Source organism: Archocentrus centrarchus, chromosome 2 (genome assembly GCF_007364275.1).
Source record: "Archocentrus centrarchus isolate MPI-CPG fArcCen1 chromosome 2, fArcCen1, whole genome shotgun sequence".
Taxonomy (NCBI): domain Eukaryota; kingdom Metazoa; phylum Chordata; class Actinopteri; order Cichliformes; family Cichlidae; genus Archocentrus; species Archocentrus centrarchus.
The window spans coordinates 25,522,955-25,644,016 of record NC_044347.1 but is presented as its reverse complement, the minus strand read 5'-3'; the positions used below and the strand labels follow the sequence as shown (position 1 = coordinate 25,644,016).

The 121,062-nt window shown below is 41.3% G+C and overlaps 3 protein-coding genes across 6 annotated transcripts in view; 1 reads left to right on the top strand and 2 right to left on the bottom strand.

The window, feature by feature from the left end:
- Positions 1-1,613: 1,613 nt before the first annotated feature.
- mgat5 (alpha-1,6-mannosylglycoprotein 6-beta-N-acetylglucosaminyltransferase) lies at positions 1,614-96,456 on the bottom strand. Of its 2 annotated transcripts, none has more exons than XM_030749279.1 (17): positions 96,319-96,456; positions 80,831-81,296; positions 73,536-73,700; positions 55,684-55,760; positions 51,988-52,077; positions 47,253-47,324; positions 42,959-43,120; positions 40,974-41,143; positions 40,311-40,445; positions 34,610-34,743; positions 26,032-26,165; positions 12,838-12,987; positions 5,684-5,830; positions 5,460-5,576; positions 3,361-3,435; positions 2,058-2,215; positions 1,614-1,837 (listed from the first exon to the last, which is right to left on the bottom strand). In XM_030749279.1, the coding sequence occupies exons 2-17, from the start codon at positions 81,069-81,071 to the stop codon at positions 1,639-1,641; spliced, it is 2,226 nt and encodes a 741-aa protein (XP_030605139.1). In that variant the 5' UTR covers positions 81,072-81,296; positions 96,319-96,456; the 3' UTR covers positions 1,614-1,638. The 2 variants fall into 2 exon arrangements, with proteins under 2 accessions (XP_030605139.1, XP_030605148.1); XM_030749288.1 differs by having other exon boundaries at positions 1,639-1,837; positions 80,831-81,293; positions 96,319-96,432.
- A 3,321-nt stretch (positions 96,457-99,777) lies between these two features.
- clic5a (chloride intracellular channel 5a) lies at positions 99,778-110,761 on the bottom strand. 2 transcript variants are annotated; one of them, XM_030750566.1, is made up of 6 exons: positions 110,237-110,761; positions 101,769-101,878; positions 100,981-101,106; positions 100,796-100,902; positions 100,546-100,709; positions 99,778-100,447 (listed from the first exon to the last, which is right to left on the bottom strand). In XM_030750566.1, the coding sequence occupies exons 1-6, from the start codon at positions 110,759-110,761 to the stop codon at positions 100,283-100,285; spliced, it is 1,197 nt and encodes a 398-aa protein (XP_030606426.1). In that variant the 3' UTR covers positions 99,778-100,282. The 2 variants fall into 2 exon arrangements, with proteins under 2 accessions (XP_030606426.1, XP_030606433.1); XM_030750573.1 differs by lacking the exon at positions 110,237-110,761 and adding an exon at positions 104,953-105,126.
- A 2,668-nt stretch (positions 110,762-113,429) lies between these two features.
- enpp4 (ectonucleotide pyrophosphatase/phosphodiesterase 4) overlaps positions 113,430-121,062 on the top strand; it is an 8,358-nt gene continuing 725 nt past the window's right edge. Inside the window, exons 1-9 of one of the 2 annotated variants that reach the window (XM_030750775.1) lie at positions 113,430-113,579; positions 115,234-115,471; positions 116,940-117,233; positions 117,380-117,484; positions 118,038-118,236; positions 118,339-118,512; positions 118,723-118,992; positions 119,124-119,258; positions 120,802-121,062. The exon at positions 120,802-121,062 is cut by the window's right edge and continues 701 nt beyond it. In XM_030750775.1, the coding sequence (XP_030606635.1) occupies positions 115,235-115,471; positions 116,940-117,233; positions 117,380-117,484; positions 118,038-118,236; positions 118,339-118,512; positions 118,723-118,992; positions 119,124-119,224 (1,380 nt within the window). In that variant the 5' untranslated portion in view covers positions 113,430-113,579; position 115,234 and the 3' untranslated portion in view covers positions 119,225-119,258; positions 120,802-121,062. Of the gene's footprint in view, positions 113,580-115,233; positions 115,472-116,939; positions 117,234-117,379; positions 117,485-118,037; positions 118,237-118,338; positions 118,513-118,722; positions 118,993-119,123 lie in introns of both variants that reach the window. The other variant, XM_030750767.1, reaches the window with a different exon arrangement.

Here is a 121,062-nt window from a genome sequence, read left to right as displayed (position 1 = left end):
AAATCTATAAAAAAAAAGGGAAAAAAAAAGAAAAGAAAAGAATAGACACCCCTGCTATAAATAAAAAAATTTCCAGCCAAAGACAGCGATAAAGATCTGTATACAAAATAAATACAAAAGAAAAACTCATATGAACAATATACAGTGTTACTAATATGTTAAACCTCTGATTAACTTAGTGCATTTTTCCATTCACCACAAGAACTACAAATTTGATCTTTTTTTTTTTCCTTATTCATCTTTTTTTTTTTTAGCAAATCTGCAGGCAAATTAAGATCCTAACGATTATCCAAAGAAAACCGGGAGATGAAGGTTTAGCGCCCGCTCTCTGTTGGCGTGTTTGTGTTGCGTACAGTCTGCAGCAGCGGGTTTACAGCTGTCGTGTGGAAGATGGGAGACGAGTGTGAATCTGTGTTTTTGTCCCCCCCCCCCCGTCTTTTTGAACGTTTCTGCCACATAAAGACACGGACGAACATCTCTGTAAGGTTTTCATGTTTCTCTGCAGGCAGCGGAGTGTTTGGAAAACGTGTTGATAGTAAGGCTTCCCAGCCTGTGCTGCGAGGTGTTACCGCTGCTACTGATGACGGGGCTCTCGTCTACCACTCGACGTCACGACATCCTAACGACACAGAGAACGAGCCCCGTCATTTCGGCGCGTGCCTAGTGCCGGATGGTGTGCAGAAAATAGGCGGACAAAAAAAAAAAAAACAAAGAAAAAAAAAGTACAATTCTCTACTGGCCTTTTGCAGAAACACACACACACACACATTCACACACACACGCAGTCCCTCATCTTTACAACTTTTTTGTCAGCTTTAAAACAAGTGTGCAACTTAAATGTATGAAAATCGAACCCGACAGCACTGGTGGCTCATCCACATCTGGAATTTCCTCTCTTTTAAGGGTAGGTGGGGGGGGTAGGGAGGGGATGAAGATCGCTGAGTGTGGTGAGGATGTCTCAGGAAAGGATAAAATTTCCAGAATAAAAATCTAGATATCTACGTTACACGTCTGACCTCATCTCTTTTGACCAGAAGAGACGAAGGAGTTGGTTACAGTGTAAAACCGTCTGTGTGCGTGTGTGTGTGTGTGTGTGTGTGTGTGTGTGTGTGTGTGTGTGTGTGAATGTTTGGGGATGTGGGCCTTCAGGCGTGCCAGTCCAGTGCAAACCTACCTAAAGAATAACAGTTTCAGATTTAGAGCAGGGGAGATAGATGGATGGAGGGCTTGGAGTGGAGGGTGAGGCCACTGATATGTGCAGTCCACCTCATCTGCTGTGACTTCGTACGACTCCCTTTGTCGATTCAAGTAAATCCACGCCACTTCCAACCCTCATGGCGCCACCTGCTGATGAGTGTGAGGGTTGGCGGATGCTCCAGTTGGCTGCAGGAGTGCTTCTCCTCCAGCAGCTGGAGGAAAACAATAAATATGAAGAGCAAACTCAGGTCTGTGATTGGATTTCTTTTTCCTTCCCCATTCACAGAGGAGTCCGGTGTGTGTGTTTGATAGCTGCATGACTGCCCTGGAGTGTGTGCCCCTCAAACACACTTCCTCAAGCTGCTGTACATCCATCCACACCTTAAACCCACCCCCACACCCCATCTGATCCCCAACCCTCTGTCAGCCTGGGTGCTGCTGCTATAGGCAGTCTTTACATAGCGCCACCTGGCCCTTCATGTAGTCACGGCAGGGGCAGATGCGCCGCAATGTCGGATGGGCGCCGGCGCAGCTGAACAGCAGCAGGTCCGACTGGAAGATGCAGTGGTGGCGAGTCTCGCTGTACGCCGGGACAACGGTGTCGCCGCTGGACTCCACCGTCTGACAGTCCACACCAAACCTGACAGAGCGACACAGAGAGCTTCAGATTTTATGTTTCAAGGAGAACGACTGTAAGCAAAGTGGGCCCTCTAGTGGTAATAAATATAACTGCAGTTTACAGTAGCTCATCAAGAACGACAAACTGCTCACTTGAACTCGAGCCTGTGCCGTGCTGCCACCTGATGGCCACTTATAATGAGACAAAGTTTTAATGCAGTTAATGTGTGTGTCCGTCCCACCTGGCCAGGTCTTTGTCCTTGTTGAGGTGCTGGAAGAAGGAGGGCTCACAGATGAGCTGCTCCTCCTGACAGACCTGCTTGCAGGAGTGCCCGGGCTCGGCCAGCTTCACCTGGAGGGCGCTGAGAGGAGGCCACATGACCTGGCCATGACAGAAGTCCTGACAACACAACGTGATGTTAGACAACACAAATACAAAAGGGGGGGGGGGTCACAGTGGTGTGTGACCTCATCAGTCTTTAGTTATAAGTTACAGGGATTTATGAGCAGGAGTGAAGCTGCTGAGGCAGCAAATCATTAATGCAGATTGTCCTTTGACAGTTTAGGGCTTTGAAACTGCACTTCCAAAGTGCACCGATAAGATCATAAATGATCACAGCAGTTTGAAAAAGACTGCAGTCTGAGGGTTTTCCTTTTAAAGAAATAAATGTTCAAAATACTCCACTAACTCTGTAATACTGTATATGCTGTAAGATCGGTTTAAGTGATTTTTTCTAGTTAAATTCCAAACTTTATAATTCCATTATCTCTACTAGAGTAGCTGTGCATAATTGACAGTTCAAGCTAATCTTAATTTATCTTATCTAATAATCTTATCTGGGCCTTGGATGCCTTGCAGGAAAAAAGCCTGTTTAGCTCCTCCGCCTTTAAGGCCAAACTCTCTTTAAACCAACTTTCATATGATTGGCTGCCACTTGCAAACAGAAGGTTTGAACAGTAGGTAGGCGGGGCTTCTGTACCAACATCGTAAGAGAATATATGACAGAAAATAAGAACAAGATCCACTTTAATACAAACATTCCTGTCGGCACGTTAAACCTTTAATGCTGCCAGTGGAAAGATGTCAAACGATCATTAGATTCATCTTTATTATTGATTTTGATAATTTTACGGGCTACTTTGGTCACACTTATTGCTTCTATTTCATATTTAATTCTACTTTTGTTGAAGCTTTGATGTCTACTTGCTGTGCAAGCTTATGTTAAGACTGTAGTTATAATTTAAGAGTATATTTCCTGTGGATAACTGACAGCCCACTCTCATGCACACTATCATCACAGTGATGACAGCCTTTCATCTTTGAATTTTACTCAACAGCAGCTGAAGTTCCTGCTTTTAAAACCTACACGGCCCTGCGGACACCGCCCACAGCTGCTCTGATGTGCTGAGGATGGCAGGCATGAGTTAAAGGCCTCATGTGCTCTCAAATGTATCCTCATGCGGTTTCAGCTATAATAAAAAGGTTCAGTGCTTTCTGAAAAGACGACGTCACTGAGATTCTGAAGAGCTCTGGTGAGGCAGTACCTGGTTCTCAATGAAGGCGTTCACTCTCTGCAGCATCCCCTCACAGGTGAACTCGTAAGGCAGGTAGGGCTCAATCTAATAACACAGATACAGACTGTTACAAAGGTGCAAGGAGAGCATTACAGCAACTGAGGGAGCTTGTGAAGTCACATGTTTGACAGACAGAGTGAGGCACAGGCTTGCTGGTCTGTGCGTTTCTATATGAAGGCACGCGGAGAACTCCTGGTGAAAAATTAGCTCGCTGTCTGATCTTTACACCGCCGGCCGCCTCCGCACGCTCTCTGATTTGCTGAAAGAAACTTCAAACGGGGACGACCAACAACTGCAGCCTTTGTTGCTAAGTTGCTCTCTGCTCCCTCTGTGGCTTCGGCCGCTGGGAGGAAGATGAGGGAGCGGAGGAGGAGGAGGGGAGCGCGAGCAAAGCCGGAGCCTGGTAGGCTGCTGCTCGCCGCGGATCACGGAGCATATGAGGCTCAGCAGGCTTGTCCAGTGAACACAGGCATTGTTGTGTCCCGCTCAGCAGAGTACAACAACACAACGAGGTCCTGAGCCCGGTTTTAAATATGCATGGGCTTGGACCAGGAGACGGAACACGATCTCTCTTTCAATCCTCCTGTGTCGCTGACAAGGTTTTCTTTAGCAACTGCAGCCAGCTCGGACCCTGTTTAGACAATCGCTCACTCTTTTTTATTCTGTTTTAAGAGATGTGTTACGCTATTATAAAAGACATCTATCAATCCAGCCCTCCACATTTAACTACGGTGGTAATTATTCACGTCATCAATAACTGCACAACTTCTTCTTCTCTTTGCACCAAATATCAGAGTGAACCGACTTTGCATTAGAGCTGAAAAATGAACTACACACAAGCCACCACATGCTGGAGAGAAGTTTTGCTGCTGCTCCTACAACCATGCTTCGTCTTAAATTTCATGAAGAACTGCATGAAGCACTATTTATGTCTACATGTATACTGGGTCATAGCCTGCACAAGCAGTGAATCACATTCTTGTGTTTAGACATGAGAGCAGCAAGAAGGTCTTTATGACCTTACAGTGTGACACTAAAACTCGTTTTGCTTTGTTCTATCTATATGGGATTTTAGGGCCTCTGTATTTACCGCCTCATGTTACTCTAGTGAAGCTGAATCCTTCAAAACATTCTCTGTATAAGGAAATTTGCCTTGAGGTCGGTCATGAAAAAAATGGTGAAGCCTTAGAGAAAAGTCTGGCAGCTTAAAATAAAGAAAACAAAAAAGGATTTCACAAGTGAAGAAACTGAAAGAATAGTGTCAGAGGATGAAGCTGGAAAAGGCACACCTTTCTGAAGTGTCTCCGGAGATGGTGTTAAAAAAAAAAAAAAAGAGGCCTGGGCTGCAATACAGATTCAGTGAATGTTATGTCCTCTGAGATTCAGCCTGTGGCTCAGGTAGAAAAAAAAAAAAGTCTGACATTTAACTTGATATGGGAGTGAAAAAAAAGAAAGAGTAAGAGACCAGAGGAAAAAGAAGAAAGCAGGTTGACAACAATGAGCATCTGATCTGTCGGCTCATGATGAGAGACTCACTGCAATTACTGAGCAAACATCCAGGAGCGAGATGCTGCCAAGAAATGAAGGTGAAAGTGCTGAAACCCAGCAAGGATAAAAGGGCATAAAAGGAATTTCAGGATTATTTGTTGTTTGTATTAGAGCCCCATTTATAGTTTTAAATCTTGTCAATTAAAACCTATTTAACAAATGTGGTTCTAATATGCTAAGAATTGAATTAAAAGAGGCACTTCTGCATTTGTTGTACACGTCTGTACGCACAATGATAGCAGCGATGTGCAGGTCAGCGCTGTTTGTGAACGAAGCCCAGTGTTTTCAGTGAATGCTGGTGGCACTAAAAGTTTCTGAATTTACATTTTTGGGAAATTGTTGCATCTGACATTTGGCAGGACAAAGGATCCATGGCTCAGGAGAGAAATCAATCAGCAGATTAATAAGTAATGAAAACTTACTTATAAAAATGTTTGATGTTAGAACAAATTAAGAAATATAAACTTTCTTAAATGTCATCTCTTCCACTAAATGTTTCCATGTGTTTTTCCCGTGGTTACCTTCTGGCTGAGGATGGAGCGGATGGCCCTCTCCACCTCGGCAGAGTTGTCAATATCCACCGTCCAGACGTGGGGCTGACCTATGTACACCTCGGCATACGGGTGCTGAGAGGTCAGCTGCAGACAGCAAAGCAAGAGGAGGGGAGAGGTGAGGAAAACAAACATTTTAAAAGCTATGCATCGAGCTGCAGAGGAGAAACTGCACAGTGAGCATCTCCTCTCACCTCTCTCAGGGTGGGTTTGCCCTTGAAGAAGTCCGTGTTCTTGCTGCTCTTCGGAGGGTTGAATTTGGGGTTGAGGAAGGCACAGCCATTGGCGATGGCCTCCAGGGGTGCTGGACCCTCGTAGGGGAAGGACAGACCCACAAACAACTGCAGAGGAGAGAAGACACACGTCCCTCAGTCTCCACATGCTGGATATCAAAGACATTTAATGCTTTTTTTCACCTCCTTTCACTGTGTTAAAAAGCTCTCTAAGACTCAGCAGCACCTCAGTGTGTTTTTACACACACTCAACACTGAAGGCAGGAAGGAGGAGGCACATGTGAACAATGGTCTGCAGGTCCTGAAATAACCACAAGAATAGGGAGGAGACAGAGGGGCACAAAAGTTTACTGGCCGTGTTGAGGAGTTGCTGATAACCCTTGTAGAAACAAATCTCCCATGTTATCAGCACAAAATGTGATTGAGGCAGCACATTTTCTCCATAAAACAAGGGAGGGAAAAACAAGAATGAATCTGGAGACATCACTCTTATGTTTACTCCTCCCACAGGCCTGAAGGAGTTCACAAATATGAAGCAGCCTACAGATGGAAACACATAGTACCTGATGGAAACTTACAAAGAAACATTTAGAGCCACTCTTCAACTCTGATATGACTCATTTAAACCAACGTTTTCCATGATTAAGTCACTTTAACGGGGGAGTTTTAGTTAACAGCTATTAATAATTAGAGACAAACTAGGAGTTCTGTAACAAGGGCAAGGCAAACAATCCAGCATTTCTATAGTAAAAAAAACAAGTTTCTTCTCTTGAATATATTTTTCAGCCAATTACAACCTATAAACAATATGTGACATTAGTGAAAATTGCCATATTTTGTACATTTAGAACCATCTCTAAATTCATGGCAAATGGTTTTGAATCATTTTCCAAACCGACCCTCCTCACAGAGTCTGGAGTTCATGTGTGAAAGTTTTCTAAGAGCACACTGCACTCAATCTTTCTGATAAGCTGCCCCTTTCAGAGAGATGTGGGCTTGTGCAGTCGAGAATCTCTGTTGTTGGTGTTGCTTTTCAATCTGAATGTTTACAGGAACGGGTGCGTCACAGGAGTACGTGCAGCACTGCTTTTGCCATGTTTTCAGCAGCTACTGTTGGACCAAAAAGCACAAAGTCCTGGAAACTTCCTCACAGTTTTCTGTGAGCTTTTTCAAACGCTGACAGTTTACAGCAGCTCAGGACTGCACTGAAAACAGGCCTGGACTGATTAATGACCATAAATGTTTAATTATGTTTAGAATGATGCATAAATGGTCATTTTTAAATGAACCTTTAAGAAAAAGAGCATGTGTAGATTTATAGCTGACAGACTTCTTTTGACTGTATCGTCACATGAAAGCCCTCTGCGAACATCTGCAAGTCACATTTAGCTCCACTAGATAGACCTCGCCTCTCCTTATCAGACAGTCTTGCTCCCTTTGCTTCAGATCAGGCATTCTTTTGAAGCTGAGATTGGGGGTGTTGGGTTTTCAGATGCTTCTTCAGCTTCTTTGGCACCATGTTAGCTATTACTAATACAGAGGTACTTACCAGTGGGTCACACTGGGGGTTATTTGTGTTTTACTCTATGCAAAAATGGTTCATTTCCTCCTCCCAAATGTTGTTTTCATTCTCACTGTGACTGTTTCACGCTACAATTTTCCAACACTTGGGTTTCCTGTGAAAGCAGGATTAAAAAAAGGAAAAATGTCTCTGTGGGGAAACGAGTGGCTAACATGGTAAGAATGTCAAGTTCCAAAAACCCTGAAACCTGAATTCTGGAAGTTTCTGGGTTTATTTAGATATAACATGCACAGTGTTTGTGCTCAGAAACAGGCAAAGTCTCCAAATTTTACTGGAGTAAACAGTGAAAATGGGTGGAGGGTTCTTAAAACAGCTTTTCCGCTCCTGAGCGGAAAAGCAAATATTTGTGGAGCAGCTCGACTACATGAGTGTGAGACACTAATCGAGAAAGTGAGAGGGGAGGCTGGATGCCAGCTGAGTAGCTTATTTAGTGGAGCCAAGTGGGCTGACACAACGACTCATCTGTGTGAGTCTGCATGGGCGTATCGTACACATGCTTTCTTTAAACACACAATGCAGCGCTGTGTCATGTGGCGTGTCTGGAGTCACATGAATGATCAGACCTGTGTGCTGAATTCTGCTCTTTCAGCTGGGTGAAAGTTACTGAAATATTTCTGCCAACAGGTGGCAGCAAAGAACGCTTATTCGTCCTGCGTGTGCTCGCAAAGCTGCAAACGCAGTCGGCCAGTATTTACAGGGAGCAAGAAGCGTCGAGGTAAACAGACGAATGGCTGCATATCTATTGTGGCTACACGTGAATGATTTAAAAAAAAAAAGAGAGAGAGAAATCAGTAACAACATGGCTTTGAAGCAGAATCTCATCATTAGTTATCGTGCTCATGTACAGACCGAGTTTAACACAACATGCAGCTCTCCACATGAAAGCTTCTATTGATTTGGACCTCTGAGGAAACATCCTGCCTTAATCTATAACCTCACTGCCACACGCAAAGGGCACAGATCCTAACACACAAGAAGATTCAGCGGGATGTGTATTTCTCCTCTACACACTCAGCTTTGCAGAGGAGGGAAGCAGCTAATGATTATCTGTAGCAATTATGTTACCAGTAAAATATGCATAAGGGTGATGAGAGTCTGAAACAATAAGCATACAAAAAAAAAAAAAAAAAAATCAATTAACACTGTCATTTAAAATATTATCATATATGCATCTCAATACAATATCAGTGTTTTATTTTTTAAAATATTGAGGATCAGTGAAGTAGAGCCTGCCTGTTCGACCCAGCTTCTGTTAAAAATATTTCTCACTTTCACATTCATGCGACTGCTTTCATATTTTATTACGACTGCTTTATTACGACTGCTTTTTCCACTTTGGCACATTTTTATTTTTTATTACTCCAAAAATGCATTTCTTGTGCGTATTAGTCTAAAATAGTTTTTAATAGTTTTACTGTGGACACTTACAGTACAGCATTATCAGCTTGTCATCATCTGTAAAGCACTGTGAACTGCTCTAACCTTCACGGTGAAGTGAAGAGGTCACTACCCATTTTTTAAAACACTTTAAAGGAAACCTGCACTCCCTCCGGGTAAACAAGCCCTTTGTAAGCTTAGACAAAGAGTGTGTGTGTGCATATGGGCAGTTATAGACATATGAAAATATCAAGTATCAGCTTGCAGATATGGAGGATGAAGGGAGGGGAAATTATTTATGGTAAATGTGACGCTCACACACTTTAAAGGGAAACCGTTAGGCTCATTTCCAGCACTGTATTTGTTCTATTCTTGGATCTACTCAGGGATTAAGGTATTCCCTCTCTCTGACATCACACAGAGCCAAGAGCGCAAAAAAAAAAAAAAAAACCCCACATGAATCGGAAAGTTTAAAAGAGCCTGAAGCCTGAGCTTTTGGCTAACCTCTAAGCTTAGACTTATCTATAAGTGTTTGCATTCTGTATTGCTCTAAGGCCTTTAATGGCAGCCATAAGAGCACCTGTGAGGAAAGAACCTGCTGGAGCTGTCAGGGCACGAGAACCTCAAAACTTTAGTCTGTCTGCACTCGTATCGTGTTTTTCACTCATGATTCTGAAAAGTGGCACAATCAATAAATGGCATTACTCATTGTCTCCTTATATGGGGGTGTGAAATGTCATCATATCACCAACATCACAAACTGTGTAAAATTATCTCGTACAACAATAGTGTTTCAGTCTTCAGAGGCAGCAGCTTTGCATTTATGAACCATTCATTTGGCTTTCTCTGGAACAGGTTAGTAAAGAACAGTGAGCATTTATTGGCCACAGGAAGTGAACACTCTCAGACTCCTGACCACAGAGCTTCCATGAGCTGTCACCATCTTGCAGAACTCAGCCAGGATGAGATTACATACAATGGAGGAGAACCTGGTATCTGCACCTTTGACTAGCATGTAAATTTAAGCTAATGAGGTATCTCAGGTGAGCGCTGTTATGCAAAAGATGATCAAATAACAAAGAAGCCATCTCCAGCATGAGATTTTCGCCGTCTCATAAGCTGTCGTCACACAGTGCTTAATACATGGCGGCTGCTGAGTTTAATGACCCAGCGAGTTAATTAGGCTGTTTGTTCGTGCCATTTCTAATCCCAGCACCTGCCATGGGATGTTTGAGTTTTCCTCTATGCTGATTACAATGGCGTTAATGGTGAGAAAAAACAAACAGGGGAAAACTGATATTATTAATACTGTTTCTTCTTTTGCATACACTACATACAGTGCAATTGATTGTTTAAAGCACAGCGCGCGTACAAGGTGGAAAACAGGAAGGGGTACAAAGAGGCAGGCAGTCAAACAGGCTGAGCTAGACGGGCCTGTGAGATGGATATGAGGAGCAAAGTGAGAAAAATCAAAAACCTGCAACATGACGCAGCAACGCTTTGCTGCATGTCAGCGGTTTGATCATCGACGCTATTCCCCTGACGGGAGCGCAGAACGTCACAGTTTATTTCAGGGAATTTTGAGCTTGTAAAAAACAAAACAAAAACAAAAAAACCCCAAAAAACAAATGTTGCAAAGCAACAATATTCACAAAAGCGCCTCAACGCAGGGGTATTTTTAAAGTTAAACCTCATGAGGCTAATTAGCTGAGGCAGTCTGTTTGCAGGTAACAGTAAATGCGTTGTTTAAGTGACGAGAGGACGAGTGCATGCAACACTTCGTGCTTTGCTTGTAAACTCTTAAAAACGCAGCAGAAATGTCTGCTTTTGTGGGCTTTAATTGGCCATTCCTCCATGGTTTTCCACACAGAATTGCACGTAATGAGAAGATGTGGAGGGTTATATTACATCCCAATTGTGCTGTGCGTTTACCTGCCAGACTTTGCTAATAAAGCACTGACTCCAGCGGATCATCATTCACTGCACTGTTCGTGGAGTGTTGTTTGCCTTCAGTCTTTAATGATCTGTTCCACTGCAGAATGAATCTTTGTCTTTCTGCGCCTCAGTTCCTCCAACATCACTGGATCCTTGGTTTTAGGTGCTCAGGACAGACTCAGAAATGTTCTGAGCAAAGCAATTCTCCAGTTCTCCAAAGGACAAAAGAGGTTTAGATCTCTATCCATCTTTTTTTTCCCCCCTATGACTGACTGAATCGTGATCTGTGGCTGTCTTGCTCTTTCTATCCCTGCCTGTGCTCGTCTGATGTCTCTCTCCTCTGTCTGCCGCTCATCCCTCCCTTGCCTCACAGGAAAGTATCTAGTTTCAGAGGCTAAAGAAAATCGAAGCTTCCCTTCACCTAATTTTTTCTGAAAGGGATGAAGACTGAAGGCAGAAAGACTCTTTCAGTGGCAGAATTAGTGCCAGTTTTCACCTTCAGCAGACACTGCTGTCAGCTATTTGAGGATCATGTAATTTTCATTCTACACCCCTTTAGAAGTTTGGAGCTCCATAAGACTTTTTGGGCTCAGTTTTGAAAGCAGGCCCACAGACTGTTCCTGATCATGACCGTCCAGTCTTAGCAACCACTGCTGGTCAAATTATTGATTTCTCCTTCGCCTCGTTTTTCTGTGCTGTGTGGAAGCAAGCTGTGGATGCTATCAGTGCTCAGGCTTAAGTTAGTAGCGGTGTCCTGACCTTTAGTAGACATGGAGATCCCCAAGCAGCTGTCCTCATCCTAAAGCCCTTCAGCTACTTTTACTGCTAAAATTTTAAACTTTTTTCCTTACAATACTTACAAGGAAGTAAACAAGCAATAGGTGTCTGTGTGTACAGTATGTGTCTCAATATAAGTCCATCCAGTACATCCATCATGTCGCTGGCAGCCTGTTTAGGGCTGGAGTGAGGTTAGGGGCAGGTTCAAATCTACCCCTTTATATGGGATTATCAACTTTGCCATAACCAAATGGAAATCTTATAACAGAAGAACTGCAAGGCCAAAATGCAGCTAAGAAAGTGAAATGCAGCTTGAAACGGTTAGGCTTGCTTTTTAAGATGTGGCTAAAACTAATCCTAACCCTACACCTAAAAGGGTTCACCACTAATTTGCTGGATTTTCTGAGGTTAAAGCATGAACTGTATATAAAAGATGACCCTACACAAAGCTACAATGTCCCTAACCTTAAGATTGGATAGAATTTTAGTGGATGAAATATAAACCAATTGCAATTCAGCCTATGTACAGTTGTCACACTCGGGGAAGTTAGCTAGAGAGACCATGCTGTAAACATTTCTGCTTTAAAGCGATTCAGGGGAATTCAATCTTTTTTTGTGCCAGCCTCAAGTGGCCAACAGAGGAACTGCAGTTTCTGGAAACTAAAGTTTGCTTTCAAGCATTATTTTTTAACTACTTATGTTTTTTTGTATGTCTGTACACTTCTCAACAAAACAAAGCTTTGTATTTTTAGCAGCTTTGCACACATTCATAAACAAGTAATGTGTGTGTGTAGCGAGAGACAGGCCTCTTATACGTCACCGCCTCTGAAGAGCTTGCTCTACACAGTACAATTCATTCTTGCTACAGTGTCTGTGGCCGTGTAGTTGTCCTTGTGAATGCGAGTGGTTTGAGTAGTGAGAGGAAGGGACAAGTCATGACCTGAATGGAAAAGTATTTCTGTGAACGGCCAGAAAGCGCAGCCACTTGGCTCAAGACTCTTCAGAAGACGACCTCCATTCACATAAAGACATTTTTTTTCCACCTAAATTGCCAATATGTCTCTGAAGAACCAAATATTTACTCTCCAACTCTCCCACTGAATTATGTTTGTAGCCTTGATATGTGCTTAGATATTTCTTTTTCAATTTCTTTTGACAAACTGACCAAATATAAAGCAAAAAGAGGAACGTTCGGTGGTGATTTCATAGTTTCAGCCCATAAAAAAAGTCCAAGGTTAGTGAAAAAAATTAGTGTTTCCCAATATTTTGCAGGTAAGCTCAGCCACGTTTTCATCATCATTTTAAAAAAAAATGTCAGTGGGGAAAGCGTGGGAGTTAGTCTGTGGCTTTAACGGTCATCTAGTAAGAAGTGCAGCCTTGCACTTTTATTTCCCTGAAGGCTCATTTTTCCATGATAGACGATTTAAAAGTGAGGAACTCGCACCTTCGTTTCTCTCAGGAGGAACTGCAGGTCTCGACCGCTCAGAATGCCGTGGTTCTTAACGTAGCTCGGGAGGTGCACGGTGCTGGTGCCGTGCACGGTGCCGTGAACCTCCATGTAGCTGTGAATGATGTCCAGGTACTTCTTCTTGTCCTATAAACAAATGGGGAGAAAATGAAGCAGATCAATGTAAGTTCACAAATCCAAATCCCAGGGGAAATCATCGATCTGAGATTTCTTTGCATTTATAATAATAAAAAAAAAAAAAAAAAGACCTGGAAAAATAACTTCAGCCACGAAGCGCTTAGAATGGCAATTTGTGTTTTGTTATGTGCCCCGGTGAACCTTTGTTTGGGCTACCTGACAGACCATCTGGCCCCATTGGCAGGCAGAGCTAAAAATAGCACTGTAAAAGGAGCATCAGAGCACACAATAGCTAGTGCTATTAATGTTTACCTGATTTGTCATTTTCTTAATGAAGAAGAAAAAAGAAATTAAGAAATCCTGCTACCTTTATACCCAAAGTCATGTCTGGCCTACTTCTCCCACACAGGAATGCTGTCAAAATGATTATCAGGTCAAAAATGAAACAAGGAATCTGGAAGAAAATCTAATTTAAAGTGGCACTCTGCTGATAACAGGCTAACACACAGCTTCACAATGTTTTTGTCATTGTCTTTACATTTTTAGCAATGTTACGAGCTGGGATATGAGTTTAAAAGACAAACGCTGCTATCAAACTGCATTAGAGGAAATGTAGGACTTGATACAAAATCTAGCAATTTCATCACATCTGACCAAAAAAAAAAATCAGAGATGTTAAAGCTGCCCTGAACCAGAGAGCCACGTCTCCACACTCAGCTGTTTGGTTTGGTTTACTGTCTTGATGTAAATAAAATTGTATTGAATAACTAACTGGATGAAAAGTACACAGTGCAACCAAAACATGAACCTGGGTTCTGCAACTTCCAGTTGACAGCAACCCACTGTGAACAGAAGCAGCTTTAGATATGCAAAAGGTGTTAAAGGGTAACTCAAGGACAGCTGGTGATGAACAGAAGATGTGGCAAGACATGATTTCACAAAATGGGCTCTTAAAACTGTCGCTCGATGTAAAGTGTAGTGTGACACGGTTCTGGACATTATTTTTCTTGGCTATAAGTTGCTCCCAGAAGCCCCACAAGACTTTGAAATAAGTCATGTTAATTAGTCTGGATAGAAATAATAATTTCACAATAAAAGGCTGTTTTCACACAGAGCTTCACAGCAGGGTTTGACTTTTAAAAACAGGGACATAACTGCTGTATAACCCAGCAACACTTGAACAAAAATGGGCCTCCTGCTGAATTGAAGTGCAAAACATGTTTTTTTTACTTCATCCTGTGCCTTCTAAGCACTGAGCCCTATGGGAACAAGGTACAGTACAGCTGAGCGCTCTTAAGGCAGAACCCTTCAGAGAGGCGGTATACATGAAAGCTGCCGCTTTCTCCATCCTTATATGAAGCCACAACTGCCAGTATGTGCACACACACACACATTTTTGTAATGGAACATTATTGATGACAGTAGCTTTAACACTTATGGAGGGCAAGGCCTCATTATTGTTAAAAGTGTAGGTTTAAATAAGATATCCTACACACGAGCCAGCCTTTGAATCCATTCTGCCTCCAGGATCTGTTCCTGCTCTGTTATTGTGTGTGTGTGTCTCCCAGAGTACTTCCTTTTGGGGCTTAAATTTCAGGTAGCCGCTCGTCAGGGTCCCTGGAGTCCTGGCTATCAGATGCCTCTAGCCAGCCTGCTGTAACTAAAGCAGCCTGGTGTGTGTGTGTGTGTGTGTGTGTGAGACGAAGTCCTAATTAGAAGGTGAAATCACTATCCTGTAATCTTTTCACTCGGGAGAGCTGAGCTAGGATTTGTGTGTGTGAGTGAGAGAGAGATTTACTAATGAAGGTTACTGATAGGTATCTGAAGAGGAAGCAGACACACTTCGAAAATCTAGTTCAACGCTGTACGAGATCAGAAAAAGCTAAAGAGAAAAATAAATAAATAATAAAAAAGCTTAGCCAGCCATACGCAAGGAAATCGCTATTAATTCGGATATTTTACAAGTTTGCCTTTAAATTTAAAGCAAATATCCTAATAATTCAAATGCAGTTTGGTTATTCACACCAATATTTTAAATATGTATATTCAAGAAAAATATAAACACACAAACCCAAAAGGTTAAGTTAAAATGACCTATCCCTTAACATGCCCATGCACTCCAGGAGGAATGGGGCAGCACAGGCCACTACTGATAACACATGGACTGTTGCATGAAGATCTGAAACACTGGTTGCTATTGAAGCCTGAAATGTTCCTGAGTGTATTACACAAATTGTTGTGCTTATACATTGTCGATTAGTCGTGAGATGAAAATGTTTTGAGCGTTTATTTTTGTTGAGTGTACATACACAACACATTTTTCACTTTCACATCAGTTTATGGGTGCATTAAGTGCTAAAATTAGCGGACTTGTGGATGCATGCTTAAATTTAGTAACACACAGATATATTTATCTAAAATATTACATTTCATACATACTTTGTTCTAATACTCTGAATATTATGGCAATTGGCTGGCAGTCTGAGTATGCATGGTGTAAAATATGCATGTGAAACCTTGGGGATTTGTGTGGGAAAAAGGACAGATTGCCACAATGATTTGCAAGTATGTGACTTGGTTGTGACGGTCTGCAGAGGAAGGGTAAAAAAAAAAGAGACCAAAATTTTTTTGTTTTTTTTTAAAATGGGGACCACTCCAGTAAAACCTGACTGTATGTGGAAGATGAACATACAGTCGACTGCTGTGACCCTTCAGGCCACACTAAGCTTTATACTTATTATCCAGATGTCTTCTAGAGCGTGACCGGATTCTGTCACACACAGGAGCACACTCGAGCTGGCATAAAGTGGAGCGTGTTTAAAAAGAAAAACCCTGAAACAGGTTGAAGAATAAAAAAAAAAAAAAAAAACACAACACTGGTGGAAGCAAGGCAAAAAAAAAAAAAAAAAAAAAGTGGGATGAGATGTTAGAGGAGCATGACTGCAAAGTGAATCACCATTTTCTTGATTTATCGTGGATTTCCTTGGCTTTGCTTTCTTGTAATAATATTATGTCAACTTCCATTGGTGATCCTGTCTCAGCTGTCAGCGCACTGAATTATAAAGAAGCTACGACTTTAAAACACTAACAGGCACGAAGATGGACCGGTAACACTGCGTGGCCTCTGGGTGTTCGTCCATACTGTATGTATATGCATACGTTTCAGAGCACACGCAATGTGCAACGTGAAACCAGGGAGCAGATCGACTGCGGCAGTCTTGTACAGGAGCACATGCTCTGGGAGTTATAAAATAACTGCTTGAGCTGGCGAGGCTGATTGAAGCAGGAGAAGAGGAGGAGGAGGAGGTGCGTTTTATGACCTTGTAAATCAGAGGGAATTTGTAAACCTTGGCTCGAAGAGGAAACAGGAGAGGAGGCTGCTGCTTTCTGTCGGCGGAGGGCTGAGGGATGAGCGTCCTGGGATGGAAGCCGACAGGCTGAGCGACACGGCTTCTGAGACCGACAGGAACGCACCGATACACGCTTCCAGTTTAAAGGGGCTCTATTATGCTTATCATCTGTATATACTGTTACAATGATGGCTCATATTAAACGTGGATTAAGTACAAGTGATCTCTGTGAGCCAAAAGCTCAGGCTTAAAACTGTTTTTTTCTAACATGAGCACCTCAGGCCCCATCCGCCTGTTCTAGCAACCTATTTGCAAAGGGCAGCCTTACTACTACAAAGTGTAGTAATAACTTCTGTTATTCCTAGTTGATGAATTTTGCAGAATCTTTAAAATGCACATGTCTGTATATAGCTCTTCTTAAACTTGATTTTGTTCTCAGGTCTCAAGTTAAAAAAGAAAAAGATTTGACCACAGTAACCTGTAGAGGAGAGAGCAGCTTGAGCCTCATCAGAATGCAGACAGATGCGCTCGGTTCGACTTACACGACCATCAAACTGCCTTCAACATCAAACGCACCTCAGATCGCCCCCCCCCCATCTGAAATCATTTCCAACTGACAGACTCTAGGGCCCCAAAACTGGAAGCTTGTCAATCAGAGGGGAAGAAAAAAAAAAATCACTTCAGCTATTCTTCAGAGAAAAAGGAAAAATCATTTTCACTCGTACGCACAGACCCATTCAACAAACATACTGCAGTCATACTAAGTCACAGAGAAAGGCTGTAGTTCGTTTTAAGTGTGATGTGCACTTGGCGCTGCAGGAATACTATCTCTGTCTATGGTTTAAAAATCAAGCAAAGCTACTTCAGGGAGGACATCAAGTCAGGTCCAGGATCAGATGAGCTGACCTGATCAGATGAGCTGCTAACACAGACCTGCTGACGGCTCACCTGATTCCCTTTTACAGCAAATATCACATAAGGTATTCGTGCTGCTTTAGCCTGCATGCAATTGCTGCACATCTGCAAGCTGCTTTGCAACCCACTTCCACCCTGTAGTGTAATCAGTGTCATATCTGCTGTTACTGAACCTGCTTTGTTCTGTGTAGGGTCATTTATGGCTTTAAATACATACATGGAAAAAATAAAATAAAATAAAATAAAATAAAGCCCTTCGACAGACTGGCAACCTGTCAAGGGTGTACCCTGCCTCTCATGCTATGATAGCTGGGATAGGCTGGAAGAAAATGGATGGATGGATGGAAGGAAAATTAAATAAATAAATAAATATAGACATGGAACAGCATGGAGATCCCATAATAACCATGCCACGGTTGTTATTTATTTAAGAACGGTACGATGCCTTTTAATCAGCATAAATGGCCACAACAATCTCTTGTTCTTCAGGTTAACACATGATCCTTTCTGCATTTTAAGTTTGGTGGGCAAATAATACTGTTCACCACTACAAAAGAAAAGTCAGCAAGACTAATGGATTTGTAAAATATATAGCAATCACACTGATTTCAGCCATTAGGTGTCATTTGAATCAGTAAAAAGTGTTTAAAACTACAGGTTCTTCAAAGGTGCTAAATGAGCGAGAATAAAATAAGTCAGGCAAGAATGAGCCTTTCTTTCCTCAATTCTGTAAGCTGGTTTTATACTGCACACAGCAGTAATTTGCAAGCAGCAGGGACTAGTCAAAGTGCAAGCTGGGTGCCTCACAGAAAAGTTGAGGGGGGGCAGTCTATCCTTCAAGGGGACCCCTTATACTTACTTCCAGTTCCATATTTTTATTCTAGGACTCAACTAGAGTAGCTTTGCAAGATTCATAGTTTAAAATAATCCTTATTTGTCTACTGGGCCTTGCTGCAGCCCCTCAATTTATCCTCTGTCTAAAATAATTGCGGTACTTTTATCAGTGGGCCGAAGGCTCCATCAGCATTGTGTTAACTCATCCGGCACTGCTACTTTCATGGAAAATCCGGAAAACTCGATAGCTACCTTGACAGATGCAAAAGGAACAGGCTCGGGAACGCTGGTGATAAATTTGCATCCAGAGAAGCTCGGAGTGCAGTCAGGAAAGGTCATTACACTTCAATACCCTGCCATGCCCCATTAGACAGAGCAGTCTCCAATCTATTGGAGGAATCTGGTGATTGGACAGAGCATGTTTTTGATTGTGAGGCAGCAGAGGAGCTGCTACACGACTGCTGACAAGTCAGTCCCAGCTGTGTGTATGCGGTCTGCATTAATCATCCAAGTGTTACAGCCTGAGCGGGTGTGTGAAGAAGCACTGAATTGCAAGTCCTGTAGAAGGAGGAATAACAATTAAAAAAATAAATAAACCAACACCCCCACCCCCCCACAAAAACAGAGTCACTGCAGCTATAATATTCCTACTTGTCCTGCAGTGATGGAAACACCTGTATCTGTCACATGCTTCATTGGGTGCAATTAAAGGCTTGTATATGGTAGCTGAAGGCACTAACGAACAGCATTTCCATACATTTAGACCATGGCTCAGTGAAGCTTGCAGGGAACGAAACAGGTGCCACTGGGAGGAGTCCAGAGTAACTGCTGGCTCACAAAGGTACTTGCTCAAAAGGGATGCATTCAGTATGGAAATGGTGCTGGGTAATAGTCTCCTCGTTGTTAACCTACCGGAGCCCCTCTCATTTATTTGCCTGTTTTCTGTACGTTTTCCTGTTCGGTCCTCATGTTGTTTGCATCCTGTCTTCCTGCCTCTGAATAAATAACATACTTCTGTAAATGAGAACATTCAATGCGTGTTTCCTCCTTCTGCTCAATAAAACCAGGAGTTACTCTGACAAATGACGTTGTCAGCTTCACTTATCTCTTTGATTCACACAGCTGACAATTCAACTCCTTTCACTGCTTGAATTATTAACTTAATTTAGGGGTTATACTAGAACTTTAATCCTCTACTAACTTTATTTAAACAATTTCAAATGTCTGAAGTTAAATTTAAATCTAGGGTAGACAAACATGAAATATAAAAATATAAGACTGTGTACAAAGTGCGCATGTGCTCTGGTCAGAGCTCTGTTATTGTTGTAGGTACACAGTCGTGGCTTTTGCCACAGCATCTACAAAGACTGCCCAGCCGATGGTCAGCTTCACTGGACAGCGAAACAAGCATCACGTAATGTAAAAAGCTTTCTTGGTGCTTTCCTGGAATAAATTTGCTGCAGTGGTTGGTTAGCTGTGTAAGCAGATCTACCATGAAAGCAGTCTTTTGTGCTAAATACAAACAGTCATCCGTTAAGCAGCTGCGGTTAATTCAATTTCATGTCTAAGTAGATACATCACACACGGGCAACATATGGCCTCGAGGGCCAGAGCTTTGCTCCCAGACCTTCTCAATCCTTCAGTCCCACAGGTTAGTTAGCTACACTCACAAATAAAACAGAAAAAATAGAATTAATTCATATATATACAAATATGCTAATTAAAAAAAAGCAAACTGTAGCCTAGCTTTTCTTCATTCAGTGCTGTCCAATGGTGCTGAAGTCAGAATACACTGGTCTGGTTTGAGTTCATGCAGGTGCATGAATTTTACTGTGTATTTGTTCATAATTTGTGTCTGAATATCAATACAACCTTTAGTCAGTGATGCAGGGTTGTAGCTGAATATATAATTATATGTAAAAATAAAACCTGATACAGCATTTAAATCAACAGGACTGACAGAAAACTCAGCAACTTCTAACAAAGTTTTTGGTTTTTGAAATAAAGTCCGAAGCTTATAGTTAAAGCATTTTATCATGTGTACCAAAATTCATGGATTTGCACAGATTTCACAACTATATGCATCACATTTCAATTCAGCTATTCAGTGTGTGGGTGGGACTTCCTTTGTAGCATCAGAGAAAGACAGCTAGACAGCACTGAGTCTACATGCGCATTTTAAACATCTGCATGCATCTATCTACATCTGGGGGGTGGGGGGTGCCTTTTCCAGATTTCTCCCCCATTCTGCTGAAGTATTATTTCCTTTCAGAAAATGCAGCTTTTCCACTTCCAAAATACTACAAACGGCAAACTGAATATTTAACAGTGCAGATCAACAAAGAAAAGCAATAACAGCTACCACCACCTGGAAATGTCTTGAACCTAATTTAATAAAACATCTTTGACAGGACGAGTCAATTTAATACCCGCAATAAAAATTTCCACCCCGTCCCATCTCCTCCCTCAAACTTCATATTCAGGTTTCTACCCTCGCAAGCTTTAATGTTCAACTCAACTCGGTTATCGCGGAAGGGGAATCACAATGCTGTCTGCTTATGAGCCTACAAGGGTTAGAGTGCTCTCACTGCACTGCTTATGCGAGCCGCGTGCGCGCGACTGTGCGCGTCTGCCTGTCAGCTCGGTGTGATTTTGTCTTTCTTCACCGTGTCCTCTGATCTGCCGCCAAGGGCCTGCAGCTCTCCCTCTCTGTACATCCCACTCATTCTCACCTTTCTCCATGTTCCCTTCTGTCTCATCAAATGCTCTCTTACACGCCGAATGCTGTGAAACAGGAAGAGCGGCTGCTGGTGTAAGTCGAGGTAAAAGCAGCAAATCACTCGCTGATGTTTTTTAATTAAACTTATACAAGTTAGAGACAGGTTAGAGAAGAGCTATTCTTCTTTAATATAAAATTGAATGTATTTTTATACTTTTATTATTACACTTACATTGAATATTGAGTTACTGAGCATTGATGAGATCCTCGCTGTCTGCTCAGTGCTGCTCTGGTGAAACTGTATTGATATACTGCATTCTTAACATTGACCGGGCAGGAGCAGACACTGACACACCAGCTCGTTTGTGTAGAGTGTGTGTGTGTGTGTGTGTGTGTCGATGGAAAAAGATGGGGGGGGGGGCATTCGGTTGCTCTCAGCTGCTTTGGTCTGCATTTCTACTCCTCCAACTGGGTTGCTATAGAAACAGCTCTCTCAAAGGCGGTCTGGCCGTCTTATTCCAGGTCTCAAAAATCAACACCGGCTCTTAAGAAAACGAAATAATGATTTAACATCATGGTTTTTGAATCTGCGGGATCGCCCTCGCCGTTTCACACGCTGCCGCGCTCGACCTTCAGGTCAGATGAGCCACCTGCTATTGTGTTCAGAGGTTACAGCCAAATGAAAAATAGCCAGTTTGCTATTAATGATTACAACGATGATTACAGGTTCGCTGCTCATCGGTGTCGCAGAGGCACGTCCGAAAAAAAAAAAAAGGGAAAAAAAAAATGCTTTTGAAATGTTATTTTAGTGGCCTCTTAGGAAAATAAATCTAAAAAATGTTTGGAATAAAGAGGTGGCATGGAGAAATATGAATACGTTTCACATATTTTTATTAAAGAGACCTGTTACACTCAATCCTGGTCTGCACTAGAGTAGCTTTGCATGATTATCGTATTTATCTTACAAGAGGACGGTGCAAATGCAGTAAAATGCAGCACTCATTGCAAACTATTCAACCTCCTACTCTAAACTGCTCAAAAATAAGCTGGGACATGTTTCAGTTCCACACAAGGCTTTTTCTCCTGTTTGTAAAGTTAGTAGCGTGTTCTTCTATTTCTGTTATCCAGGGGTGGCTGGCAAACAGCTGACCGGGTCTACTGGGTCTTGCTGCAGGTGCTCCAGTTCATCTCCAGCCTGAAACAAGCTTCTCCCTTTGCGCCAAATGGAGCATTTAGAGAAGCCTGAGTTTTTAGGATCGCTTGTGCATAAACTGACCTTCCAACAATACCCAACAGTACACATCTGCTAGAAAACAAGCAATATAACAACAAGTTTTGTTCTCGTCTTCCTCTGCAGCAGTTACAGTCTGCCTTTATGAGCTCACAGTCATTTCTATTTGCTACATTTCAGCCAGACAGACCTTATCAGGCATGAATTTTTCATGATACAGGGAAGCACTTCTGACACCAATGTCCAGGCTCTGAGTACACATCCTCTCCGGAGAAGGTTGTAATGAACATGGAACACCCCCCCCTCTGTAAGCTCTCAGCATGTGTGCATTTTCTAATTAAATCTCTGTAGGGCTTCAGTAAGCCAACTTTTTTTTTTTTTTTACTTCATCACACTGTGTTGCCACTAGATTCCTGTTTGGAGGTGCAAATATTGCTCTTGCACACACACTTGTCTAGCTTGCAAGATTTTTCAAAACTGCTCAAATTATGCAATTTTTTTGTTTGGTTTAAAAAGAAAAGCAAAAAAAAAAAAAAAAAAAAAAAAAAAGCATGCATAAGATTAAAATCTGTCCAAACGTGTAAATGAGAGTGTGTCTAGGGGCTGCTCCACACACCCGTTCATGTCATACACCTGTTGGATAAATGTGACCAGCGTAACTTTGCATACTGATCAGGCAGAGAAAAGCTTTCAGAAGCCTCCATTTTACATGACGTTTACTACCCACCTAGCCCACATTAACCCCTCTAAATGAAGGACTGTGCAGGAGGCAGATTTTGGCTGAAGAATCCGTTCTCCAGGTCTGCTGGCCACACACGTTCAGCTTCAGTGTCCAGTTTCTTCACACTTCCTTTTCCTTTTTTGGCTCAATAAAACAAAAACATTTGATAAGACTTATCTGGAGCTATGCTTTACGCTCCCCGAGCAGCAACAAATAAATAGCCCCACAAGTGAATTTACAAAGCGCTGCTGTTAAGATGACGTTTAAGAAGCTTAGCACCTTTTTTTTTGAGGCGGTTGCAAAGACAAAAGACTTTTGAACTAGTCTGGAAAATGGTTAAAGGGGATGTGAAAACACCATTTCCTGTTTAGTTTGAATTTAATAAATGAAAACATCTCCACTGGTTTTAAAAAAGCATTAATACACCTTATGTTTCTATTGTAACACTTTCCCCTAGAGCCCTACTGGCCAGTAGATTAGAGAGTTACAGGCTTGTTTTAATTAATATATACAAAACGCTGGCCAACTTAATCTATAATGCTATGTTATAGTGGTTTGTTTTATATTACAAATGTAATTCTGCAAGATAATTAGCAACTAAAGCTTTTAAATAAAGGTAGTGGTGAATAACCTGGCTGGCGCACAGCTGTTCTCAGGCTGTACTTATGAACACTCATAACAGGAGCCTGTCCTTCATATTTAAGCTTGTTCACTGTTGGTGTTTTCCCCCCACGTAGGTTTTGATGGCACAGTAATGAGCGTAGCTGTTGTCAATCTAACTTTAGCCTCGGCCTCGCCCTCCTCTAAGGTTACACGTTTTAGGCTACAAGTTGAAAATACTGAGTGCAAGCAGACCATTCAGCTCGTCCAGTGTACTTTTCTACTGGCTACCTGGAGCGATCATTAGCTACGTCGAACCAAGCGACAACTTGTGAGTCTGAATGTGGCAATGCAAAAAACTGCAGTTCCTCCGATGGCCACTTGAAGCTGACTCCACAAGTGAGACAATCCACACAGACTCGCAACTTAGCACCACACAAATATTATAAGCCCCCTATCCCCCCCCAAAAAAACAAAAAAACAGCACAGAAGTGGACAAAATGCAAATGTTGAGTCTTCACATTGTAATGGGTGACATGTTTTATATACATCCTGCTTTTATTTCAGTCTGAATTATTTTACTGTTAGCTGATTTTTCAGTTTGAATCTACTTAGAAATTTGACACAAACTGCGGCGAATACTGAGGGAAGGAAAGCAAAGACCCCTGTGGCAGGACGTAAAAAAAAAAAAGACTTAAAAATATTACACCTCTTCTTACAGCAGGTCTCACTTTCTACTTTAAACAAAGGATACACCATCTTGAAATGAAACTTCAAGGATACAGGAGGAGATGGGAGCACGCCACAATTTAAAGGAACAAGGAAGGGAAACGCAGTAAGCCAGTCAACTCGTTATCAGTCAGCCCCAAACTGGCCCTTTAATTAAAAGCAGGAGGTAATGAACACGCTCGGGAGTCTGATTAGCAGCTAATGCCCCTTGCTGGGAGCTGATGGGCTTCCCCGTCTGCCCTTTTAAAGCCAGACTGAATGGCACAATACCGTATGTGCGCTGACTCACTAGAAGAAGCCATCAACCACAGCGGCATGCCAGTTACCTCTGGATTAAAAGCTATAACACCTTGGGATTTACAGACTTATAGAGTGGCTTGTAAATGAATATGTTTTACATTAGGAGGGTTTTTTAACTTGTTCTCACTTTACTCTCTCAGGATAAATCAGCATGTGATTTATCCTGTAAGTAAGTCAGCTACTAACTCTCTTAGTAAAACAGCAGGGGTAATAATAATAATAATAATAATAGCAACTTCAGTGCAAAGATGAAGCTCAAAGCACTTTACAGGTAATTAAAAACTAAAGGTTAAAATCTAAATGGAAAATTAAAAAAAACAAAAAAGTAGTTTGCACTGCACATAAAGTAAAAAAAAAAAAAAAAAAGCCATGTACAGTAGCACTAATTCAACTGAGCAAATAAACATAAAAGAGTTTACTTGTATGAAAACATGAGAGCGTAAACATCTCCTGTGAATAAGTCTTACTAACCAGTGAGGCTGTGTAAGGAGGACGGACCAACCTGTTCTGCTATCTATGGGCGGCATTGTGGTGGCCAGCGAAGGCCGTCAGTTACTAATTATGTTACCTTGTTGCTAATCCACTTCTGGCAAACATATGTGGTCCTCTGCACACCGTGTAACGTTTATGCCTGCAGATGGGGTCCCTCTTTGTGAGGTGAAGGCTGTCTGTGTTGTGTGTTATTGCAAAGTTAAAGTTCGCCAGCACAGTTGGAGCTTCCGCAAACTGCACTGCTTCCCTCAGATGATCTCAGAGAAAGTAAAGGTATTATTTAAAAAAAAAAGTGTACACAACATTTTACATAAGCAAGGCAGCAAGTTAGTAAATTTAGATAAAACCAAGTGGAACGACAATCTGAGACGTATTTCCAGTGTAAAATCATTAGTAGGTTAGGCTGGGCTTATTACTTAATCCTCCACGTCTTTATCACACAGCCTTCTGTGAATGCATTTGCACTACAGGCTTGCTACATGAGGACAATTCTCTTTGCAGCATCTATTATTATCCCATCGAGTTCAAACATCTATAGAGTCATTGGATCTGGAGCAACCCACTCAGAAACATACATGGTGTCAGCTGAAAGCTCATCAAGGCCTGGGTACTAATCCAACCATCCATGGCAAACCAAACAATGTTCAAATCTCCCCAAGTCTCCAAGCCATTTTTGTCTAGGATACAGTAATCCCTTGGTCTCTGTGCTGCAGAGTGAGCATGCATTTGAATATATTAAAAACTCCACAGAGGTGGTGATAAGCTGAATTTGAGCTCCTAAACCAGAGTGCTATTAAGTTTCTTGTGAAAGTTTCACCCAAGGTTGTTCAAAGAGTTTCACTGCAGAGCTCTCAGAGGTCTGAAAATGGGTTATCCTTGGTGCATTGGGGGTCTCTGGCACGCTTAGTGAAGTCTGTCCCTGTCATCTTCAGAGGGAGAACTTTGTGACCATTTGCGTATAACAGAAGATGTAAGCGTTGAGGGCGACATCTGCAGGTGTGCAGATACGGTGTACGACATGTCTGTGGGTTTCCTGTGCATCTCTGTCCTCTCGACATGAAAGTGTGGAGCGTGGAACGTAAACATGTGGCAACAAAAACACATCCAAGTAATACTGTGAATGAATTTAAGTTGCATGTGAGTGCATTTAAAAGAACTTTACCTTCCAGAAGTTGTCAACCTTGCCGTAGACTAGTGACTGATTCTGTCTCTTAACGTCGTCGATGTGCTTGATGTCACTGGCGTTGAGGTGCTGCTCCACAACAAAGCCCAGGAAACTGTTGTCTGGGGTGTGAGCTGCAAGAGAAAGTAACAAAGTCTGTGGGTAATTCTACAGAATCATCATTCGCATGTAAAGCTTTTTTTTTTTATGTGGCTGATATGACTTCACAATCTTTCACAGTCTAAAATTAAGTTATTCATTTATAATACATGACAGGGTTGAAGATTTTGTGCTAATCTGTTATTAATGCGTTGACGTTAGCAGCTATCAACATGCCGCACGGCATCATTCAATTTATACAATTTTATACCTCATAATTATATTAAACTATGAGACTTCATCCTTAATAGTGTTTTTTTTCAAGAGGTTGTATAATGAATGAAAAAGGGGGCATCTTAAATCAGTACATCCAAAAGGTTTTCGCAATATTTCACAAAGAAGAATGTGCAGAATGACCGATGTACATTCATTAACCCCCCCCGATAAGCCTAAATAAATTGCACAATATATTTTTAAGCAACAAATTGCTTAAAAATATAAAATAAAAGTATTTTTAAAAAATTTTGAATTTCCTGGCAATTATTTCATGGTTCAGGCTTTAAAGGGTTAATAAAGGCAGGAATCTGTGGCTGTGCATTTGTTTTAACAACTGTTCATTTCATCCAAACAAACACTGGCACCTGCTACCAACAACCCATATAAGTGCAGTGTTGACTTTGAGGTTATTTGAATAAAGTAGCTAAAAAAATAACTGTTATTTAACTTGGCCTCTACTAGAGTAACCGCATGACTGACAAATTAAAATCAGATCCAGCTCATCCACCGTCTGGAACCAGCTGCTTTAGCTCCTCCCCCTTGAAAGCATCTTTCTTCTGAGTGGCTTCTGCACCTGAGATGGCCTTATTATCACTGACATCATACAGAGCAGAGTCTGGCCAACATGGGATTTTTAAGCACGATACTGATATTTGGCAGAGAGTGTTTACCCCATCTGTTCTTTACTTTATTAAACATTCAGTTATCACCCTTTATAAATACAGATACCCATAAAAGGCTAATACTGGCTGATTTATCAGGCTTTAACGCAAAGACAACACTAGAGCGTGATGCCGTCTTTTGCAATAAAATGATAAATCTGAAGCATAGCTGCTCATGTTTCCCCCAAATGTGTCTTATTCACAGGATGGTTTTTCAGACTTCATTTAATTCTCTAAAATATGGAGTTGATCAGAGACGAGCCTTTCAGAGAGAGACCAGAACACTCTGCGTCTTTGTTCCTCTCATTGCACTTCTACTCAACCACCAGTGATGAGTGCGGAGCCTGGAGCTGGCAGCGTTTTTACCTCACTAGCATCTGCCTTGTAAAACAAGTGTGAAGACAAGGGTTTGGAGCGCGGACAGGAAAGATCCAGTCAGGAATTCAATGGCTTAATAACATCATTTACAATAAAATAATGGAGCACCAGAAGCAGAGTGAAAAGCAGCCCATGCCTTCACCCCTGGAAGCGAATGGAACGAGGTTGTGTTATGGAGGCAGTTGGGTGCACAGTTGTGGTTTGTGCTGGAGCCCCGGGGAGCCTCTGTGGTCGGAGCTTGTTCTTACCGCAACCTTATTACTACAGAGGCAAACTGAGGTCAGTCAGTCAGTCAGGGGAGATGGAATAAGCTTCAGGGCAGTAAATAAGGGAAAGATTTAGAGAAGAATTCAACCACCTGCCAGCACTTAAACGAGTCAGATTCAAGTGCTGCAATTATCCTCTGGATTAATAACACTTTAAGTAACATGAAGGGATATTATCACGACTTTGACACATGATGGCAGGAATACAGCAAGCACGACGTTGCTGCAATAGAAAGAAAAATGCGTTTCCTCAATGCAACGTGTTTGTCGGGGTTGGAATGGGACATTCTAGCCAACACCCACTTGACAAAAAGCCAGTGTTTGCTCTCCCTCCATCTCTCCGGCCAGGCCACATACCGGCTCAGGCTAAATACCTTCAGGCAAACATGAGGAAAAAAAAAAAAAAAAAAAAAAACTAAACTAAATGAGCAGGAAATGTGCTATGCAGAGTAAATGAGCCCAGAAACAGTCCACGCAATTACTGAACAATGCAGTCACATTTTTTCCGCAATGATCTGAAAAGGGCACGAGGAGAAGGCTGTCATCACACAAAGCCTCGACATAAAGCAAAGGTGGATTTTCGAATTTCCATTATGATGTGACATGTTTCTTTTGGGATATTCATCACATGTGCCTCACCCTTTACACATCACACGCTTTTCTGTAGGAACATGCACGGTTGCATAAGCGGCGGGTTCTTTGGGCAAAGTGCTGCAGGTTGAGGGTAGACCACTATCATGTGATTTCCATTCATATCTTTTATATTCAAATGCTACTGTTCTTCTTTTACCCCCAGCAGAACAGGTGGTTCACTTAATGTGGGAGTAGCTGATGTCGCCAGATCCGCGTGACGCGTCCGTGTGGGCAGAAATCAAACGCTTATCCCAAAATACACGACGTGAGAAAACTACTTAAACGCGCCGCTCTCATCAAGTATGAGCGCACCTCTCAAAAATCCAGTAACATTTAAAGGAATATTGTTAATGGATGGGAACTGCCACATCCCGAGGACTTAAAGACAGGATTTTGTGACCTTTTTCTGCGTGTGTTCATTTGTGAGTCCGTCACCATTATCTCTGGATTATCCCTTTAATCTCCTTCAGCAAAGCTAACTGTGTTCTTGTACGGAAAAGGACCAGAGGAGGAAAGAATCATTAGAAAATGAAGGATATTCAAACTATTACGGCTTTTTTTTTTAACAATTACTTTCAACAATACACATCCACATCGAAAGGAGCCAGTTGAGGTGGCTCGGGCATCTGATTAGGATGCCTCCTGGCCGCCTCCTGGGTGAGGTGTTCCGGGCATGTCCCACCGGGAGGAGGCCCCGTGGTAGACCCAGGACACGCTGGAGAGATTGTGTATCTCGGCTGGCCTGGGAACGCCTTGGGGTCCCTCCGGATGGGCTGGAGGAGGTGGCTGGGGAGAGGGAAGCTTGGGCTTCTCTGCTTAGGCTTCTGCCCCCGCGACCCGGCCCCGGATAAGCGGAAGAAAATGGATGGATGGATGGACTTTCAACAATATGTTTTTATGGCCAGATCTATGAACAGTCTTTTTTCAATATGAGGGGAAGAAAGCATGATTTGATCACTGTTACCGTCATGCTCTTTGTTTACTGGTATAATCTATGCTTTTATGTTTCCTGAGTGCCTTCTTTTTTAATGTCCTCCTATGTTCCACCCGTCCTACTATTCTCCATGTGAGTGTGGCACTGATCCCCCTATCAGTTTACTTCCTGTTTTATTTTGAAGGTTAGATCCCCGTGTGGCTTTTTTTTTTTAACACTTCCCTCCTTTGTGCTTTTCCTAGCCTCCACATTGCCATGATTGAGTTTGCCTGTGCCTTACTATCCCTGTATCTGGAGTGTTTATTTATTATATAGGAAGTCATCCTTCTTCTCTGTCTTTGAACATTATCACCGCTGTGACAGTAAAGATTTTTTAAGAAAACATTAAGATAGCATTATGCCCACTATTAGAACTCACTATGTGGTATTGTTACTTCGAAAGCCTAAAAAAAATATGCCAAACACAAATTCAAAAAGCTAACAGATAACAACAAGACACTGATGATCTCTATCAAAGAGGCAGAGGTGTCCTGAGCACTAGGAAGAGGCAGCACTAACACTCTTCTACCAAACTAACTGTGTAAACAGGACAGGCTGTTAATTAGTGTTCAGCCCTCTTGATGCATTTGGTAGCAGATGCTTCTTGTCCCACTAGGCCCGCTACTCAAAATGTCACTCAACTTGCCACAGCTTCATTTGCTATTAGCTAAGAGCCTGGGCAGACAGCGGGACAAGCAGTTGCTTTGTTGCTCTTGACAAACTTGAGAGTCAGAGGTGATGGAGCAAATTTGCTGGACTTGCTCCGTTAGATTAGCAGTCAATATAATACTCTCAAGAGCAAGATGTCTTCCTGGGATATTTATTCCCTTAAAGAAGCGGTGAGATTTCAGTAAATCCCAAGTACAGGCAGACTACACATCATCGTACAATAACTCCTGCACAAAAAAAAAAAAAAAATCCCAGACAAATGTAATCCCAATTCACAAACTAGGGATTATGTGATTAGTGTTGGCCCAACTCATTTTACAAGAAACTAACTTTTATTCTGCCGAGCAGACAGAACAGCAAAAATGCACCATCAGCACTTCCATCTCCAGCACTTTGAAAAGCCTGCATCAAAGACTTCATGGTCTTACAGCATCTCTGAATGGCCCTGAAGAGTGAAGATAAACAAGCTACAGGTGCACCTCAGAGATTTTACCTCTCAAGCAGAGTTTTGACTTTATTTATATAAGCACAAGGAGAACTGAAAGGGACTGTATCCATGGCATTTCTTTCCCAGCATATTCTAATTTAACAGAAGTGCAACATTAGGAAACCATTAGTATAAACTGGTACAGCAGATCTGCAAAGTAAATGTGTGTTTCTGAGTTAGTAGGTAGTTACAGAACATTTATGTACAGTACAGACAGGACAGAATGAAAGAGCCGTATTTATGTGTCTCTGCAGCATTTCTCCATTGTCTGAGCTTTCTGCTCCACTGCCATTATAGTGATCCACTGCAATCAATCACACTGAGCATTTGAAAAGGTTTCAAATGAAACAGAGTGGGAACACAGCGTGAAGTACTCAATTACATCAAAATAACACCCTCAATGTCCCCTTCACTGCGAGCACTGCTGAACAGACAAAAACAGGCACTGGGATTACACTTTTCAGGGACAAACATTTTCAAAGTGTCACATTATAAAATCCTGCAAATCCACTTGGATGTAGAGATATACAGCGCTGTGAAAAAGTATGTGCCCCCTTCCTGGTTTCCTTTTTTTTTTTTGCATATTTGGCACATTTACATATTTTAGATCATCAAACTAATTTTAATATTAGTCAAAGATAACCAGAGCAAATATAAAATGCAGTTTTTAAATGATGGTTTACTCTATTAAGGGAAACCTGTTATCCAAACATTTAAGTGTGACAACTATGCAAAACAAAAAGAAAGAAATCAGAAAGGGGACAAAAACCTTTTCACAGCACTGCACATACACAGGGAGGCTTTTTTTTATTGAAGTGGACCAATTACGCTCATTTCCGACTCCGTAGTTGGATTCCTGGATTCTTCTCGGGAAGCACTGAATGATTGAACATTTCAAAACAATCGTTATCCTCATCTTATGCTGGGCTTTGGTGTACCACGTTAGTTCATTCATTATCTGACACATGCCGTTTAAGCCCCCTCCCCTTTTAAGCCATTTTTGTTCTGATTTGCTGCCCCTCATACACAGGGGATCTGATCCACAGTCTGTATTAAAGATGGGCACAGCCACTGTGGCATCACCAGCCAGTTTGTGAAGTCCAAACTTGGTGTTTTGAAACTGGATGTGATGAGCAAAAGGTGGCTCTGACTGCTAAACTACACGCTCATTGGCTAACGACTTGTGATTTATAAGTTGTTAGCTGATGAGCCAATTGGCATAACTGGGATAATCTTCCTGTCGGATACAAATCACTGGAAAAGCAGGTGTACTTTTTATGACATAAGAGTTCTTGTTTAGATATTTGTGAGGATTTACAGCTGTTGTAAATAGATACACTTGTACTTTTGACGCCGTGTACAGTAGGCATGCTGAGAGATAAACTTAAAGAGAGCACAATGGATAAAATAGTAAAGAAAAGTGAACCTGTGTGGCCGTGACATTATCAATCAAAGCTCTAAAGGCACTCCCAGCCTGGCAGGTATCAGGGTCAATTGCATAGTTGGCAAAAGTTCAGAGATAAATACTGTCAGCTACTACATTTGACCTCTGACCAGCATTAATCATCATTTCCATGAGCGACTAAACATTCAGCAGCAGGGAAATACAAAGGAAAGTGGCCATATGGTGGACATGAACTTTTTACAGTAAATGCAAATCTCAGTGATCACCAAATCGCACAGGACATACGGGAACCTCACTGCATTTAAAGGCCTTCTTCGGGTCGTTCTTACATTGTGCAAGAAATTTGCTTGACAATGCAAATGTTTCACCACTTATTAAAATCTCCAGTAGCACCAGCAGAGCTAATGGACTTTACTAAGGGCTGATAGTGATTACTTTGTCAAAACAAATTAAGATATAAAGTCTGGCTATACCTCATCTCTGCAGTCACTTCAAGTTTATATAATTTACAAAAATGTTTGTTTTTAAGCTGATGAATCAATGAATAAATTACACCTAAAAGACACTAGCACCTCGCTACTCCTGGAAGCGTGATCTTAGATGGAGTTGTATTCGCACTTTTTGCTCCCACTGTACTTAAACATAGCACTTCTTTGGGTTAATGTTTCAACTATGGAGCTGTGAAATGCCTCATCAGGAAAAACACCCGTTGGCACAGTGCAACACTTGATCATCACCTCACATGACTCACAGGAGCCGGTTGAGCCCCACAAACAGAGCATAGAAAAAAAAACTGACAAGTCACATTTTTTTAAAAACCCAAACACATCCAAATATCTCTCGGTCACAAGTTATTTTGGAGCATCTCTTTTCTCTTTTTTTGATCCTCCGTCTGTTTTTTACTATTCTTGAATGTAGCAACAAAGCCCCCCCCCCCCCAGCTGTTAACCGGCTGCTGGGCTACCTGAATGCACTAGCTGTATGTTGCGTTTCTGTGCGCTGTTTCACATGAATAACTTCTTTATCCTGTCAATAAAGTGAAATCAAATGTCATTCTGCTGTCCGCCACGGATTTACGCTGTTATTCTGTCAAATGTTCAGATCTTTTGATTATTAATGGCTCATGTTAGCATACGCAGCCTATTAAAATACAATTTGTAGACTAGACAACTCTCTCTGCTTTCCCGACTCTGAAACAGATTAATGAGGTCAATTTGGCCTTGTCTTGTCTTATTGACCAGAGGCCACACACTCCCAATTCCCCCAGCCAATGATTTATAGAGCGCTGCCTTCCCCTTAAGAATGAACCAATCCAAATGTAGCATAAATTATCCTGTGGAGCTTGATTTGTCCATTGTTACATCTCCCTTCAATATGTGACGTTGATTTGACAACAAACTTGACACAGCAAGAGACACAATAGTCCATTTTATATGAGTTCTGACTGAGTGGCTGCAAAGTTGTGTTCACGCTTTGTGTAGATCTAACCTGGATCTCATGAACATCAACCTGAAATTAATACCTACAGCAAAATGTGGGGAAACATAAAAGGTCTCAACACCTTAGTTTCCTTGATTTTAAATTCATATATTAAAATATTTTCGAATAACCCATGGGAACACCGAGGAACTTCTCTGACATTTAAATGTAGGGAGTTACCATCGCAAGCAGTCGACTCCACTAACACTAAATCTAAACCAACACGATGCACAGTTCCAGCTCACTATGCAAAAACAATCTGTGCACGATGTGAAAATAATAATAAAAAGCCTGAGAAAGCTGCTTTGTAACCCTTACAGGTATTAATCTAATATTCTGTTTGTACTGAGTGGTTCGCACACTAGACTTCAGTCCTGAAGGCTGCATGTGATGCAGCACAATGCAGAGCGGGGGGGGGGGGTCGCTCGCTCATCTCCCCTGTCTGGAAGTGATGCCATTCTGTGGTTTTAACACTCAGTCCAACCGCTGTGCACTTGTTTCACCAGCGATATCATCTAACCTAGCAACTCTTAACTGGATTTTGTGCAAAGGCTCCAGTGTTTTATGAGAAAGACATACCCTATTCAGTGCACAATGGCCTATTCAGGCGCAGTGGCATTCTGGATAGCTCCGGGCCTCACCTCGCAAACGGGGGATTTGTAGGGGTAACATTTCACTTTATCTTAGCCATGGGGAAAAGGTCAGTACACTGGGGATGCTGCCTCCCTTTCCTCCCCAGCTAATGCCGTCTCGTCTGCTGTGCTGCCACCGCTCATCCGTCTCAACAAATGTGGCCGACTCCAGTTACAAAGTGATCCCACGGCAGGAGCCATGCACACAAACAGCGCAATGAAATCTCTACGTCCTACATTCATAATCACAGAAAAATGGAAAGCCGAGTGCCTGACCTCTTACTTACTAATCTGCTTGTTGACATTCCATTAACTATCACCGGACTGGATGCTCCGAGCAAAAACGTCAAAATCTAACTGACCTGTAGACACAGGAAACAGCCCAGAGCGCGTGAGCCACGTGAAGTCTGTCACGTCTTAATATAAAGAAGACCAGTGTTACTCTCAAACACTAAACATGCTTGGATGAATAGGACAAGCCTGTTGGCTCGGAGGTTTTCATTACATAAACCATTTTGTAAATCCTGCATTAACTAAAGCTAAAGCTTACTGGTCCTTTTAGTGACCGTTTACAGTCAGTTTTGGTGAGACTGGGTGTGTTGACACTCTGCGGACTTACGAAACATGGTGTTGAACTGCTGCGGGTTGAGGTTCCATTTCCCCCAGGGCGTCTTGTGACCCTTGGACTGGGCGTAGTGGGCGTGGTTGAACTCCGGTTCCGTCCCAAATGAATCCAGCACCCGCAACATGCACCTTTGGGATCACAGAAAACACGTTTTAATAACTGTGGTCAGAAGAAGTACAGATGTGTGCATGTATAAGTTGTACCACATCAATCAAATAAAGCTACCCTTTATCTAGCAAAAATCAATACATCACATTAAGACATTAAATCAACTGTTTACAGTCTCAGTCTTATGAATGTATGTGCTGAAAAACAATTACAGTTACAGAAGCTGCAGCTGCACAAACCACTAACAGTGCTGTGCACACAATTATCATCACTAATCTGTGCTCCTGCCCATTCTATTTATTACTTATTACTTGAAGCTACTCTATTAGAAAAGAGCATGATTCAAAATGATAAATCTTTCCTTACTTACCCCATTTAAAAACTTTGAAACTACATGTAAGATTTAATCGGAGCATCCATAATTGTAACAGTATGCGCCCTATACGCACACAAGTAGCAGGCCACACTTATTAATCTTTGAATTCAGGTATTTTCAGTCCCAATGTTATAGGTGCATAAACATGAAGCACCTAGTCATGAAGTCTACCTTTACAAACACTCGTGAAAGAACAGGTGATTCTAAAGGGCTCACTGACTTGGAGCAATAGTATCACCATTGCAACAAGTTAGTTTGTGAAATCCGCCGCCCTGATATTCCACAATCAGGGCTAAGTGGTGTTATTGCAACCTGGCAGTGTTTGGGAACCATAGCAACTTAGCCCCAAAGTGGTAGACTGGGTAAAATTAGTCCAGTTCTTTTATTCACAAAGTATATAAGCCAGAAAGTAAGGAAAAACATAATATGTCCTATTTAAGACCTAGAAAGTTTCCAGGCATGTTTGTGGTTGGCGAGTAGGGTTTAATGGTACTATTATTAGGATTTAGCTCAAAAAATAAATATTAAAGTTTGTGTGTAAGCTTTTAAATGACACCAGAGACTTAAATTTAGAGCTTTGAAGAGCTGAACAGCGTTTGAGTCTCTACCCAAAATGCATTGCTACAACAGAAAAAGAAGTTAAGACACCAATCGTCCACTAACAGACAGCTCCATGTAGGAACAGGAAATCACAAATATAAATCCTCAGACTATGATATTGAGGCCTGTTCTGAAGGTGTGGCTGTGAATGAACATCATGACTGACTTAAAGGTCACAGTGTGGGATTAATTAGACCAAAACCAGGGGAAGGAAATGTAAAGCACTTCCTGACCTTTAACTCCGTGCTGTGCATTCGCTAATCTCTACAAACAGATATGTGCATATGAATATGGAGAATCTGTAGGCAAGAAATAAAGTTTTTGGTAGTGGAAGATTTCTGGTTTCCAAATGTAGTTTGAGTATCACTGATCAATTACAACTCAGCAGGCTTTACCTGCATGCATGTAAATCATCTATGTGGAAAGCAAAATAGGAACCCTCACTGACAAGGATTTAGCCTTTTATTCACTTCTTTTAAATTAATCTACTTTTACTGTCTCACTGTTAACAGTGACTGGCACATGGAAAGAGGAAGTGTTGGTTCAGATGACAGTTATGCATTATTTAGATATAAGCTAGCTACACAGAAATCTGCAAAACACTGGTCATTGTCCCCAGAGGCTAAATCATCCATCACTGTTATATAGCCAATGTGATGTCATGCATTGTTTTTTAAGCCCAAGTGTTGGTATTTTTTTTTTTTAAAGAGCTATACATGGCTGTATTTTGATGAGACTGTGAAGTACTAAGTCATCACCTTGGGATAGCAAGCTTGGCTACAGGTGCAGGCTGTAAACATGTTATTCTCATTGACACAGAGGCCCATAGGGCCTGACTCTCTTTTGGAGCCATGCTCAAGTAGCCAATGGACAAACTGCAGCTTAGACACGTTGGGTTCATTTTTCAGCTCTCGTGACTGCTGCTTGTTTTTCACTTATAGATTGATTATAAAAGCAGAAGAATCGGTGAATGAAAGAAAAACTCATATCAAGCTGAGCTTGTTCCAACTGACCAAAAACCTCCTCCCACGTTAGCCTGTTTTACTGTCCATGTTGTCTTCAAGAAGAGAATTTTCTTAGAGGTAACTAAAGTTAAGTGACTGCCACTTTTGGTCACGGTACAAAAGTCAGCATTAATCACTATGATAAGAAGCAGCCAGGTGCAGATATGGAAGCCAAACATGCGCGCCCGCGCGCACACACACACACACACACACACACACACACACACACACACACACACACACACACACACACACACACACACACACACACACACACACACACACACAGACTTTGATTCAGCCAGTGATTGCCTCTCCGCCCACCCAGATGCTGTGCAGCTGGCTGTGTGAACTGTGAAACACCCTGGGAGAGCGGGGAGGCTGGAAACAGATTCACCATGAGGAAACTTTAAAACGAAAGCAGAACAACAACATGCCCACATGCCATCTCCAGTCACTCCAGAGGAAAACAACCCTCATTTGTCCCTGGTAGATATACCCTTAACAGATGGGGAAGTGCCGCTGGAGCTGTAAAAAACGATGTAAATATGGCTGTAGCGAGGCCCGTGAGTTGTGGGCATCATAATGTGGCAGGAGATGAGGCTGTTCAGCTGAACAAGTATGTACTTGGTGACACTCGCTGCATTATTTCAATTGAGCTGGGCTGAAGAGAGATTTTTTTTTAGAGTACAATTTCCCCATAAACACCATCCTGATGGATAACGTATGATGATAGCTACTGTAAATGACAGGTACCTCAAACATGCCCCACAAACACAGCGAGAACACACGGGGATTTGTCTTCTATGAATCTACCTGAGGGCCTGTTACAGGTCTGCACATGCCTGAAGATAAACACAACAGCTGGATAATAAACAGACAGGAGTTAATAGTTGGCTATTAAAAACATGAAAATTAGGTACTATTAATAATGTTAGAATTATTGTTATTTTGCAGTCATGCTGCCTCCTTGCAAATCATTACCAATACTTTCTAATGACACAGGCTCCTTTAGCCTTTATTGTGCTGTAACCAGTAACTATAAGCAGGTCATAAAGTAATCCCTATAACACTTCTGTTGTACTCGCAAGCTACTCTGACACTTTAAACATGCTTGAGTTATTTGGTAAGAGGACCAAAGCTAGTTTGGGTTTAATTTAATTTAGTTTAGTTACCTGCAGTGAAGCTGTGCACACAGCAATGGCTAACTACATTATAAAGTGATATGACATGTCATGTTAGAAAAACCAACATTCAACACTGCAGCAGTGGTCCTTTTAAAAAAAAAAAACAAACTTCTGTCTCTGTAATGTCCTGCCAGGAAATGCTGAATGCTGTTATGCTAAAGCACAGCCTTATCGCACATTTGGTAATGTGTTGTAACACTAGGGCTAACCAGCTGACCTGCTATAAAGAAATAAGGAACTTGATTAAGAATCTGCTACATGACTCATTAGCTGGCAAGCATGCTACCCTTTTTCTTTTAACTTGTTAAATTCAGTTCATGTAACCACTGATTTTCTTAAATAGTTATAAAAATGGATGGATTGATGGATGAAATACAGTTTAGACTCAGCCTTTAATATGTCACTGAGTTAGGACGGTGCAGTGTAGCTAATTAGCTAGAGCTGCAGTTAGTGAGTGTCAGTAAAGGTGACCTGGGTGAATGTGAAAAGCCTGTTTCTGTCCCTTTAAGTCTTGATTTAAAATAGCTGCTCTTTCCATTGCTACCATGAATTTTAGCCAGCTCTGTAGGCTGTATGTGAATGATGCTAGAGTGGAAAGTTACACAGGTGTAGCAATGCCTATGCCAAAAACATCAAGCTTTTACATGTTTCTATTACAGGACTTGCAAGTCATACAACCGCAGAAGCAGTATCACAATACCTCTACAGCACTGACACAATGGACAAGATAGACAGCAGCATGAGTCATACAAAAAGACTCGCATACCAAAAGAAAACAAAAAAGTTTTCTCAAAACAATACCCCCACAAAAGCAGGTAATGGAGATAACGGCATTTTGCCTGATTAAACAGTCGTCACAACTGTCGTCACAAGAGGTCGCTCCACATGTTTGATTTTGCAAATGCCCTTCCTGACCATCCCCCAAAGGGCTGGAATCGAACCAATGACGTTCGCTTGGCCGCTACACATTAACCACTACACCACTGGAGTCACACCTGATTAAACAAGAGGATAAAAGCATTAAATTGAATTGAAAAACAGGCCAACATTGGCTCTAGTTTACACCAAGAAAACAACAACAACTCAGAGTATTCCCATTTCTGCAGAGGAGTATGAAACACAAAGACTGGGGCAATAACAAAACACACTAATCACAAACACCCTGGGCAGACTTGTTTGCTTTGTCCCTAAACACACACAAAAAAAAAAATAAACCAGAAAAAAAAAAAGGGGGGGGGGGGAATAATATCAGAGTTTATTGCTTTCAAGAATTTGGGGCCTGAAATGCAAACAAATCTGGCTTCTTCTGTGCATCGGGTACCTCCCTGGATGAATGTGAAGAGATTAAGATGGGTTTGAAAAGGGATTGTGGAACTCTCAGACCTCTGAAAAGGAGACGGTAAAATAAAAGGCAGTGGCAGATGCAGGGAAACAGATTAGGTTACACTTACTGAAAGAAGGAAAGTTTAAAAAAAAAACAAAAAAACAGTTTCCAATCCACGCTCCAGGTCTTCTTTCACAAAGTGCATACAAAATGTTCAGAGACACAACGTGCGCCCACATAAGTGTTCAATAACGGAAGGAGAATTAACAGAAAAGAGCATCTGGACCTTACATTACACCTGAGGCTGAGTCAATTTCCTCAGGGCTTAAAGCGAGCGGATGCAGTTTAAGGTGTTCAGTCACAGACAAACAAAACCTGGTGACAAGCGAGAGGAACCGGCAGAGCCATTACTGCCCCGGAGTTATTGTTCCTTCTTTTTTCCCCCGTCAGTCGGAGCTGATGGGAGCGTTTTCAAAACAAACCAGGAAGGCCTAATTTGCTCAGTGGAGCACTTGGAGGAAGAGGATCGACTCGGTCACAACATCATAAACGGCAGACGCTCCTTGGGCCTTCTGGGAAAGTGTGACAATGCACGAGTAGAAAATAGGCTCTTTATCCCGACAAGTGCCAGCCGAACCTCGACCCAGTGACGTGTGCCTACGTGCTGAACCATAGCTGGCAGCAGTGGTCCCCAGATTTTAACAGGAGGAAAGAGCTCTCAATAACTTACATGACATTTAACTGGCAGATGTAAATGATATGAAACTTTCAAGCAGTCCAATGTGACTGATTTGATTTATGGGGCGGAAATGTCTTCATTTATTGAGAGGAAAATACATAAATTCAATTATATCACTGCTTAGTCGATACACATGCAGACTGTTTTCTTGTGTCCAACAGTGAATTTGCCACCTGTTCATGTTTATGATGAATTTGTTTAATATTTTTTAATGCAAAGCCCCCCCACAAAAAAACCCCCATATGTATACAAATCCTAAATCCAAATCCAAACTGGTTGGGTTCATGTCAGTTAATATAAGCTGGTTACGGAAATGCACTTTAAAAGCCTTCAAATGTAAAATATAAATATGCTTACTGGTAGTGGACCCAGGAAGGTCCCAGTGTCTTCTTAAACTGGGTGAGACCCACGATGTCGATGTATATAAGCTCTACCACCTTATCGCCCTGGGTGGGGCAGCTAGATTTGTTTCCCATAACCTTTCGCATGATCCTGTGGAGAAAAGAAAAGGAAAGAGTCAAAATGCTAGGCGGCCACTTTTGCTGGCTGCATTTAATTTCACTAGGCAGCCTCTAAAAGGCCAGTGATCAAAGCCAAGCACGTATACAACCGAGGAGGGCATTTGTGATTGAGTTTGGAAACTTTGTCTTAGCCCAGAGCAACAAGGCAAAAAACTCATCACTACAACAGTGAGAACAGAATATGCAAATCACAAGGACAAACCACTTTGTTTAGTCTGAAAGACCAGACTGCAGAGGCTCGACAGTTCACACCAAACTGCATCCACTGTGTGAGCTTTAAATATGTTTATACTCAGTTAAATAAGAATAACACTGACATTATTTGGTGCATGTTTGACTATACAGAGAAACACCTTACACCCATACAGTTGTCTTTTATTCAGTTATTCATGATCATCCTCTACAGGCCCAGTTCAAACTAAGAACGAGCGCAGTTGTACATTTTCTTAACACATCAGTGCGCCTTAAATAGAAGGTTTAATAACACTTTGCTTCTTACTCTTTGAGCTCATTGAGGGAAGCAGAGATGCGAATGTTGTGGCCCAGCAGGTACAGCGTGGTGATGAGGTCACTCCACTGGACCAGCTCGCCCAGCGGGCCCCCGCTGAAAGCATTTTCTGCAATCTTGAAGCCAGACTCCTTGGTCAGCAGGCCCAAGTGGACCAGGATCTGATGGAGGGAAAAGTAGGGAATTAAAGTAACAGCAGGAGGTAAGTTAGCACAGTGCCTTTCAATGTTTGTGAATGTGTAATAAAAGGCAGATCATGCAGTAGATGCAGCTGTGACGCCTCTGCATACGGAGGACAAAAACTGCCAATATGAAAAATGAATAAACAGCTTAATGCATTTTTTACTATGCCATTAAGTGCACCAAAAATAAAACAAAAATAAATGTAGATTTTCATTAATTTACAAATTATTTTTTACCTTTGCATTATTTGCCCTTTTTCTCTCTCCTTGTAGACTTTTTAGTATTTTTATCTTTTACATATTATTTTCCCTTTGCAATCCCCAATTTAGTTTATGAGGATGCATGTGATGTGATGTTGCACTGAGTTAAAGAATATTTCTTTTTGTAAATATACAAATGTTGCTACATTTCTTTTGGAAACTTTTTCTGCATTTAATAACATAATAATTCATTTAATCAGTCATTTATTTATTTATGAGTTTGGCAGTTTTGTTCCACCGTACAACACAAGAACAGCAAACTAATAAAAGACACGTCACTGCTTTCCTATCTGAAAAGATTAGCATGAGTGCAAAAAAATAAAAAACTTTTATCATGTTTAGCAGGATAAAGAGGTTTTGCTGGGAAAGCAGTTCTAGTTTTTCATATGCAGACAGGTGAACAGTGCACATGCTGAGAAAACACATAGAGCTTAAGTAAAATATGAACAGTGCACACAGGATGGTTTCAGTTGCTGTGGGGGAACAAAGTGTTCCCCAGCAGGAGCAGAAAGTAATAGAAGGCTTTGTTTGAAGTGGCCAAAACATTTTTCACTGCCGACAGCGAGCCCCAGTCCCACAACACACTTGTCAAGGATTAATATGTGCAGATTAATATCCTAAAGAAATTTAGCGGCTGCAATTAAGAACTAGTACTGAAATTATCATGAGAAAATGCTCTTTGTTTAATTAGAAACTGAACAGATTCAGCTGACAAACAAATGCAATGGCCAGGTAAGATCATGAGACTTCCTGCTTCTGGCACTCCTGAGTTTTGCATAAGGGGGACGCTGCTTTACTTCAGCACCACAGTAACAAGGGAGTGTGATGCGAATTATTCACAAGGCCAGAGGAAAGTGTGCAGTACATTATTCAGAGCTGGGAGCAGCTACTAGGTGGGACACAATGGAATATCTATGTCAGCCCTTTCCCACCATCAGCTCCTCTCTGAGCAGAAGTGGGGCGGTCTACAGGTGTGAGTAAGTGCGTGAAAGTGTTTTTGGGTGTACACTGGTATGCGTGAGTAGATGTAGTGCATTTATTTATTTCAACAGGCTGTTATGAGAAGGCTCTAGAAAAGGCTGCACTCTGCTCTCTCTGAGGTAGATAAACATTAGCATTTTTCCTCAAAGCACCATTCTTCCCTTTTAGTTGACCAAACTTGGGAGTTTCACTCAATACTTTGGTATTGTGTCAGCAACTTCTATATACATATAATACACCAACAGTACATCCAGCTCACAAAAGCTCTTTATCCATTACTCTGAACTCTCTCTAGCAGGCCTTTCCCGGCTGAGAGGAAGTGACACATTTAACATTGCGAGCTGCAGGAGCTCTTTGGAATAAATACGAAAACAGCTGTAAGCACAGAAATGAGCAGCTCTTTTTTTTTCCTGCCTAAAAAGAGCAAAACAAACTTCAACACAAAACCTCAGTGGACTAAAAGCAACAATAACGAATGCCAGATACTAAACGAACAGAGAGCACCTTCACTAGCTCCCCTCATTCCTCCAGTGCACCGTATATCATGCCCACCTTCTTCTTCCGCCGCTTCCCCAGGTTCTGCTTGGCAGCCAGCGAGCGGATGGCGCTGACCCACGGCTCAGCCATGCGTTTGATCCTCAGCATCATCCAGCGGAACTCCTCCCGTTGTGACATCATCCGGTAAAGCTCCTCGAAACTGGTCCGGATCTCCGCCTGCACACACAACATATACACATGCATCGTTCCGTAAGTCAACGAGCAACTTTGCTGCATTTTGTAATCCGTACGTGTGGGTCAGCACATGCACCAGACGCGGTTTTTTTTGTGCACCAGAAAACACGACGATCAAGCTACTTCTTTGAAAAGCTCTTAATGAAATCTATTATCAAGACACCATATAATTATGTTCACTTTGTTATCTGGTTCTTTGCTGTATTATTTTACACACTTGTGTTTCTTCATGGCTGCTTTGTGCTCCTGCTACAACATAATCCCAAAGCAATCTTTAAATTTTTATCTAATCTAATTCAGAATTGCAATATTGACTTCCAAGTTGCCAAAGGCCCGTTTTCTTGGAGTGAGTTTCACTAGCGCGAGAGCCCCAGCTCAACTCAAACACAGTGTAGTTATGATTAAAATGTTTATCCAAACCAACTGAATCTCACATTGTATCACCTTAGATCAGCAGATGGATTAAACAGATAGAGACAGAAAGGCAGGCATGTGTGAAAGTATGATTCTGAACACATTTTAAATAAATTATATGCAGCACAGTCTACATATACAGCAGTTACACAAACCTCCTGTGGACACAGCCAGATTACTGCTACTTTTCAGAGTCAAAATTAAGATTTTTTTTCTTTTTTTTTTGGGACACACTTCAAGAGACAGGACACACTTGGGGACGTTATCATCTAAATGTTTAATAAAAGGGTTGTGAAGCAAAGCAGCTCATGCTGTGAAACATCCAACTGCATGTTAGTAATCCCTGCCTGTGTTGTAAGACTGCTGACTAACTGGCAGTCAAATTAAAGTGTGATACATGGAAACGAAGCTGAGGCCATGCCGACCACAGACATTGAAATTTTGTGATCAAATTCAAACACCACCCTGCCTTATCTGAATTCTACACCGAGTGTAACAAGGTTTTTGTTCCCTCTGCTCTCCTCACCCCCCAGCCAGTTGCAGCAGATGGCTGTCCTGAGCCTGGTTCAGCCAGAGGGTTTCTTCCTGTTAAAAGGGAGTTTTTTTTCTTTCCACCGTTGCAACGCGCTTGAACATAGGGGTCATCTGATTGTTGGGGTCGTCTCCAGAATGCTGTAGGGTTTTTTTTTTTTTTAACCTTCCAGTATAAAGTTCTTTGAGGCAACTGTTGTTGTGATTTGGCGCTGTATAATCAACCCTGAACTGAACTGAGCTGAATGGCCCTTTTTCATCATTGTGATTCAGATCCTGAAATTCAAGGACTTGCTAAGAAGAGAAGCAGTGAATGAGGCAGAGCTAGTAGGAGAAAGATGGAGAGAGCAAAGGAGAAACCACAGTGACATTACCAGCTGTTAAGGTGGCTGAAACAAGGTTGTAGCAAGGCATTAGCATCCCTCATCACGACAGGAAATCACTTCCATGGACTGAAGCTATTAAAATCTGTGCCTGAATTAAAATCTCCAAAGCCTGTCAAATGGCATCTCCCCGCTACTGAGAGCTCAGTGCTGTTGATGCATCCAGAGAGGGGGATGAAGAGTGCTTAATATTGATTCACCCACAGCAGAGGGAAGGGAGGGGGGTGAGGGCTTTTTCATGAGGCGCTGATACCGTGGACTGCGCACAAGCCTGTCGGCCCAGCAAGCTCTCTAAGTGGGATTTGAGTGAGATGCTGCATTGGCAGGGATGGAAGATCATTATTTCAGATTTGTCCCAGGGTTCTGTCACTCCAGCTTTGGTCTACCAGAACAGCTCGATAGCTTATGCTATCTAGGCATCTTTACGGTTTATTTCAGGCCGTTTTCTCATTTGCTGCCTTGGTTTTATTCTGATTGGTTGAAAAGGAATATTCAAATATTTTTAAAAAGTTAGCAAACAGTGGACAGTTTTTATTATTCATAACGCTTGGGTTCACCTCACTACAAATAGGCTCATTGTAGAATGCTCAAAAAATTAAAGGAATACTTTTCAATCAGAGTGCAGCATCAAGTCAATTAACCTTCTTGGATATTGATCTGGTCAGTTAAGTAGCAGAGGGGGTTGTTAATCAGTTTCAGCTGCTTTGGTCTAAATGAAATTAACAACAGGTGCACTAGAGGGGCAACAATGAGACAACCCTCAAAACAGGAATGGTTTACAGGTGGAGGACACTCACATTTTCCCTCTTCATCTTTTCTGACTGTTTTTTTCACTAGTTTTGTATTTGGCTAGGATCAGTGTCACTACTGGTGGCATGAGGCGATACGTGGACCCTACAGAGCTCACACAGGTAGTCCAACTCCTCCAGGATGGCACATCAATATGGGCCATTGCCAGAAGCTTTGCTGTGTCTCCCAGCACCAACTATGGAGTCTGATTGGCATTTGCCATAAAATACCAGAATTGGAAGGCCCACCACTGGCACCCTGTGCTTTTCACAGATGAAAGCAGGTTCACCCTGAACACATGTGACAGATGTGAAAGGGTCTGGAGAAGCCGTGGAGAATGTTGTGCTGCCTGTAACATCGTTCAGCATGATCAGTTTGGTGGTGGGTCAGTGATGCTCTGGGGAGGCATATCCACAGGCCTCTACAGGCTAGGCAACACCACCATGACTTCCATTGTCCCATTGTTAGACCCTACGCTGGTGCAGTGGGTCCTGGTTCCTCCTGGTGCATGACAATGCTCAGCCTCATGTGGCGAGAGTATGCAGGCACGTTCTGGAAGATGAAGGAACTGATGCTATTGACTGGCCCCCACGCTCGCCTGACCTAAATCCAATAGAGCACCTCTGGGACATTATGTTTAGGTCCATCCGACACTGCCAGGTTGCACCTCAGACTGTCCAGGAGCTCAGTGATAACCTGGTCCAGCTCTGGGAGGAGATCCCCCAGGACACCATCCATCGTCTCTTTAAGATCCCCTATGTTGTCAGGCATGTGTACAAGCATGTGAGGGCCATACAAACTACTGAGTACCATTTTGAGCTGCTGCAATGACATTTTAGCAAAATGTTCCAGCCTGCTGCATCATTTTATCACTTTGATTTTTGGGATGTTTTTGAATTCAGCCTCTGTAGGTTGATAATTTTTATTTCCATCAAACGATGTGGCATCCTTTCATCCCTAACACATCACCCAGCCCATATCAAAATAGATATGAAGCATGATTTTTTTTTTTTTGCCAATTAGATCTGATGTGTTTTCAAAGTGTCCCTTTAATTTTTTTTGAGCTGTATATATATTATGACTACCATCTGGTTTGCTAACTCTAAGCTACAGTCAATACTGGTATACAGTGCTGTGAAAAAGGAGTTGCCCCCTTCTAGACTTTTTTGGGATATGTGTCAGTTTTACATGTTTCAGATCAAATAAATTTAAATTATTAGACAACACAAGTAAATACAAAATGCAGATGATTTAATTTATTAAGGGAAAAAAAAGCTATCCAAACCTACCTAACCCTGTGTGAAAAAATAACTGTCATGAATAAACTGATTAGCCAAAGTTTTTGGAAAGCTGAGCTCAATTTCACTAGCCACACCCAGGCCTGATTACTGCTAGACCTGCTGAATCATGAAATCTGTTAAAAAGAACCGGTCTGACAACGTGAAGCAGGCGAAAGGATCTCAAAAGTAACACATACCTTCTCACAGCACTCTAGATTCGACATGTATTGACAGTAGAGTGAGAGGAAATATACAAACCATTAAATCGGGCACTATGTATTAAACACCATACAAGTCAATCTGTGTGTGGGAAATTCTTTAGTATTTCTTAAAATGAAGTATCCTAGAAATTTATGCTAATCATAAACTTGCTATCACAGATACAACCCTCCATGAAAGGAATTCAGTCAAATGGACCACCATCATTGCAATCTGACACTCAAATATATCCCAGCAATGACTTTTCCTAGTAACAGTGCTTCATAGCTGCAAAACAACCAAGAAGATCTTTCTAGTGAGCAACTGGTCACTCTCAAACAAACCTGTTTTTGTAACAACACAAAGTGTTAGTAGTGAGAGACTATACTATCTCTCTTATCCAAGCAGCATCTTGTGATGTGAGAGCCTTTGAAAGGTTCATCTCAAAGGGCAGCTGAAGCAGTTCAACAGTCCATTGTGTTTTCAGTTAACAGGAGCTGTGTGCTGTTTTTCTCTCACCTGGCCTCTCTGGTCCATTTCTTCATTCAGGGTCTTGGCTCTCCAGGGCAGACGAGGACACCAGTTCTCCACCTATGAAAGAAGCCAAAAACACCTGTTCAGTTTACAGCATTTTAATCTTTTATTGGCCATCGACAAAAAGATCATATATATCTGATTATGTAACACTTTTCTTTATCTTTGTATTTGCTGCTGCTACACCCCCCCCCCCCCCCCCCCACCACCACACACACACACACACGCATGCACGCACGCACACACGCATGCACACACACACACACACACACACACACACACACACCAAACATGAAGCAAACAAACAAACTGGAATAAAAAAAAACTGAACAATGATCTTCTCTGTTGGTCACATTCCTCCCTGACTCTGCAGTCTATGTACACCATCCTGCATTTGGCCTCTGTGGAGGACATGAATAAATGGAAGATGGATGGATGGATGGAATGAGTGTGAGACAGATCATTTACATGATCTATATGGATCCTACTGTACTGTCAAGAGGGCATGCTAGGCCTTCTATTGATGCCACATTTGTTGGACTAACATCTTTTTAGTAGGAATTTTGAGAAAAGTCCAGTAATTTTACCCCTTTGTAGTGGCCAGCAGGACTGACTACCTCACATTTTCCACCAATGTCCATACTCCAGGAAGCAGAGAGCAGGAGCAGGCAGAAACGATTTTATTCAGAATTGTGGAAGGACAGTGGAGGGAGGCCAGGCATTAGAGCAGGAAGGTGAGCGCTCAGGCCTCTGAGGTGGTATAAGTATTGTTTAATGAAGGCATTTTTTAGGAATTATAATTTCTAGAAGGAGGAAATAAGAGCCTTGTCAGTTGAATTCACATGCACACACATCAGCTAAAAATAGGACTTCTTCTTTTAGCCTGCTGATATATGCTAAAAGTGCATTAAACTGTACCTCTCCTGTCTTTCTCAATTCAATTAAATGATACTGAAAGTGGGCTTAAATTGCTTTTAGCATGAACCATAAAAACATGGATGGCATCAGACAGAAATCGGGCATCATCAGCTTTTAATAAGAAAAGGTCAGAGCACACAAACCAGAGGTAGGTGCTCATCTTTGAAGGTAGCAACAGAACTGAAAACACTCTTCAGCATATCTATGTACAGGGCATGATTCAGACACCTTAAGATCCAAGCTTACTGGTTACATCCAATTCAATAAGTTGAGATAGATTCCTAAGGATGAGGCTGCCCATCGAAGTGACAAATAATCTTGATGTCTCTGATAAGGGGGAAGAGAGTAAAGCCTACTGGAAGGTGAAACCTGTCTTAAACACAGTGCAACAAGGCTGCTTCAATCTGCTGAGATCATGGAAAGATGATTCCCTTCACAGGCCGGTGCCCTGTATGGCAGATGAAAAACCAAATCCCACAACAAACATCAGCTCTAACAAGTTGTCCCTGTGGCTATTTGGGACTCTGGAGAAGTTGGGTCTTTTTCATGCTCCCTAGACAAGGAAACGCAAACCAGCATTCAAGTCTAGAAAAACACAGGGGTCTGCAATAAATGCCGCTGCAAGACAGAAGGTGGGATGCAGCCACGAGGCTGAGCTTTTTGACTCTGCAGTCCCTGTACGCCATCCCCACGATTACATCTGATTTAAATCAATGTTCGTATTTCTTTCTAAGTTATTGCGTCTGCATTTCCTTCCTCCTTTCTTCAACCGTCTGTCCTTACAGAAGATTATGAGAAAGTGTCGTGCATATATGTTTTGAATGCCTCAGCAATAAATTTTGCTCTGTACAAGGTCTGAGTGTTTATTATCAAACGGCAACACACCACATTAGCTGAGCCCTGACCTTCTCCCGCTGACATCCATCAGGATGCGTTGCCCTCTCCGGTTTGCCCTTTTGCAAGGTTAATGCAGTGGTCGACACGTATGAATTATACATGGCAGAGGGTGTATTATAGTTGATATAGTTGAGCTTGAACTTGTTTTTTTTTTTTTTCTTAGCCAAGATAAACTACATGGAAAAATGCATGCATGCATGTTGCCATGGCAATGCTGAAGTCCATACATGCCCAGAAGTGGAGAGTGAGGGCTGTTAGATTAGCAGAGAGAGTTTTCTGAAGTCTTAGAAATATTTCTGTTTGCTTCCTGCTTCCATGAATAGAAAGAAGTTTCTCTCAAGCTAATGGATTCTACTGTTGTCCATCTCGCTTCTATTCCCACATCGAGCCAGCCGGGCTTTCTTCATTCCTTTACTAGCTGGCTGCAGTGCTTTCAGCTCATATACAAAATTCATAAGAGGCTACTGACCTCTCCAAATCTGAAATCTTACTTTTCCTAAAAATATACCGCCTCAAAACACAACAAAATAAACAAATAAGCAAAAAACATGGGGAAAAAAAAAAACTTGACTCTCACTTGAATTAGTTTATGAAGCGACTTTAAGATGAACTCGTCCGACGGAAAAGAACACGAAGCACTCGCTGATCAAACGGAATCAGCTGCTATGATCTACCGAAGATCTTTGAAATGAGAAATCACAGCCGAGTTTTATGTGAAGCAAAGCTGTTTTTCGGGATCTGAGAATTTCACCCGGCATTTCATTAGCACGACTTTTGTATTCAGAAAATGGTGGGAAATGGGTAAAAGCCTTGTCAGATTAAATTTTAATGCCAGACCTTAATTAGAATTAACAAAAAGATTAGCTCCATCGCTACAAAATGAATATGTGGCCGTGTTTGGGGCAAAGATAAATCATGCAAAATTGAAGGTCTGAAAGTGTCCCTTGAAGGAACTCGTCAATAATGAATAATCCCTCCACAGTAGCTTGGCGGGTTTTTTTTCCTCCCCATTTGCTGGGACTGAGGCAAGGGAGCAAAGTCATTCTGCATCTTCCTTCGTACGCTTGCAAACTCATCCCTTGAAGGAGCGCCTCGCACATTACCACATCACCCCTCTTCCCCCTCCCTACCTTCCCACTGAATCATCTCCTCATTCTCCCTCACTGTCCTCTTCAACACACTCATTTGCTCTCATGAAAAATGAAATCCCCTTTACCCCTCTACTTATTTTTAGCACTTCATTCTTTTGTGATCACTCAGGTTGCAGGAATGTTGTCAGGCCTTTCTGGGCATGTGGTATCCATTTTTTTTTGGGTTTTCTGTGGGTTTTTTTTTTTTTTTTGCAGCTCTTATCTCACTTATTTTTAATGTTTGAGTCCAAAGGAGACAAATCTGACGTACACACCTAAAGTATACCGCAGAAGGGGGCCGTGCAACTACAGAGAACAGATCGAGCGACTGTAGACTGCTGACAAAAATGTAATATTCTTCACTTTTAGAATATATGAAGCAAATAAAAAGATTCATCATATTTGGCATTTTTTAAATTTTTTAAATCTTCTGATTTTTCTTGATTTTTTGCTGTTCCACTGCAGGATGTTAGCATTAAACACGGCCAAAGTTTAAAATAATGAGGTCATATTCAAACTGCACTAAACACTCCGTTTCAGGCAGTTTTTTTAAACTTTCAGCTCTGTATGATGTCACTCAGAGTAGAAGTTTGCCCCGCCCACCTGGTGTTCAAATCTTTTGTGTACAAGGGGCAGCCAATCAAACAAAAGAAGGAGGAAGATAAAGCTTGTTTCACACAGGATGAACTGAGGGGTTGCACCAAGACCCAGAGTAAAATATTTTGAATTGTGAATGGCACAAAGCTATGCTGGAAATAGGTTTCACAAATTTTTTCACAGGAGAACGGCTGTATTATTTACAATTTCATTTATTTTATGAAATTGCACCGCATCTAAAGGAAAACTATTTTTAATATTGTATCCTTTATTGAGCTGGGTAAAAATCTCTTAAAGACTAAAGAGTGACTGGGCCATGAGGATAGGAAACAATTACATACATAAACACATACATACAACAAATGCACCCGGCACACACTATAAATGAGTGATCGCAATATGCAGTAATGGACTTTATTGCAACATTAGGAGAAATCGCATTGACAGTATACATTCTTCAAGCCTTTAAACTGCTAGGAAAATTGCTAGTAGATTATTCTAGGATAAGGGGCAGCATATTTAAATTTTTTTTTTGCCTAATTGTGCTCTGGCAACGGGGACAAACATTTGTAAAATATTGCGAGGATGAAGGTCATACTGATTTCTTACTTTTACACATGAATGTAGGCACATAATAAGAAACCAGCCCAAGGAGACAGTTATTTATAAAAGCCAACTAATGAGAAAACCTGTGGACATACAGAGCCAGACACTTGGCAGCAGTCAGATAGCAGTGGTGTATCCGATATATATATTTATATATATATTTTCTTTACTTTATGTTATTTCTTTTTTTTAAACATTAACCAACTTGTTAAAATGCTGTTAGGTGCTTTCATAAAGAGCAGATTACCGTGTTCCAATGAAAAACAACTTAGTTTTTTTTTTAAACTAAGTTGTTTTTCATCATTCCCAACATGGGGTATCTCAAGCTTTACATCAGCAAAACATCCCTCTAAGTTCACATCTTGATCTATCAGCACCGATTTAACACAGTCCCTAAGCATCAAACAATGTCATAATCCACAGTAAACCAGTCCTCCTATTACATACCTGAATTTAATCCAAGTTTATTTTGTTCCACATGAAAAGTGATTTTAAATTATGTAATCCACTAAAACCTTTCCAGCTTAAAATCTACATTTATTAACACACACACACACACACACACGATTTACCTCGCTAAGGTAGATGAAGAAGGAGCAGGTGGATCCATCCACGCCGTAGTTGGCATAGCAGGAATCAGAGCGCCACATCTCCTTCATCCACTGAGGAAGAAGAGAAGACAAATCTGAGACCCAGTACAAACTTTAATATCATACATATTGTCACCCACTGGTTTTGAACACATTTTGAAACTATAGCAATCATAACAATGTTTGTTTGTTTTGCTTTTTTTTTTTTTTTTTTGGCGTGGGGGAGGGGGGCAGTAGGGAGCTATTAGCTACAGCTGTCAATCAGTGCAGCCACGCCCATAACTTTAAGCCTCACTGGTATCCAAGCGGGTAAGTTATTCATTTTTCAACCCTGGAGGCTGCTGTTTGCTATGAGCCCACTGTGGTTTAATAGCAGAATCTTCTCTGCGGCTCTGCTGTGACATTCACATCCACAGCTGTCATTTATATTCTCCTTCAATTGAATACAATAAAGTCGAGCTGATGTGGGAATTTAAATGCAACTGTGACGTGTTGGGGAAGGCTGTGATTTTAAAAGAAAATACAATATAATACGCGATCTATGCACCAGCCCAGTGAAAGAAGCAAAGATCACAGCAGTTTTAATCACTGGAAACAAACGGAAAGAGGTTGGAAGAGAAAAGATTTTCTCCTTCATCAGATTCATGTGATGCTCGTGATGTTTGATTGGCCAGCAGGAAAAGAGCGAGGCTGTTCTGTGGTAGCTTTCATGTGTGATTGAGTGGAAATCAATCAATGTGAAAATGTCGTTCCTCACTGAAATGGAAGAATGAGGTATGTCCTCAATAAAATTTCCAGACTAAGAAGTGGAAAGCTGGAATAGACAGAGACTCTGGATATGGACTGGACTGTTCTTCTAATTTGATCTCTGGCAGGCAGATTTGTGTGGCACCGACATTTCTGTGGAAGTGGAAGGGCCGCTGAGCTAAGATGTGGACTGACAGCTATCCCGCTCATAGGCTCGAATATATCATGCATGCTGATTTTCAGTAACCTAAGGGAGCAGCACACTGGGAAAGAGAAAATCGACTATTCAAAGCGCTTCATGGTTGGGAGAATTGGCAGATGGGCTGTGAGTCTTTTGGATGGCAAAGGCATGGAGATTGCATTACTTTAAACAATGACCAAAAAAAGAGGTCTATGAAAAGGAGAAAATTTGTTTTTCAGATGTTTCAAACTGAGTGCTGATAGTAAAACGCATTTAAAATGCCAGTTGGTTGAATTTTGGTCCTTTTCTGAAAGGAAAAAGGAGTTCATGTGCAGCCTTTGTGTCGATGATGTATGTGCAGGAAAAGCTTCAGCATCTCCTTGCGCCCAGTTGGAAATTTTTAACTGTATTAGTGGAAGATTAGGACTGGCTGAGCAGATGGCGTGTATGATAGGCCCCTATCAGCTTCAGGGACACTGGTTCACCCACACACAGAAAAACAGACCAAAATTGTGCATACAAACATACATACAGTATGCGGTGTGCCTTTTATTTGTGAGTGTGCACCTGCGTCTGCTGGTGCCCATTTGTCCCTAAATTAAATCTGGTTGTCACCTGCACGAACTGTACAGTGCAGGGCTTTGGGAGTGTGGGGGAAGAGCACATTCACAATAACAGTGTAATGTTAGATGTTTAAAACTGATGTCAGCGGTGTGTCAGGGTGCCAGGTAAAACTGCCACTGAAGACTGAGTAACAGAAAGCACTTTCTTTTAAAGTGGATTCATTCCCAGCTCCATGTTTTAATTCTTTTACTCTACTGGAGAAGCTTTGAATGAGTTACACATCAAAAGAATCCTTTTTTAACCTTATGATGGGCCTTGGTGCAACCCCCTCATTTCATCCACTGTTTGAAACAAGCCCTTTGAACAAGCCTTCATCTAACTGGCAAAAAAAAAAAAAAAAAAAAATAAGGTCTAAGATGATTATATAAGGGATATTCACTCTCAGTGATGTCATACAGAGCCAAGAGTGAAAAAAAACTGACATCTGAGCCTTTGCACAGTTCAAACAGATTTCACAACTTACTCTGACTGCATTATTGGAAACTCTGACCATATTTAGTATGTGCTAGAAGACGAGGAAGAGCAGAAAAGCTCCACTTTAAAGAACAAAGCAAATATTGAATGAATTAAACTGTTTGGACACACCTGAGCCAATTTTCCTGCTGCTAGCTTCATAGTATTAAACTGACAAAGAAATTATATAAAACGTGAGTTAGGTAACCATTACTATTGAAGAAGTGTACTCAAGACCCGTGCTTAAAGTTTTTAGACACTTTAGAAAATAATACTGAGCTGACCTATGTGCACCAGATAATTTGCTAATTAACCAAATCAAATGCACAATGCACGCAGCCACCATATAATGCCGAGAACTCAGCTAATCAGGTTTTAGTTTCACTGACTTTGCAGACAAGATAATTAGCGTCACACCAGATAAAACGCATCCTCTTTCAGGACTTGAGGGGCTCTGCACTTTTGCAAGAGACCTTATTACGACTACATATATACACAAAGCAGCTTAATCCAAACAACTTTCAAAAAGACATTCATTAAATCATCCACAATTATTAGAAAAATGAGCTGGTAGTGCTTTTAAACCCATCTCCAGCTTCAAGCGGCACTGCAGATCATCCCCGTTATAAAATGTGCAGCTTCAGAAGTCACTGTTTCCCAGATCAGAGCGGTCTGAGTAGCAGTTAAACTAGTCTATCTTGTGATGCGGTGCACATTCAGAGCTTTTGTCAGAGTCAGAAGTGTTACCTTATTAGCAGCAACATGTATATAAACGCCGACATATTACAAAGGCTCACTATGCAAAGCAGTACCTTGAGATGACTGTGGTGCTGTATGAGTAAAGCTGATCGAATCAGCTGCAGTAAGTGCAGCGTGTGGGTAACATAACTGGGTCGTCACTGCACCATTTCCATTTAGAAAACAGCATCATTACTAACTGAGCTCAACCAAGGACATCAAATGGCCACTTCTATTTTAAGCCTTTATAAATGAAGACACAGGTAAGCTGAAGGCTTCGAGATGTCATGTGACCTACGGATCTTTGTTCACTGTTACTGTATTTTGGCAGGAAACACTGCAAGCAAATAAAGTTATTGAATAATGAATGAAAATGACTAGACCTAACAATAAAAATTACTACACCAATATTACTTAGTTACAACTGCAATCAGAACTAAGAAAATATGTTGAAATAAAAAAAAAATTATTAATAAATAGCAGTAGTCAAAAATACACAATACAGCTTTAATTGCAATTTACCACATTAAATATAACGTAAGCACCTCCAATACGGATCAAAGGAGTGTAGTATTTGCTCGTTTCACAGTTTACTAGGTTCACCAACACTTCCTACCTCAATCAAAGTGAAACATACTTTACAAATCAGCACCATCGCATCACAAACATCTGAATCAATACTGTATGTGATCTGTCTATGTAGAAGCTACAGCCCAGATGCTGGTAAGAAATATTTTATAGAGGTCTGTGGTTACGCTGTCATTTGTTTTCTTATCTGTTCACTATGAATTTCTGCAGGCAGTTCTCTTTTCAATTCCTGGGCCACCTGCCGAGCTCTTCTTTTACACATTTCAAAAATCACCTATTCACAAAGACGAGCACAGAGAGTGGGATGGAGAGGCCTGTTTTTATGTGTGTTCGTATGTTTGACTCACCTTGAGTTTGCCCTCGCAGTGAGGGAAGCCATCCAAAGGCGGCAGCTCACACTTCTCCTGGGCTCCATTTAGGAGGTCTGCATGAAGAGAGAGAGAGAGAGAGAGAGGCAGAAAATAAATCGATAAGGTCGAGTCAGTCGGCTCTAAAATTCTTTGTCTGTCTGTACTTTCTTTTTTAACTGGATGTATCACAGTTACACTGGAGACAATAGAGATGGAAACGTTAACATTTGCGGTTCACGATGAAGGTCCGAACTGTGAGGGAAATGCAGCGTGTGTGCAGCACACAAAGCGCTGAAATGCAGCCCGTTCAGCCGTTTCACACATTTATCATTCTGGCTCCAATCACGCTGTCAACACTTCCTTTGTCCCTCCTGTTGACTGCTAACTAATTTACATTATAATGCTTATAACAAACATGAACTCCAACCCTGCTTGTTGTGTACTACTTAGGTGATCAGGGCTTATTTGTGTGATTACCCACTTCTTGAATTACCAAATTTCTTTACAACACACAAGGAATACTATATGCAAACATACAGACAAACAATCCCCCTTTTTTAAAAATCTCACTGATGTTTATCCACTTCTTCTTATCCTTTAATAACCGGTAATGCAATCGCAACAATTTCTGCTACTGCTATTCTGCACATGATGCATATGGTATCTGCTACAACACAGGTTTGCTTGGATGCACCACAGTAACACAGTAAAGCAGTAAGAGCTTAATAACAGATTGTACAGAGGCACTTTAAGAGGTTATTCCTGCCATTATTGCAGCCAATCAGAAGAAAGATGGCTGAGAGAGGGAAGGGAGCTTGTTTCACACTCTGGATGAACTGAGTGGCTGCGCAAAGGCCCAGGATAAAATAAACAAGGATTATTATGAGCATAAACTGTGCAAAGGTACCCTAGAAGAGTCCAAGAATGTAAACATAACGCTAGAAATGAACAGAAAAGGTCCACAATGTTTCCCCTGCCTGTCCTCTGCAGGATGTGAGCACTGCAAAAGGCTTGTAATGTTGGTGACTGAACCTAATGAAACACCTGCTTCAAAAAAAAATACTTAATATTAATAAGTTAGTAACAACTTGCCTGGACTGGAGAGAGAAGTAATCCAAAGTTTACCTGATCTTTTCATCACAAGTCACTGACTTTCTTTAAAACTGAAAGATGCCTCCACAAAGAGTGGCTGCCTGCCAAAGCAGCTTGTACACAAGCAGCTTGTAGAAATAAAAACAGCCTCCTGAAGCCAAAATAAAGGGAATTTTAGGCCCGCCAACGGTGTCAATATCCCATCCAGCTCCACAGACAGAGCTAGACAGCCAGATTAAAAAAAAAAAAAAAAAAACAAACCCAAAAATACAAACTGCCATTTGAAAGTAATTTTCTGCAAATCAAAGATGATAGCATCTGTTTGATGACTCGAGAGGTCGAAACTTCATCACGCCTTTTCTCTTGAGACTTGATTGAGACAGGGAACAGGAAAAGAAACAAAATGCACGTTGAGGCTGTGTGTTAAGAGAACGTGCCAAGAAATGAAGTCGTATTAACTACTAGAAATTCACACCAAATAAACAAGAAAAAGGGAGAGTTTTACTTTGATCTAAACTAAAATATCTAAAAACTACTGAAAGCTTTGCACAAATATTTATGGTCAGGAGGTGATTCATCAGATAATATGACAAGTATTGCATTAGATCTGTTGCACTAAGTGTGAAATGAAATAAAATTGCACAATCATAAAGGCATCTTCAGTTATGTTCTCCAGCGCGCGCCACCATGTCAGCACTTTATCTCTTTGAATTTACAAATGGAGACTGGCCATTACCCTGTGGTCAGCCGGGAGAATCACCTTTGGCTCCATAATCTCAGCTCCATAACAACGAAAACCACAAGAATGTTGAGCTGTGCCAGCTGAAGCTGCAGCGATGCAAACAGTTCGAGACGAATAAAACCTGCAGCTGCAGCCGGAGAGCGAGCTCCCGTGATCTCCCCTCCGCACGGCTCTGAATATCCCTGCAGGATTAACACGCAAGGCCCGCACGGTTCCGTCTTATAATCATCTCTGCAGATATCGTCATTCAGAGGCGTCATCATTCCTGACCTTTAGTGATAGAATATAAATAATGCAAGGCGAATGGCTAAAACGCTCAGAGGCAAACATCAGGCTGACGTAATGAGTTTGTGAGAGGTGTTTTAAGAGGAGGCTGCATGCCTTTATGGGGGTGTTTGCATGGAGCTAATCAGCAGCTCCAGCAGTAGGTCAGGCTTCTGTGGGTGGATGGGGGTGGGGGTGGAGGTGAGGCTCAGCGTATTTGCACTGACAAGCTGATGCAATAAACAGATATTCCATTAATAAACTTTCAGTTGCTCTGTGCGTGCTTTGAGAAGAATGAGAGACACTAGAGACTGTAACGTATCAAAGAACACTGCAGCAGAAAACCATAACAGTTAAATGCAGATCTATCTAACTTTCCATTCAGTGCGTTAGTCATTACCCAGGAATGCAGAAGAGCATTTGAGTACATGAAAGATTTGATCAGGTCCAGAGTCACAGCACAACATACCATTAGCGACTTCTCGGGTTTATCTTTTATCTTCTGCAGTCAGTTAACCAATAAAATATTTGCTGGCGGTAAAGTGAAGCTCTTGGTTGTGAAGGTGGTGTGTTTTTAATTATTCTCTATTTTCTCTCTCCAAACAAACCTCCTCTGTTCTCTGTTCCCGCAGTCAAAGCCCTGTTTCATCATACGTATATACACACACACAGATGCTGCACTGGTCGTCCATATTCATTGCCATACTGCTCGGGGGGGGGGGCTCCTAATGCATGAATGTTTGGATGCAAATGCTAAAGCTATACTAGGTGAAATGGTTTTCATTTCAAAATGCTTGTCTCACTTTGACCACAGCAGTTATAGAATATAATGTTTATATTAATGCAATTGTACTTTTTTTTTTTTTTTTTTTACAATGTTATGCTGGGAAAGACTGTAAAATGTAAAATCTGTGAAGATTACGCCGTTATCTAAACCGGTTTACTATCCTGTCAAAATCTGACTTGGTATGAGAGCTGCAGATGAGTTTAGCTCAAAGTCCCTGCTGCCATCTGACCTGAACTTGGGGAATCTACACACAAAATTAACCATGTGAACAGTAGCTGCTGCACAGCACTGAAATATCATTTTCAACATCTTTCAAGAGCTCATCATAAGCCAGTGTTCGCTTAATTTACTGTCAGAACAGTCGCTTAACCTTCAGTTTAAGCATTTAAACAACATCTAATCTTATGAAATGTCATTCTGTTGCTCAGATTTGGCATTTTTTTCCATCAGAAATTAACAAGGAGTACAAAAATTACGTACTTTCCATAAGAACAGGTCAGAACCCACAGTCAGACCCCCCTGAGAAAGTTGGCGGGGGCTGAGACACAGCTCGCATATCTCTGCTATTTTGCAAGACAAAACAAAACAGCAGAAAGTCAGAATGATTCCCACTACTTTGATTTTTTTTATCAAACAAACAGATGCACTGTTTTGGCTCCATTACCGCCCACGATAAAGAAATAATTTACCCTGATTCCTTCAGAGGTACAACGGCAATGCAGTCGGAATAACAGCTCTCCATCTTAGGCTGACTAATAACGCCAATTTCTCAAAGTAACATGTAAATGCACTATTATTATTTTTTTGGTTATTTTGAAGCAGCATACCCAACATTTTTGGCAATTAATGTGAGGTTACTGCTATGCAGAAGACAGAGAAGCAGTGAGAGGCCTGAGAGCCACTCCCGATGGCATCAGCGTGTCACAAGATGGACACAATACACATTTAAAAAAAAAAAACTTCAGCAGGAGCTGAGCAGCAAACAGCAGGAGTAAAGTTCAGTCTTATAAATGAATAGCGAAGGCCAATCCTGCCTGAACTATGAACTATGATGTGCATATAAACAGCCATAAGGAGAGAGAAATACTGTACACACCAGTGAGATCTTAGTGTCCCTGCACGTTACTGTTACTTTGGGAATTAAGTCATTCTCCCAAGAGAAAATTTAAATGAAAAATTGAAAAGTATGTTGTGGAAATCTGTTTCTGTTTAATGTGTCATAAAATTACCTGACATATCAGAATATCAGATGTTTTTTTAAAAAAAATAAATAAATAAATCACCAAATATTGGTAACAGTTCTAAAAATTCTTCTATCGATCAGGCTGTAGGTCAGACGAAATGCTAATATTGCATCGCCTTCTCTAGTGAACAAATACAATGATTCAAATTTTTTTCATTTATTTTATTAAAATATGCAGCCACTATAAACTGATATGAATACAGAATAAATAAATACAAAATTTCTGCTTTTGAGCCTTTTAGGTGCATTTTGTCAGTTACATTATTTTGATGTATTGTAGGTAACAGCTCTGCAGTGCATCGAGTATTAAAGAATCGCTGTATCGTGATACTGTGGTTATTGTGGGCAGCATACTGAGGTAGTATCTCATGAATAGCTCACTATACATCCGTGTATATGTATACTTTCTGGAAATATCCACCAATTAATAAAGAGAACTATAGCTCCAAAACCTGTGGGAGGGGGTGCAGTTATCTCTCTGTGTGTCAGACTCTGAAACCCTCTGGGCTTTATTTAAAATTCATCTCGTTTTTTTTCATCATTCTTGTTTATTTCCTTTGAGTTCTTCTGTAAATCAGAGTCTGGTGACTGTGATTATTGAAGAAGCTGCCTAAACAAATGTGACTTCTGATTTGATGACGGGGCTGTGTCTCGTGTAGCGCACAAGAGGACGGGAGTGAGTTCCCGTTAGTCCATCCACCCAGTCAGTCTGCCAACCACCCAACGGATCAACCAAACAAACAACCGAAGAGGTAGCCTGTCATTCAGCCAGTTGGTCAGCAAACGCCAACGCCACCAGGCAAATCTCCTAGCTTTAATGAAGTGGAAGAAGCTGCTTCCAAAGAGGACCTAAATATAGTTCCCTTTATAATCAAAGGCAGGAGAGGTGGTGCTGTTTCAAAAGGAGTCATTTCCTAGTTATTCACTTCCTCTGCACTGGGGAAGTTAAGGTCGGGCAAAATGAGCTGCTTCTCAGAAAAGCATGAACATTTTGGTGCACATTAAAGCTGGGAAAGGCATGGCTGAAGTAACACCGCCTGGCACTGTGTCAAGGAGCATCAGTGGGGCCTTTACTGACCTGAAAAAAAAATTCTCATGCAGGAATAAGCCTCGCATTTGCTAGCTGTCATACAGTGTGACGCTGAGTCGGATGATGTGAAGTGTGACTGACGTGTTTAAGTGACAAAGTGAAAAGCCAAGCAGCAAACCATACCTCAGTCTACTGAACACAAGACTGAGGCAGAGACAAAACAAACAGTGCATAGAGCATAAAACAACTCCTATTCAAATAGTACTCTATTCATTTGTTGATATTAACCATGCAAAACTACCCTGCTAAAGTAACTTTGCATGATTCACAACTCAAAATAATTCTTATTTATCTTAGGCTGTCTTAAAAAAGCAGTTTTATCTCAGCCCTATTTAAGGCTATCACCCAGTCCTGGAAAACTGTGTATAAAGTAAAAATTAAAAAGCAATATTAAAACATACAGCAAACCAGAGGACAAAAACAGATGAGATCATTCCACCTTGCATAAGATATACAAGAGCTCGCAGTACTGAGGTCACCATTAACCAGCTCCCAGCACACAGTTTTGGCCATCTGAGAGCCCTTAAATAGCATCATCTCTGAACAATACGTGATATTACACACAAACACACACAGAGGGTTATTTTTCCCTCTCTGTCCTGGGTGTGTATGTGTGTTTGTCCAAGTCCATGAGGTAATCTGACATTTGACAACTCCAGAATTGGATTGAAGACATCTGGTTTATGTTACGTGTGGTTTGTGTTATTCTCTCCATCCATCTCACTCTCACTGATTTCACTCTCAGGCGCTCTAAACTAAAAACCTTCCCTCGGATAACGTGAAATGTGCCAGGGCCCCGCTTTAACGACGCAATTTGGTCAGTGGAACACAAGTAAGTGACTAAATTAACTGGCGTGCAAAATAAAAGGGCTGTGCAACGTGTAAGACAATAAGAATCCAGTCCTCAACAATACAATTAGCTTAACAAAAGACACTCGAGCAATAAGCGACTTCAAGTAAATGATGTGTTAATCGTCTCCATAGTGACAGCCGAGATAAAAGCTGAAAAAAAAACGTAAATTTAAGAAAAATGAGGGTGGGAGAAGTGCGGCTTCCTCTGTCACTGTGTCCTCTGATCCTCTTGCTTAGAAACACTAATTTTAGATGCACTTTGCAAGAAGAAGCAGAGGTATCAGCGAGTGTACATCTCAGCGGCAGCTCATCAATTAGACAGGAGGAAGGCTGATGAACGCCGCCACCAAAGAGAATCGGCAGCTGCGCAGGTGGAGAGATCAGCGAGTGTCATCAGGGAGTATTGAGAACAAGTTCAACTTAGCTTGACTCTCATTGGCTTACCTGGCTTCACACAAACGCTTTCATAAAGCTGATTATCCACCACCTCCTTAAAGATATGAGCCTGTCCACTCTGTTAGAGTGGTGCTGCTTTTTTACTTTTAACTCAACTGTAAGCTCTCTAGTGTGATTCGAATCTGGATCTGATAGGAACAGTAAACCAAAGTTAACACTACAGATGCCACCCGCTAAGCGAACACGAGACATGTTGAGATGTGATACAGCTTATTATCTGAAGGGTGCAGAACAGGAAACGGTTCACACAGAGAAGAGGAAGTTGTATGACGACATGCATGAGAGCAAGAGGAGAGGAACTGACATGTGACTAAACTAAACTCAGCCGCATGTAAAACTTAATCTTTCAGCATATTTGGATTCAAAGGTACTTGAACCTTGTGATTTTTAATGATTTCTTTAATGAACATGCAAACTATTTTATCTAACTTCCATGATCTGCTACTGCCTCACACAGAGGTCACTGCAACATTAAAGGACAAGTTCATAAAAAGATTTTAGTTCACTAAAAACATCATTAGATCCAGGATCCTCCTTTGATTGTGAATGAACTTTGCTATAGGACAGAACTTATGGTCATGTTGCACCCTAAATTCTTTGTAGAGCATTCTGACTTGTGCTCATAAGGGTTAGATGCTAATATGTGAATACTGTCTATCTACTACCTCACACCAGTAAAGAATCCTTTTAAAAGGTCCTGGATCCCGATCGTGATCCGAATCACCACCAAAATATAATCCGTTTTGTTCCTTGTACCACCCCCAACAACTCCAGAAATTTTTAGCGAAAAATTCCCAAGTTACCCTGCTAACAGGCAGACAGGCCAACACAACCAAAAACATAACCTCCTTTCACTTATCGGTGGGCGAGGTGATTAAAAACTACGACCACAACCACCAAGAACATCATTTTGACCCCACAGAAATAAATGTAGATATGTAGGTTCTGCTTTTACGCTTAAAAACTGTTAGAATTTAAGTTTACATGCACTAATTTGAATTAAGTAGAGACAGTTTTTGCATTTACGGTGTTTGGGTAAGGTGTTGTAAAGCTTGACTGCACATCTCAAATGAAACTTCTAAATTTTTCTACTACCCAGAAGCCACTGAGAATGCTTTCTTTAGGCCAGGCTGCCACCTGAAGGGACACAGCGGGGTAACACACACACACACACACACCAGAGGGGCTTCCCAGCATGAGCCGGCACGTGTTTGGAACTGGTCAAAACACATGTGCCTCTTCGCCTCCGGTTCACACAAGTGTTCCACTGCAAAGTCCTGGAGACTAAAAAAAAAACAAAACAAAAAATAAAACAAATCCAAATTTCTCCATGTAACCCCAATATCCAGCCCACACCAAGTTTCCTATTACTCTCCCTTCCTCTGTTACATAAAACCCAAAGTCTGTCTGTAATCAATCGTTCTTTTGTGCTCGAGCAATCTGATCGGCCCACTGTTGTCTCCGAAAATATCCAAGAGGAAGATGCAGATTTTGCACTGAAAGTGACACAAGGACACAGTGCTGCCAGAAAGCTGTGATTAGCTCTCATCATTGCTGAGCTATGACTAATGTTCCACTGTTGATTTCTACCAATTGTGGTTAGGGGAGCGAGGCTTCTAACAAAAAGACTAAAAATGGCAACATACAAGTTTATTACCAATGTTCCATTTCCTCTGTAAGGCCAGAAGCGACAACTTGTTTTTGACCAACTGCTAGACACATGCGTTTTCTGTAACCAGTTTGCAAAATACAGCCTTAGAGGAACAAAGCGGCAAAATATGCAGAGAATTTGGTTTCCTGTTGGGGTGTGAATGCATGTCTAAACATACAACACAAATATGAACAAGCATAGGCGATTACACACTTGTCAGTCTGTGTGAAGATGTATTTGGTTCCTGTGTGCCTGCTGCTCTATTCTCTAATTAGGATCCTGAAAAATCTGCAGCTGCAGTGAATGTAAGTTGAAGCTGGAGGTGCTGTGAGTGTTTTGTACACGTGTGTGTGTGTGTGTGTGTGTGTGTGTGTGTGTGTGTGTGTGTGTGTGTGTGTGTGTGTAAGCATGTGTGCTTAAATGTCTATTCACAAAAAAAAAGAAAAAAAAAAAAAAAAGAATAAAATATGCCTGGGGAAATGGTTGATATTTGGTGGAAGGAGTCAGAGCAGATTATATTCCTATAGGGCCGGAGCAGTGGCTTTAACCAGCAGAGCAGCAAAACTGGCACAGAGGAAGAGGATGTAGGGAGGGAGGAAGAGTGCAGCATACAAAAGAGAGAGAAAAAAAAGCCATCGAGCATGCAAGGAGCAAGGACCGAAAAAGGTAAATGACAGAGACAGAAAATTAGAATTAGCGAAAGCAGGAAAATATAGGATTTCTATTTGCTTTGGCAACAATGAGGATTCAAACGCTGGCATTCACTCTAATGTATACAGCCTGATCTTCCATGTCCAGAACACACCGTCAAACTCACAATGCTCGAGCAATTTCATAAATAGCAGATCGTGAGCAGCACTAAAAAGAGGGAATGAAGACAGAAGATGGGAGACAAAAACAAAGGAGAAAAAAGTGGGGTGCACGTGTTGCAGCCAATGGCGCATCAGCCCCAGATGTTCTTCCCATTCAACCCATGCCTTCTTAATCAGCTGCAACCTCAAGGGTACAAGCCTGCCTGCAGGATAAAGGGCAGAAATACAGAAATAGAGTGGAGAGAAAGAAGATCCATGCGTGGTCTTACAGTGTACAACCTCAACTTTGTTTGATTTAAACTCGTGCAGTTTGTTTGCAAAAAAAAAATCAGCATCTATAGGAGACTTCAAATGGACCATGTGCAAAGAAAGTTTTATTAATTCTTAAACCTCTCTCTCTCTCTCTCTCTCTCTCTCTCTCTCTCTCTCTCTCTCTCTCTTAGGGGGACTTTAAAATTGTACTGGCCACCATGATTCCTTTTTATCTAATGTAATAGAGGGTGTTATCGATGGATTATCTTATCCATGACCTCATTAATTCTCTTATTTAATCTTCTCATTTTATTTATAAGCTTGGCCATAAACATGAGATATTTTTCAGGAGTCATTGCTATGAATCTTCCCAACCTGGTGGGTATTCCCAGTTGATTTAAAAAAAAAAAAAAAAAAAGATTTCTGTCACATCTGCAAAATGAAAAAAAGTTGAAAGTTAAAATCTGACAGAAGCAAAAATGAGGTCTACTGTTATGAGGGAATATACTGGATTCATACACAAGAAACTCAAGAATCACTGTGGAGATATTTCCTACATTCTCTTTGAATAACAACCTTCTAACATGTCATGGGTACCACACTCTACCAGATTATCTCTGATGCCATTTAGTTAGAACACTGAGTACAACATGCTATTTTTATAAGTCACTTCTATAGATTCTCATTGCGTCACAGGGCCGTGCAACTGTGTATGATTTTGCATTTACAATACTTATGTGGATTATTTATGGTCATTTCTTGATGATATTGTGATAAATGTCTTAAAAGTTTGGACTTCTTATTGTTCTATATGTTCCCACATTCTAAATAACGATAGGAATACTCAGAGTGCGCTCAGTACAGGGTTTAACATTTGGAGTTGAGCTAATTTGAAAATTGATCTTATGTTAAGGTGCATTACTAAAGATAAGCCGTCCCCAGAGCATAGAGAATTTCTCTGCTCATTTCCATTTTTCTACCACATCTTTGGTTTCACCAGGTGCCGAAAATGATTTAAAGGAAAAGAAAAAAAACAGCAAGAAAACGCAAAGGAGAAGAAAGAGTGTGTGTGACAAAATCAAATAATAAGACTTGATATGATTTGGACACCATATGAATACATAAATACTAATAAAAACATTTTGATTTTTTCAATACTACACCATTTACTCTGTGTCAGTTTAGGTGTTGCTGATTGTGCTTTCAAGTTACATTAGACGCAATCTGACAAAAAAAGTAAAATGACCTATCAGCAGACAGCTGCTACCTCTGCTATAAATTCTATGGGTGTGAAGTAGGCTGCTGCTAAATTAGTGCACACTCTCGGTTTACCATTCTGTCTCTATGACATGCAACAGAGCCCATCATGGCCATATCTGAGTTCCATTTAAATATGTTGTATACATTGTAATTCCTATACTGACCTGCTTGGGATATGCAGGAGTGTGTTTCTAAATTCACTCTGCAGTAGAACAGAAGTGATGTAAGGTAAAGTCTCAGGAAGGCTCTGTGCTGTGTTAGGCAGAAAAGTTGCAGCAAGCAAAACTATCTGCAGTTTCATGCTGTTTGTTTACAGCGCCGCTATGAGAAGATCTGAAGCGTTCCATATGGGAGGGATCGCGAGGGGCCAATGCAAGGCATGGGCAGCGAATTCACACTTGAGCACAGAGTTGGATACCATATGCCAATGAAAATACGCGCACACGCAATTACAGCCACGGTGGAAGAAGCTGCCTGTGCCTGACGTGCGTGCGTGTGCGAAGTCCTGAAGAAGCTCAATCAACGTCAAGTTGAAACAGATAGGTGTGCAAAGGATGTGGAGGCGGCAGAGTGGACTTTCTGCCAAGAATGCCACATCAAAGCTGCCAAGCATGGGTTCATACTTGACTGTGCATTAGCAAGTTTCACTCTATATCACAATTAACCGTGACGCAGTGAATTAAGAAAATTCCTAAAGGTAAAGTGGAAAACTAAATGAACAAATATCCAAACCATGTTTACAGTCCTAGTCACAGCTATACAAATAAAGAATCTTTAGTTCTAAATGCACTAATTTAAAAAAGGTTAAAATGAATTTTGCACAGGGAAACAGAACATATAATTGTATAACCTCTTTATATCCATCCTTTAAGATGCTGTAAGACACAAGTCTACTGCCTTGGATTACAGCTGGTGATGGCAGACTACACCGAGGCTTCGGAGCAGAACACAGACAACCAGACGCACAACCACCACAAACAGAATCTAAATCTGTGGGAGACACTGAGGAATACAACACAAGTCTCAACAGATATATAAGTAATGGTTCAAATTCTGGTTTCATGTATGTTGCTTCGCAATATACCAAAGATTTTGGGGTGATGAATGTCAGAATTCGTGGCAGGGTTTTAGTGTGTGGGAGTAGACAGCACTCTTTACAACTTATTAGCACCGGCTGGGATTGCACGTGCATTTTATTAGTATTCATCTGTACGCCGAGTAAAGAGGCCTTCAAGAACATGATGGTAAGCCTCTAAATCTAAGTAGAAAAAGGCATTTATCATTAAACTGATCATTGTGAGGTGTTGTTTTGAGGAACATTAGACGCAGAAGGAGGAACATCAAGCAAGAGACTAAAAAGAAAATAAGACACGGTGAGAGGGCCACCTGCAATTCCCAGCAGAAACCGTATCCTTGCCTCTTTCCTTTGTTGCTGCTGAGGCTTGGATCTCATCTTTCACTGTGAACGTCAAACAGAGAATCAAGCGGATCAATAGCTGAAAGAGACAAAGCGGCAAAGATGCCCCGAGCAGTGAACGCAAGCATCTCTGTTTAGCCAGCAGCGTCAGAGACGGGGAGCTGCAAATCAGGCAAACATCACCAGCAGTGCGGCTGAGATGGAGGGGACATTGATAACCTTAAACACTCGCAAAGGGAGGAGAAATATATCGCAGGGGGAATGAAATGGAACAAGTGAGAGCCGTGGGAGAGTTAGATGGCTGCAAATCACCACCTGACCATTCATTACATCCGTCTCGATGCCTGGTGTGTGTGTGTGTGTGTGTGTGCGCTTGTGTGTTTGAAAAAGGAGATTACTTAGATTCCATGCCAGGGGCCAGACTTTGGATGAAACACGGTTGGAGAGGTTGATTAGCCACATCAGCAACAACGTGATGAGACAAGGCATCACAGGCCAGGTGACCAGGTCCCATCTGCTTACTGTTAAAAAGCAATCAAAGCCCCCTTACAAGGGGCATCTGCGCCTGTTGTCTGTGGTTAAAGAAGAATCGTGGCATGTTGATGCAATTCCTCAACCTCCAATGCAGCTTGTGCAGCACATAACACAACGGAGTGCGAGCGCAGCCGCAATCTCAAGACAGAAGCAGCGCTCGGCGATGTCTACACAGCTGGGAGTGAAATACTACCTGTGAGCACTACCAGCAGTAAGAGAGAGAAGATACGCTGGATCTATTGGCGCTGTTACACTGATCACTTTCTAAACCTGAGTCCTAGCTTTTCAGCACTCTACACAAATCAGAGGCCTCGTGTGCCTAAACATTTCATGTTTTTCTTTTGAAGCAGCTTCAACTTTATTTTAGCAATGTGGGATTTAAAGGAGGGATAAATAAAAACTGCTCTCTCCCATAGTTTGTGTTTGGAGTCTCTCTCTATGCTCCTCTTTTCTTTTTTCTCTTTCCCCGTAACCACCAACTGGTTACAGAAGATGGTTGCACTTCCCTGAGTCAGAGGTCTCGTCCTGTCAAAGGGGAGTTCTCTGCTTGTTCACAGGTATGCAAAGCCTGATTTTTGGGGGTCCTCTCTATAACAGTATTGGGTCTTAGGTTTTGTGAACTTTTGCTACATAAATAAAACTAAACTGAATTTGAGTAATGCTTAAAAGCTGCAAACATTACTCACGTTTTCAGCTTTTGAGGCTGAAAACCAGAATTTGAAAAAGACAGCCCTCCTGCACTAACTGAGGGAGAAATAAGTGATTGCTTAGCTATGTTTTCATAAGAATTGAACCCCACTTTCCAAGGTGAAGCTTCTCTACCTAATGCATTAAACCACTGCACATTCCTCAATGAGCACTTTATATTATTATTTTATGACAGCCTCCTGATTTTCACTGGGGCCGCCTGTTACTGATCCTGTCATGGGCTGGATTTTCTAAGGCCTTAAAGCAAATCCCAGAGCAGCTACAGGAGTCAGACGGCACGCTGGGTGCTGTGTTTGTAAATTTCCATAAATTGCAATTTTCAGGCACAGCCTCTTTAGACCAATTGACAATTCTGAAAGTTTAAGTGCCGTAGCTCAAGTGGGGGGTGAACAGGTTTTTAGGAAATTTCCCACTCTGGTGAGCACAGGGAATCACTGTGCACAGACAGTAAGCCTGTGCTAATCCACCTGTTCCTGTTCCCAAAAATATGTAGAAACAGGATTATTTAAGAATTTTTTTAAAAAGTTAAATAAATAACACATTTCTTTCCTTTTATCTGCTTTATATATGGAAGGTCTTCAATATCATGACCAGTTGCTAATATATAAATGTGACGGTTCTGTGTGCTGGTAATAAACGTGTTTCATGGGATTTCACTTAATTACATCCAAAGAAAGAGAAAACTAGTGTTTCTTAAACAGTCTGTTATAAATTGGTTTCACCGGTCTGGCACACTTGAGCTCAAAGTGGGTCGATTGTGGCCCACAGACTAAATGATCTAACTAGGTTCGTTTTATTTATGTAATTTCTCTGTGACCTCTTCTCCTGCAATGCATCCAACTGGAGAATTCACATTCACAGCAGTAATGGATGGAGATGTGCGTTAATGTACTTTTTCTGGAAATTGTGTTTAAATTTGGCCCAAATTTTGATGGCAGCTTGGAATTTGCGGTAAACTTGCACCTGCTTTGTACGCAAAGCCAGGCTGAAGAGAAGCCAGGAAAAATAATAGGGCCTCGACTTGGTCCCTGACACGTCAGAGTCCTTGGCTAAGAAAATTTATCCGATTGAGGTGGAAACAGTGCACTCCCAGAGCTGCTGCTCAGCTCCATCTTGATAGCAGCCTCTCTGAAAGGCGGGCGTGTTGCACTCACTGTCCGGATTCTTATCTCTGTAATTGCATTCCAGTCAGGGAGGAGCGGTGGTGGAGCTGGCAACAGCACTGCCTGCCACCCACTCCAAGCCAGGAGACATGCTCCTGTCTTGGGAGTGAAGGCCTTTAGTTCACTGCCAACAGAGACACGGGTGCACCTTTGTCAACTCTGACATGCATTCAGGTTCTAGATGTCTCCGAAGGGTGCCACTGGATGTTCTAAGCTAACAGGCCACTGCGAGTTTACTGAGAGGAGTCACCTGTCCAGGTCTGATTTCTGTGGAGCGCAGGAGTTCAAGCCAAGAGTGCCCTGACAACGGGACATGAGATTAGTCTCATCTCGACATAAACCGACTCTGATGTCAGAAAACCCACTCCGTCTGACGAGCCTAGGCTGCCAAATTCAGATACAAATATTATAGTCCATCTATCTTTTTTATTTCAATTTCTATGTAATTATATGTGAACTTTTTCTTGACTTTCTGATAGCCAAAGCTGCAACTAGCTTTTGATTAATCTGCTAAGTCCTTGGTCTGTAAAATGTAATACAACTGCAATTAATGGCAAGATTTCATGCTCAAATATAAGGATGGGCCATAAAATTACTTTTTTTTTTGTATCAATATACAATATAGTGCCATAAGGGATACAGAATGGGACAATACTGTTGATACAGCTGTACTTCGATGCTGCATTACAGAAAGCTGTGCCGGCGCAGCTCTGCGGCTCCCCTCTCTCCGTCTGCACCTCACGCACTCTCTCAGCTCTCCTGCAGCAGAGGAAGACGCCGCGGTTTCAAATTCTGGTTTGAATGTTTGATGGGACACATTCACGTAATCTTAATCTGCGGCAACGGCTGCAACGTTTGTCGATTTGTGGAAATGACACACTGAGTCGCCTTTTGAAAAGCCATCACACTGTCCCGATGTAAACCGTGGCTTCACATAACACCACTAAGTAACCAATCAACGAGGCAGTAAACAGCTCGCATCTTTAGTGAAATAAAACTCCTCATTTTGTCAATGGAGTCTGGTGGAGAGTAACAGCTCCACTTCCTAGTCGTAAAGAGCTGTCTGACAGCAGGTGAAGCAGCGAAAATGTTCTAAATATAGCACTGACTAAAAGAGATATTGATTCTTTTTTGTGGGCCAAAATCCATTTCACTGGCAGCCGTGCCCACAGCGGTACATGGCTTTAGTTTCTGTCCTAGTTGGGGGTGTAAATACTGCCATCAGCTGCAGGTAACACAGCCTTATACAACCCCACCTCAAAGAAACTGCACTATTGTTGTCGGAGTAAAAAGTACTGCTTCTGTTACAAAAACGAGAAAGAAATGTGCACAATGGTTTTCATGTTTACTAAAGCAGCTCCTGAATGAGAAACCATATGACCCACGAAATTAAATTTTTCTGTTTTAGACTGATTGATCTGTTTGAAGTAAAGTGCTTATGGAATCTCTTGATCCTTCTTTTGTAAAAAGATTTTTTTTTTTTTTTTTTTTTTTTAAGAAAAACACAGATACATATCGTGTACATCAAGATCAGATTTTAGTCTGATCTTTATCCAGCCATACTCAAATGTCTTGTTCTAGGCAAAATCCAAAGCTTGACTGACTGCAGAATATTTCTCTTGACTACCTTTGCCAGTGATCAACCAACCAACTCAGCTGCACCGACAACTGTAACTGTCTCTTTTAAAACAATCTTTTACCTTTGAGTCATTTCACTGTACAAACATTTATATTAGGGAACGAGCAGAGCGCTCAAAGGTCCAGTCCAAAGACACTGAAGAAGCGCAGACGATCGTTTTAGTGTCTGGAAAACAAAACAGGTCTGGTGAAAGACACAAAAGGATGTGACACTGTAAGGGTTCCAAACAGTCTTTGAATACCACAGAAACAGGAACAGGAAAGTGAAAAATTTCATTGAGCAATTATGAAACTCAGAGTGTCTGGGACAGTTGCTGTATTGATTGCTGTTTTTCCATTAGCAATAAGATTTTTTTTTTTTATTATTATTTGTATTTGCATCACAATAATGCCTACAAGGTTTTTCGTGGCTCACAGCAGGTCTCTGGAGGGTGACTACACAACAATTGGTCTGAATATAGTTAAGACAAAAGACCAATGTATTTTAACCAGAAAAAATTAAACCCTTTTCAAAAAAAATAAATAAAAAATACTGCCTAATATATTTTTATACAGTCTTTGGGTGGAAGGTCAAAGCATTGTTGGTGAGTGCCATAAAAGTTTTATATGCAGGAAAACCCCATTGAAAGGTGATCTCTGACCTCTTCACTGGTAGAACCCTAAATATCGTGTTTATGAACCCAGTTAATGAGTACATATTTTCTTGCAATGAAAAGCATTTCAACAGCTTAAATCTTGTGATAGAAACTGGCCGGATCTTAAATTCTTGATTTTATTATTGTGCTAACCTCCTCAGTTATGAGCATAACTCAGATTTCCTTAGACAGCACAAAAACAATTCACACATGTTCTGAGTACTAAATTTACATGTTTTCGTAACAAAGTATTCAGTTTTGCCTGTGAAATATTCTAAATTATGTTTCTCTATATTTATTGCTATTAGAGAGTGAGTGGCCTGCATACATCCTTGCCAGGCACCTTTATCATAAACACTAACACTTTACAGCTCTTTTTCTCATATTTTAACAATAATTAGCCACATGAATTTATTTCTAAAGCTCTCATTTGCTCAGGGTTGCATCCTGTGTTAGCTTGGCTTTTTTACAGATTAAGTCTCCTGTCACCCTCACTGTACTGATTATTATTATGTAAGCTCCGTTTTTTTTTTTTCCTTTGCTATTCAACCAAAGAACTGAAGTCACAAAGGCCGCATCAGCATTTCCAAAATGATTGCGGCTCAGCACTTCTCATCAGAATTACACTAATTCCAGTGTGCCTTTGTACATCTCAATCAATCTAAACCAATTCTGCATATACTGCTCCACAGTACCACTCCACATTCCTAGTGCTTAATGCAGCACAAACAACTGAGAGCAAGTCCCTCAGAGAGGTCTCAGAAAAACCAACACCTCATTCTCTCAGCTGGGCTGAATTCATCATCTGAAAGCTGACAGGAAAATCAATGAAAACTAATAAAAGGGTCATGCAGCGTGAACACAGGCCTTATTTGAATCAAGTTCAAAGATGTGGTCTGAACCCATAAAGTGCTGGCAATGCTGGGAAAGTTTAGGTAGTTATATGCCTCAGGAAAGTTATTGACTAAAGTAGCTTTAAAGAAATTTTCTACCGCAACAATCAACTTATCCCCAATCACTCTATGTGCACCAAACAACAAGATTTCTAAAAAGATGAGTGTACAGATACATTTATAGGCTTTCTAAAAAGGCACAAGATCAATGACCACCGGAGCCAGCAAGGTTTCTGATTCTGAGATCATTTACAAATCTAAATACAAGAAAAAATCCTTTAGGCTGTCCCCCCACCTCAGCACAACATGCACACAAACCCTCAGGCCTATTCCAAAGCAAAAGAAGAATGCGGCACATACCTGCCACGTTGACTTTTTCCGAGTTTGGAGCGCTGGGCGTAATAGTGCTGGTGCCATTGCTCAGGTTGGACCCTGTGCCATTGTAGAGGTTCTCCACCTTGGACTCGAGCTTGCCCAGCCTCATCATGATGTTATCCAGCAGGACTGCAAGAGTCTTCTTCAAGTCTGCAAGCGAGAATGATAAACTTTATTTCTCTGTCAGGCATTCTTACCATTACTTGGGGTAGAGTGCTTAAGTTGTGAAAAGATTTAAGCACTTCAAAGTCAACCTTTAATCTAAACAGTTGTGAGAATTCTTCTAAAAGCTAACAGTGCGACTAAACCGAACATTTTAAAGAGAGAACCATAAAATCCTGAATAGAAATTTAGGAGAATTTCATAACACCAAAGTTGGTACTTGTCTTGCCCCAGCTCCCAAACACCCAGTTGAGCCATAAATGTTACAAAGTCATAAATGTTAACCTTTTGGGTGCAGTAGAGGAAAATTAGAGGATGACCAAAAACCCAAAAAGCTACATCTTCAAGGGGTCACAAGTTTCTGTTTGAACTTTCAATGTAATACATCCACTGTTTCCTCTCATATTTCAGGCTATTTTCTAACTAGCTGTGACATTAATTTCTACTTTATAGCGTACTTAAGTAGGGGCGGGTTATGGAAAAATAACTCAAATTCAAAAAGGGTCACAAATGTAAACCTGCTGAGGACATGAATATCATTACACGTTTTTGGTCTCAGATCACTTTATATCTGATTTTAACTGGGCGATAAGGCTTCTGGGATAGCAAAGGCTTTTCTAAAAATCACCAGGCTTATTATTACAGTGAACACATGCCCAGTCCAAGAACTTATTGGGCTCGTGTATTATGACTTGACATCTGAGAACAGCCGCCAATGTTTTAGGGCTTCCGCTGTGGTGAGCAGGTAAGCATATTATTGATATCTGTGCCAAGACTTCCTGTTCCTGTGCCGGTCAATGTTTACAGTCCAGTTATGAATGCAAATACATTTTCAAAAGCTAATAAAATGCTTAACTGTCATGAAACAAAGGCTGGTGGTTCTGAGATCATATTTTCATCGGTGCGTTGTCTTTTGCTCTCCGCACACTCAAAACACTGTTTATCTGCACGCAGCCAACACCGGCTCAAACGTGATTGGTCAGTACCACCCAGATTATAAATGGGAACTACAAAGATCCCGGTACCAACAATCTTGTCCTCTGCCTACAGATTCTGCATATTCATTCATTTGCAGATGTTTGTTTGTAGAAGTCAACACATACAGTATATCTGACAATGTATAGCTGGGACACTTTAGCTTCCTCCACACGAGATTCTTGAGGTTTCAGGGATCAACTTCAGGCTCATTTAAATATAAACCAAGAGCAGCTGAGTGGTTGCAAGTGACCTTCCTGTTTAGTTTGGGTCTTTGCTTTTCCATGTGAACCTTTTCTCCATTTATCTGCGTAGGACACAACTAATGGCAGATTGCTGACCAGTAATCAGATACTGCAGATGGGACTACATTAGATTATATTTAACGCTGTCACAATGATAAAACACTGTATTTTTGGCCCTGTTATTATGGTATTTGTCTGATACTTTAACCCGCAGCCACTGCACTGGCATTTACAGAGATATTATAAGTTGTATAAAGCTGTTGGAAATGCTTTACAGAGCACAGAGTCTCCCCTACCATCAAAGGGCGAGGTGTATAGGTAACAGATGCAACTCCGGTTCTATGAATACAAAAGGCTTTGCTAATGACTACCAATGGAGGCAAAAGGCCATTACACAGCTATGCTCCCTATACTCATGGGACTGAATCTACAGCCAGCAGTTGCTATTTATATTAGCCAGCCAAGCTAAGGGATGATACATAAAGACACCTCAAATAAAGGAGGTACACGAATATTAGCGACACAGTTTGAATGCCATGCCATGTATTTCACAAAGAGAAAAGGCCTGCGCCTGCTAATTCTCATAGGGAGAAAAGGTCTGAGATAATCAAAGCCATAGCCTGTTATATTATTTGTATATTGGCTTAAACGTCTACTGAACCAATCCAAAATGACTCAGGCTTGCTTTACTCAGAAGATGGTAATTGCTGTTTGTCTGTCACATGCAAGCACCACTTTTTCCCGCGCCATGATGTATTTAACACGCCAGTTTTCATCACGTCAGAGAGATTGGCAATGGCACAACGAGGCCTGGCACAGCACCACCAGCGAGATTCGTGTGAAGGGAAAGGCCAGAGCATTTGTCTGACTTGGACGAGCTGAGTGTGCTGGGAGGAGCAGATGTACAGAGAGCAGCTCAGTGACACCAGGAAGAAACCAAACGGAAAGCTTTGGAGCAGTGGCCATGCCAAGCTATTGGGCTGAACATAATATATTCACCTCAGAAACGGAGGCCTGTGCCTCCTGACTTCAGGCTGAATAACACAGAGATTCATTTGGCTTGTTTAATATTTCACTTTCTGTATCTTTCCAATCAAAGGGAAAAAGATGGCAACTATGTGACAGATATATGAATTTACACTCTGTAAATGCGAGCCATCATGCATATTAAGCATGGGTACCAGGGACCAGTATTTAATAGGCACACACACCAGAATGGCCATTACTGACAAGCACCTAGACAAAAGGTACTGCTATTCATATTTATGCAATGGTAATTTATGTTAACATACAGTAGCTGACATTTTTTAAATTCTTAAGTGTCACTAGTAACGATGCTGCTGGTTTAGTGGGATTATGTTTGACGTTGTCATGTTTCTCTGTGCTCTGCAGTCATGGCTGACAGGGCGACATGTTCAAAGATGTGTGCTCGCTCAAACATATTTAATGAAAATGGAGCTCAATGTGCTATACCATAAGGAAAAGGTTAGGTGCTCACACACAAATCTGAATTTAAATTTAAATTTAAATCAGTGCAGTGCAGTTGGCTGCTTTAGGTCCAATGCTGATGGAATTTGCCGAATGCAACTGTGTCAACTGTATTTACGAAAATAAGTTACTGGTTACTGACGCGTGACAGTTACGTTGCTTTTTAGAGCTTCTTTAAATGATCATATTCTTTGTCTTTCTTAAGAGAAGCAGCAGTCGCAGCTTCCTCAGAAGACAGCCAACAGATTACAAAGTCAAACCCTTTTTGCAAACTCCAGAAGAGAGAGAACGAGACATGAAAAAAACTGTCAAAGTTTATTGCAAAAAGATGTCAAACTAAGACTGTCAGACCGCCATTTCCCATATATAGCTTCAGATTTGGAAGATCCTTACATCTACATCTTCAAGCAAGGATACCTGGAGGCAGGGGCGTGTCTAAAGCTGAAATTAGCAGAGCTTGATCGAAGTGTGAGCTCTCCTGACAACCTGAGAAAGTCACATGTGAATATTTCGAGAACTTCAAAGAGATGACCACAGCCCTTGGCCCTGGAGGAGCATTACTCAATGCCAGCATACCTGCTTAGTAGATTTAGAAGAAAAACATCAGTGATTGTAACCACCCTTGTGTCTTTATTTTATACTAAAATATGAAGATTAGTATCAATAAGAATATTTATAAGTATTAGTAAGGAAGTAGTATCTGCAGCCTAACGATACTTATTCCCGGTCACTATGATTAAATGTGGGCTTTTGCTTCAGACACCTTCATTAGTCCCTATGTTGCTGTGAATAATGTGTCATCTTGTCCTTGTGTGCATTAAATATGCTGCCAGGTAACCGGATGAGTAATGGCACACCTAGGGTAACATTGCTGCCTGTCTCAATGCTTCTTATTACGGTGATGCAGTTACAAAACAAGCCCTGCAGCAATAAACACAGTGAACCTTATTCTGCTCTAAACAATAGTGTCACGTTAGATAATGACATGGATACACAATGACCTGGGATTTTTCATTAGGCTCATGAGCTTTAAAAAGAAGTGATTACACAGAAACATAAGCCCAAGGCAGTCATCAGCAAACCCTATTCTGTCCTATCATCCAAAACCAAAGTCTCACCCCAGCCAGACAGTGGGCTCCATATCTGACCAACATAACGTGCCAAAGAGCAGGGAGACACAGGAGGAGCACACAATGACCTTCCGTCCTGGAGGATGCTTAGAAAAAGCAAAATACTGGGAGTGTGTTCACAATACACCGAGGCAGCTGGATTCTTCTCAGTTATGATAGTGGGCCCAGCAGTGAGCAGAAGAGCGTTATACATTTCCAAACCATACAAAAAAATCCACAACAGCTCGACAGCTACGCAGTAACAAAGAATAGTGTCAAGTAGATCGTCGCAAGCAGCTCCATGGATCAGTTCTGAAAAGGGTGGGAAGGTGAAGATCGTATCCGTGTCATGTCTGACTTTACTGTGGACAAAGAAGATGGTATAGGACTGTCTGTAGTTCACAACTGAGCGATGGTATCTAATACCCAACCAAATCTTGCAGAATACCTTCCCTGCTATAAAAATAAAAAACTAGAGGTACACTGACTGGTGAGATAAAAAAAATCAGGCATCACTGAAAATGGGCCTATTAAATTAATTTATATGTTATTCTATAGTTATTACACAGCAGCTTTTTTTCATGTTTGAAATTGGCTGGTCAAGTGAGATGACATGACTGAAAAGCTCTGATGGCACTGCTTTCCCCGTCAGCTTCTCTCTCTCGTAATGTTATGTTCACTTGATGGGAAGCTTCCATTGCACTCACAGTAACCTAACATTTTCTCTCTTGTTAGCTCTACTTCACACAAGAGCCGGCAGGTACACTCACACTGAAACTGACTGCAGGTGAAAAAGATACTAGCATGACCATAAATAACAGCATAGGAGACTAAAGGAAATGAGCTTGAAATAAATTATATTTAGTCAGCACAGGGAGCACAGTATGCATTTGAAATGTAATTCATACATCTATTTTCTGGAACCTACCCCAGCTGTCATAGGGTGAAAGGTGTTGTGTACCCTGGACAGGTCGCCAGCTTAATGCAGGGCCAACCCAGAGAGACTCACACTTATATTCACACCTGCAGCAAGTTTAGAATCACCAGTTAACTTAACATGCATGTCTTTGGACTGTGGGAGGAAGCTGGAGTACCCAGAGAAAACCCACGCAGGCACGGGTAGAACAACTCCCCACAGAAGGACCCCAGTTGGCCAGTGCATTTGAACCCAGGACATTCACACTATGAAGAAAGAGTGCTGACTATAGTCCACGACCATGGAGCTAAATTTCATTCAATCTTCCTAAAAATACACTTTTACCTATCAATGTTTTCAGTTCAAATAATGACAGGCTTTTTACAATATAAATATAACCCTGCAGATGGAAATAAATCATTGAACTCTTTCAGGTGCTATCTGTGTATGAAAAGGCAAACTGCCAGCTGCTTAGACTCATTGATCGGATGCTTTTCAACAGGTATGTTTCATAAAATTATCCCTACCATTAAAAGCAACTAAACAGCCCAAATCAGCTTTCAGGATTTACAATATTAAATCCAGATCCATTAAGATGTTATCGGTCATTTATGGGTAGTAAAGGAGGAAATGCCGTTTCCAGTAAACTCATTACAAATCCTATCAAGCCACACACAGGAAGCACAGAGTATCCCAGTGCCTTGCTATCTAATCAAGGACTTGAAATGGATTGTGATGTGATATTGGACGCTGGTCAGCAGACTGCTACAGCAGCGTGAAAATCAATCCATCATATAAGGGAACAAAACAAACTGGACAGGAATCTGTTCCCTGGAAATGCAGGCTGATGTCTTACAAGAAAAATCTATGGATGGGGCTCAGACCACGTTATCCCAAACTAATCACAGGGTTTACATGAGGATAAGTCCAATGCAAATTTCCCTGAATTCTGGGCAACGAAAGTAGCACAAAACAAACAATAATTACTTTATATAATATTGCAGATCTTGAAGTTTATTTCCTGCTTAGATGACAGGTTCAAGTACAGCCTACTGACAGTAACTCGGATAGGAAAGTGTTTTGCACAGGGAGCTGAATTTTTCCACATTCTGCACAAACTTTTAAATAAACAAAAGTAGCTTAGTGTGCCTCAAAAAGAAAAAAGCAGGAACTCCAAACTTGCAGTGCTCTTTTTTCTTTCCTCACTCCAGCTCCTTCTTTACATTCGCTGGCAGTGGATTTTAATCTCCAGGAGCTCTACTGTATCCTGTTGTTTCTCTGGGCATTAGAGAACAATCAATTCCAATCTCAGGTTTCTAATGAAGCCTCCCATCGAGCCATACAGGTCTATTAATGGCATGAATAACTTATTGATGGCTCTTCTGGACCTGTGCTATTACAGTATTATGCTCCGATGCAGCTGCATCGACGTTAAAGCTCCCAGACAATTTTTTTTTTTTTTTTTTAATATAGCCAGTACTGCACCTGTTCAGGAGGCAGACAACTGGAACTATTCCATCCAATTTAAAGAAGATGTAAAAACAGAGGGCATGTAAAAAAAAAAAAAAAAAAAAAAAAAAAAATAGCCCAAAGTAGCTGTCTTGAATTTTGCCATGCTTCACACTTGGAAAAGAAGCATACACTGGAGCTACTTCCAGTTAAGCCTGACACTTGCTCTTTTATTCTTGGAGTATCTGGTCTTTTCCACTTAAAGTGACACATTTACAGCACTAAAATAACCAAATGTAACCAGCCTTAAACCTGGAGAATAACATCATCTCAGATAGGCTGCAAACCCTCTGTGAAAATACAGAATGAAAAATGTGTTTTCTTTCAACCCCAGGGAAGCAGAACAATAATACGGCTAGAGAGCTTTTCAGTGTGTGTGTGTAAGTTTATACAACAGATTTCACACATCGGCTTCGGACAACTTCAAGAGAATCAGGTCAAAATATTTTCTTCAGCTGTCCTCTCCTTACATGTGCCACACAGCAGGAAGTGATTTGCTTCAGATGCAGTTGCATTACTGGAAACATTCTGTGGTGCAGGCAAGGATGTTGGCTTGATAGGGGTGTGTAGGAGGCAGAGTACAGGCCGACCACTCGTGAGCAGTAAATGCCCCCAGACTACGTGCAAATCAAAGCAATGTGATGCAAACATTGTACTCAGGAGCTTGTAGATCAAAGACTGATGAATGACATGTACTGTCACACATAAAGCTCAGGGCTTCAGTGCATGTGTGAAAACAGCTTATGACTGATCTGGGTGTACATCCTGGCCTTGCTGAAAAGCAAATGTGGTTGCAAAGCTTCCTGTAGTAAAGGTAGAAAGATTGGTGTTGTTTGCTGAAAGCAGCATGGCAATGTCACAGAGTCGACTACTCACCATAAGCTGTCATGGTTCCCACATACGGTCCATCCATGACACTTTGGTTCTCCTCAGCCAGCGCTTTGATGTATCGCTTGCTGAGGTCGAGGATCTGCTGACGCAGCACGGCACTGTTCTCGTGGCTAGCTCGCTGCTGGATGGTGAAATGCAGCAGCATCATGCCCCAGATGAAGCCGAAGCTGACAAGAAAGAAGCCCAGCTTTTGGGATGACAGTTTCCACAGGAAAGGTGTAGCCATGCTGACTGGACAGGGACTTGGAAGAGCTGCAGTGACTTTGATTGGACTGGGGGAAGATGAAGAGACTAGCGAGAGGAATCAGGAGGGCAGGCGAGGCATAGCTGTGTCAGTTGGAGTGGTTGCGGTGGTTTCTGGAGGGTGGTGTACAGTTCATCACCGTTGCAATTTTGTCCTTTGATCCATCCTCGTTGCTCAGTAACATCTCAGGGGACAGAGTCCAGCCTGCTGCAGAAAAGAGACAGAGGAAGGAGAGATTAGGGGTTAGTTACTTTGCTAAACTCAGATAATGAGGGAGTTTCCTTACCCAACCCAATGTCACATAAACATGATCACAATAAAAACACTGATAACCAAGAGAGGTTTGCCACTTTGAGATATAACTTACAGTGAACTGAAGCAGGAGCCAATTATAAGCCAGTCAATTTCATGCACGCACAACGTGTACACTCTCATAGTCACACACATATCGTTAGCATACAAGCTCTTCACTGTGAGTGAAGGCACAAAGTTTGCCAAGGTAAACTGTGGGAGCACCACCACAAAAAGATTTATTACAACAAAACTAATCAGATGCTTAAATCACTCTCACGCAGCTGAACATGGACAACAAAGAAGAAGCCAACAAAGGCAAAGTGGCTAAAGCTAAACCTATCAAGAGCTCAGAGCCAGCCACAAACCAACAGCCCTGGTATGAGCTTCGGTACGAGCAGCGCAAAGGTTAAAGCAGTTATGAGGTATAAAGGTGTGTGTGTGTGTGTGTGTGTGTGTGTTGTTTCAATGACAGAAGATCCTGTGACTAATATTTTGCTGTTAAGAAAAGCTGAAATGCCCAAAGTTATAGTTCTTAGAAAGAAAAATCAGACTTGAAAAAAACTGGTATGGGCAGGTTTAGGGATGGGAATTGATAAGAATTTAGCGATTCCGATTCCATTATCGATATCACTTATCGATTCAATTCCTTCTCGATTATCTTATTGATTCTCATTGGGTTAGTGAATAAAATATACCACAAATGGGTTGATTTGCATTTACTCTTTTTTTTTAATGTAAAGTAGAACAAAATTAAAACTGGTATAAAAAAAAAATTTGAAGGCGAAATCGTTAAGCAAGCAGACTAACAATTCCAAGGAATTTAATTACTGGGAACCGGTTCTTGTAGAGAACTGCTTCTTGAATCCCATCCCTAGGCAGGTTACAAGAAAACAACTGATGACGGATGAATAAATAGATAAATGGTTTCAAACTGGCATCTATATGTTGTAGTTTTTGTATTTGTACAGCTGAGAAGTTTTGCAAAAGCACATGAGCATAAGTCACTTACTAGACCCCAGCACATACCTGTCGAAATAACAGTAAAGCACCGTTTCATATTGGAGGATTATAATCATTTCACATCCTGCTCATCAGAAAGTTCCCATTATGAGCTAAATGCAGGGAATGATCGGAAACTGAAATCTCAGAGCTGGAAATCAACCTGCCCTGTACCTCATACTCAGTGAATACATACCTTAAACTAACATGCTAGGGTTGCGTAACACCAACACATGCATCTCCTGCCAAGTTAAATCTTTATACTGAAAATACAACAGCTCTACCGGCTGCAGCTCAGGAGGTGGAGTGGGTCGGCTACCAATCTGAAGGTCAGTGGATCGGTTACCCAAGTCCTCTAGTCTGGACGTCAAAGTATCCTAACCCCAAATTGTCCCCCGATGCATCCACTGGAGTGTGAATGTGGGTGCAAGTAGTAGAAAAGCGCTGTGCAAGTACCAGTCCATTTAACATTTAAATGGCCGTGTCGTCACCTGTACAAAATACTACAGATAAAGGTGGCTTGGCAAAGGATGCAACAACTTCCCCAGCAGACCAAACACTCAGGCAATAAAGCATAACCAGTCAACATTACAGCAGCTGTAAACCAACACAGGTATACAGCTGATCAGGTTCTAGAGAATGAGGAATTGCAGTGCAGTGCACTTCTCCTCCACTTGTTAGTTTAAGCACAGAAACCTGTTTATAACTTCAGCAGAACACACAAAGCCACAGTGTATCCCAACTGAAGGCTGCTGTAATCTTCTGTGGAAGCTCCTTTGCATGTAGCATGGCAGTACACCAACATTTGACTAGATGGGAAAGTACTGCATAGTGAGCCTGCAGGGAAAATTATTCCCTACATGCTAAGAAACAAGATAGGATCTTTAAAAACATTTACTTAAATGCTTTTCTGACTATTGAAACAGAAGCTCCACAGAACAGCCTTGTTTAATCCAGACACTGATGTGTATGACTGATGTCGCTGCTTGAAAATGTATGCAAAAGGGTGTATAGTGTCCCTGAAATAAAAACATTTGGATAGTTTACAATTTATCTTCCTCACTGACAGCCAGGAATACAAACAGAATTTTAAACTCACTCGCTTTTTGTCATTATAATCTTGCAACATGTTCACAGAACTCTCGCTCTTGGGCTGTGTGTGGGGTCGAACACCAGGACACATGTTTGAGATGTAAAGGTAACAGCAGTAAGGTGAGAAAAGCCAAATAATAATTAATTCGTCAGTTAACATAGTGCAGGGGTTTCACAAACATTTTAATTATTAATCAGTCAGCTGCCTACAAGTTCTAACTGTCTCAGGCAATCTTGCCAACAATATTTTGTCAACATTATTTCACAGGTGTTAGCGAGGCTGTATTGCACTGATTTTTTTTTTTAATTCTCACTTTTAGATATTTAAAGAAATGTCTACTCTTTTGATTAAATTTACAGAGTCTGGAGGATGTAGACATCTAATTTTTTTCAAGCCCTTTGAAAGCCCAAAGCTTAAATGCACTGATTACCTCACACTGGACAATTTTGTTACTGTTTGGTTTTTCCACATATATAACCACATCATACCAAATTTTAATTATGTTCTTTTGCAGCTTTTTCACTGTGTCGGAGTATAAATACATGGGAAGAGAGTATGTCCAATGAAGAATATCACTTAAAAACATAATGGATGTCCAAGTAAGTTTGGACACTCAATTAAATTTTATTTAGATGGCGCCAAATCACAACAGTCGCCTCAAGGCACTTTATATTGTAAAACCACAGGAACAGGAATGTACACATGTGGCTACAGGTAGGATTAGCTGGAATGCGGGTTTGCACATAGGTGTGTTATGTATACAAAGGGTCTGTGTATACATGGATTGCAGTGCCCCTGCTCCATGGAACTTTTCAGAACATTTGCAGTTGTGTTTGCAGTTTGGTCATTTTGTGAGCATTTAAATCATATGGAACCTCCTAGCCGAGCGGACGAAAAGACTGCAGCACTTAGAGGTGACATTCCTCTGTGTTTTTTTTCTTATAAATACTATTCCAATGTTGGATGCTCACTTTAAACATGGCCCAAGTTTCGAGTAATGAGGTCAGAGTACACGCAACTAGCCCCTATGTGCCAAGAACTACCATTCAGACTGCTCTAAACACTCAAGCACACCTGCTGTCAAAACCCATTTAGGAGGGGCAGCCAATCAGAGCAAAGTTGGCTTAAAGAGCGAACGCAGCTAAAATGGTTTGTTTCAGACAGTGTTTACACCAAAGCCAAACACCGGTGTAAAATTAAGAAAAATTAAAGTAAAAATACAAATATAAAAATAATTTTGAACTGTGAATTATTCAAACTACTACTAATATGGAGCTGTAAACAAGAATAACAGGTCACTTTTAACCTGTAACTCTTGTGCTTTAAGTAGAATATATTAAAAAAAATAAGTATCAAATACAGGACGTGTTCGAGCAGTTATCAAAAATCACAAACTCCCACGCTCAATACACAGATTATTATTTATAACAGGAAACACTGACACATATGTTCAATATTAATCTCTGCTGATAACCTCTATGAGGTAAACAAGCAACCTAGCATATATTTTGTTAACCCGCAATTGCGTGCATGCATGACAAACATGAAGCAATTCTTGTTGAAAGTAAAGAGTGTAAGAAAAGAAACAAACCACATTTCCAACTAGAATAATTGTTCTTTTCTCTGCTGTGTGAACAGCTTCTCACATCCTTGAGAAAAACCTCACCAGACTAATCGGCATAAACATTCGACTCTAATTTGCTGCATGCCCCGGCTTTATAGCTGACTGAACATAACCGTGCCATTATCAGCAAATTTGGCTTTAACCATCAAACTTGTGCTCATAATGCAAAGCGAGGCTGCCCCGCAGCCCTTTTTGAAGCTGTTAAATAGTTCAACAAGTATTAACTGACAACCTCTAGGCAATCTGTGCAAAGCTAAATAAATGCCTCTAGCTTTAGGCATTATGCCACAGCAACAACAACAACCAAAATCTTTCCAGCACGCAATCAAGCCAAAAGAAAAAGATGTGCTCTCATCTGCATTCAACCGCTGTAGCTGTAAACGAGGCTAAGTGTGGGGAGGGGATTTCTGCAGCCTTGGTTTTGAACTGCGTCTTTCTTATACACTTTCAAAGCGGCTCTAACCAGGTCAAAACCGCAGCTGCTTCCATGAATGCAACACCTCTTTAAAAAAAAAAAAAAAAAAAAAAAAATTCACTTGACCGAAACAACTAACGCTCGCACCCGTCTGGATTATAATTACTGCGTTTAAGGAATATTAATCCTGAATCTAAAACACAGCAAAAATGGTTACGTCAGCAATTAAGTGCCAAAAGGAAATCATCAGCACCTTCCTGAGACACACAAAAGGCAGCCACACAAAGGCTCTTTTCACCTTCCATCCATCAGCTTCATAAATAGGTCAGAGACAGCTGCAAGCAGCTTCCAACAGAGCTGGACTCTCACTGCAGGTTATGACACACCATAAATGTTCAGTCATTTAGGACGAAGGCTTGTGTCTGTTTTCTATGTGCACAGAGATCATTTTATTCCTTCTAAGAAATATGATATTGTCTGAAATGAAGTCCAAAAGGAAATTTCTGTCTTTTGGATATTTACTATAGTGCAATTTGTGCTGTGATGTGTGCATAACAGGACAAAAAAAAATGTTTTAAAAATCTCGGCACTTCACTGTGAATTCATAAGACAAGCCTTTGGCAGTAGCGCTGTGCAATCTGCAGTGCTGATAACATCGGATGTCTCTCGCTGCTTGGTACTCTGTTGGAGGAGGGCAGGAAAAAGACTGGCAGTGCTCTCTGGTTGGGCGCCGACAAGCATGGGAGGCTCTGGGGCTGTTTATCAGAGAGGAACGCTGCTCAGACAACCCTGTGCTACATCGCTGTAAGATGCTTGAGCCAAAACCTACACAGCACACTGACTCAACTGCTTCAGTTTCTGAAAACACACAGTCCCAGTTGGCACTAGCTCTCTTGTCTAACCTGATTTCCTGCATCTATCCATCTTATTTAACTCTGAAATCCATAAACCCTTTGTTAGGAAGCTTTCCGACATCCTGTGATCTCTAGAGAAAGGAGCAATGCAACCATTCAGACCCCAGTGGTGCATATATTGTCTCTCAGTTGCCTTCTGGTTTCTAATTCAGGATCTTAATTTGTCTGGCAGGGAGCCCCCTGGCTCTCACCAGCCCACTGAAATTCTGTGTGATGACAGCCAGCTACAGTAGCAGAAAATGTGATCCGTGGCAACTTGAGATGATGACATAACTACCTGCTGAATGGCCATTTCATTGTTGGAAGAAATGGCAGCACATCAAACTCTAAAAAAAAAAACAACTGAATCATTCAATTCTGACAGAAGTCAGTGTCCTCCCTGAGCTGCTGCAAAGGACTTGAAATTCAAAAGAAAATGAAGAAAAAGAAATGAAAATCAAGCTCAGCTGTTGAGTTTAAAGCAGTGAGTGCACACAGTGTGGATTAAGCCCATCTGCTTCAGGTAAATTTATTTGCATGTGATGTAATACTAGACTTTAAATGTGGTTTCCGTTGTGACATTTCTACATAGTTACATTGGGGGGGAATGTGTTTCATATCAAACATGGTGACAGAGAGGGTTAACTATAACAGCTAAAAGCATGGTGGAACCGATGGTGGAAAAGAAGCATCCAAAGCAAGCTTCTAGTTCTCTAGTGGTGGACCACAGTTCATATTTCAAAACAAGAGACCTGTTGACCTATAGAGCTCCACTGTCAAATGTTTTAGTGGTACAAAATGTGATATATTGGAGCGGAAAGCAGTTTGGCTGTAGGTCAACCATTATTGAGCTGATACTTAATTTGTAAATTTGTAAAATAAATAAAAAAAATTTAAAAACTTAAAATCTTAAAGCTGAAACATTCTATAGATCTTTACCCAAGGAATACTTATGTTAAGTTTCAAAAGATTCAGCCAATAAATAAAGGAGAAGTAGTCACAGAAGAATGTACCATTGAGCTTCAAAATTTAAAAAAATTGATGATAAAAAAAAAAAAAAATTTTGAAAACAAAACATTCTGAAACATTTTATAGAGCTTTGCACATTGAATACTCAAGTTTCAAAAGACTGTCTAGAAATAAGGGAGGCATCGGGATTAAAGGTAAACATCAATGTACAGTATTTTTCAAAAACTTCAAAAAGTAATTTAAAAAAATTTTTTTTAATCAAAAAACTTAACCAAACCAATGTTGTGCCAAGTTACAGAAGATTTCAAATATAAATGACTGAGGAGTAGCACATTTAGCAAAAACGTTGACGGACACATTAGTTTAAGCCCATCTGCTTCAGGTAAATTTCTTTGCATTTCACAGTAATACTAGCCTCAGAGGGTGAACAGGCAACAATATGTGGCTGTGGGGCAAGCAGCCTGGGTTCGTGTCTGACCCATGGCCCTTTGCTGCGTGTCATCCCCCCTCTCTCTCTCTCCCCACTTTCTTGTCTCTCTTCACTGTACGTTATCTAATAAAAGGCAAAAATACCAAATAAAATATCTTTTAAAAGAAGCTGATGGAGGGCTCGGTATCAGCTCAGGTCCACTGACTGTCATCTGTTGTCAACAGCGGAGCTAAAAATGGGAGGCATTCCCACCATAGAATTAAGCTTTTTTTGGCTGCTCCTTTATCTACAAGGGATCACCACTAGGGTTTAATCCCGGGATCCGGGATTCCCGGGAAATGCGATCAGAACCATTTCCCGTTTCCCGGGAAACGTTAGACGGGAAACCGGGAAAAAAGTCGCGCGCGTCGATTTGACTTTCAGAAAGAAAAGAAAGCTTCAGAATGTTAAATTTAAGGAAATATTGAGAGAAGGGTTCGTTTAATGCGAAAAGCATTACTCTTCATTTCAGGCACGTTCAGCCTCCGTTTAAGGCTTCAGCCTTCATCTCAAGCGTTTTAATAGAGGTATTACACAGTTGTGGTTTTTTCCTCTTTAATTTGTTGAAATCGTAGGCAATGTGTTTACCCTAAGGTATTTTGTATTATATAATTTTATATTATTATATATTGTTATATTGCATTATATAGCCTATAAAATACGCCTGCCCTGAACAATAAAGAAATATCTGTTTAACTTCGAGTGTTTCTTTTCCTCGTTTGCAGCCGCTTACTAACAATCATGAATTAGGATACGGGCCTAATCCATATTATCAGTACTGTATTTTGTTGAATCTGTAATCAGACTCAATTTTGTAGTTAGTTTTGCCTCTGTACACCACCACAGTGGATTGTAAATCAAAAAAATCAATATATAAAAAAATTCTTCAAGAACTGTTTAAGAATTAGAGCCACTTTTATACACAGCAGGGTTTTAGCTAGCACCTGATCGCCCAGAGCTTCGCATTGCCGGGGTACCGTCGCACCGGGCTGAGAATTTCCACTGTTAGCTACTGCTATCGTCACAGTTAGCTGCCATTAGCACTACCAAGTGGTCGTTCAGTACCCAGGTACGCCACATGCTGCTTGTTTGTGGGTCTCTCTCTGCCTTCAGTTTTGTATTTAATAACTGAAAAGCATGTACTGTAAAGCAGTGGTCCCCAACCTTTTTTGAGCCGCGGACCGGTTTAGTGTTAGAAAATATTTCCACGGACCGGCTTTTAAGGTGTGGCGAATAAATACGTCAAAATAAATGATACGACCATAACCAAGTGTGATATTTTCTACGTATAATAATAAAAAACGTGAATCCACTTTGTATTCGTATGCAACTCTATCAGCAGCGTTCTCGTAACATCCCGCCTCAACATGAATAACAGGCTCTCTGCCCACAGCGCTCTTTGGTCAGCTGTTAGAGCCATGGTAAAACATGCCTTCAAAATAAGATACACCGCAAAAACAAATACAGTAGAAATCACCTCCGTCGGATTCAAATGGCCCAGTTTGGGGTCTATTATCGAATTTCGCTGCAATGGCTTCTGCTTCATCTATGAATTTGCTTCTGCAAATTTTATAATCTGAAATTTTACTCGTAAGTGCAAGTTTGTAGCTTACACTTGCCACGATTGTCCCCGGTGAAATGAACTGATATAAACACTAAAACAATTTCCAGGCGTTGTTAGTGTGTGTGTGTAGTTGTGCATGAACGAGCCGATGCATGGAAGTGGGCGGACAGGAGCTGAGGAGGGTTTTAGCGCTAAACTCATCCAGTTTATGCGATCACATTTAACTGGAAATTTATTACAATGGGACCAGATTTTTCATCCGACGTAGGTGAATATCCGACGGATTTATGTGATGATTTTATTGGAATTAATGTTAGGAAAAATCAGGACCTGCAGATGCCATCCAACTAGAGCGAAAACCCGATTTGTGCGACTTCGACTTAGGTGATTTTTACTGTATAAAGCGCATGAAAAATACAACTCACCATAACACTGAATCAGTGTAAGCCCCCTGAGCTTGTTTCTCTGATACTCATTTTTGCTGGCTTCTGGTTTGACTGGGTTCGGCCGATTTCACATGGAGCGTGGCTGCAGAGCCGCGGTGTCAAGCGCTGGAGAGTCAGTTTGATGGCTGGGTCTACCTCACTGCTATCCCCGGTGTTGATAAATAAAAATGGTAAATGGACTAGTTCTTACATAGCGCTTTTCTACTCTTGTTGAGCACTCAAAAATTTAAAGAAGCGTTATGCAGGTCAACCAACCGATTTCGTTAGACAGGCCTGAAGCTTCTGGGTTTAATTTTAGCGGTGACGTATCATGTGAGCAGAAACGTCTTGACACGTCAAGAGGAAGTCATGGAGGGAAGTAACGGAGCGAATCCGCCCATTTTTCAAAATAAAATATAGTTTAGGCGCAGATAATAAGTAAAACGGAAATAATTTAAGTTATTTACTCTTTATGTGCGGCCCGGTACCAAATGTCCCACGGCCCGGTACCGGTCCACGGCCCGGGGGTTGGGGACCTCTGCTGTAAAGCACTGTCTGATCAGTTTTACGGCTGAATCAGAGCAGAGTTTAACCCTGTAACCCTTCACAGTTCATCCTGCTATTTCTATCAGCAGTCACTTCATGAGTAAACACTAGTGGCCTGGTTCTACTGGCACCCATACATACCCATGCCATAACGCTGCCTCCACCATGTCACACATACTGTGGTACGCTTTGGCTCAGCAGCTGTTCCCATAAATCTGGTGCATGTTGGTTTCATCTGTCTGTGCCGGGTCTTCATGTTTTCTGGCAAAATCTAATCTGACCTTCCTGTTTTTAAGCATAACCAGTGGTTTGCACCATCTTGTAAACCCTCTGTATTTCCAGTCATGAGTGTAGACTTAGTGATGCATCTGCCTCCTCAAGAGTGTTCTGTACTTGGTTAGATGTTGTGAAGTTGTTTTTCTTAACCATGAAAGTAATTGTGTCATTGTGTACTTTAGTCATCTTCTGTGGGCTTGCAGGCCTTTTGGTGTTGCTGAGCAGCTAAGTGTATTTGTTCTTTTCAACAATGCGGCAGATTGTTGATTTGGCCTCTCCTGAAGTCTTTACTGTGTCTCTGATAGTTTTTTTGGGGGTTTGGAGCTTAATGATGACCTGCCTCACTTGCACTACCATCTCTTTGGGCCTCATATTTAAAATGACATCTAATACATAAAATACTAATTCAACACTTTGAATTACTAGTCATTATTTCTGCTTCATTTGTCATGAAATAAGACGAGAGCAGGCCTCAACTGGCCATCAAAGTGGTTGTCAGACAACTGTCCCATTAATTTCAAACCTCTGAAAATGGGGGACTGTGTATAAAAATAGCTGTAATTCTTAAACAGTTGATGATAATTTGAATTGAATTAAAGCTGAAAGTCTGCAGTTCCGTCACATATTGATTGTTCGATTATAATCCACTGTGGTGGTGGACAGAGGCAAAACTACAAAAAATTGTGCCATTGTTCCAATAATTAACATTGTAACATTGTTCTACCAGCATCAATACTGACCAGAGCCTCTCTGCAGGTAGATGGGCAGTTGCTGCCCATGTACTGCCCATCTACTGGTACTACCACCACTGAACTATAATTTCCCCATCCATCCATCTTCTTCTACTTATCCAATTCAGGGTCACAGGGAGCTGGAGTCTATTTGTCTATTTGTCACAGAGAGGTGAGGTACACCCTGAACAAGTTGACAATTTGTTGCAGGGCTGACACAAAGAGCTAGACAACCATTCATGCTGACTACGGTCAGTGTAGAATCATAAATTAACCTAACCCATGCATGTTTTTGGACTGTGGGAAGAAGTTGGAGTGCACAGAGAGAACATGCAAACTCCACACAGCAATGGATTTGAACCCAGGACCTTACTGCTGTGAGGTGACAGTGCTAACCATGTCACCACTATACTGTGCTGTATTCATCAGGTTATCTTTACAGGAAGAGATCAAGCTTGACAACACTTCCTCCCCCTCCCCATCTTTATTTAGGACTCTGTTACCAGCCATGAACCACAGAGGTCAATGCAGAGTGCCTGACCGTAAACCTTTACCAGTGAGAAGCTCCAGCATAGAAGCCTAAATCCAATCAACTCCAATCACAGACAGTGTGGACAGCTTCAACACCCCCGTGTCCTTTATTGAACCAAGAAGTGAAATACTTGAGATTAAGAATCTCTTTTGTAAGAGTGCCCTGGACTGACAAAGGCACTATTAACCAAGCGTGTTTTTCAAGGGTGGGAGAAACCAGAGCTCCAGCATATAACAATCAACCCTGATGGCCAAATAAAAGCAAGCAAGAGATATGGCAGCTTTTACAAACTCAGGCAAACCAAACCCAACCTGTAAATACCCAGAACCTGATAGCGGTGTCTTTACAGGAATTGCTCTTTGTGTTTGGCATTTGTTGTTCTCTGTGGCCTCCCCCCGTCTGTGGGTACCAATAACCCAACCACAAGCTTTTTTGAAGACAGTGTGATAAACTGGTTTCTTATGGCATTTGCTATTGCAGTCTATTGCAGCTTAGGCACAACTTTTCAGTTTTAACAGGGCATGGCACGACCTGCGTGACAACGAGCGTGTATGGGAAGTGCAGATGTGGTGCCGAAGTTAGACAAAGCTCTTCCTTTTTCCTCTCAGCACCACATACAAGCTTTTTGGTTAACGATAATAAAAGCTAGCACGGAAGAACATTAAAGTGTGAAGAAAAAAAAAAAAAAAGCATGCACCTTACATTTTACAGAAGGGCAAATTATTTTCAGCTGACATGTCTTTTCTGTAAATTAAGAGCAGCATTTAAGGTGAATGAACTATTACACAATGACACACACTCTGATACTAACATGCCTGTATGGACTTTCACTGACTATATTAAAGCTCTAAACCTCCGTACTTCGCTTTTCCCAACACAAAACTAATCCTTTTTCTGCTCTTCACTCTTAATGCAAGTCCAAATCCTCTAAACCCCTTTAAAAGACATCACAAGTGGCAAAATGTCCCCGCTTTCTCTCATTAAGACTCCAGAGGTGACATTTATGTTGGCAGAAAGGTAGAAACAGATTCTCGGGACCAAAACTCAGCTGTGATTTCCATAACCATAATGCACTATTTTTATTATTCCAGGTTTGAGGAAACAAGCTGTCAACCAGACGGAGGCGCAATAATAAGGGAGACGAAACAGTCGAGCTCGTACGACCTGACTTACTATAAAGAAGTAACTGCATGGCAGGAAAGCACCAGTTTAGAGAGGAAACAACCAAAAAGCTTATAATATACCTCTTTCTGACATTAAGCCTGCACTGTACTGACAGTCATTCACTGACTGTGAAATTCTGGGTGAGTACTAATAAAATAAAACAATATAACATTTTGGCCAACAGCCCGTGCCAGTATTTTTGTCTTTTTCCTATTTTTTTTATTTATTTTTTTATTATCCCCTAGTTTGTTCCAGGGAAACAAATAAATGTTAGGGGGTGTCAGAATATCAACGATGCACAGCAACTTGCAACCACAGGCCAAATGAACAAAAAGTGGCCGTGACCTTTGTAGTCCTGAGCTACAAAGTGCAGCAAATTTATAGACAATTTATTATTTTTAAAAAAGAGAGATAAAAGCGTTTAAAGAATTTCATCCCTTCATAACACTATCCTTAAACATTTAGCCATTGGTGAATGCTACTTTATTTGTCAATATACCAATATCAGTCAATGAGGTCAGTATTGGCCAGATATCAACTGGCCGATACTGGTGAATCTATTGGAAATCCATTCACTTTTAGCAAAACTGGACATGACAATAGGTAAATAGTGATCACTGGCATCAGGAAAAGCTATTTGCCTTGTCAATTAACCACAGGCAGTAAAAAAGATGGACGCAACTCCTGTGATGCCACCGATTTGGTTTCTGAAGTCTTGCTTTGAAATCTTGCAATTAGCATTTCTGCCATCGCCAGCTTCTTTCCAAAAAGCAGATGTGGCGAGTCTGAAACCACTCGTTCACTGGTTAATGACTTGTCAACCACAAGTTGTTAGCCAGTGAGCACATATAATTCTCCGTTACAAAACATATTCTTTTTTTTCTTTTTTTTAATTGAATATGACTCAAAAAGAGTGACTGAGACCCTGAACTTGTGAAGACAGAAAGCCATTTATTGCCATTTGGCATACAGATAGAATGCAGGTTTAAGGCACTTCCGTATTGACTTCACTTTTCCAACTCGGAACGTAGGTCCATCTTTTACAGCATGGATGCGATTAGTCAACGAGGGCACTATCAATCAGTACGGATATCTGGCCGGTATATATTTGTGCAACCAACTACAAATGTATTCACTGTCAAGGACTGCTGGATTTTGGAAATACTGAAAATATTGTCCTCTGCCACAATCAACCTAGACCAATATATTGGTGCATCACTATTGGAAATTCAATCACTTTTAGAGATCACAAGCTTTTGGATACACTGAAACCTGAGGGGACACAAGAAATAAATACTGCCCACTGCCACTGATCAAAAACACTTTATTTGCTTATATATGGATATCAATTAACAAGGCCAATACTGGCTGATATATCGGTGCAACACTACTGGAAATCCAATCACTTTCAGGAATTACTAGCTTTCACCACACTGAATTTTTTAGTTCAATGATCTGTAGCTAGATCACCAACACAGCAGACACACAGGTGTGCATTTGTCCTAAGAGAAACAGGAGCCCTTTAATCACAGGAGAGCCAAGTGTTCTACATTCCCTGTGTGGCATCCATCATCACCACAGTGCCCCAGTCCCCCAATCTTCAATCCCTCCTTCCTCACCCCTCTGCTGCTTCTTCTGCCTCTCCACCGGAGCCCACCAGTGCACACCCTCCTCCCACACTTGCACTCACACCCTCCAACGATTTCTTGCCAGTGAAGCATGCCACCGAAGCAAAGCTCCTTTTCCTCAGGATTTATAATCCCAAAGGCTCCAGCAGCAAAAACGCAGCTGAAAGAGCTCTTTATAAAGCCAGAGGGCAGTCAGTGGCTCACCTCTGGACGGTCACATCGAGGATCATAAGCAGGAAGGAGGGGAGGATTTGCTGGGTCACGCTGAATAATGTATGCTTTCCTCCTATACTAGGTGTTAGTGATCACGCGCTAAAGTTGTATCATGCATCTTTAAAGACATTTTTACATCCTTTGTATAGAAAGCACAATCACATTTGCAGCATGCATGATAATGAAGCAGGATACATTTCATATTATCAAATCAGCATGTCATAAACTGATTACATGAGGCTACTTAAGGTGCACACTGAAAATGAGTGGCCTGCTCTGGTGAGCTAAGTGCTTCAGCAATCAGCCAGAGTGGCACAGCACACAATGAGTCTCTCATTCTCCTTGTCCTTGTTACCAACTGAATTCAGGTACTGCCAGTTTGGCCTGTCCTGGTACGCTCACCAAGCAATTTGCCTTAAATTTCAACACTGGCCCTTCTCCACAGTTTATCAAAAACGCCGCGGGGCCCAAGGGGCATAAATTAACACGCTTTACTTCCACAGAGCCTGCTATCTCAGTCCGTGTCACCAAAACGCAACATCATCTCTGGGAACAGACACGTCTCCCTCGATCGTGTCTAATAAGGTGGAGCGCCTGTTTACTGATTTACTGAGCTGCGGGAGTTTAAAAAAATAATAATAAAAATAATAATAACAAAATACGAGGAAGTGTAACAGTCCGGGAAGAACAAGGTCGTCTGTCAGCGACACAATGCTGAATGTTAACTACCCTCTTTCCCTTTCCTCTGCTTAAAAGCCCAGTGGAGTAAAAACAAGGAGCCCTCCTGGTGAAGCGCAGGCAGCTGCTTTGAGGATACTTAAATAAACTGTAGCGATGGTGTAAACAGAAACCTTGACCAAGACATGTTGGGAATGACCGAAGAGTTGAGCTTTCAAGTTATTCTTGAACAACCTGTTCTCGGTAGCAGGGATGCTATTCCGGCAGAAAGAGCAGCCATCAATGCCTATACTATAACACTGTGTTACTGTAGTTTTAGTCATAAGCTAGCTAAACCGGCCGCGTAGTAACAATGGGACCCCCCTGCCCGCTGCGGCGATTAACGTCCCGACTCCCCGGCCGGCTGTAAAATCAGCTAGCGTTGACGTTAGCCATTCAGCTCTGTTGCCCACCGCCGGGTTCGCTTTCATACATCCAGCCGCCTTTCACGACAGCTATCTGGCTACCCTAGCTTTGGTCGGAAAGGGGCTCTGAGACGCCTAGATGCCTAGCTGCGACCACCGTACATTTCACAACAAAACAGCCGCAATGACAAGTCGCCCACTCCCGAGCACACACGGCAAAAACACTGCGCCTCGGCTCCCAGCGATATAACCTCAACTATGGAGCGGGAAACGAGTCCCCGAGCGGTTACTGTGGAAAAAACCGGGTCTCACCTTTGCGACGGTTTGTTTCGGCAGCCCACGGTGATGCTACGAGGTGGTTTTAAGGCTTGAAACCCCAGATTGAGCGCGCGGAGACGTCGTTGTGTTGAATATAGTGGAGAGAGCCCAGGCGTAGCGCACGAGCCTCTGCGCTCGCTCTGCCCACTTACATGGTGAGCGCTTAGGGACCGTCCGCGTGTTATCAGCACCTGAGAAACGCATAAAACCATAACGGCTGTAGTTCCTTTGTATAGCAGCTTTCTGAACCACAAGCTACAAGATGCTTCACAGGCAAAATGTTACAAAAAATAACAAACAAACAAAACAAAAACAAACAAAAAAAAGCTGATCTAATAGTTGGAGTTTGAACGGAAAAAGCACGGAGCCCCTTTGTTTTTAAGCCTGGACCTGTACCAGCCATTGATTTTCTCATCTGAGGGGTCTGTGTGCAGAATAAGGTGTTGGGTGTTGAGCCGTATCATAGTGATTTAGAAGCAATCAGTGAAATCTTACATTTGTTTCTGTAGGAAACCAATGTAATTAACTTGAGCAAATACCTTACAATTTTTGACATGCTTTACCTTGGAGTATTTCCTTTCATGCAACTTTACAGTACTAAACTACTAGATTTGTTTTACAGCTTTACTCTTATGTTAATGTCAAAAGTGTCAGTCATGATCCTGGGTTTCTGAGACAGCTTTTTGTGTCTGAACTATCTTGCGTTTTGGTATTTGAGTTATTTCCAGTTTGAGTACAGGTTGAGTGTCATGCTTTTTCATTAGCCTCTATCTCTCAGAGTCCTTTTTAGGTTAAGATGCCTCAGTGTTTACTCCACTGCCTGTTTGTATTTTGTTGTTTTGAAGAAATTTCAGCATTACAGCTGCATCTGAATTCTAGTCCTGTCTCTCATCACCACCTGCCGCACACAGCTGATTTATGACAGTATCATTTTTCTAGATACTTTTCCACTGCTATTTTAATTTTAGCTTGCTGATAATAATGACATACTTTTGATAAACAAGGATTTTCATTGTAAATACACGTCAGTGCAACTTTTTAACTACTTTTCATGTTGCAAATTAACACAAAAAGATCATCAGGCTTTAAAGAAACTTTATAATGTTATATGCCACAGTTCTTTTGTTTTTGTTTTGGGTTTTTTGTTTGTTGTTTTATGACATTTTAACAACAACTGGCCATACCCTTAACAGAAAGTAGACAACTACAGCAGGACGGTCCCTAACTGCATGCTCCTGCCTTTATATACAGTCTCCTGCTGCTACAGGCCAATGAATCCTTGTGTTTACTGCCATCTGCTGGCTGTTAGGCGCCACAACCTGCTCATATCTGGACAATAATGCTTGTTTATGTAAAGCATTCAGTCATCGTTACTGTAATTGCTGCTCTATTCTGCACATCTGTCCTGCTGTTATGCATACAGCGCATTTTCTGATTCAACTGGGATCACACATTCAAGCAGATATTTATACCAGAATTCAGGAAATAAAAATAGTGAAATGGAAATAAATCCAACTTTCTACTGACCCACGAAAAGAAAGCAAATCGGTCTAAAGCTAAGGAGAAATCTGTATTCAGCACCTTAAGGGAAAGGCATTTTGAGCCCTGAGTGAAAATAGAGTGGGTGGATATAATGTTATCGTGGTATATGATGAAATCTGTTTCCATAAACAAATCAGAGAAGACCCACTTATTGTTTTTTTTCTAGTAACGCAACCACTGTCACATGCTCAGCACTCACTAGACCACATTCATACACTGATGAGACAGTTTCCAGTGAAAAACCACAAGCCCCAAGGTCAGTCTCTGAGAAAATAGATTTAATATTCAAATAAGCAACCATACAGTCTACACAGTGGCTTGTAATCATCAGAGAGAAGATGAATATGGTAGTTGATCATTTACAGATGCAGCTCCACAGGGATAACATGAAACTTCACATTGTTATCATATTCAAACATGCATAATTTACTGTACAGACGGACATGGAGCTGAAGGCAGAGGTGAGCTTGATTCCCACTAAGGCACCCTTGATTAAATTCTCTACCATCAGTGTGCATTAAATCAAAGAAGTAGCTAAGCTTGGTTTATTTAGGTGTTTACTGTTTCAACAGACTGAGTGTACTGCTTTAATCTGAAATAAAAGGTAACCTGTTAGAAAAGGACTACAGTGTAGGCTGTAAAACAGGAAAACTGTATTGAAATTAACAAAAAGATTTGTAACTTCTTAAGAAAATCGATCTTGTACCCTGTATTTTACTGATCACATAAATGGTTCATTGCCTTGTTAGAAACAGGAAGGCCATCACAGCGCTGACGCTGCACCAGTAAAAGACAAACTACTTTGGCTCAGACACAATCTTAGCAGTGCTTTCCATGAGCACCCACAAATCATACAAAAAAAAAAAAATCAACAGAAACAAAAGAAAATAAAGAACATGTTTATTCACAAATATGAAAGACATGAAAATATTGATTCTATTAGTGAGGGAGCTTGGTATAAACACCTAACACTGGCTGTTTGGGGATCTGCTGTTGCTAGCAGATGTCTTTTTTTTTTTTTTTTACTTTTTTCCCACACATTTGACACCTTGTTTTGAATGATTGTCAACACCAACTCTCATGCATTGTTAAATTATGGACTCAAACATGTTTTTTAAATTTATTCTGAAACAATGGACTCCTGGTTTTCAGAATTTTACTCCGAATAATAAACTGCTCTTTGCTAGCTATAGCAGACAAATGTATCTATAAACTAAAAGCTAGCCAGTTAGCACATCTTGGCTAACCTAGCCTTGGTAATAGCACTTAAGCTAATAAACCCACTAAAAGCATGCTAACATTTGTAGCCCACGTCAAAGCAAATAAAACACCAGAAAATAAAACACAGTATATTTATACTTTATGCTTTTTACCCCAGAAAGGCTAGAAAAATGACCAATATAAGCAGATAATGTGCCCCATGTAAACCATAAAGGAATCCTGGGGACAGTATCCCATGTCAAATTTTCCGGTTTATGTTTGGCCATGTTGGAAAATAGCGAGCTAGCCTATGTGTAGGTTAGAAAGTAGTTCAACTACATTCGGGTTTGCATACCGTGAGTAAAGTATTTCACTTACTTTTATATCTTTGTCATTTATCATTATTATTTTTATTGTACCATTGCCTGTTTACTGTAATTGATTCCCCTTAAACAGCTAGAATGTACAAAATTCAGATCTTTTACAACAAAAAAAAAAATTTGTGTGTGTCAACCAACTTTTGCTTAGATTTTTTTAAAAATTATTATTTAATAAAGCTGCGAAACTCTCTGGCCATTGCTAGTTTTTAATATTTTTAATCAAAGTTGTAAAAATAAAATTGAGTATGCAAGGTGTCAATGATACTTATTTAATTATTAGTGTTTATTAATGTGCAGCTTTTTTAGAAGCTAACCAAGTAATGGTCCTTGATGCAATACAACCACAGGACTCTAGTCTCTATAAAGCACAGCTGGCATGAACAGTTGGGTGCGTCATCTTTGCATGACCTGTGAACAAGAGGGGATTTTTGCACTAAACCTAACGGAATGTTGTTGCTTGTTTGCTTTTTTTTTTTTTTTTACTATTTGTACATTGTCAGTTTGATCAATATGTTACAGTGTAGTTTGAACTACACTCCCTAAGTGGTTTTACTAAGTTCAACTACTGTCAGTTCATCAGTCACTGATGTTCTTGTTTAAGAAAAGGATCAGACCTCCGCTGCTTCACAGCACTTTAAGCAAAATGATTCATGATTTTTTAGCACCGTCTCTGAAGCATCGTGCCAGTGTGCTACAGTTAGCCATATTTAGTATATTACTGTTAAAAATGACACATCCTGTGCCAAAAGTGTATATACTGTTTTTTTTTTTTTTTTTTAAAAACTGATTTACTGGATATTTTTTAACAAACAAGGTTCTTGAGTGCTTGAATGCATTCATTTCCCCAGCCTCTTGGCTACATCCTTATAGGCCAACTCGATTTCCACATCAGCTGCGCAGGTGTTTGTGAACTCATCCCGTCGGCAAGCATTGTGAAGGTAACGCCACAAACCTCTGAACTCAGACGGGATTTCATAGTTTCTGTATTTCTTTGCGACCACCTGCGAAAGTTCAAGTTATTTCAACACTGTAAAAGTCATATTTAAAAGCTTAAAGTAATCAAAGGTAAAATTTAAAAAAAGACTCCAGTGGTGATTACCTTCATGACATGAAGCTTTGGTAGAAGGTTGCAATCAGCAAGCGTAAGTTCATCTCCGTCCAGGTATTTGCGAGTGGATTCTCCATCGTCCACCTCATCAGGGAGAGGACTGATCAGGTACTCGTCCAGCTTAGCCAGGGCCTTGTTTAAAGTGGCTTCTAAGGCTAAAACACACAGAAAGCATTTCCATGGGTTTTTGAAAGGGGGCAAATCAAATTATTGACATATTTGCTGGATGCTGCATGCTCACCTCGATTTTTATCTGGTCTTGTGTTTTTGACATAAGCTGAGAATCTGGCAAATATGTCGTTTCCTGCTATGTTGGATTCGCGATTCTTTGCTGCAAGTTTGGGGTACCTGAAAAAAACAGCGTGTTAACATTGTGTCAGGTTGTTGCCTGCCCTATTTCTTAATCTGCTTGTGTGTGAAGCCTACTTTGGTGGCACCAGCATTGCCTCCAGGAACTCCTCTATTTTGTTGACATCAGTGAGAACCTCCCCTTGGAAAGTGAGGAAGGGTGGGTGTGTCCCTGGGGCCAGGTTGTGAAGATCAGCCGGTTTTCTGATTGGAGTGGAAACATTTTTGCACACCCTTCAATAAATATGTCAAATATGTAACAGTAATAGTGATTTAACAACAAGGCTCCTAAATTTTTTTAAATGCGATCTTCAGAGACTTTTATTGTTACAGTCGTGCATGGCTCAAAGCAGCACCTGGAGCCGGAGCATAAATGCAACAGCTGTGAGTAACTTTCTTCTAGTGGATGAAGAAAATGTCAAGTATGAATGAACTAGGCAAGCAGTCGCTATGTGAATGCAGAATACAGAACATTATGTTTGAGAAAGAATTTACAGGTTATGCAGTCATTTAACATTTAGTATGTCAGCACGAGCTAGCATGGGGTGTCTGTGGCTCAGGCGGTAGAGCTGATCTTTTAATCAGAAGGTTGGTGGTTCAATTCCTGGCTGCTCCAGTCTGCATGCCAAAGTATCCTTGGATACAAGATACACGTTGCTCTCTGATGCAACCGTTGGAGTATGAATGTATGTGTACAGAATGTAGAAGGAAGTGCTGGTGTGGATGCTGTGGCTATTTGGAACAATAGTGCTGAAGGATATAGATTTTATATACTTTTTTTTGCATGTGAATGGCTTGCTTGTAAATGGTAACAGCATAAATAGGATGTAAACACAACACTGTGTTATGATCTTCTTAGCTATTACCTCTTTAGGTCGACAGTGGTGACATTGAAGACGACACCTTTGAGCCACAGGATCATGAAGAGGCGCTGGGAGAATGGACAGTTTCCAATGCTCTCGCCATCACTTCCAGCCTGTGTAGACACACACACACACACACACACACACACACACACACACACACACACACACACACACACACACACACACACACTTGAGGTGACACACTGACACTGAACAGTAGTGTCATTTTGAGAAGAGTACAAAACAGTGTGTGTGCATTCGCAATACGTAGATACGAATGCCGACACCTCGTGCATTCAGGAATACGCTGACAGACGCGTTGCTTCAGGCTGTATACACTGATTCACACACTCACACACAATGCACACACTCCTGCTGAGCTCATTGAAAAAGCGCTCCATCGATGAATCAGTTCACTGGTGTTGTGAAGGAAGAAGAATCAGGGCTTAATAGTCTGAAGTAGGAAAGAAGAAAGTAGGAAATCATGTATGTTTGTGTGCATGTGTTCTTCAGTGTGTGCACGTATGCAAAGCTGCAACAGGACACTGTAATGAGACACCAGGACCAACATGAATAATCCACACTGCTTCCATTACCCGCTTCACTGCCTGTTTGGACTTCTGGTCCCTACCTCCTGTAGCAGTGTGTATCAAATACGTAAATCATACAGCGTTACTCAATGTCGCTCTTATGTCATCTAAAAGCTTTTTACACCTTGTTTTAAGAGACTGTTCATTTTGGTTCAGTATGGAAGACACTCACTGAAGCACTGATGTTGCATAATACATACATTTTCAATCAGCTGTAATGTTCAGATCCTGACTGATATATCGCTTAAATCATGTTTTCATGTGATATTGGCCCATTACAGAAATGGTGGTATATTCAGGTTTTTCAGCCACATGACCGCTAACCACATGATGTTAACTTAGCAGCCATTTTTGGACGTGATGCTGTGGTGTCGAGTCAATAAGACCCCGGCTACGCAGCCCCTGTGTGTTCCCCGATCAGTTGGCAAGTGGTTGCTGGAGGTTGATGGCAGTTGCTGTGAAATCGACTGCTAAAGCTCCAGTCACACAGGCCTGGAGACCAGTCAGTGACCTCCTAAACAAGAAACCGTTTCCCTTCAAAGTAAAAGTTGTGCCTTTTGAAACATGTCGGCTGCAGCGATGAGGCACAACTGTTAACTGTAATTTCCCCATTGTGGGACTAATAAAAGGTATTCGTAAACACTAGGCTAGTAGTTAGCAAATGTTTGCAGACAAGTCTGTGTCTTTCATGCAAATGATAGTTTACTGCAACAATCAGCGAGTGACCAAAGGAATCACAAGAATGTTTTTGGTCCCTTCGGTCACCATCATCAGGAACAACAGGACATTGTATTCCCTGACTGCCAACCAGTCAGGGAATACATGCTTTTCCCTCACTACTGGTGGCTATTGAGTACAATAGTTAATCATGTACACAGTCTATCAATGGGTTAACATTCTGCAAGAAGCTTACCTCCAATTAAATGTTCATTGCATCTACTATAAACTGTAAGCTTCCATTGTTTGAGATTTACCACTTTAATCCAATGTTTACTTCAATCAAAATTAGGAGAAAAGTCATAAAAAGAAAAATTCTATTTCTATCTTTGATGACTGCTGCATTTCTCCCTAGTGACAGGTGGTTGCCAGGTGGGTTGCTGAGTGGTCTATAGGCCTGTGTGACTGGGATGTTAGCAATCATTTTTTTAGCGACTGCCATTAACTTCTACAAACCATTCACAGCCGTTTGGGCTGTGAATGGTTTACCATTTTTCCCTCATGACCAGTGGTTGCAGACCAGTCTCTAAGCCTGTGTGACTTGGGTCTTAGTCATTTGATGATCGTCACATGTCCAAAATAGCAGACAAGTTAATGTCAGGTGGTTAGTGGTCACATTTCAGCAAAACCACAATATAAAAAAATATCAGTGGCTATTAGAATTTTTTACTCTATAAAAAATGATAGCAGTGACCCCATAAATCCACTAACAGCAGGTGCTACTGTTTAGCACACATATAAAATAGCCAAGAGTGAGCTAAAAGTTAAACAGACTGGAAGGTAAAGTCAGATGGCAGTTAGCTTAGCATAAGAGGCTCCATCTGGACAGACTCTAATCAAACAGACACAATGTCAGTTTCTGAATTCAAACAAAACAAATGACATGTACAGTACAGATGTTGGTAGTCTTTTAAAACCCCTGGACAGAGCTATGCTAGCTTTCTTAGCTAGCAAATGTCTCCTTTTTTCTGTTATTTATACTAAACTCGGCAAATGCAGTCAAGACTCATCAAAAAAGAAAAAGAGACAAAAAGAGAAAAACGTGAATAGATTTTGGTCTCATTTCAAGAAGGAAATGAATGCTCTCTTTGTAGATATATCGGTAACTTGCTAAAGCGGGAGAAATTTGCCTTGGTAACGCTAACCCCGATCTTACCCTAATCATATCTTTTGGAGAAACTGGAGGGAAAATGGATATTTTGGAAAAAAATTTAAATATATTTTTTATTTGTGTCAGTTAGAACGACAGAAATTAATTCACACTTTAATAATTAATTTCTTTGACTGCTGATTGTGAGGACTTGGGAGAAGAACTGAGTAAAAACAAAAATGTAATATTCTGATTATCTAGTTTTAGCGTTAGAGTTATGGTAGGGGTTTGGAGTCAGCACGACAACAACTTCAGACAAGTATATTACTTCATATAGCACAGACACACATTATAACCTGTGCATTAACTGACTACACCACATGCCAGCACATATTGTAACCTTCAACTATTAAAAGCTGCTGCTCTCAATACTGAAAGGACCCCAGTAATAATTCAGTGGGAGAGAGAAAGAGAGAGATTGTTTGTGCACGTGGGTGTCAGGTTAACACATGGAAAATCAGCACCCAACAACAACAACATGGCATGCACACGCTTAAAGGAGCCACCCCACCCCCACCCTAACAAACAAAGCTGTTATTTAGATGATTACAAAGTGTGCACATTGAGCTTAAATGTTAGTTGTCATGCACAAAACTGTAAAGTATTATCGGCAGCTTGCATCCACATGCAAATATGTACTGATATAAGATTCAGAAGTGAGATAAGAAATGATCTGGGGTCAGTTTGGGATGTACACACACCAAAATGCACACACTTGAAGCCCCACCTTGACAAACAGTTCAATATCAGGGTCCTTGTCCTCCTCGGCTGCAGGATCCGTCATGGTCAAGGTAGACGCGCTTTGTTTGTGTGTTTTATTTCCACAGTGTAGTTGTGTTTGTGTGTGTTAGTGAGCCAGCTCAGTTTTCAGCAGATTCTCCTCCGGGTCCACTCGGTGAAGTCAGCTCTGTCAGAGTGTCAGCTGAGGACGAGTGCCAGGGCGTGTGACGAAGAGAGAGAGAGAGAGGGAAGGTGGGGTGTGTGTGTGTGTGTTTGTGTGTGTGCGTGCAAGGGGTTCAGTTTTACACCTGAGACTTTAGCAGTGGGGACGTGACATTGCCGAGCAAAAATAACCCCCTGTGGAGCGGTGGGGTGGGGCGGGGGTGTTAGTGGAAATACTAATGTAGTAAGTGGGGAAAGGGCAGAGCAAAGGTGCCCCTGCCCCTCACACCTCTTACAGCGTTGACGGACAGCAGCTGGGTGACTCTGAATCGCCACGAGTCACCGTCTCAGACTCATCAGCACCCATGGGTCCCATGCTGCCTCTGTCTGCATGGCAGCACAGTGACGTCCAACTTTCAGAGAGCTTCTAGAATTTCAGCTTCTCACACAGTGGATGGATTGTTTTTACTTTGCATACTATATCAGTGTTTTTCATCATGGTGACTTGAGTCTAATAATATATTCTATGCATATAAAAACACCCACAATGACTATGAAAATATCATATGGGCAGCAATCACAAAAAGTAGCACCAAATGTGGATCATCTGCAGCTGAAAATAGTCCCGAACCCCCGGGACCAGGAAGCAGACATATGTTAACTACATAATAAATCAAAATACTTAGTGAGAATTAAACACAGGGTACACAAGTGATGTAGAAAGCACACTCATGTGCAGCCCTGTGATATAGCCCTCTTATACAGATGATGTCTCCTTAAAGTGAGTCTGCATATAAGTTTAAGCTCTTGTGAAGAAATAAATGCAATGTAGCGAAACAAGCATTTAGACTGTAAAAGTCATAATCCAAATAAAGTACCTATTAGTGCAAAAGTTTTAGCATTAACATAAACATAATTTTATGTTTCATAAAAATATTTATTTATATTTCATTTTATTTATGTTTTTTTAATATACAAATATTTCAGAGATAGGCTGATACTGTACTTATTTATAATAATGAGTGCAGTGCCTGCTCCTTACAAGGTTATGGTAACATTTTTAACACGCAGCTAATAAAAACCAGACAAATATGAGTATATTTCTTCAGTAAGTTCTTTCATTTATGATGGTATCTCACAGTCTAGTAAGCTAGTAAATCAGTAAGGAAACACCCTTACAGCATTCTGCCGAGTTGTAAATGTTAATTAGCATTTTAAGAATTTTCCAAATGGGATGTGGAAGTTTTCCAGAAGGATAAAAAGATAAAGAAATCTTTATCTTTTTATCCTCCCACTGGTCTATAAACTGATCTACAAAGCAATGAATTAACCTGTAATAAAGGTTCATTACAGATGAAGCTCTGTATTATTATTATTATTATTATTATTATTATTATTATTATTATTATTATTATTATTATTATTATTATTATAGTGGCTGGTTTACACATTTGCCTAACGAGCAAAAGATTCCTTGTTCGATCCTGGGAAGGCACCAGAATCCCTTGGGGAAATTCCCTTGCATTCAGGAGGGCATCTGGTGTAAAAATCTACCAAATCAGACACATGGTGCTTCCTGCTGTGGTGAGCCATTGTGAATAAAGGAGCAGCCAAAAATAGTTTCTTCTGTTATTATTATTATCAGTAGTAGTAGTAGTATCTTCTGTAACAGAGAAATTTCCCAAATGTGGGATGGACTGAAACATCATGTCCCAGAGGTGTTCTATCAGATTTGGGTCAGTGGTATCAATTCCACAAGTGTGCAGGTAGTTCCTTCATCTTCCAGGAACTGCCTGTACACTCTCGCCACATAAGGCTGGGCATCTGGTCGCGCACCAGGAGGCACATCAATACGAGCCATCCTGGAGGAGTTGGGACTACCTGTGCAACCTCTGAACAAAATATACACGTGTGTGCCATACATGAGTGAAGCGAAATAGTGCCACGGGCTTTGCTGGTACAGTAAACAGAGCTGGCTAGATTTTTCTGTATTTTAAATGTGTAAGCTATCTAGCTCAGATCCTGAGGTAACGCAAGACTAATGAAAGTTTATATAGCACCTTAACACACCTTAGAAGGTATTCACAGTGCTTTGCAGGCAAAAGATAAAAGATTATAAAACAGAATAAGAGGTAATAAGAGGTGCATATTTCATTACATGTTTTCATTTAGAGCCTTTAGAATAAGTCAAAGTGCCATAAAACAGATCAATTTAAAGCAAACATTATATTCACATGAGAGTTTGGAGCCCCTGGGTTTGGTTTTTCTGCTGCCCGCAGTAGACTTCGGCCTCTCTGATTCTACTATAATTGCCCCTGGGTTATATTACTATATGCAGCTGTAGTGCCAAAGTGTAATATTTATGATCCCTGTGTACTTGAGTGATAGTGGACTTTAGCGTGGAAGGTGCTGATTGTGTAATAAGTTTGTGTCTGGATATAGAATGCTTATATCTAATATTAGATCAATAGACAGATCAAACTGACACATGTTTACTGTATATGTAATACACACGCACATACCAACATTCACAGGGCCATGAGACAGGAACCATCCCCAACTATCCCAGCACTGACTCACAACATTCCTGTCAGTTCAGCTGAATTTATATTTAGAACCAGAGCGACTCCCACCAACACACATGCACACAGAAATGACTAAATACTATGGCCTATTAATAGAGGGACACTATATTGCCAGAAGTATTTGTTCGTCTGCCTTCACACTCATATGAACTTGAGTGACATCCCATTCTTAACCCACAGAGTTTAATATGATATCGGCCCACCCTTTGCAGCTATAACAGCTTCAACTCTTCTGGAAAGTCTTTCTGTAAGGTTTAGGAATGTTTATGAGAATTTTTTGACGATTCTTCCAGAAGCACATTTGTGAGGTCAGACACTGATGTTGGATGAGAAGGCCAGGCTCACAGTCTCCACTCTAATTCATCCTAATGGTGTTTTATCAGGTTGCAGTCAGGACTCTGTGCAGGCCAGCCAAGTTCTTCCACACCAAACTCTCTCATCCATGTCTTTATGGACCTGCTTTGTGCACTGGTGTGCAGTCATGTTGGAACAGGAAGGGATCATCCCCAAACTGTTCCCACAAAGTTGGCAGCATGAAATTGTCCAAAATTCTTGGTATGCTGAAGCATTAATGACTACTTCTTATGTAATGCTTTTCTACTACAATCACATCCATTCACCCACAGATCCATACAAGCACTTTATTCTACATGTAAGTGCTTTCTATCTAACATTCACAGTCCGATGAATACATCGAGAGCAACTTGGGGTTCAATATCTTGCCCAAGGATACTTTGGCATGGAGACTGGAGTAGCCAGGAATCAAACCTGCTCTACCTCCTGAGCCACAGCCACCATTAAGATTTCCTTTCACTGGAACTAAGGGGCCAAACCCAACTCCTGAAGAACAACCCCACACCATAATCCCCCCTCCACCAACTTTACACTTGATACAATGCAGTCAGACAAGCACTGCTCCCCTGGCACGATTTGTCACTTCAGAGAACACGTCGCCAGTGTTCCCATTCCATGAAGCTCTCTACGCACTGTTCTTGAGCTAATATGAAGGTCACGAAGCTTGGAGGTCTGTACCAATTGACTCTGCAGAAAGTTGGCAACCTCTGTGCACTTGTGGGGTGGTTGTGGCTCAGAAGGTAGAGCAGGCCACCTACTAATTGGAAGGTTGGTGGTTTGATTCCTGGCTGCTCCACTCTGCATGGCAAAGTATCCTTGAGCAAGATACTGAACCCCAAGTTGCTTACCAATGTGTTCATCTGTATGTGAATGTTAGATAGGGTGTAGAAAAAACTGTTTGCATGAAGCATGAATGGATGTGAATAGGGAAATGAATCATTTTGTAAAAAGCACTTTGAGGGCTCAAATAGAATAGAAAAGCACTGTATAAGAACCAGTCCATTTACCATTTACCATGCGCCTGAATCTGCTGACCCCGCTACCACTTCGTGGCAGAGTTGGTGTCCTTCCCAACTCCTTCCACTTTGTTATACCACTAACAGTTGACTGTGGAATATTTAGTAGTGAGGAAATTCCAAGCCTGGACTTGTTGCACAGGTGGCATCCTATCACGGTACCACGCTGGAATTCACTGAGCTCCTGAGAGCGACCCATTCTTTCACAAACGTTTGTAGAAGCAGTCTGCATGCCTAGGTGCTTGGTTTGATACACCTGTGGCCATGGAAGTGATTGGAACACCTGAATTGAATGATTTGGATGGGTGAATGAATATTTTTGGCAATATAGTGTATGTTTGTACAGCACAGTGAGGTGTACAAAAGGCATAAGAAGGTCCAAGTGTGTCTTTATCACAATCACATTCCACACAAAGTCACACGCTGCAGATAGTCACTGACCTTGTGCACAGTGCTGATACGAGCCTAATTATGACTGTAATTTATGGAGGATACAAGTTAGTTAAAAGAAATACAGTGTATCACAAAATTGAGTACACCCCTCACATGTCTGCATATATTTTTAAGTATATCTTTTCATGGGACAACACTGACAAAATGACACTTTGACACAGTGAAAAGTAGTCTGTGTGCAGCTAATATAATAGTGTTCATGTAGAACAACAATTCGTCTTTTAAGACCCTCAGAGAGTTCTTTGCCATGTTAGAACTTTCAGTGACCAGTATGAGAGCGTGTGAGAGCTGTACTACAAAACTGAACATACCTGCTCCCTATGCACACCTGAGACCTGGTAACACTAACGGGTCACATGACATTTTGGAGGGGAAATGACAAGCAGTGCTCAATTTAGAAATTTACGGGTGTTGTCTCTTAGGGGTGTACTCACTTTTGTTGCTGCTGGTTTAGACATTAATGGCTGTATATTGAGTTATTTTGAGGGAAGAATAAATTTACACTGTTATATAAGCTGCACACAGACTATTTTTCATTGGGTGTTGTCCCATGAAAAGATATACTTAAATATCTGCAGAAATGTGAGGGGTGTACTCACTTTTGTGATACACTGTATGCACCTCTGAGAAGACCACATGTGTGTGTGCTTTTATGTGTGTGCACACTGTACATTCACAGCATATTTTGGATTCACCTGATGTGAGCCCTTCTCTTCCCTACCTTAACAAAAAGTGTGACCTGTGGTCCATCTTTGTCAGGCTCTGGCTTCTTCTCAATTCTCTGGTTCTCTTCTTCTCCCTTCATCTCAGAGGCTGATGAGGATGATGATGAAGATGAGGATCTGCGTGATTCGTCCACCGCCGCCTCTAGAGACCCCATCTCCCAATTCAACTCATTCAACACCTCTGCCTCTATCTTCCCCTCTTCTTCCTCCTCCTTTTTCTCCTCCTCCTCTTTCTCCTCATTTTTGTCATGTGAAGAAGAAGAAGACGAGGAAGACGAGGAGGACGAGGACGAGGAAGAGGACGAACTTCCTCGCCTCTCCTCTGAGGGTGCTTCAGGCGCGGGGATTGAAGGAGGATCCGGTATTCTTCTTGGGGCCACTTCGGCGTTTTCGTACTCCGGAGTCAGATGCGAGAGATCTTCATATGCAGCCTCGTAGGGCAGCTCGTATTCACCTGACGACTGGTTCTGGTAGGTCGACTCTACCAGAGTATCATACACATTCTCCTCAGAAAGATTCATCCTGAGTGGAGAAATCAAACAGAGATGGTGGAGCGTGACAGGGTGCAAAGCAGAATGAAGGCGATTCCAGCAGGGCCTATCTTATCAGAAGATACCCCTCGCAGGACTTTGGACGGGATCGGCTGAAAGGCTGTGCCAAGTAGAGACAGTAGTAATTCACAAAAGGACAATACATCTAAAGTATACTGCATGCTATTGCTGTTTTAGTGTCCATAAACACTATAAGCATGTTTGGACACTGTGAATGAGGGGCCATTTGTTCCAAAATTAAGTTTACATTCACACTGTCCATGTCAGCTAAACACATATCAAAACTGCACTTCAGACTATTTTGATAGACAGATTGTCCATGTCCACTGTAAGGTCAAAGTCACTTTATTTTCTTAATTTGGAGAAAACAAGGCAAGGAGTCTAGCACAGACAAATATTTTGTCAGTTGGGTTATCAGCATGGACAATCTGTCAAAATAGCTTTGTAACAACTGAGGTTCAAAGTTTAAAAGACATACAGTACTGTGCAAAGGTCCTCTCGGTAAGTTTCAAGCCTGGGCAGATCACTGTTTTTTTAGGACTCGGTTCAGGTGGCAGTTCTGTTGGGAGTGGTGAGAATGGACAGTGAAAGCCAGAGCTGCTGTGAGGTTATTTGGTCCTTACTTTTCCTGGGCAGCAGTGGCGGGACGGAAATGGACTGACTAGGGTTCCACTGAGAGCCCACACCGGTGGACAGGGGGGGTGAGTATGGCAGGTTAGTTTCCTTAGTTCTTTTCTCGGAGGATTCAGACTAGCTCAGAAATGCTGGGGAAGGCTTTTATAGAAGGTACAGTAAATGGCACAGCAGATAAGACTAGGCTTTGAAGACAGAGAAGATGAGATATGAGCACAGGTTAAATAGTTAAGCATGCTGGGAGCTTAGGTGAGCCTGATTACCACGCTAATCAGTGACAATCATGCAGAGAGTTGTGGCTCAAGTTGGTCCTTGAAAGCCAGCTACTAATTGCCAGACAGGAAGTGGGTGTGTCAGGTGAGGAGCGGGAGCTAAGAAGGGTCCACCGCTAGGTGGAACTCGGAGGACGACCCACCTATGGTCACCTGCAGGGAAAAACACTGGGAAGGCAACAAAGGAAGCTAGCCCACAGCCACGGCACCACCTTTATTCTTCAGCAGAGCCTGAACTCTCTGAGGCAGCTTCCTTATCATTTCTTTAAGTAGTCTTCAGGAATCGTTCTCCAGACTCCTTGAAGGACATTCAAAGCTCTTCTTTGGATGTTGCTGCTTTTTATAGTGTTCTCTGTATAAAATCAAGATGATCCCACACTGCTTCAGTAATGTTGATGTCCGGGCTCTAGGGAGGCCAACACATGGCTGATAGTGTTCCATTGTGTGTTTTCCTATCCAAGGATGCTTTCACTGCAGTGGCAGTGTGTTTGGGATCATTGCCATGCTAAAAAAAAAATGAAGCCGTTGCCAATCGGATGCTTTCCAGATGGTGTTGTGTGGGGGATCCAAATCTGATGGTAGATTTCTGTGTTCATAATTCCATCAATTTTGACAAGATCTTCAACATCACTTGCTGAAATGCAGCCCCAAACCATGACAGAGCCTCCACGTTTTACAGATGTGGATCATCATGCTGTCAAGAACGGCTTCTTGACATCCACCATTCCACTGAGAGCATTTCTCACGAGGCTTCGGTGAGCAGTAACTGAAGATCAAATGCATCTCTCCTTCCCTTGACAGAAATGCCAAAGGAAATTCCCACACAAGGCTGTAATGTTACCTTTAGGGGCATCATGTTGGCAAATATTATCTCGTAGGGTTGTTTTCAAGTGATTTTAATAAAAACTACGCACAACTTGGGCCACTCTACTTTTTACTTATTGTGGAATCTAATATTTCAGAGAGGTGTGGCTACAAGGAGCAGAGGTAGTGAAGATGGATGAGTTTAAATACCTGAGGGTCAACCATCCAAAGCAATGGACAGTGCACAAGAGAGATGAAAAAGAGAGCGAAGGCAGGCAGGTGATCTGTGCAAGAGTTAAAGGGAAGGTTTACAAGATGGTAGTGAGACCTGCTATGAAATTTGGTTTGGAGAACAAAAGACAGGAGGCCGAACTGAAGATTGACCAGGATGGAGAGGATTAGAAATGAGTACATCAGAGGGACAGCTCAGGTTGTTAGAGAGGAAAAGCTGAGATGGTTTGGACACGTGCAGAGGAGGGGGAATCGATATACTGGACAAAGAATATTGAATATGGAGAGGAAAAGAGTAAAACCTCAGATGAGGTTCATGGGTGTAGTGAAGGAGGGTGAGATGGAGGCAGATGATCCGCAGTGGCGACCTCTTAAATGGAGCATCTAAAAGAGGAGGAGGAAGTGTATTTGCCTGCCGCTTCGACTATCACGGGATCAGGCGACGGTTACGTCAAGTTTGCCACAACAAAAGCAAACGGTGACAGGTGTATACCAAAATTAAAGCACTACATTTTAAAAACTCCACGAATAAATCAAGTTGTACAAACACAGCTTTTATTAATTATTCATAGCCAATTACATTGGTATTCAAATAGGAAACGATACTATCAGAAGGCAATAATCATACTGTTTTGTAGTACCCTAAAGGGCGTTTAAAAGCGCGATTTTATTTTGAAATTTCCCCCGGAACTTTCTGAAAATTGTATTAGCCAGCTAGACAGCGTCCCGGCAGGGTTTGTGTGTTTTGTGACAGTCTGTCGATGATGTCGGTACGAAGATAGGCAGCGGGGGACAGGTATACAGAGGCGCTTTGTGGCGGGCATTAGCTGTCACCTCTGTAACAGCAGGTAACCCTTTTAAACTCACTGTTATGATGCGAACGCCGTGACATTAGCAAGCTAACTTGATATACGAACTAACAGGCTCCCCGCTGAAAGTGAAAATACAAATTTACTAAGTTGCTTGATGTAACTTTAAAAAAATTGCTTTCAGTCTGTCTAAAGAAAAAAAAAAAGATTTCGGCATTGTCTTCGGTGTTTATTCGCTGTGTTGTAAGTAGCGTTGTGTCGGTATTTTCCCCTTTAAGAAGCGCTACTTCCTTGTCAGAGCTGAGCTTCAGTCTGTGGCGTTCACACTATTTCCTACAACACGTGTGTAAAATATGAATAGATGTCTTTAAATATTTTGGACAAAATATAGCGCTGTGACGTGTTTATAAAAAGGCACATTAATTGTTTTTTTAATATTGCAAATTGATAAACTTAAATGGCAAAGTTGTTGGAGGAAATAGTCCCAGCATTCCTTTATCCGCTGGAGGTGCATTTATGACTTTTCTTGTGCATTTGTGGGATGTGTGTGACGAAAATCTGCATTTGTAAAGGGACATTGTCCGGTTCGGTTGCCCGTAACTTTGTATTTTAGTCCCCAAATAGTGCGTTTGTCTTTTGTGAATTTGCGTGTAAAAGATGTTGTTCTTAAACTCTACTGGAGTAGCTTTGCATGAGTTACTGTTCAAAATAAGCCTCATTGATCGTATTCTGAGCATAGTTGCAGCCCCAGTTTATTTTCTGTCTTCAGCCAATGTTGTTAGCTGCTCCTAAACAGAAGCTGTAGAGCAGCAGGTGAGTGGTTGGGGCTCCTGTGCAAAAATATGGCCATATAAGGACTATCTGCTGTTATTGATTTCAAGAGTGGAAACAAACAGTCTTAACTGAAGAGCTTGTAGCGGACTGGAGCTTTTGGCTCACAGGGATTATTTGAAATTTTGACCATGTCTAATACGAGCTTCCATCAATGTAACTGTATAGACAGAGTGAACCGCAATAAGTTTCCTTTCAGTGTGACACAGTATAGGAGTGAGACTACAGCAGTAGCCATCAGTGGGTTATTGCGTCACTAAAACTCACAACGGAAACTCGCAGAACTGTTTAAAAATAATCCTCACCCCTCACCTGGCTCACTGTGACATCTGTTCAAACCAGTTCCTCCACTACTGACACATACTGTTATCACTTGACTTACTTATGGATCTTGTCTACACAAAACATCAATCCCACCATGTGGTAACCTGCAGGAAGAACTCCTGCAGGAACCTGCAGGAAGAACTCCCTTCAAGCTTAAACCTGACTTTTGAGCATGCTCATGCTGGAAACAGAAACTGATGTTTGTTTTTTAATTGGCTGGAATTTTCAGGCCAGTTGGTCTCAAAATGACGACAAAACTATAAGTTTCATTTCCTGTAAAGCAAAAGTGGTGGGCCAAAGAATAATTTTGGTGTTTCAAGAGCAGTCCCATTTTCTCTGCTGTCTGAGAGTCATACCTAGGACACCTGATCTATTTTTTATTTATTTATTTATTTTTTTGGTATCTTTACTCTGAAAGTAGATTAGTGTCCTGCAAGCTGTCTTTTCAGCTGTCTCTTCTAGTTTAGTGATTTGAAATTAAAACCACAAAGCTTTGGTTAGATATTTCAGGTTCTGTGTTTCTCTGCCACATTTTCAGGATGTCACTTAAATTAGTGCTGGGCTTCCTGTGTGCCATCGGCACTTGGGCCTCAGAAAATGACACCGCACAGCAGGGCCCTCTGCCGCTACTCCTGGTGTCATTTGACGGGTTCCGAGCTGATTATCTGAAGAGGTTCCCCATGCCGAACCTGAAGCTCCTGTACAGCCAAGGGGTCCTGGTGGAGCAGCTCACCAACGTCTTTATCACCAAGACATTTCCAAACCATTACAGCCTGGTGAGCCTGCTTTGTTTGTGTGTGTGTGTGTGTGTGTGTGTGTGTGTGTGTGTGTGTGTGTGTGTGTGTGTGTGTGTGTGTGTGTGTGTGTGAGAGAAAGGTGATCTGCCTGATAGCTGTGTGATATTCTGGTCTAGACAGAAAACAGTTCCTTCCTTTGAATTTGATGCCAGAAATGAGTAACGGCTTCTGTTAAAAAAAAAAAAAAGCCGTTCGCAAACTCTAACATTTTTATTGGTCAGAACCACAAACTGCATAGAAGATGGACGTAGTGAAGGCTTATTGTGAGGTCTTTTTCATTGTCACTATATTAGCTTTGTGAAACACTGAACACTCATTGGACTAACACATATGATTGACAAGCCATTAGCCAATAGGGCTGCAACGATTAGGCGACATTGTCGACAATAAAAACGACGAATTTGACGACAAATTTAATTGTCGATAATAGTCGTTTATTATTACTGGTGATTTTTTTTTGTGGTTTTTTTTTAACGTAGTGAGACATCTTCCTGTCCGTTTATCTCTGGCGTGCTTCACACATGCGCAATCCGGTTGATAAGTGTTGAAGGAGAATTCCATTTCCGGGTCCAAACTGTCACGTGATCAATTTTCCACAATTCTGTGTCCCTGGTTGTTTTAACTCTAAAAAAACACACTCAGCTGTGATTTTACCGATGAGAACGAGAAGCGGAAATGGCTGCGGTTGATAAGGTATATTACAATCATCTTTAATAGTGAACAGTCATTGGTTATACCGTTGCTGTTTATTTATTAGCATTTGGACCCAGAAATGACTTAAAGACCGGATAGCATTCAGCAGCACGTTTAGTGATGGGGATACTGGTGAAACTGTGCCAACTTTGTTTTACAGAGACGAAAAAGTATTATATATATATATATATTTTTTATGGTTGGAAAAATGGACCGTTAAAGTTATATCAGCAGCAAACCTAAAAGTTTTGAATGAAGTATGTGTTTACTACCACATTTTAAATAACCTTATGCAAAATGTAAAAGCTGATAGCTAAATAAGTGCCATTTCATAATTATGTGATTCATAATCCGATTAGTCGACTAATCGTTTCAATAGTCGATGACTAATCGACTATCAAAATAGTCGTTAGTTGCAGCCCTATTAGCCAATGAGCATAACCCTGATTAGTCTGCCTTTCTGATACTAATGAACAACAGAATGAACTTCATGTTGCAGTCAATGAGAGTTGAAATTAACAACTAGCAACTAAACTCACTAGGAAAGCGTTTCAAAAATGTTGGTTTTGCACTGTCACGTAAACATAACACTGCTTTTGCGTCCATGTTGTGCAGCGTTCCTGCTAATGTAGAAATGTTTGCAGCAAAATAAAATTGGTGCTCTTTTTTTCTCCTAAATTGAGTGCATGCAGTAATGGATAATAGAATAAAATCACATATACAGTATATTACTATAATTATTATCCCTCTGCAGGTTACTGGGCTTTATGCAGAGTCTCATGGTATCCTGGCCAGTAACATGTATGACCCCATCAGCCACAAGCACTTCAGCGTCCACAACGACTCTGACCCGATGTGGTGGAACGGGGCGCAGCCGCTTTGGATCACCGCACTCGACTCCGGCTATAAGACGGCAGCCATGATGTGGCCCGGCTCTGACGTGACCATCGGAAACCGCACAGCTACACACTTCTTTCACTATGACCCTCATGTAACATTCCAGGAACGACTGGGGAATGTGACAAACTGGATGTTAGGAAATAAAAAGGTTCAAATGTCACGTTTGCTGTAATTTATAGTTCTTATTACAGGCTTCTTGTTTGTGGTGCTTTGTGGAGTCGGTCAAATTTGGAGAGCCTGGAAGGTTTGATAGCCACTGTCTGAGATGCTTTATCAATTTTATAATCTCACCAGGAGCAAGGAGTGAAGTTTGCAGCTCTCTACTGGGAGGAGCCAGACCGAACAGGCCACACGTTCGGCCCTGACAACATCACTGCTATGGGCAAAGTGCTGAAGGAGGTGCAGTAATTTTGTTGAGTTTAAATGCTCAAACAAGCCCACTAGGTTGTGACTCCACTGCAGCACACTTGCATATATGCATATCCACACAACAGTTAGATGCAATTTTTATGCCAGCAGCACTTTACAGAAATTTGCTGGAATGTTTCTTATTTCAAGTTTCCCTTTCTGTAACCGCTTTTAGTGCTCGGCAGTATTACTGGATGTTAATTTGATACAGATTTGTGGGTTTATATAACAGGAGTGCTAACAAGTCTTTTTTTTTTTTCATGTTTATAAACATGAACAAATGTATCGCTCATTAATTTGAATTGGGTAGTTTTTGGAAAAAAATTTTATTTTTAGTTGCTTGATTATTTTCTCCCTTATGATGTCTTTTTTGGTTTTTTGGTTTTTTTGACCCACAGATTTGCTCTGATCTTGGTAGATCATGCTGGTCATTATTGAAATAAATGGGCTGCATCAAATATTACAGTGCTGTAGTAATGAATGGTTTCAGGAATTTGCTCAATGGAAATGTTTTTGATGGGTCTGTCTGCGTGCGTGCGATCAGGTTGATGACAACATTGCCCTGCTGATGTCTGAGCTGAAGCGGACCGGCCTCTGGGGTCAGATCAACATCCTGATAACCAGCGACCACGGCATGGCCCAGTGCTCAGCCGATCGCCTCATACGGCTGGACGACTGCCTTCCTCCCGACAACTACACACTGGTGGACCTCACACCTGTCGCAGCCCTTATCCCAAAGGAAGGTAACCAGGCTGGCATCATCTTACATTAGATAACCTAACTTGCATCTCTGTTTTTCTGTGCATTGCTCTTACAATGCATTTCCATGTGTGTGTGCTATGCAGATGCTGAAGCTGTCTTCAGCCAGTTAAAAAAGTGCCACCCCCACATGAAAGCATACTTGAAGAAGACCATACCCGATAGGCTCCACTACCGAAACAATGCGCGCGTCCAGCCAATCATACTGATTGCCGATGAAGGCTGGACCATAGTGCAGCGGGGGAACAAGCTGCCGAGATGTACGTGCTTTCATTTAAATTTCTGTACATATTGTGATTCCTCATTCTAACAGAGGAAACTTAAAAAAAAAAAAGTCAGTGTTTCAGTATGTTTAGAATAAAACAAAAAAAGGCAAAGCAACTGCCTATAATATTAACGCCTTGTAATGTTTATAAATTACCAAATGTAAAATGACTCCACCGGCTTCTTTCTCTCCTTTTCTCCCTTAGTGGGTGATCATGGCTATGACAATGCCCTTCCTAGCATGCACCCTTTCCTGGCAGCGACAGGGCCCAGCTTCCGTCAGGGTTATCAGTTGAGCAGTTTAGAAAGCGTGGATGTTTACCCACTCATGTGCCGCCTGCTGTCAGTGCCCCCGCAGCCCAACAACGGCACCCTGACCCAGGCTCGGTGCCTATTGGCTGCTGAGACCTGCGTGGATGTTCCCCTGGTTATCGGCCTGGTGGTTGGGGTCCTATTGGTACTCACTACAATCACTGGTGAGTAAGAATAATGTGTCTTGTTCAATTATGTTGATGGAGGGAAAAAGGGACCCAGACTAGACCCCTGTGGAACCCCTCCTCGGCTTCTCCATCAGAGTAGCAAGCTAACAGGACTTTTTTCTTCTCAGTTTTGTTGAGGTCACTGAACATCCGCCGCCCATCGGGGTCCCGGCCCTTCCAGAGGCTGCAGGTCGACTATGACGATGATGATGACCCCTTGTTGGAGTAAATGATCTCCGTCACAGAAGTGTATTCGTTTTATTTGCTCAAAGCAAGGGCAAAGCCTGGAAGAAAGGCTGGAGAAAAAAGTGTGGTCTGTGTAAGTTAGTAGGCTTATCAGTTACAACCCCCCCCCCCTCCTGCAGGCATGTCCATACAGCTTCCAGCCTAGCTACTTTCAGATCACTACTTAACACTGTTCATTCATAGCTTGCACAGAGCAAACATAAATTTCTTTTTCAGGCTGATTTGAATTTAAAGGATCGATGCTAGTGGTGAGAGCTGGGTCTCTAACAGCAATCTCAGTCTATGAGTCCATATATCACAGGGGCAGCGTATGTTAGAAAGTAAAGTGGGGATAGAGGGTGCAGCAAATGGCCCAGAGTGGACTTGAACCTGAACCCAATACAGTGCTTTTTTTCTTTCTTTTTTTTTTTTAACTATAGCAAAACACAGCACTTTGCCTAATACGTACACTCACTCCTGTGTTAACTGTTTAGTCTGCATTATGCTTAGTTTTCTGGCATTATAATTCTTTGTAAAATATGTTACTCTGCTTTATTGGACTGGTCCATATTAGCAATCAGTCGTGGGTTCCCAACTGCACTCCTTTCATGTGAACAAGCTTTCAGCTAAACTGGGAAATCCTTGATAGCATCCTCTGTGTGACTGCTCAGCCTGATTTACTGAGGTTAGGTTTAGTGAACCCAGATAAGGAAAAGGTATCGTGGGTGTGTAAAACTAGCTTAATAGTACAGGCCTCAGGTCTGTGCACAGCTTCTTTGGAGTTGTGCACTGGTATAAATACAGCTGTGTGGTAATGCTATATTATATTGTTGTTACTGAGTCTTCTTAATGTTACTGCTGTTAAAAATCCTTGGACTTGAACATGTGACAAAAAGCCAGTGGTGCACTGTGAGATCAGTGTTTTGGGGAAATATTGGAGAAGTCTTTGGTGAGAGGACAGTAACATTGAGACTGATGTTGTTATTCTTAGAGGTGAAACAGAAGCTACTGATTTAAGAGATTGTTTTTATTTGTTTCTATCTTTCCATGGGATGTTTTTGTTTTTTTGGGTGGTATGTGTAGTGTTAGATTTCATCAGCAGAGGGAGCCAGTAGCTCATTTTGTGTTTCCTGTGAAATGTTTTTGTTGGAATTATGAGTTTTGATTGTGATAAACCTTCAGATTTCTTTATGTACAGTTCTGCTTTATTTACTCTGCTGTTCCCCAAGTCTGTCAAACCTGGACTTGTAAATCTGAATTTGGCACATTACTATTAATTTGTAATATTACAGGAAATGACTTCCAGTGGCTTTCTATGCAAGTTGTTCACTTTAAAGTGAAGGTGTGTCAGGTGTCCATCTGTGCTTCTATATATGATTGATACCAAAGACAGTTAATCAGATGCACAAAGAGAAAATCAGCACTTAAAAAAAAAAAAAAAGCGGTGTAATTGTTTTTAGCATCAGCTGGGTTAGCTGCACACTCACCTAGATTTTTACAAAAGCAAATTCAGGTAGCAGATTGAAGCTTGAAGAGTAACTTCAGAGGCAGTTTTTCTTTCTATTTAGAGGTCTGGTGTCCTGCTCAGGGAGTTGAGAAAGCACACGGCTGTTTGCAAAGATCGAAAACTGTCGCTGCATAAAGTCACGGCATGAGCCTGTTGATGTTTAACTTTCATGCTCTTTGCAAATTCTACTAAATGACTAAACCCAACAAGGGATGCATCCAAATAACTAGTGTTTTGTGGGAATATTGCTCTTATGCTTGTAAACTCTACTACTGTCCAAAAAGAAGTTAAAGAACATCAGTGAGACTGCTGCTAAATCCTCACCAGAGCACTGG

Bases quoted from the DNA above. Each gene is read 5' to 3' on its own strand.
- mgat5 (XM_030749279.1), bottom strand. From the start codon at position 81,071: ATGGCTACACCTTTCCTGTGGAAACTGTCATCCCAAAAGCTGGGCTTC. The intron at 40,446-40,973 runs GTAAGAAGCAAA...TTTTCTCCACAG, and splicing joins TCCCTCAATGAGCTCAAAGA to GATCATGCGAAAGGTTATGG. The intron at 26,166-34,609 runs GTAAGTCCGCAG...TTTCTCTTGCAG, and splicing joins GCAGTTCAACACCATGTTTC to CTCACACCCCAGACAACAGT.
- clic5a (XM_030750566.1), bottom strand. From the start codon at position 110,761: ATGAATCTTTCTGAGGAGAATGTGTATGATACTCTGGTAGAGTCGACC. The intron at 101,107-101,768 runs GTAATAGCTAAG...CACTCCAATCAG, and splicing joins ACCACTGTCGACCTAAAGAG to AAAACCGGCTGATCTTCACA. The intron at 100,448-100,545 runs GTAATCACCACT...GAACTTTCGCAG, and splicing joins CAAAGCTTCATGTCATGAAG to GTGGTCGCAAAGAAATACAG.